The 144,179-nt window shown below is 42.5% G+C and overlaps 2 protein-coding genes and 1 pseudogene across 2 annotated transcripts; all 3 read right to left on the bottom strand.

The window, feature by feature from the left end:
• Positions 1-620: 620 nt before the first annotated feature.
• On the bottom strand, positions 621-39,798 carry LOC141110051 (NADP-dependent alcohol dehydrogenase-like). The gene is made up of 9 exons (XM_073601287.1): positions 39,649-39,798; positions 37,257-37,358; positions 32,665-32,803; positions 29,701-29,788; positions 29,183-29,399; positions 16,236-16,496; positions 5,053-5,188; positions 1,977-2,112; positions 621-1,293 (listed from the first exon to the last, which is right to left on the bottom strand). Exons 1-9 carry the CDS (start codon positions 39,664-39,666, stop codon positions 1,269-1,271), a joined length of 1,122 nt encoding a protein of 373 aa, XP_073457388.1. The 5' UTR covers positions 39,667-39,798; the 3' UTR covers positions 621-1,268.
• A 15,058-nt stretch (positions 39,799-54,856) lies between these two features.
• On the bottom strand, positions 54,857-104,529 carry LOC141110061 (NADP-dependent alcohol dehydrogenase). Its single transcript, XM_073601295.1, has 9 exons — positions 104,376-104,529; positions 96,503-96,604; positions 83,401-83,539; positions 78,162-78,249; positions 70,969-71,185; positions 61,983-62,243; positions 60,419-60,554; positions 58,059-58,194; positions 54,857-55,770 (listed from the first exon to the last, which is right to left on the bottom strand). The coding sequence occupies exons 1-9, from the start codon at positions 104,391-104,393 to the stop codon at positions 55,746-55,748; spliced, it is 1,122 nt and encodes a 373-aa protein (XP_073457396.1). The 5' UTR covers positions 104,394-104,529; the 3' UTR covers positions 54,857-55,745.
• On the bottom strand, positions 98,182-98,282 carry LOC141124424 (U2 spliceosomal RNA; annotated as a pseudogene).
• Positions 104,530-144,179: the final 39,650 nt, after the last annotated feature.

Here is a 144,179-nt window from a genome sequence, read left to right on the forward strand (position 1 = left end):
GGGGGACAAATGACACAGGACAAGCACTGTGTCATATAAAATGCTTTAAAGGAGCATGATCCATTTTTTTCTTTTTTTGGGGGGGTTAAGACCCCTTTCTCACTGGGGCGCTTTTCAGGCATTTTAGCACTAAAAATAGCGCCTGTAGAGCACCTGAAAAGCGCCTCTCCTGTCTCTGCAGTGTGAAAGCCCGAGGGCTTTCACACTGGGGTGGTGCGTTTGCAGGACAGGAAAAAAAGTTCTGCAAGCAGCATCTTTGTGGTGGTGCAGGAGCACTGTATACACTGCTCCCAAAATGCCCTGCCCATAAATAGGGCAGCCCTGCCGAAGCGCCTGCAAAGCGCTTCAGCAGCGCTGCAACACGGGCACTTTTAACCCTTTCCTTTGCCGCTAGTGGGGGGTTGAAAGCGCCCCACTAGCAGCCAAAAAGCACCGCTATAACAGCGGTAAAGCGCCGCTAAAACTAGCGACGCTTTATCGCTAACGCTGGCACCGCCCCAGTGTGAAAGGGGTCTAACAAATGCTTTAATGTTGTTCATTTACATTCAAGCTCAGTTCAAACAGAATTTCAAAATATACATCTACAAACTTAAAGATTATAAAAAAACAACACAAACACATTAAAGAGAAAACAATTCATTTTATTTACTTCATCATTAACCTGACAGTATGCACATTAAGATCAACATAATTATATATGACTCTTAGGACCAGCATAAAGAAAACAAATAACAACTAAAAGTCATGACTTAGTGACTAATCAGCAATACACACCATCAGGATTATTCAGGAAAGTATTGCAAACTGAATTACAATACATAAGGGCTTATTCAGATGAGCAAAAAGCAGCATCTTATTGATACAACTTATGCCCTGTACACACGGTCAGATTTTCCTATGAATGTTGGAGCTGTCACTCAGACATATCGCAAATGAATGTCAATTTCTCCAACCTTAAAAAAATACAATACTGGATCTGTATTATTTTCAAAAGCACACAAATTTTCTATATTTAATTTACCCAGGTCCCATAGCCCATGTGGGCTGCTATAGTTTTATGGTCACTGTACGTTGAACTGTTTTACTAAATAACCTCCACGGTATATTGCTTAGTTAAAACACAAAGAAAAGAAAGAATAGCCAGATAAACCTTTCATATTAATGTAACATACACCTTTCAATTGAAAATAAGCACCCCAACATACAATTGTGCCCAACAGACTGAGGAATGTGAGAAGAAATCATTTGTTGATCAATCCATATGCTGCTTAGAACCTTATAATGGTCCGAATCCTAAAGTCAGAAAGAAGGGGAGAAATTTTATTTGCAGTGTTTAGGATTTAAGTATCATATACAGTATTTTCAGTACAATGAGAGCATATTATAAAGAAACAAAGGTCTACATTTTACTATGAATATGCTGTTCATTTACTAGGAAATGTATTCATGCCATTGTTTTAATCCCTTGATTGCAATGAGATGGTTTATGTATTTGTAAATTTCTTTATTTAAAAGATTGTACTAAATTTTAAAATCTGTGTTAAATATTGGAGCTTGTATTTCATGTTAACTCTGTTTATTAGTTTGTCCTTTCATGGTTGGTGACAATTTTCTGTAGACTAAAGAGTGGGTCTTACAAAATGATTTATTTCAACACAACTTAATAACAAAATCACAAGTCGGAACAGGGAGCAGGTAACTAAATAATGCCCAGCATCCGTCACTAGTTACAGGTCCTTCTCCGTTGAAAATCTGAATGGGAGAATGTCTCCACTCAGCGCTGCCAACCCAACAAATATTATTTGTACTGGCCCAGGGGGCAAATGCCTCTCTGCCCCAGCCCAGTCCTCCCTAGATTCACCCATGTATGTCGTACCATATAGTTTACACATATATCTAAACAATTATAAGCAAAATGTTAAACTTCACAAAGTTTTATACTAAGTATATATTAGGGTTCGGTTTGATATACACACCCTTTTCCACTGCGGAGTAGCTCAAATGCTTCATTGATTTGATCCAGTTTCAATTCACTGCTAACCATAAAGCTAAGATTGATTTTCTTCTTCATATAATCATCCACAAGCTTGGCGACTTCATCACCTTTGAAGCCTAAAAAATGAAATTATCATTAGTGTAATTGTATTTTTCCTCTGCAATATTCGGGTTCAATGAATAGGCAAAGTTTTCTTTTTAACTCTAGCCAAGTCTTGCTTTATGTCTTTTTGTGATTCGGCACTGCGTCGCTTTAACTGGCAATTGCAACGTGCAACGTTGTAGCCAAACAAAACTGATGTCCTTTTTTCCCACAAATAGAGCTTTCTTTTGGTGGTATTTGATCGCTTCTGCGTTTTTTATTTTTTGCGCTATAAACAAAAGAAGAGTGACAATTTTGAAAAAAATATATAAAAAAACTATTTTTTTCCTCAGTTTAAGCCGATATGTATGCATGGAAAAGAAAAATCGTTGGTGTTGCTGCCAGAGGGCGGAGCAGGTTGTGGTGCAGTCAGACAGGGGAGTGCGGAGTTGGCGGAGGGCTTTTGTTTTGCTCTGTACACTGTACCCAGGATTTTTCACCTTGCTGGCTGTTGTCACACGCGGAGCTGGTGAGAGAGACAATACCTGCATGTGATTGTGCACCATTTTGCACACTGATTTTTCTTTTCCATGCAGACGAATGAGGGGGAAACACTTGAAGAAAGCTGCCCCAAGAGAGAAGGAGCAAGAAAGGGAAGAACAGTTAATGGAAGACAAGAAAAGGAAAAAAGAGGATAAGAAAAAGAAAGATGCTGCTCAGAAGATCGGGAGTCATTCAGAGGCAATCTATGTGGGAAGAGAGGTGACATCTGGCTGAAGCATATAAAGACCTTGGCAGGGGTATATGCCACAAGCGGATACGATCTCCTTAAAAAAGAGATCAATGTAGCTGGTAAGCGGCAGCTATTATCCAGATGGAGGAATCTCTTTCTATCCCTGATCACTTCTTCTGAGGTGTTTTTTCAGTTTGTCACTAATAACCAGTGCACTGAGGACATTATACATTTGGGATTAATCATATTGCTCTTGATGAGGACTTTTTGCTAATCAGAACTGCACTCAGGACATTTTCAGAGATACATTGTGCAGTCTAATGTATAGTACAGTTGTTCGGATCATTTCACGTATATGGCTATCTTAGGGATTCGTGTCAAGTTTTTCACTTAGGGTAACCACATTTTTTATTTACAAAAGTTAGATTTTTTATTATTTTCCTGGTTTAATCACATGTTGCGCAGCTTTTTCCTTACGATATTATTGAACTGTGTGTATCTCACATTTGAGCTGCAGCAGAATTTACTGTTTATGCTATTAATTCTAGCAGATTTGTTTACGAGACAGCGCTGTATCTTCACCCTTGACATTACAACACACATGACAGAGATCACTGATCTCGATGAGAGAGAGCAATGATCTCTGTCCTGTCACTAAGCAGAACGGGGAAATGCTTTGTTTACAAAAGCATCTCCCCGTTCTACCTCTCCGTGACATGATCGCGGGCACCCGGGGGACATCGAGTCCGCGGGACCCGCGGTCATGGTAACGGAGAACGCGGCGGGCGCACGCCCCACTTCTTAAAGGGGACGTACCTGTACGCCCTTTTACCCATAAGTGCCATTCTGACGACGTATATCGGCGTGCACTGGTCGGGAAGCTGTTAAAGAGTAAGGCTGGCCATACATGGTCGAATTTTGAAAGAATTTTCTTTTGAAAATAAGAAATTTTGTGAGTTTTGTGATCCGATGGTGCCAACATTGATTTCGAAATTCGACCAACCAAGCCTTCAATTTCTCCTCCTGTTGCTACAGAAAATAATTTTCGTGGCTGGGAATCTTCTTTTCTGATTACATTTCTCACACGATTCTCCCATCATTGATTAGAAAATCGTTCAACCCATGTATGGCCTGCCTAACTCAAATTTTGTTGAGAAAAAAATACCCTTCTGGGTGATGTGCTTTTTAAAGCTGCAATCATTCCAAATATTGCATAGCAATAAGAAAATAGCCCTCTATGTACAGAGACTTTATGTGCAGCAAAATGTCCAGGAAGCCATATAATAAGAGTTAAAGAATATTTTACCCCAGCATTTCATGTTCCTGATATGTGCCTGCTGTACCATGCACTTGTAGTATCCTTTTCTCTTTGTATCGGTCCCTTTGTATCAGTCCCTTTGTGTGAAATTACTGGTGTTCCTGTCAGTCCCTATGCTTCCCTATTAAAAATTGACCACACTAAGTGTGAGAGCACATCGTGGTCAGTACTCTAGCTATGCTGGGAACGCAGCCTATTTTCCTCCAATGATTAGACTTGTCCTGACACGACCCCCCCCCCCCCGCACAGCCATTCACTCGAAAGTTAAGTATGCTGCTGTCTCTCCTCCCCCCCAGCTCTTTTGCAGCTGAGAACAGAGGGAATGTGATCACTTATAAACAGGTGGGAAAAAGGTATTTACAGGTATAATGTTTTTTTATACCTATATACAAATGTTTTGCCTTTCATTTCTATTTTTAAACTGAATGGGTTGTTTTACGAGGGGGGGGGGGGGGTTACATACACTTTAAAAAGCTATTGTTTTATTCAAATGTATATTAGAATATCTTGCAATAAAATGTATATGTCAAGTGGTAACTGATTACAAACACAGGAGTTCTAGACAGTATGATGGAACCTATCACCAGTATGGCTCTGATGATACCGATGCGTTTCGAGGTTGAGTCTCTTCTTCAGGGGTGTGAACAGGTAGGATCAAAAAACATATTTTTGCAATATCCTATATTCATTAAGAGTCAAGGATGGACCAATTGATAATAATGGGAGTAGCCTAATTGATGTAAATGTGGGATAGTAAAAAAAAAAAACAGCCATAGGGACAAGCAGAGAAGAAATCAGCATGTGTGGTTGGCAGACATCTCTAGACAGAATCTTAGTAAAGTCCTTCCTAGGAAGAATTAAAATGACACATTCTAAATGTACACATAAAGCTACAGATGACACACAGGTAAAATGTAACAATACCTCCAAATACAGATCCTTTCAATGTCCGACCTGTCAGTAGCATGAGTGGATCAAGGGGAATTCGCTCATTTGGAGATGATATGCCAAGGACTGCAGTCACACCACTACCACAATATGTAGATTGCAATGCATTCATCTGAAAAATTATTTAAGTATACTTGTAAGAGTGTACATACAGTACCAAGAACTGTGCATGTTACTAACCAATGTTACCATGGTCATTTGAAGACCTTTCCTGGACTGAAACAGATTAATATGCTTGTAAAAGTTTTTAGTATATGAAAGGGCTGATTCAATTAACTTAAAACCCTAGTTCACTGAATCAGCCCTTTCATGCCAGAACATTAGTTCCTATAGTGTGTCAAGTATACAGTTACTTATTTACCAATACTAGGATCACCTGGCTCGCAATAAGGAAAGTCCATGCCAATTTTGACATATTGAGGACCATTTTCCCTTATGCCTAACTAAGTTTATAGTAATTACTGTCATGTCCTGTCAACTGTCAAGACCTCCATTCCTGTTTCATACTGACCAAACTAGGCATGGAAGCAGATCATTCATAATGGGGTTTGCTGATTTACTTCTTGCTTGGCAGCTATGAAGTCAAATTTCTGTTGCCACACCTACATACCATCCCTTCACAATTTGAGTGACAGTGGTTCCTTGCAGAAGTTGCGCTCTCTGTAGAGTAGATAAAAGGCCCTCAGTGCTGCATGGAGAAGAGCCAACCTAGCATTCATGTGACTGGCAATAAAAAGCACACAATAAGGTCATTTCCTGATTTTTTTCCCTATTTTCAACTAGATGAATTGGTTAGTGAACGTTTAAGGTTTTATATTATTGTTTATTAGAAAAGTATTTTGAAGTTTACAAGGATAACATAGTAGAAAAGACATTCCACGGGTAAAAAATAAAATAAGCATCAGTGCAATTGTAGTACATATTTTCCAATGGCATAAAGTGTGTCTATATGATACATCATAAACAGTCAAAAAACTTTAATACTTGTAGCATTGATAACCAATGCAGACAGCCATGGAGGTATTCAAGCACCACCATAGCAGCATAATTCTTTTAGGAGTAATTGGATGCAGAAAAAGAAAAAGGATAAAACATACTGTGACATCCTCAAAGATGCATGTGGAATGGCAGGGAGTTGGAGTTCAAGAGTAAAAAAAGAAACACACAGAAAAACAGAGTACAAAACCTAGAAAGAGAACTAAAAAAAAAGGGGAGGGGGGGGGGGTTCAGGGAGGCCACTCAGCAAGTTCCAATTCAAGACATATATCAAGTATTTCAAGTATTCAATGCTAAGTAAGTGTCCCAGAGAGCCCACATACAGTAGCATTAAACATAGGTAAAATTACACTCTACAGAATAGCTTCCAGCTCCCCTCACAGATATTTTTCCAATACTTACAACTAATGTGGTACAGGCACAATTCCCTGAGGGGGTTAGCTTACAGTCTCACAGTCCCATGTGGTGGAGCGTTTCCTAATTTACAAGGATGCAGACCGCATCCTCTACTCCCTGTATCTTTGGATATCTTGTGAAGGATCCGTTGGAGTGACCAAACTGTTTCATAAATGGAAGGAGGATTTACTGCCCTTGCTGATGATGATTGGGAAGAGAGGATTTAACAATATATCCCTCTGATGATATCATCAAGGAATAGATACATCCAACTCAAATTCATTCACAGTGCATACTATACACTGCAAAGATTCACAAGAATATACCCTGCTCAAACTGATAGATGTCATAAATGTACTACTGAGCTGGGTACATTCTTACATGTAGTCTGGTCCTCTTCTCTCATTAAACAGTTTTGGTCAGAATGGTTGCTATAATCAATTCCATAGGCAACTTAAATATAGGAATTGACCCTCTTATCTGGCTTCTGGGAATATGTGATAACGTCACTCCTAACACACATAAGAGACTGTTTGTATTCTATGCCTCATTTTATGCCAGGAAGGCTATTTTAACTAAGTGGAAGCAGCCCGAACCCCCTGCTCACCAGATGGATGTGACCTCTTTATTTAAAAAGAAGGTCTAATGCGCTTTTGGGAACTCCTGGATAGGATATCCTAGATTACCAGATGACTCCTTTGTACTATGATCTCCTCTCCACCAAAATATCCTGCACCATGCAGTAGAAATGCGTGCGCACGTGCCCCCTGGTGGCCAAAAACGGGTAGGATGTACCCATACGGGGTTTCGCCCAGGAGAGCCATTCTGCCGCAGTATATCTGCATGAGCCGGTTACTGTTTTTTCTACTACCAATTTATATATGTTTTTTTCATTACACTTTATGTATATTTTCACGTCATGAATGATATCTATTTGATAAAAGGTAATATTGCACTTTATGCACATATTCACGTTAGTTCATGGTATTGACATATAAGGAATAATCACTCAGCGCTCCCTATCACATAATCTTATTTCATATTGTTACGGTGGCTAGAAGCTTGATTATTGCCAGATGGAAACAGACATCTTCCCTTACAATCTGACACTTACTGCATTGTATTAAGGAGGTGAGGTCCATGGAACATCTCACAACTAGACTATGAAACATTTTACCTATGTTTTTTTTTTTTAACAGAAGATTTTGTATTTGTCTCCAGAAGGAGAGATAGTTTACATACAAATTACAGTGTAGCTCTACAATACAGAATATAACAGTGAATAGTGCCATGTGCACAAGAAGACATAGGGGGTTATTTACTAAAGGCAAATCCACTTTGCACTACAAGTGCAAACTACAAGTGCAAAGTGCACTTGAAATTGCACTGAAAGTGCATTTGGAAGTGCAGTCGCTGTAGATCCGAGGGGGACATGCAAGGAAAATAAAAAAAAAACAGCATTTTAGCTTGCACATGATTGGATAATAAAACCAGCAGAGCTTCCCCTCATTTCAGATCTTTCCCTCAGATTTACAGCGACCGAACTTTCAAGTGCACTTTCAGTGCAATTTCAAGTGCACATTGACAGGTTCACTGTTTTTTGGGGGAGCAGCTTTGTACAAAAGGTATTAGTATTTTTATTGCTTGGCACAAGGTTTTTTTTCTTTCACACCGTAAGAATATGTGTTAAAAAAAATTTAGATTTTTCCCCACACCTTGGATAGGAGATGTGTTAATGGTTCAAGGTAAATAGAGGTTTTGGCTAGCTTAGAAAGTAGGGAATTTAAGGATAGGTTTATCTTTCAAAAAATAACAAATGCACATTTTGTGCAGTGTGTTTCAGCTGTTATATCTGCATTTTGTAAAAGAAAACTATTTTTATATGTACAGTTGTTTATTTGTTCTAATGCTTTATTTTCAGAGTACATTGAGACATTAAAATGTGTAAATTTTCAATAAAAACTGGAAAAATGGGGGTAGTCTAAAACTTTTGACCTGTAGTGTATATATCTGAGATTAGGTTTTTCAAGAAGGACCTTCTACATATATTCTTTTAATAGGGGTCAAGCAAACAAATACAAGATCTCTCATGAGGTACTGAGCAAAATAGTGGATATGAAGGCAAATAGAGGATGCTGGAAGAATTAATTTATCCTCAAGTTTAGGAAATGGCAACAGCTGAAGCATGTGGTGATCAACTATATCTCCAAATTTAAACAAAGACTTTGGTTCCCAGGACAATATCACTGATTTATGTAATTTATCAGAAATACTTGGATTACATAAGAAATAAGGGAATTTCCGTAGAGGTCAGGCAAAATCTATCTTTTTGTGCTTTGCCATGTGAAGTTTGCATCAAAGCCAACAAAGTAGAGTCTAAGTCTGCATAGTGAGAGCCCCAAAGAAAGGAATTGGGGTATACAGAAGCTAGCCACAAGTTTTCCAGCTCCGTCCAACTGCATGACCAATACGTTGCCCAAGAAGTCAGATGCCTAAGATGCGCTGGGTAAGAATACTTACTATTATCAGGTACGTTTAAGGTTTTAAAAGATGCATCTGCTTTGTTATGACTTTACAAGTACTTTAAATTTACCAATGCCACCTATTAAATTTGATTCCACAGCGGGGGCGGCCCGTCCTCTCCACCCCCTATATGCAATAGATAGATTCATGCATAGCATTCATGTGTCCGGCCCCTTTTGGGTCACCGGGCATTTGAATTAGAGCGGCCAGGTTTTTTTTGAAGAACCTGATTAGAGCCGTAGGCTCTAATAGGTTTCAAAATAGGGTGGACTTGGGACGCAGAGCATTGCGTCTGGAGACCACGCAGGTGTGTTGCAACAATGTATGAAAATTCACTGTTGCAACATTGATCCTCCTCCCGGCCAATCGGGAAGCAGGTATGAAACCTGTTTGCCGACTGGCCAAAACGTCAGGCGAGTCTATTGGACTCCTAGCGCCGGGAGGAGGAGAGAGGAGACACCGCAGAAGCTGCTCCAAGAGAGGACACCGGTTCCCGGAGCAGCTTTCCCTGAGCCCTCCACGCTCTCACTGCTTGCATCCAGGGTAAGGACAGAGGGTGGTGGTGGGGGGGCTGTGCTATTGCCGCGGGGAGTAGTGCCGCGACCCGGGGGGGGTTTGCCGGCCCCCCCAAAAAAAACCACCAGCCGCCACTGATCCACAGTATAAATTTATCTGAACAAGCTAATTTGTAGAATTGTATTTGTAGTTGTATTTCACAGCCAATGCGCTTGCAACCAACCTGTTTTCCAAAGTGTATGCACCTGTAATTAATTACCGTGAATATTTTTCTCAAAATTGAAATAATTTTATAAGATTTATTTTCATTATTTTTTTTAAATCATTATTTAAAATGTTTATTCAGTATTAATTCTAATTTCTAATATTTTTATTAATGCTTACCAATTGGTACTGGTGAACAAACATGAAATGTAGGGATGCGCCGAACACCCCCCTGTTCGGTTCGCATCCAGAACATGCGAACAGGCAAAAAATTAATTCAATCATGCGAAAAAGTCTATGGGACACGAACATGAGAAATCAGAAGTGCTCATTTTAAAGGTTAATATGCAAGTTATTGTCATAAAAAGTGTTTGGGGACCTGGGTCCTGCCCCAGGGGACATGTATCAATGCAAAAAAAAGTTTTAAAAACAGACGTTTTTTCGGGAGCAGTGATTTTAATATTTTAATAATGCTTAAAGTGAAACAATAAAAGTGAAATATTCCTTTAAATTTCATACCTGGGGGGTGTCTATAGTATGCCTGTAAAGTAGCACATGCTTCCCGTGTTTATAACAGTCCGAGAGCAAAATGACATTTCTAAAGGGAAAAGAAGTCATTTAAAAGTACTATCGCTAGTGCCGGCTATTAATGAATTGTCGGTCCCGACAATACACATAAAAGTCATTGAAAGTCATTGAAAAATAAAAAAAAAAATACGTAGGGGGTCCCCCAAAATTCCATTACCAGCCCCTTCAGGTCTGGTATGGATATTAAGGGGAACTCTGTGCCAAAATTTTTAAAAAATGGCATGGGGTTCCCCCCAAAAATCCATACCAGACCCTTTAACAGGGGGACACCCAGATCCCGGCCCCCCCACCATATGTGAATTGGTAAGGGGTACATTGTACCCCTACCATTTCACAAAAAGAAAGTGTCAAAATGTTAAAAAACCACAGGAGACGGCTTGGGACAAGTCCTTCATTAACCTCCCTGGCGGTATGAATTTTTCAGATTTTAGGTGCTGAAAGCGGTACAATTATTTTGCATGGAAATTTGGCGTTTTATATTGCAGGCCTGTAATTCTTAGGAATAACACACTTAAATCTGTCCAAACAAGAGTCTAGTAGACATCCAAGGTATGATAAAGTTTGAAACAAAAATCATAAATTATAATATAATAAATAACTCTAAATAATTATAACAAATAATAATATAATAATAATAAAAATTATTCAATAATGTAATCAAATCAAAAACACTGAAATTTGCTCAGTTGCAGAATTGTCACTGTCATTACTTTCAGTGTTTGATGACGAATTTCCCTACAAATCACTATCGCTTGATTCTGCAAGTGATTCTAATTTATTATCGCTGTTTTCTAGCTGGTCTAAAACCATTTTTGATGTAAAGGGACACTTTTTGGTTGTTATGGACAATCTCCAGTTTCCAGACAGAAAGAACAGTTTTTATAATATAAAACTGCATGCAGGACACTGGACAAACCACTAGGGACAAAGGGGATGTGTAATTATTTTATACAGTACTGTAATCTATAAGATTACAGTGTACTGTATGTATTGTATGTTGTTAATATTTAGAATTTGGCGTCGCAACGCTCGCAGGGAACGGAGCTCAGCACTCGGCACTGTGAATTGAGCGAGATCACAGCTCGCAGACACAGCGGGGAGACATCGCAGGATCCAGGGGACAAGGTAAGTTACTTTGCCTGGATACTGCAATGCAATCCCGAGTCTGGCTCGGGGGTTACCGCTTTTGGTACTGAAATTTCACCCCGAGCCAGACTCAGGAATACAGCCAGGGAGGTAAAAATAAAAAAATAAAAAAAAGATTCCAGCGATTTAATCCAAAAAATCCATGCTCCTACTCCAGCGATGTAACCTAATTCTCGATCTCCAGTGATGGATGATCTCCAACGACTCCAGCGAGGAACATGCACAGGATCCTGCCTCCACCGGAGGCGCCCAGCCAATGACGCGGCGCCAGCTTGACAGCTCTTATGTAGCTGAGGGCGGGGCCACCCATCACGTGACCCCGTCCCCCTCTGACTAGGGGAAATGCCGGGGTTTCCCAGTGACGTGTACGGGTGACCCCGCCCCCCTCTGATGCAACGGGAATCCTGCGTGTTCCTCGCTGGAGTCGCTGGAGATCATCCATTGCTGGAGATCGAGAATTGGATAACATCGCTGGAGTAGGAGCATGGATTTATTGGATTACCTGGCTGGAATCTCTTTTTTATTTTTTATTTTTTTATTTTTAATAAAGGACTTGTCCCAAGCTGCCTCCTGTGGTTTTTTTAACATTTTGACACATTCTTTTTGTGAAATGGTAGGGGTACAATGTACCCCTTACCAATTCACATGGGGGGGGCGGGATCTGGGTGTCCCCTTTGTTAAAGGGGGCTTCCAGATTCCGATAAGCCCCCCGCCCGCAGACCCCCACAACCACCGGGCAAGGGTTGTGGGGATGAGGCCCTTGTCCCCATCAACATGGGGACATCCTCTCAAAGTTGAGGGCATGTGGCCTGGTACGGTTCAGGAGGTTGGGGGGCACTCTCTCGTCCCCCCCTCTTTTCCTGCAGCCTGCCAGGTTGCATGCTCGGATAAGGGCCTGGTAATGGAATTTTGGGGGACCCCGACACATTTTTTTTTTAATTACTTTTTTCAATGACTGCAATATGACTTCTGTAATATGTACATTAGACACACCTGACCACTGCACTCTGTGTTACCTACTCTTGAAATGCACTCTGTATATTACAAACTTTTGACTCCTGCACTCTGTACATAAGTTTTAAACACCTCCCACTGGTAGTTTAAATTTTACCACACAAATTTCTCATGATGATCCCAATGGCACATAAATATTATTCTTTCTTAGAAAGTTTACATACAATCAATCAATATATCCTCCACTCTTAAATCTTTAACCAAAAGTGCTGCCTGACAGCAGATACCACAAGATGCTTGCTACAACTTCTTTTATTTAGAAAAGCCACCTCTACCCTGTCTGAAATTACTTTTATTGCATTTTTGTTTTGCCAGCCATGTGATTAGCCTGCACAGTGGGCAAAGAATCACAATTGCCCAAGTGCTACTCATTGTCCAATGTGCAGGCAGGTGACACAGGAAGCTGCAAAGTTGAACCAGGAAATACTAGAGCTATCTTCCTGGTCACACTGTGCGGGAGATTTATTAAAACTTGTGCACACAGAATCTGGTGCAGCTGTACATGGTAACCAATCACCTTCTAACTTCAGCTTGTTCAATTTGGCTTTGACACTGAGGCCGGGTTCACACTGGTGGGACACGACAGTTGTACCACTTTGGATCCGACTTTGACCAGCGACTTGAAGTCCGACATGCGTCTGACTTCAATGAACAGGGATCCGACTTTGATCCCCAACAATACTAGGCACTGTGCCTGGTATGAATCTTTACGGGGAACTCCACGCACAATGTAAAAAAAACGGCATGGGTTCCCCCTCGGGGAGCATACCAGGCCTTTCCGTCTGGTAGGGATTTTCAGGGGAACCCCCACACTGAAAAAACGGTGTAGGGGGCCCCCCCGAAATCCATACCAGACCTTTATCCGAGCACACAGTCCGGCAGGTCAGGAAAGGTGAGGACAAGGGCCTCTTCACGACATATTCATATGGTAGTTTGTACTTTGGCCACAAGATGCCGACACCTCCAGTGATATTCATTGGGGTAAGGTATTTTTTGTATCCAAATTCTTTTTATTCATTATTTATATGGTAGTTTGTATTTTGGCCACAAGATGCCGCCACCACTGGTAACCACCGCTGCTCTGTCTCTACATTTTTTATTTAATGATCACCCATATTTCGATTGTTTTATAATAAGATTTGTTTTGAGGATATTTTTATCTTTGATTCAAGTCCTTTGCCTAAACTGAGTATTACTACTATCTAATATATCAATCTCTTTGAGATATATTACTTCCGGTTCGGAAGGTCATACTTCCTGTCCTCTGATTTCTGCTTGTCCGGTTCTGTTGTTCCTATAAATACACGTCAGTTTGCGTCATAACTACGCCCCTGAAGACGCATGTTGATGACGAAACGTTGGGGCGATGATAGAGACTGGCGACGCAGGACGCGGTGGGACAGTGACACGGCGGCCATCTTTGTGGTTAGAAGTGCTGGACACTTCACACTGCTGTATACCTTCTTACTAAATGTGAGTGGTTTTTATCTTTTCAATAAATCATCCTTGTTTATGGAGATTGTGCAATGAGCATTTTCTTTTTATTCCCTACGTACCACGATCTTGAGGTGCATATGCATACTAGAGTATACTTGGTTTAATATCCAGCTACCAAAAGGAGATCTAAAGCCTTCCATTTAGTTCAGAGGGGAATATGTTGGTGCTACTCCATTAGAAGATCGTTGGTTTATTCTATGAAGACTGCCTTTTTTCTACACACGTGTATAACCCATACATTGATGGTAAGGGTCAGTTTGTTTGGGTGTTGGTGACGGTGTTTTCATCTCTCTTCTGTGTCTCCTTTCAATATGGATCTCGCTGATTAGAGTATTATTTCTTCCTGACGGAGAGGACTTTTGTTTGGCCATATTTATTTTGGTTCTTATTGGGACATTTTTACATTAATATTTTTAGCGCTGCACCATTCCTATTGATACCTCTTCCCAACAACCCTGGGCGTTGGTTGTCGGGGTCTGCGGGTGGGAGGACTTATCAGAATCTGGAAGCCCCCTACCCATTTACCTACAAAAAAAAATTCAAAAATAAAACACATTACACATTTTTTTAAAGTAATTTATTAAAGCAGCTCCATCGTCTCTTCTGATCTCTTCTCCCCTCTCCGTCTCTTCTGCCTCCTCTGCTGACGTCTTCTCCCATCTCCGGGTCTTCTCCGCTCTCCGGGTCTTCTCCCTGTCTGCTGTCTTCTGCATCTGTTGGGTCTTCTCCGCTATCTTCTCGCTCTTTTGCTGGGTCTTCTCCGCTGTCTTCTCCCTCTGCTCTTCTTCCGATGTTGACTTGATGCTCTCTCTCTCTAATGCCGGGTGCGCGGTGTGCCACTACTTAAATTGGCATGGGGGAGGGTCACCGGAGGCCCCCCTTATGACGTCACCGCCCATCATGCTCCAGGAGGTGACGTCATAAGGGACGGGGCCTCCAGGATGACGTCACATGGTGACCCCATGCCAATATAAGTAGTGGCACACCGTGCACCTGGCATTAGAGTGGGAGAGAGCATCGAGTCTACATCGAAAGAAGAACAGAGGTAGAAGACAGTGGAGAAGACCCAGCAAAAGAGCAAGAAGATAATTGACAAGACCCAGCAGAGGCAGAAGACAGCGGACAGTGGACAGAGGGAGAGGAACCGGAGAGGGCTAGAAGACATCAGCAGAGAAGACCCGGAGAGGGGAGAAGAACCGGAGAGGGGAGAAAAACCGGCAGAGGCAGAAGACATCAGCGGAGGAGATAGAAGAGCCAGAGAGGGGAGAAGAGATTGGTAGAGATGACAGAGCTGCTTAATAAATTATTTTAAAAACATGTGTAATGTGTTTTATTTTTGACACTTTTTTAGGTGAATAGGTAGGTACAATTTACCCCATACTCATTCCCATAGGATTGGGGGATGGGATCTGGGGGCCCCCCAGATTCCGATAAGCTCCCCGCCTGCAGACCCCGAAACCAACGGCCAGGGTTGTTGGCAAGAGGCCCTTGTCCTCATCAACATGGAGACAAGGTGCTTTGTTGTGAGTGGGCGCAGGGCCCGCCGTGCCCCAAAGCACCCACCCCCCCATGTTGAGGGCATGTGGCCTGATACAGTTTAGGAGGGGAGGGGGCGCTCCCCCTTTCCTGACCTGCCAGGCTGTGTGCTCGGATAAGGGTCTAGTATGGATTTTGGGGGGGGGACCCCCACACTGAAATCCATACCAGACCGAAGAGCCTGGTATTCTCTTGGAGGGGGAAACCATGACGTTTTTTTTTTCTTTATTTGGCGTGGAGTTCCCCTTCAAGATCATCAGAGCTCAAGTCGCATGCCAAAGTCGGATTAGTCAAGACGGCGATCCGACTTTGATCCGACTTCAGTGATATTCAATGGGCTGAAGTTGGATTAAAGTCGGACCAAAATAGTGCAGGGAGCATTTTCAAAGTCAGACCGACTTGTGTCAGACCAGATGGCTCTCATAGGGAATCATTGATTTTCACACGTCATGCGACATAAGCTCCCAATGTCGGAGCGTTTGTCGTACAAGTGTGAACCCAGGCTAAAACCCTAAAGCTGATTGGTTACTTTGCACAGCTGCATCAGATTCTGTGTTCACCAGTTTTAGTAAATCTCTCCCTCTGGTTTGTGGATGTGTATATCTAAAAAAATTGCCTGAATAGCCCTTTGGTACGTAGTTAGTTCTGGTAAAAGAGTGCAACTGGTAAGTCAAATTCTGGATTGACTGGTAATAAAGTAATTCATACACATTAAAATATTTTATACATATGTTTTTACATACCATAGTTTCAATGCGCCCAACACATTCAATGGCATAATCTACACCTCCGTTAGTCTTCTCACAAATGACCTCATAGATTGGTTTATCATAATCTTTTGGGTCTAGGCATTCTGTGGCTCCCAATTCAATAGCTTTGGGAAATTTGTCTTTATGAGTTCCAACCCCAATAATACGTGAAGCTCCAGCAGCTTTGCATCCAACTATGGCTGAGAAGCCAACACCTCCCAATCCAAAAACAGCGCAAGTAGATCCTGGAGTTACCTAGGGGAAAAATACTGAAAGTTATTAAAAATATGTATTTTGAAACCCAAACATGTTTTTTTATATATATTTTTAATCATGCCCCAGCCATTCAAAAAATACAAAAACAAAAAAGGAGCTCTGGTTGCAATACTTACCTCCTCTCTGATGCTGCCCCTGACAGACTCACCAGCGCTGGTCCCCTTCTTTTTTTTTTTTTTTAATTCCTTTATTTTCCACACTAAGTAGATACAACCAGTTACATATTCAATATCAGTACAATGCCAAAGTCAAGCATGAGGAGAAAAAAAAAGATGTAAACAGTAATACCAAAAACAACAGGTCAACAAATCTAGTTACCTTAGTTAGCACCATATTCAAGGCTTATGGGGGTGATACCCCGGTATAACAATACTGCCTATGTATGAGACCTTGTGAGTGCTCTGGGAGCTTAGTTGTTTGACTTAAAGCTAACTTCCCTGTATGTCAAGTCGTGTCACTCAGTGATATAAGATATTTTTTCATATAATTGGTGAACATGGGGATCTAAAAAGCTATGTAGCCCAGATATGGGACCTATGAAGAGGTAATGGATTTTAGGATTTTCTCTGTATCTGGACAAAAAGAAACCCATGAATGAGGATGCATAATACGAAAACTGGTATCCCCAAGGGTAGGAAAGGAATATAACCAGGATAAAAGGGGAGGGAGGGCAAAGAAAGGGAAGGGGACAGAGAGGAGAGCAAAGACTGAAGAGATGAGGTAGTAAAAAGGGAGGGTAGAGTAAAGTGTGATAATATGATATAGTAGGATGTGGTGTCCTCTGCCTAGGAGATGATGCTAGCCCATTAAGTTAGTTAGATTGTGCCATTTCCTGAAGATAGGCTTCTGTATAGATAAAGTGCTGCCAGGGTCTCCAGGTCTCTCGAAAGGTCTCCTCTCGATTGTGTAAGATAGCAGTAAGATCCTCTATATCCCTTTGTTCGTTCACTTTAGTAAACCATAGGGACTTCACCGGTGGTCTCTCCGATCTCCAGCAAAGGGGAATACAAGTCTTGGCGGCATTCAATAGTTGGATGGTGAGGGAGGTCTTATATTTCTTAATGGGTCATTCTGATAGATGGAGCAGACAGGCTGCAGGATTCCCCTCCAAGGAGACACCGGTGAGGTGTCCGATTGTGCGGGTAACCTCAAGCCAGAATGGGGTGAGCTTGGTGCATGTCCAGAAGATATGTAACATCGTCCCCTCCTCAGTGCCACAGCGCCAACAAAGGCTGGGCACCTGGGGGAAGAAACGATGCAGAACGACAGGAACCCTGTACCAACTTGTCATAATTTTGTAACAGGTTTCCTGTACCCTAGTGGCAATAGAGGATTTCTGGGCAAAGTAGAGAATTTTTTGTCTCTGCACATCAGTGAATTGGGTTCTGAGTTCCGCCTCCCATTTAGTGAGAAACAGGGGTACATACCCTTCCTCTGGTTGGGTTAGGGATGAATAGAGCAGTGAGAGACAGTGTCGTATTGGCTCCCCACGGTGGCAAATAAGCTCCAGTTCAGTGAGTTTGCGGGTAATGCCTGGTTTCCTCAAGCAGCTGCGTAGATAATTACGCAGCTGTAGGCCACTCCAGAAATCTAAGGGAGGGTCTGTCACTGATGTCCCGGCTTCTGAGGAAAGCTGACCGTTGGGCACCAAGAAATCGTGTAAACGAAGTTTGGTGCCCATTGCCAGTCGTTTAAATTGCGGACTCTGAACACCAGGTGGGAATTCCGGATTACCTAGAATCGGCACCATGGGGGACGGCTGCGGGGACACCGAGGAGCGCCGAAAAGCATCTCTGACCACCGACAGGGTGCTGCCCAATGTGGGGTGTTCTGCAAGGTCCTTAGGCAATGACGTAGTGATCCAAGGCCAGCTCTTGGCCGTACCCCCAGAGTCCTCTTCCTCCATGGCGTCCCAGTGCTTTGCCTCTGCATGACAATGCCAGTCCACCAACCTAGTTAGGTGGACTGCCCTGTAATAAGCCTTAATGTCTGGTAGGCCGACCCCACCCCTACTTTTCGCCAGGTAAAGAAGTTGGAGTCTGACTCGTGGTTTGTGATGGGACCAGACAAAAGCCCGGAACATGGAGTCAATTCGTTTGAAAAAAGCTGGAGGTAATCGGATGGGAAGTGCCTGCATCAGGTATAAAACCCTTGGCAGTAAAGTCATCTTGAGGGCACTACATCTGCCGAACCAAGTCAGCGTCAGAGAATGCCAGTGTAGGAGGTCTGTTTTGAGACGGAGGAGTAGCGGGGCATAATTTCACAAGTATATTTCGGCAGGATCCGAGGTGGTGTCGACTCCTAGGTATCGTATTAGCTTGGTTGCCCATCTCAGTGGAAAGGCCGAACGTAACCGTTGGACAATTTTTTTGCCTACCGTTATGTTGAGGATGGAGGATTTGGTTAAATTGATCTGAAAAGAAGAGAGAGTACCGTATTCTTGAAGGGATCGGAGCAAGTTGGCGAGAGAAGTAAGTGGTTCTGTTAAAAAGAAGATAAGGTCGTCCGCAAAAGCGGCCACCTTATGAGATCCCGAAGGTTTCGGGTAACCTACAATGTCTGAGTTCGCCCTTATCGTACACAGAAAGGGTTCTAGGGACAAGATAAAGATCAGGGGGGATAGGGGACAGCCCTGACGTGTGCCATTTCGGATGCCAAAGAAGTCCGATCTCGTCTCGTTCACCTTGACCGATGCAGTGGGGTGAGTATACAAGGACAGTGTCCACTGTAGCATGGATGAACGAAGGCCTATGTGCTCAAGAGTAGCCCGAATAAAGGACCAGTCGACACGGTCAAAGGCCTTCTCCGCGTCGGTTGATAGCAGGAGAAGAGCCCGTTTAGTAGTCTTCGCCGCATGTATCAAATTAATAACTCCGATGGTGTTATCCCGCGGTTCTCGTAGCGGCACAAAGCCTGCCTGGTCTCGGTGAATAAGACTCGGTATGTGGGGGAGCAGTCTATTGGCCAGGATTTTGGCAAAAAGTTTTAGATCCGAATTCAGGAGTGCAATTGGGCGATAACTCCCACACAGCAGCGGATCTTTACCCTCTTTCGGGATGAGAGAGATATAGGCCCTTAAGGTATCTACTGGGAATGAGTTCCCCTCCGTGATTATATTAAGGGCAGAAACCAAAGGTTTTGATAATATGTCGAAAAAAGTTTTGTAGTACACTGGGGTTAGGCCGTCAGGGCCAGGGGCCTTTTTTGGTTTCGAAGAGGCCAGTGCCGATCCCAATTCTGCAACAGTCAAGGGTTCCTCCAACTCCTCCCTTACATTATCGGGTAATGATGGCATGCCTGAGGCAGCTAAGTAAGATTGGGGGGTATGACTGCCCTCCGTCGGGGAGTCCACAGATTGCGGTCTGTCTAAATTATAAAGACCTGTATAGAAAGAGCGGAACTCCTCAGCCATGTCTGAAGAAGTATTTAGCTTCTGTCCCATGGAAGACTGTATGTGAGGGATATAGGTTTTCGTGCGGGGGCCCTGCAGAGCTCTGGCCAGAAGTGACCCGGGTTTGTTTGTGAACTCAAACATAGTACGGCGTGCCCATGCTAGTTTCTGTTTTGTCTTATGAAATAAAAGCGTACAAAGTTCCTCACGGGCCTTCTGAAGGTCTCGGAAGGTTGCATGAGCAAGACTAGCCTTGTATATACTCTCCAGATTACGGATCAGTGCAAGGAGTTCCTCCGTGCGTCGAAGTCTATCCCGCTTGAGACGGGCTCCTATTTTGATCAATGCGCCTCTTACAACCGTCTTGTGGGCTTCCCAGACCACAAGGGGGTTGGAAACTGACCCCTCGTTGACGGAAAAATACTCCCGCAGTGTGTTCAGTATCTCTGAGCGGGTTTCCTCCGATTGAAGCAGTGCTTCATTTAGTCTCCAGGATGGGGGAGACCGAGCCATTGGCCCCAACTGGAGTGTCAAGTGGACTGGTGCATGATCGGAGAAAGATATGACATCTATGGACGAAGAAACCACTTTATTTAGATCTTTATGCGACAACAGCAGATAGTCTAACCGTGAGTAGGTGTGATGCACCTGAGAGTAAAATGTATAGTCTCTGTCTTGGTTGTGGAGCAACCGCCAAGGGTCAACTAGGTGTAGGGTATGGAGGTCTGCCTTAAGACGTCTCAAGCGAGAGTATGACAGGTGTGAGGCTCCACGTGAGACGTCCAAGGTCGGATCCATAGCAAAATTAAGGTCTCCGCCAAAGATAAGCATTCCCTCTGAGAACTCCAAGAGCTCAGAGAGGAGCTTGCGCATAAACTGTGGATGGTCCACATTGGGGAAATAGACATTTGCGAAAGTGACCCGCACATCGGACACCCTTCCCTTTAGGAGAAGAAAACGACCCTGCGCGTCTGCCCGCTGCGCCTCAAACACCCATGGAACCGACCTGGCTAGTATGATGCTGACCCCTTTCGATTTGGAGATCGGAGAGACACTGTGGTATGCTACAGGAAAGGCCCCGTTGGTCAGCCTAGGGATAGAATCTGCACGGAAGTGCGTCTCCTGTAGAAAAGCAACATGTGTTTTGCCCCTGCGCAGGTCAGCTAGAAGCTGCGAGCGCTTCTCCGGTATATTGAGGCCACGCACATTTAGAGGGGTGATCTTAAGGTGACCCATTGTATCTTCTGGCAGGGAAATGGATGTCAATAGACGCGTGGAAGATTCCCAAAAACAGAGCCTCCCCCAGGCAGAGGTCAGGGATAGGAGAAAATAGACCAGGGGGGAGAGAGTAAAGAAACAGGAAGGGGGCGAATGGACGGAAAGAGAGGTATGGACACTAACAAAAAGTGCGTGAGGGGAGAAAGATGGGAACAATAGAAAAGAAAAAAAAAAGGGGGGGGGAGAAGGAGAAGACAGGAAAAGGTAGCGTGAGGGGAAAAGGTAGGAAGGGAAGAGGGATGGGGTAGGGGAGTGAACGGTTCCTGTCGTAGACTAACTATGGGCCCCTGTTGTACACTAAAAGTGTCCACACAGGGGTCTGCCCTAATGGGGGGTGGAAGGAGCGTTAAGTTCTACTCTAAATTGAGTAGGGTTAAGGCAGTGATCGGAATAAACAATATAGATGGAGATGTGGGGGAATAGCACCCCAGAGAATCGTAATGTTTCTAATATGAGAACCAATATAACTTAACATTACCTTTAGCAATTAGTACCTAAAACGGAGCAGCAGAGCACCCTCCGCCGTCACCATTCGGTGATAGTGTCCCCGGGAGGCACATGAACGTCAGAGAAAATCCCAGCGCCAATGCAAACAATAAGAATTATTGGCGGGACCCATGCTGACACCCATGGCGAAGCCCGTAACACCAGGACCAAGGGTATTTACCTTCGCATCGGGGGTACCGAAGCGGGTTGTGGAAGGCGAAGTCAATGCGAACAGTGCAAATGAAAAACAATAAAATAAAACGGCATAGAATAGCATAACAAAACATAACACAACGGAACATGTCACCCATGACTACCACAGCCCTGAGATTATTACCCACTATGGCACTACCCCTCCCCCCCTTCCAAATAACAACAACCGGGCCCTCAGGGCACCTATCTGAAATTGGGCAATCGACATATCCAGTGGATAATGAAATTCAGTGGGAGCATCCTAAGGTGTGGGGGCTTATGACCCGTCTGCTGATCTCCCCGCTGCATCCGTCTCCCCCACCGGCCACCAATAGTGAATCCGTATGGGAGAGGCGGCATACAAGGCGGGACTATTCAGAGTCTGTTTTGTCCCAGCACCTTACTTAGCAGGCTAGCAAATGTCAGTTGACATCCCATAGTCCCCAGATGGAGTTCAAAGGTACATCCAGGGGCCAGGAATCCTTAGGGCATACTGTGTAAGGTAGTCAACGTGGCCCCAGGAAGTTGCCCATCAAGGCAGTTCCAGAAACATCTTGTAAGTGTAATTCTAATGTTTTTAGAATACCCAGGAAGGTGATGCAATGCGAGCGTTCATCATGTCTTACCAGTCCTTGAAGTAAGATGAAGAGTTAAGCTTCGGAGGACCTCGGGTGAGGTCTAACAGTCTCTCGACTTGTGGCGCGTGAGCGGGGTCGGCGAACTTGTTGTGGCCTGGGCACAGGTGGGCCAAGTGCCTCCGGGGACAACAGGTAGTCAAACCAATTGGGGACACTCACAGCAGGCTTGGCTAAGAAGCTGAACAAGTCTGAGAGTTGGTCTGGTGAGCGTAGGTAGAATTCAGCTCCACGCCTCCGCACAATTAGATGGAAGGGGTGACCCCAGCGGTAAGTCGCCTCTGCCTCACGGATTACCTCCAACAGGGGTCTCAGAAGGCAGTGCATTGCTCTTGTTTGCCTGGAGATGTCAGGGTAGATCCGGATCAACGCACCGTCAAAGTCAATTGGGCCGTGTTCCCATGCTAGGCGCAGGATCTCTTCTTTTATGTTAAAGAAATGCACCCTACACAGGACATCTCGTGGGAGGTCTATAGCATCGGGATCCTGGGATGCTGTGGGGGCGCTCTGGGTCCTGGAATACGGTGGACCCTATCCTGCTCCAGCTCTGTAGCCGGCAGTTTTCCGAGGACCTGGTTCAGGATAGCTACCACCGTTGCGCGTAGGTCCGAACCCATGGTGGCTTCAGGGATGCCGCGGAGGCGCAAATTGTTGCGTCTGCTCCTGTTCTCGCCGTCATCTAGCTTTAGTTGTATCTCCACAAGATGGCGGCGAAAGCCACGCTGCTCCTGCTCCATAGAGGCAATGCGGGCATCAGAAGTGGATGTGGAGGATTTCAACACAGTGACCCTCTCTTCCACTGTATCCACTTGTTGGCGCAAGTCATGTAGTTCCCTGGAGAGTGCATTAACTATGGATGCCGCCATTTCCTGTAGATCTTGCCTTGTGGGCAGACCTGCCACAATGTCTCTGAAAGAGCCCTCCGCATTACTGCCTGTCTCCCCTGCATGACCGCAACTGGGTTGTGTGTCTGTACTTGGAATCATAGGGGATAGTATAGGGGAGGCTGACCTGTCATCCTGAGCTGCTCAGTCGCCTCCAGCATTGGGTCCCGGCTGAGTGCTCTTCTTAGATGAAGCAGCGGCGCTCGTCGGAGGAACTCGAGGCGGCGCCATCTTGGCCAGGGCAGCGGGGGAGGAAACAGCGTGTTGCCTGAGGAAATAATGGGTAATTTCCGAACCCTTCTGTGCCCCCAAGTCCAGCGGGTGTTTGCGGTCCCCTGGCATGAATTCCGGCTCTCTCTGACAATGTTATCTGCTCGTTCTCAGGGCTTCCCCGCACAGAGCTCCGAGGTGTGCGTCCTCACTCTGCCATCGCTCGGCCACGCCCCCCCCCACTGGTCCCCTTCTGAGTTGAATGATGCCCAGCATCATTAGACCCATTTCCCTAGGGGAAATTGGTGATGTCACCATGGCGGGCTACACTTATAGTAAAAGGATGAATCTATATCATTAAGGACCATTCTGTGTATAGAGATGGGGAAGATCACATGATCAGCACATACCGTAATTTGCTAGACATTTGGATAAAAACAAGTATTAAAAAAAGAGCAAAAAATACTTGCAAGAGGGAAGAATGGTGTGGAAGGGAAATTTTGGCTTCCTTGTTTGAGAAAACATTTGCATTTCTATTTATTTTACATGCATTATATTAAAACATTATGGGGGTTATTTACAAAAGGCAAATCCACTTTGCACTGCAAGTGCACTTGAAAGTGCAGTCGCTCTAAATCTAAGGGGTAGATCTGAAATGAGTGGAAGCTCTGTTGATTTTAATCATCCAATCATGTGCAAGCTAAAATGCCTTTTTTATTTTCCTTGCATGTCCCCCTGGGATCTACAGCGACTTTAATTCAAGTGCACTTTCCTTTAGTAAATAACCCCCTAGGTTTCATTGTGCAATCAGAATGTGGGAGGTTTCCAACATACCTATTTTTTTAACAAATAATCAGAGCCAACTATGTTCAAATACAGTACCCAAAAGTGAGCAGCCGGGTAAATGTTTTGAGTGCAACCCTTACACAAATAAAGGTCACAGGTTCAAATTTATTTTTGCATGGGAGCAGACAATAAATAAAATCTGTGCTTGGAATGCAAAAAGGACTTATTGTATAATAATTATATCAAAGCAAAGGAAGGTTCCCCTAGTGGTGGACTTTAAAGGCACATGTAAAAGAACATATAAGGAGTTTATAAAGTATGTATAACAAAATTATTTTATTAGTTAGCAAACATGATAAAACCAACAAGTGACAGAAATATCAAAAAGATAGTTCTTAGTAAGGGATGCGGATCATATATTCATACACAGATATAAAACTGATACCAATATTTTTGCACCCTGCACCCGACGCGTTTCGGAGTTACTTGGCCTCCTTCTTCAGGGGTGGATATCAGTTTACAAACAGTTCTATATAGGAAACAATGTATTAACAAAGAAACAGTAATTGAGTAAGTCTTTAAATCCATAAAGGTATATAAACAGACTATATTCTTTCATTCGATTACTACTTACATTGGTACTGTATAGGGTGACTTGGCATTCCAGAGTAATTAAAAACAAAAAGCACTGACAATGTCTGTCTGTCCAGCGTATTTTCGATTATAGTGGGTGTAGATTTGGTCACATATTCCAAACACCATTGCTATTGAGTAACATAAGAAAAATTTTAATGCATCTTAGGTGTAGAAAAAATATTTTTCCAAAAAGAGGATGGAAAAAGGCCCAAAAACTGATGAGAGAGCCTGTAAAGCATTTTTATGACCTGGAACTCCACTGAGGCCGAGGGCAGATCCTGCAAAGAGTATAGTAATATACGTATGTAATACCTGATCATTTTAATCGTAAATTGAAATGGATGCTAAATTGGTAATATATGTAAACCATACCTGATAGTCATTCAGCGGATGGTTCAGGGGAGTGTATATACAGGCTATGAGGCTACAGTGTAATTCCATTCTACACTGGCCTCCATCTTGCGACCCCGGCAGACATGCGCAGTCCGCCGGGGAAGCTGTACGTGTCAGCGGGTCGAGTAGGCGTGGCCACGTCCCGACGCGTATGCTCACGCATGCGAGTTGGGGAGCTTGCGGCGACCACTCCGCCCGGGGGGCCATACTAGGCGGACCTGTCCCTCCTCCGTTTCGGACATGCTGCTGCTTGTTGTTATCAGCAGCTGATTGGGGAGAAGGGCTATTTATACACTGCTCACGCCGAGACATCCGCCACAATTTGCAGGATGATCCCGGCCTGAGCAGACTTCCAGCTTCTGGGTGCAAAAGTAAGCAGCATTCCTCTCTATTTTACTTTATTTATCTCTTTTGTTATTATTGGATCCATCTTGAACCCAATGTCTACTTATGTCACTTCAACGTACAATTCCTGCATTTGTATTCATTATATAATGGGGTAGTACTTAGTTTGAATCCATCTAGTTTCCATTTATCTAGTATCCCTTTACACTGCCTATTTTGATTGATTTGAAGTGGCTGAATATGCTATCAAACCACTTTCATGTTTTACACTTTATACCACACTAATCCATCGTGATTTAGTACTATCAGTGTGTTTGGATACTGGTATACCTCAATGCACCGATTATTATCAGTGCATTGCGGGATAATTAAATCTTTTCTGATGAACCATACTCTTACACCCCCCTTTTTCTCCCCCTTTTTTATTACTACCCCCAATTATTCAGGACATTCAAGACATACCCTCTGAATCAACATCAGTTACTGTATATACACTCCCCTGAACCATCCGCTGAATGACTATCAGGTATGGTTTACATATATTACCAATTTAGCATCCATTTAAATTTAGGATTAAAATGATCGGGTATTACATATGTATATTACTATACTCTTTGCAGGATCTGCCCTCGGCCTCAGTGGAGTTCCAGGTCATAAAACCGCTTTACAGGCCCCCTCATCAGTTTTTGGGCCTTCTTCCATCCTCTTTTTGGAAAAATATTTTTTCTACACCTTAGATGCATTAAAATTTTTCTTATGTTACTCAATAGCAATGGTGTTTGGAATATGTGACCAAATCTACACCCACTATAATCGAGAATACGCTGGACAGACAGACATTGTCAGTGCTTTTTGTTTTTAATTACTCTGGAATGCCAAGTCAGCCTATACAGTACCAATGTAAGTAGTAATCGAGTGAAAGAATATAGTCTGTTTTTATACCTTTATGGATTTATAGACTTACTCAATTACTGTTTCTTTGTTAATACATTGTTTCCTATATAGAACTGTTTGTAAACTGATATCCACCCCTGAAGAAGGAGGCCAAGTAACCCTGAAACGCGTCGGGTGCAGGGTGCAAAAATATTGGTATCAATGTTATATCTGTGTATGAATATATGATCCGCATTCCTTACTAAGAATTATCTTTTTGATATTTCTGTCACTTGTTGGTTTTATCATGTTTTCTAACTAATAAAATAATTTTGTTATACATACTTTATAAACTCCTTATATGTTCTTTTACATGTGCCTTTAAAGTCCACCACTAGGGGAATCTTCCTTTGCTTTGATATAATTCAATTTTGGATGTGGCACAATCTTGCAGTTCACTGTCGATCCACAAATCTTTTTGTTGTTATTGTTATATGTATAATAATGTGCAAACATCACACTTACCTGTCTGCATCATCCATGATCCAATATCTTGGACAAATAAGAGCTTTTTGACACTAGTGGCTGGAAGTCAGTAAAAACAAGTAGCTAAGCCCCCAGTTGCCCACCAGAATTTAAAAAATATAGCCCTACACATGCCATGGCTGTACACATGCTGTACACATGCCATGGCTGTGATGCTTTGCACTGTCGGTCAAACTTGTCCACTGAGTAATGCTGCACCACAACTACAAGCCCAATGCTTGGCTCACAGTTGTAGCGTGGTGTTGCAATGAAAAATTCCCATTCTGCAATTAGAAAAAAAAAAAAAAATGCTTGCGAGCCACTGCTATATCACCATCTGCAAAGTGATCCACTGTTCCCATGCAAAAATAGGATGCAAGGGGAAACGCTTCAGACTCAGATGTATGGAGGGAACACTGGGAACTCTAATACAAAGGGAAACTCTGTGGACTCTGAAGTAATGAGAGAACACTGGGGATTCTGATGTAAAAGGGAATTCTGTGGACTCTGATTTAAGATGGAACACTGGGGATTCTGATGTAAGGAGGAACTCTGTAGACTCTGATGTAAGGGGGAACACTGGGGATTTAGATGTAAAGGGTAACTCTGTGGATTCTGATGTTAAGAGGGACTCTTAAGAATCTAATGTAAGGGAAGAACACTGGGGACACCAATGTAACGGGGAACTCTGTGGACTCTGACTCCTGCACTCTATACATTATGTTGCACATTACATAGTCCTGACCAACGTGTTCATTGTTCCAACAATTGCTGGTTTTAATGATGTTCTGCTTTAAGGTAGGCTCCGTCAGACAAAATATCATCCTTTTGTGTGCATAAAAGCATTTGTAATGGAAATATATATATATTTTTAAAATGATCCTTTGTCCTGGAGTTTATTTGTGTCTGCCAGGCTGTCAGTTGTGGTAGCATAATATTTTGTGGAAATGTTTTGTGCATACAAGGAATGTTGTAGGAGTATTTTGTGGATACAAGGACAGTGTTATATGTGTGTAGTGTATATAGCAACTAGACACAAATTCTTTTTAATGAGCCCCCTTTAAGCCCCTCCCACTGCTAGGCAAAATCTGTCCATGTCCATCATTTGCCATGGCGCACTATGCATGCTGCAGACCTTTTTGTTTCTGTTTTGTCTCAAGTTGCCCCAGGCCTTTTAATATTTTAGTCCAGCTCACATTTTGTTACTGTTATATTTCAGGGTGTCATTAAAAATGGGCTCCATCATTAAGTTTTCGATGTTTTGTCAGTAAAACAAAGTCATGGGGTATGGCAACCCTGGATGTCACCAGGGTTACCAGAGCTAGTATCTCCTTCAGAAGATTTCCCCTCTATTCCCATTCTAGTGACAACCCAACATGTTTGATTTTTTCTTTTATTTTCACTCCTGTGATAACAGTAAACAGGACAAATAGAAGAAGTGAATCTCTCTAACAGGGGCACAGACAGCAATAAACATCGGACGGGTGTTTTAACCCCTCTCCACTAATGTCCATATAGTATAAAAAGTTTCCACAATATAAGTCCTGTGAGAGGCAGCGCTACAACAACCAGTAATAATCTCCCACGATCAACTAGAGTGTCATTTAGTTATACTGGTTAGAAGGTCCAGAAAAACACATGTGTCATCTGAAGTGTTTGATAACAATGTTGCAGATCTACCCCTCAGATTTACAGCGACTGCACTTCCAAGTGCACTTGCAGTGCAAAGTGGATTTGCCTTTCGTAAATAACCCCCATTGTGTTTTTTTTCAAAATTGTCGCTCTTTTTTTGTTTATAGCGCAAACAATAAAAACCACAAAGATGATCAAATACCACCAAAAGAAAGCTCTATTTGTGGGAAAAAAAGGATGTAAATTTTGTTTGAGTACAGCATTGCACGACCGTGTCAGTTAAAGCGACACAGTGCCGTATCGCAAAAAATGGCCTGGCCCGGAAGGGGGTAAATTCTGCCGGGGCTGAAGTGGTTAAGCAATTAGTGGTTCTGTCAATAAAATAATATAGATAATTACCTTTGCAGTATTTACAGCTCCACCATATCCAGTAGCAAATCCACAGCCAATAAGGCAGGTTTCAAGAGGGGCTTGAGGATCTATTTTGGCAACAGCTATGTCAGCCACAACAGTATATTCAGTGAAGGTGCTTGTCCCCATTAAGTTGTAAACTGTTTTGCCTTTACAAGTAAATCGGCTGGTCATGTCTGCCATCAGTCCTGATCTGGCACCCATGCTGTTTAGTTAAACAATAAAAATTAAAGTAATAAGATGACAAGAGTTTTAAAGTGTTATTTCATTAAAGATGCTGTTCAACTTTAAAAAAGACATGGATTGCTAAATGCTTATTCCACCTAAGTAATATTTTAGTTCTAGGTGGAGATTGGTTACAGTAGAACAATGCAAGACACAACTATCAATAACTAAACAGGCATGGAGCTAAATTATCTTCCGCATGTTCTCATTAAAATAACATCTTGCAGGGAGACTAGATAAAATAATCATGATATCACGATAGGCAACATATATATTCTTACTCATTTTTAGCACAGAAGTTGCTGTTTGAACTTTTGCAGGCTCTGCAAGATTCGCATTGGGGAATAGAAAGTGGAATGACTTTGTCACCTGTTAAAAGAAAAGAGAACTTAAAGTATATGCAAACCCAACATGTCATATTACTGACATGTGCATGATGTACCATGTACTTGTATGAAAAAGTATCCTTTACTCTTTATATTGCTTTCTTTGTCTGAAATCCCTGGTGACCCTGTCAGTTTCTCTGCTTTCCTATTAAAAACTGACCACACTAAGCAGGAGAAGACACAGTGGTCAGTTCTCTAGCCGTGCTGAGAACTCAGTGTATTCTCCTCCAATGATCAGACTTGTCCTGACACATCCCTCCTGTACAGCCTTTCACTGAGAGGATCGGTGTGCTACTGCTTCTCCCTCCCCAGCTCTTATGCAGCTGAGAACATGGAGATGGTGATCATTTAAATTAAAAAAAGGAAAAAAAAGGTATTTATAATATATTTTTTTATTTCTGTACACAAATGTTTTGGCTTTCATTTCTATTTTAAACTGAAATGGTTGTTTTACAAGGTGAGGGTTTACAATCATTTTAAAGAGCATTTTATTTGCAGAGTGAATGAAACCCGAAGTATAATGACATAAGTAAACTGCAATATACTGTAAAATACTTTCTGACAGCCAATCACAGCGGTAAGCCCCGCCCCACCTCCCGGTATACTAAATCCCTTAAAGGGCTGGCACGTGTCGGCTCTAAGGGGTTAAACAGCCTACCCTCTGCTAAATATATTGCAACAAATCCCTCATTGTAGAATGATATACTCAACTCCAGTAGATTTTTTTGCACAGTTAATTAAATAGCAAAAGTGACCATCTTGCATATGTAGATAAACTGTTTGGGGCCGGAATGAATTACAGTGATAGAACAATATAGTGATACTCATTCAGAAGCAACGACAGGATCAAAAGTTATATATATTGTATGTATGTGGTATCTTTGATAGAAACACAAGATTTTGGGTTGCAATTTCGTAATTATTTTTAGTAGTCTCCATTGTCCTGTTTAGTCCATATCTCTATACCTAATGACCAACTATGGTACAAATCAGTAGGGACACAAAGGTCTATAGGTAATGAAAGTGTATGTTAGGGTAAAATTTAGAAAAAATGCAGTATATCTCTGCAATGAATGCACATCTCAACTTGTATTTCTGTAAAAGCCCAGCAAACACAGAAAATACCTGTTCATCTGTCAGAAATGTTCCCATCTTTTTACTCCTGTTCTGGACTGACAATACATAGTTTTTTTTTGTAGAATCAGTGGTGTCAACCCAGCCCAGTTGTCTTTTGCTAAACTACCTAACAGTGGCCATTAGGGGCGCCCCCCTATCCATGTACCCGGCCCCCTAATCTACATACAGGGTGCTGGATGCATGGATTCTAATGGGGGGGGGGGTTCGAAGCACGTGATTAGAGGCAGAGGCTCAAAAAAAGGGTGGGCTCAGGGCACAGAGCCCTGCGCCCTGAGCCCACCCAGTTGTGTGACAATGGTGAATAAATATTCGCTATTCTCACACTGACCCTCCTCCCGGCCAGTCAGGAAGCTCAGGGAGACCCATCACCCGATTGGCTGAAAGGACAGACGATCCTATTGGACACCTAGCAGGAGGAGGGAGGAGACGCAGAGGGGGAGGATACGCACGCCCGCCCGCCGCCCATCATCCATAGGAGCGTTGCCCGCACATAACCTAGATGGGGTAAGTGCGGGGCTTGATGATCGACCATGAGACTCCCTGTGGGCCACTAGCTGCCACAAAAAACACTAGCCGCCACTGCTACCCAAACATTTCCACATTCCTTGTCTCTACAATTCATTCTATTTATTAAAAAAAGCTTTAATGTGTGAATATTCCAAACATTTTCTAATCTGTCATGAATATTCCCCATATTATGTCTAATATGTGTATTTCCTATGATCGTCATCTGATTACTTTCCTGATTGAGGTATTTCAGGAAAATACTGCATTATGGGCACTAGATGGTGCTGAGAATTATAGGAAATACACATATATGGGGAGTATTTGTGAATTTTTTAATAAAAGATCCCTTATTATTCTTTATTTAAATATAACTACAAAGGGGGTCATTTGGACTCTTTAAGACAACACAGGGAGAGTGCGCAGGACACAGGACCATTCTGAATTTTTGACATAATCAAACAGGATTTATTTGCACTTATTGAACAGATTTAACAAAACACTATTAATGGTATATTTTTACAAAGGTAGCAAACAAAAGAAGTTCATTGTTAGGGTTTACGTACGCTTTCATACCCCTCCAAATACCAAGATTTATCCGATATATTTCCGCTCTGATTATCTTTGTACAGCCAAACCATTATAACAATGTTTTGCAAAGTACAGCAGTTAGGAGTTGCTAAATTTTCTAAAGCTGGAGTCTGGAATTGTGATAAGTAAATTTGTAGCAAGAACTAGGTTGGTACTACCATAAGAATAAATCAAGTTTATACACTTTTTATTATACATGTGTTAAAATCTTATCAGTAATGCAGTGATAAAGTTTAAGGTATATGTAAAAGCTTTTTTTGTTTTTATTTGCATAAGATGGGTAAGGTTTAGATCTGATCATCTATCTTTTTTTTTTCTTTTTTCTTGTGACCACTGCAGAAGGAAATGAAGATAAATCTCTCCTATGAGACACAGATAGCAAAAAAATCCCCCCACCATTTTTAGTTATATGCACTCGGCTACCTCCATTGTGCGCCATATTAACCCCTTGAGCAAAAAAATCAGGCAGGAGCTATAACTCTCCCTTACTATATCCAAAATGAAAAAAAAAAAAGGTTTTGCCTTTAGTTACACTTTAAGGTCAGATGAGGTGCAATATATTACATCTTTTCTTGAGTTGAGACACGTTAACTATATCAAAGAACAATTTCACTAGAATAAGTTCACCTGGTTTTATAGATGTCACTTCCGGGCCAACACTTTCAACAACTCCAACTGCTTCATGGCCCAAAATCACTGGGAATTTGGAATAGAATATTTGCTTCAGTACACTGCTGTCTGAACCACAAACACCAGAAGCAAGAGTCTGGGAAAAGAGTTAACCAGAAAAATATTTCAAATAAAATAGACACAATGGGGTTGCGTTTCTATGGGTAACTGGCCTGTTCACTTTGCAACGGAAATTGCATTTTGCTAAGTAATTTTCCCCAGAGCTTAGTGAATGAGGTGAAACTCTACTGACTTTCATCGTCATTTTTTTGGGTAGGGAGGAAGAATTTGTGCTGTGAAGGTTAATTTAGAGGGGGTTGTGCTAAGTGGAGGGATTTGTGGGAATGTGTCCTAGGAGTGGGAGTGGAAAAAGAAGATTTGTGCTGGGAGGGGGGATTGGGGGGATTTTGTGCCAGGAGGGAGTTGGGTAATTTGGGCTAATAGGAAGGATTGGGGGGGGGGGGGGAATTTGTGCTGGCAGGGGAGATTTGGGGGAAAAGATTGGTACTAGGATAGAAAGCTTCAGAAGAATGAGGATGTGTGCTAGATAGGGTAATTTTTTGGGGGGTAAAGGAGATTTGTGCTAGGAGGGGGAAATATAGTGAGATTTGAGTAGGGGGGGGGGGATATTTGTGCTGTGAGGGGGGATTTGAACTGGGAGTTGGGGGAATATGTGCATTATTGTTTGGGTAGAATTTTGGCTTGCGGGCGGAATTCATGTTTTTTTCTTATGTATGACGGAATGTTTGTGTCAACTAACAGTGTTTTTCACATATTTTTTGTGAAAATATTGTGTTGATATTTTCGCCCGGGGTAGGCTGTACGGGGCCCCATGATTTCTAACAGTGGTCCTGGTTGTGTTTCATCTCTTTCAATGATAGTAAATACCTCTAAATACAGCATTTAGATTTTCAGAAATAAATGGAGAAAAAGATCTTTCAGCTTTTTTGGCACCTAAGCCACAAAAACAAATACAAGTTCATGTAAGGACACATCACATCATTCAGTCTCTATTTACAAATGCCAAACTGTTTTAACCTCATAAGTTTTGTATGCCAACTAAATCAAAATGTTATGCAAAAGTTCCCCTATATACAATACAGGGGAACCGCTTTAACCTGCTAACCTTATTTATTTTACCATTGGGTTTCCAATTGCATGGAACAAAATGATATAGTATGCCTTAATGTCCAACAAAACCTTTCAATTTCTTTACTACCTTTATGCTATCAGGCTATAGAAACAGTAAATTATGTTTCAGTGTTTATTATTTTTTTTAACCTAATAACATGCTGCAGCCTTTATTAACCACTTGCCTACCAGGCACTTACACCCCCTTCCTGCCCAGGCCATTTGTCAGCTTTCAGCGCTGTCACACTTTGACAATTGCGCAGTCATGCTACACTGTACCCAATTTTTTTTTTCATTTCCTTCACACAAATAGAGCTTTCTTTTGGTAGTATTTAATCACTGCTGGGTTTTTTATTTTTTACAAAAAAAGGCCAAAAATTTGGAAAAAAAAATGTTTTTTACTTTTTTCTGTTAGTAAATTTTGTAACTAAGTAATTTTTTGCCTTCACTAATGTGCGCTGATGAGGCGGCGCTGATGGACACTGATTAGGTGGCATTGATGAGGAGGCACTAATATACTGCACTTATGGGCACTGATAGGTGGCACTGATATGTTACACTGATGAGCACTGATAGGCGGAACTGATGGGCACTGTCAGGTGGCACTAATGGGCACTCATAGGCGGCACTGGTGGGCACTGATAGGCGGCACTGGTGGGCATTGATAGGTGGCACAGATAGGCGGTACTGATGGGCACTGATGAGTATTGATGGATGGCCCTGATGGGTGACACTGATGGGCATTACTGATGGGCACTGATTGACAGCATTGATGGGCATTGATGGGCAGCACTGATAGGCGGCACTGATTGCCAGCACTGACTGGCATCGCTAATGGGCACTGATTGGAGGCACTTGTGGGCAGTGGTGGGCACTGATTGCTGCCACTGATGGGCACTGATAACTGGCATTGGTGGGCAATGTTGGGCACTGATTTGTGACACTATTTTAACATTATTGTAATCAGGGCACTGATGATCAGTGCCCTGATTACATTCCTAGCTGTCCCCTGTGAGGAGATGCCGCTGATCGCTGACCACTGATGCCGCTGTGAGGCGAGGAGCGACGATTACTGGCACTTTCTTGTTTACATGTGATCGGCTGTGATTGGACACAGCCGATCACATGGTTAAAGAGCTGCGGACGCGGCTCTTTCCAGAGATCGGGGTCGCGATGTGTCCTAGCAACACGGTGCAGACGTGATCGCCACGCTGCATGCTCCTGCGGGCGGGCAAGAGCGGCCGTTCTGGGATGCCGTCATATGACAGAGATCCCAGAAAGAGAGCCGCACCGCCCCACCATCATTTGATGGTGGGCAGACGGCAAGCAGTTAAAAGCATTTTACACTTTCAGAGGTTTTTGTTGTTTTACCTAGGTATTAGTGTAGTTATAATCCCTGTGCCATTTTTTTGCCTTACCTTGTAATGATGGGCTCATATGTTGTGGCTGCAGTTAGTGTCATGGCTAATCAATTCTCCGATATCCCTGTATTCATTCACGTAGCTTGTCCCTATTCACTAAAAGGCCAGACAACTTCTTGTGCTGGGTCACAATCCTTGACTCACTATTTCCTCTGTGTTGTATTAGACATGTGGGAGTGCTAATGTAATGAAAAACTGCAGGGTGATCTCTCATTTGCTCAGCCTGTTAGTGTCTATGTCAAATATAATTACTGTTTACCTTTCACCTGCACCAGTGATAGATTGAGAAACCAGAGGATTGTGATGTATGTCATTTTTTTTTCACGGGAAGTGTCACTACAGACAGAGGTTATGCATTAACCAGTGCAGTGCCATGCTGCATGCCTCATGGTTGAACAGAAACTCCTGACACCAGAATGTGAAGATTTATTGCACTATAGTCTGTGTGTACAGTGCAACAAATGTCATGCTGCAATGCTCACACTCATTTCACAGAATGCATTTTGAACTGCTGGAGATTCAAACCACTGTGCTCTGTTCTAAGGAGTAGTTTGTATCTTCAGCATGATTCTGACTCAGGGTATTTTAAAGTGGTAGTAAATGCAGTTTTACCTACAGGTAAGCCTATAATAGTGACATGTACGGGGGAAAGAACCATGCATGACGTCACCTGCAGCCATCATCCTGGATTATATGTGTATGCACAGGTTGATCATTTGTGCACTTGTGACAAGTGCCAGAATTGTAAGTGGTTTTACATTTATTGAAAAAAAGGTATATAACAGAGAGCACTAGATTCTTTCTATTTGCTTTTATATCTATATCGACGATCCTATGGAGGAATTGACTGTCTCGGATCCACTCAGATCATTGGGAGACTATTAGATCCCTTCATAGGAATGCTTGTTTGACTGTCCTGTTGGTTCTGGGGATCATGGTCCTAAGGTGAGCAGCCATCTGTGCGTATGGTGGAGGTGTTGCACATTTTATGACACCTGCATGTTAAATCTAGAGACACCACTTTGCACCATCTGGGATCTTTTTTATGAACTTTTTATGGAAAATTATTTGGGTGTTCTGTTATATATTTTATAAGATTTATATTTTTTTAAAAATATGAATATTCCTTGCGTTGCACTATTTTCATTTGTTAGCTTATTTGAAGGTGTTGTGGAATTGGCCTTGAGTGTTCAGCTGCAATTATTAGTATTTACTCAGGATTGTTTGCGCTGATTATTTTAAGTTTATATTAAGCCTATAATAAGGCTTACCTGTAGGTTCTGTAAATATCTCTTGAACATGCATTGTTTAGGACATATTTACTTGTGTAGCTGCCAGTGACGTCACCGACACACACGCTCTGAAGGAACAGCATACGCGCATTCGTGGGAGTGATGTCATCATGTCTTGGCTATTCAAAGGACCGGGGCCTGAAAACCCAAAAGGAAGACTGGGTGAAGATATGGAAGCCCTGTAAGTGGTGACAGCACGCTGCTGGAGGGCTTCGCTTAAAGGCATGTTTTACATAATGTGCTGGTATGCGATGCATGCTAGCACGTTAAAACATTGCCTTGCAGGGGAAAAGATTTTTTTCCAAGTTTACTACCGCTCTAACTAGCTTCAGGAGTCCATAGCCAATACAATAATAAATGCACACATTAAATCCTAATAGTTTACAAACCATGAATCGCTCATTATCTACAAGCCCAGTGTGGAGTGAACTGTCTGAGAGTATGGACCTGAGCAGTGAGTTTGCTCATCTGTTAATTAACCCATGCTATTTTCATAAGCTCCAGTGTGTATGAAGAAATATCATATAAATAATTGAAAAGTACATTTTATTCTCCATGCAAATGCCTAGAGCTAATAAACAACTGTTGTGGAATGATGTTCACAATTAGATACAGTATATATACTGTATATATATTTTTTACATTTGAGTTATACATGTTAAATTATGTTTTGTTTACCTTACCAAGGACATTTATGCTTACTTACCCTAATTCTAACTTCATGGGCTTTTGGTGGAGCCACAGTAATTGTTTCAATGCACAGAGGTTTATGAGGCTCCCAGGCAACAGCTGCCTTACATGTAATATCCTGAGAAGAAGAGCATAAAATATATTGCCATTCATGCAATGAAAATATAATGAAATGAACTTATTCTTATTTCCCAACCATTTTCTATATAAACTCTAACAATATAATTTCTAAAATCCTTATAGCAAAACTCCAACCTAAAATAACAAGATATAGGTCAAAAGCACATTAAAAGATAAAATAACACAACTAGCTTTTGCTGACATTTTCACCTTCAGTGGAGATATTTTCCTACAATACTTTTTTTCCACCATTAGATGTTAACAGTCACCATCATTCTACCCACTTCCTATGAGCCCATGTTGTCCATGACCCACCCCAGCCTGTGATTGGACAATTAAATGAGCAGCAGCACAGTGATGAGCTCATTCTCTGACACTGTTTATCTTTCTATCAGCATGCTGTCAGCACACAAACTGATTGGCTCCTTATAGTGCTTTTCCCACACTCCAGCCCTGCTGTACAGGGATTGCAAAAAGCTGATACCAGGTCAAACAGGTACCATTTGCCTTAATTTGTGTCTTTTATATTTACCTAAAGTTCAGCCTTGGGCCCCTTTCACACGAATGTTCTGATAAGGTCTGCCTGTCTGTTTTTCAGGTGGACCCAATTGGAACCTCCTTTGCTCTCTGTGGAGCGGCAGATGTGTCTGCAGACACCCGCTGACATGAGATCCAAACATGTCTGCTAAAAACAGACAGATAGGGATCTGTTCCCCATCCGTCTGGTGGATTGGATGATAGTCAGATGGAAACGGACAGGTGGTCCATTTCCATCCAACTGCCCCATAGAGAACAGCGGGCTGTGTCCCTGTCTGCTCTGCATTAGTGGACACGGACTTGTCATCTGTTGCTCAGTGGGAATCAGCGGAGAGATACCCTGCTGAGCAGGTGAATCCACTCGCGGGGTCCACCCCATGTGAAAGGGGCCCTAATTTGTTGTCAGCAATGGTTTGCTCCTTGACCGCATCGGGCTTCAACAGCTAGAGAGAATTTTTACTTCTTATGGGAAATCAGTGATATGACAAAAGAACCCTGGGCCACAATTGCAGACCTCGCCCATTGTAGTGCCAGTTATCTGGACTGCATGCTGATCCTCTGGCTTTCATAATTTGTGAATCACTGTTTTTAAAAAAAACATGCATACAGTATAAGGAGGTGTAACATCTTTGGTTGCATGTATATTCTGATTTAGTAACTTATAAAGATAAAGAAGTCAACAACCCCCCTAGGCCAGAGACATTGGGGTTGATTTATTAAAGGTAAATGGGCTATTCACTTTGCATGGGAATTAGCCCCAAAGTTTAGTGATCAAGCTGAAGTTTCACTTTGCAAAGAATACACTTTCACATTTTTCTTGCATATGATTGGATGATGGAAGTCAGCAGCGCTTCACTTTATTTACTAAGCTGTAGGAAAAATACCCTTAAAAAGTGCAACTTCCCTTGCAAAGTGAACAGTCTATCTGCATTTAATAAATCAACCAGTCGGTATTTACAGAAACTTGTGAATGCCTCCTCTTATTCATACAATAGATAAGATAATACAAATTTTAATAGTAGTAGTACTTATAAATACTACACTGCGGAATAAATCTGCAAGCTTCTAATAGAAGCAACTAGAAGCAAATAAAACTGCATATATGTTCTGATATACAGTAAATAACTCTTCTTTTATATCTATTCTAAGTTTCAGCCTCTAAATGCATTAAGTTTTTCCTTTTTAGAAAGCAATGTTTCATGTATTGATGCATTTTATAATGTATGATAAAAAAAATGCAGCAAATTACACACATCTACAGTACAGCGTATGGCAACAGTAAACCAAGCCAAACTAGATTGAAACAATATGTGTATAAAGCAATAAGGTTTTCTGATTTAAGTGGGTCTTAATTGCTGTGCACAATCAAAAGGATTCACTAAGTATTCCTAACAAAACTCGATAAAGCATACAGCAGAGTATACTACAGCAATAAGAAAAGTATAATACAGTTTTCTACATCTATACTGAGATTTATTAAAGTCTGTATATAGCCCAGAGATTCCATAAAGCAGTAGGAAAAGAACCCCCAATATGTAGACATATCACGTATTCAAGAAACAGAGGATTCTACATGTTTAAAAAAATGTTGAAGAATATGACAGTACTGCAAATGAATCAGAATGTATTGCAAACACTGCTACAGAAAAAAAAAAAGAAATGCCTAAATGCAATGCTATTTAGAGCAAAGGGCTAAACAGAAAAGAGTTCTAAACAAACTATGGTAACTCTTATTTATATAAAAACAATACTTTTCCTGCAGTGCTCATCTTGATGGAAATAGAAATCCCTGGCTTTCAGTGCTTTCCCTCCTTCTGGTGTTTTCCTTCGCTTGCAGGAAAAAATGAGAGTGATGCCACTCCCTGTTACTGTGCCTCAGCCTGCCCTTTCCAGCTTGACAAAGCTGAGATTTTGGCAGGTGCCAACATTGTAAGTTATCAGTTTCTGTGCCAAATGGCTCTGTCCAACATAGCTTGAAATCCAAGGTAACAGTTTAAGGGCTCATTCAGACAAGGTGCGGTGGGTACTGCATTGGGTGGCTGTTCCAGTGCAGTCCTACCGCAAGACAAGGCAAAATGCCTTGTCTCCTATGTGCCTGGGTCACACCACTGTGTTGCGATGCTGTGTGGACAGTGCATGCTGAAAAAAAGTACTGAATGCAATGCTTTTTTTCAGTGCAGCACGGTGATAGACAATCCCCCATGGCGGCCAATTGAGCTTACTGAAATATCTGTGTGACATGTCATTAAAAGTTCATTTAAAAAAAAGTGAGCAGTGAGATTGGCACATTGGTATTGCAGGTGATCCTCACTCCAAGTTGCCGAATATGTCTATTTCTACATAATACTTTTTCATTGAAGGCAATGAAAATACATCAAAATGCATGTGACTGTCAACATGATTTTTCTCAGGGTTTCAATGTTACAATGAAAATTTTATTGAATGTAAATACATGTTCTAATGCATATCAGCACCTACCCATGCACTAGGTAAAGTGTTTATTAGCAGCAACTTATAATTGCCAACATCCCTGTAATGTAGCAACAGAAGAAACCCTCATAAGTGGGACTTTAACAGCAACGGAATTAGATGGAGAAATGTATCATTCATAAAGTATCATGAAGTATAAAGTTAACAAAGCTGTATAGAACAAGTTGCGTATATGGTCCACAAGGGAACTGGGAAGGAAAAAACACTGGGACTTTGTGATACCAGAAAAAAAATAACACGTCTTGTAGCATAAAAGACAAGTATTTTATTGAAAAATAATAAAATGACCCCTGTAAACAACACTTTAAGGAGAAGTGAATGTAAAAGTTGTTGACAAACAAGTTAAGAATAAAAGAAAAGTTGCATGCAACATATGGCAATATTAAAAATAGAAAAAATACCACGCTAGATAGTGCACCCTCAAGCAGCAGCTCTACCGTGAGATACACACAGAAAACAGATAACCAAGTACTGGAGCTGCGCTAATACATTAAATAAATTAAACATAAATATGTGAATATCAACACAATTCAACATGAATTAAAGTGGAGTTCCTCCCTAAAGTGGAACTTCCGCTCATCGGAATCCTCCCCCCCTCCGGTGACTCAATTGGCACCTTTCAGGGGGGAGGGGGGATAGCTAGCCGCAGCTAGCCGCAAATGCCCGCCCACCCCCAATGTGTTCTGGGAAATACACAGTTCCCACAACACAACAGGGACCAGTGTAGACGCGCAGTGCGACTCGCACATGCGCAGTAGAGAACCAGGCAGTGAAGCCGCAACGCTTCACTTCCTGATTCCCTGACCAAGGATGGAGGTGGGGGCAGCCGAGAGATGAGCGATCGATCGGCTTCGGCTGCCGACATCGCTGGACCCTGGGACAGGTAAGTGTCCATTCATTAAAAGTCAGCAGCTGCAGTATTTGTAGCTGCTGGCTTTTAATATTTTTTGTTTACGTGGTCCTCCTCTTTAAATTGAATAGGCACAATGTAAATATTTAACACCATAGATCAGTCCATCAACACAAAGTGATTGTGAATAAATCCTGTTGCATTCCAGTGACATGAAGGAATAAATGCTATTCACCACGAAAATATAGTGCACCACCACCACATAAATTGTGTGCTTACCAGATGGCAAGCTATGGAAAGCTTGTGGCTATTGCCCAGCCAGGGCCTTTTTCCAGAGTAAGAATCAGGTAACGGCTCAAGGCAGACTCCTTCCAACCACTGAGGCCAGGCACTGGTCACAGTATTGTCATATGGATATAGAAGGAACTCAGTTTTCAATGGTCATAGACATCAGAGTAACCAGAGTGACCCAAAAAGAAAAAAGCTTGCCATAGTGTAAAAACCAACCACACCTTTTTTAGAAATGGTAATGCACTTACACGAGGAGCAGATAAAAAAGCATGAATATAACACCCGTCCTTTCTGGGATCAAACAACGCGGTGACGTCAGCATGTTCCTCCTCCTGATGTGTTTCTTCATAAGCTGACGTCGTCCTGGGGCACGAAATGTGAGGCCATCTGGGGAGCACACAATTTATGTGGTGGGGGTGCACTATATTGTCGTGGTGGATAGGATTTATGCCTTCATGCCACTGGAATGCTATTCACAGTTATTCACAATCGCTCTGTGTTGATGGACTGATCTGTGGTATATTATATTTACATTGTGCCTATTCAATTTAATTCATGTTGAATTCATGTTTAATTCATGTTCATCGCAGCTCTAATACATGGATATAGCAATATTCCCGATTATAAGGTTCCAAAATGCCCCGACGCATTTCAACCTTAATGGTCTTCCTCAGGGGATTACCCTTGAATAACAAATCAAGAAGCTCTCTAGGGTACAAAAGTACAATGAGTATGCATATAGACAGAGGTACAAACATGCCTATAAACAATCTCCCACAACATGAGGATCAACATGAGGAACAATGCACTTACATAGCTTATGATTTTATGCAACAAACAAAGCAAGTTGTATGATGCTGGAGGTCCACAGAGAAAAGAGGAAATGGGGGGGTTATTTGCCTCAATGACCAGTGTGTGTGTGTCCCAAGTACAAGGCCCAGCTTCCTGATCTGTTATCCAAAGACAATTCCCAGAAGGAAGACCATCAAGGTCGAAACACATTGGGGCTTTTTGGAACCTTACAATCAGGAATATTGCTATATGTTGCATGAAATTTTTCTTTTATTCTTAACTTGTTTGTCAACTACTTTTTCCTTCACTTCCCCTTATAGTGTTGTTTACAGGGGTCAGTTTAATAGTTTTCAATAAAATACTTGTCTTTTATACTACATGACGTTTTATATTTTTTTCTGGTATCACAAAGTTCCAGTGTTCTCCACTCCCCATTTCCCTTGTGGATTTTGTTTTGTAAACATTTTGGGGCTGATACCTATCATTGGTGCGTTTTAGCTGCATCAGCAAAATATACATATTGAATATATGGTGTTTCCACCACTTGTGGGTCACCACTTGATTAGTCCCCAAATGGAGGATACCCCACACATTTCAAGGACGTTTTTCTTTAATCTTCTTCAGGGGTATATAGAGGCCAAAGGGGGAACTATACTATGTTGCAAAGTAGCATAAGTTTAACCCCTGCGCCCCTAATGGAGCATCTGCCACTGGGTGGAAGACACTTTCTTCGTGGTGATATGTATCACATATTTTGGACTCTTTTGCATTGGACTGATTTATTATTATCATTTTTGAATATTGTGGATGCTTTGTGCACATTATGAATGCTGTGTTGATAGCACATGCTTTAAGTTTGTAATATTCTATCTTTGGAGGCGCTGCAATATTTTCTTTGTTAGATACCCAACATGTCAAGCTTTAAATTTGCACGTGCCTGCAAATCGACAAGAAACTTCAGTACCCTATATCTTCCATTGGCGACCCTTTAAAAGCTCCTACAGGTCATCAGTTTAGAGTAATGAATAATGAGCCTAGAATTATTGCTCTCACACCAGTGTGTGCCGCGACATCTAACAAAACAGCACAAACGTAACAAAAATGTAGCAAACTCATCCCCTATGTGATATATTTTTAAGACGGGTTCACTTTAAGGAGAAATCAGGGGTCTGATATCTCACCTGCCTTTCATTGAAGCTAAAAGAGGGGAGATTGTGGTCCATTAGCTTCTTCATTGCACACAAGGATCAGGGAAAGTGACACCAGAAATTGGAGGTGACATCATACATGTCACTTCCAAGTTTTTTTTTTAGTTAAGGGAGATCAGTGTAGGAATGTTCACTAGTCTCCTGCCCTTCTACCAGGCGACACCTGATATGCGGGTCTCAGACCCGCCGGTGGGATAGTAGAGCCCCAGAAGCATGGTGTGGGGTTTCGCCTGAGGGGAACACACTCCAGGGGACGTGGAAAGTGATCGGGTGACTACACAGCCGCCCCCCCACTGCCGCTGCCACAGCCACAAGCTTTACAGTGGCAGCAGTAAAAGGTTAATCACATAATTAATTCATAAGAAAACCATGTTTAGTTGAAAGGCATTGTAGACTTTCAAATGTTTTGATTGTTTTAACTAGAAATGAGTGTAGTTATATTCCCTTTGTTCTCTTTGTAGAAATTACTACAACAACAAGCAGCATATGCATCAGGGAGCTATAACAGGGGAGCAAATAGCAGAGGAGCCCAAGAGAAAGGATGTGTAAAGAAAGTATAGAAACAAAGAAAAAACAAACAGTTTCCAGTGTACAAGTTGGCAAACTAGGTGAACACTTTGATGCTATATAGAAGACTTCATCTCTTTTTGAGCATTAGCACTGGGCATATACACCTGTGCATAAAAAATATATACATTTCCAAATAATTCCTTCTCAGACATGCATTGTTCTTCATAATAACTAGGTCAGCTGTGTTAACATAAGTGTGTGTCTGTGTGTGTCAGTGTGCAAAGTTGGAATTGGTGCAAGTACACACACACTAGACTTTTATTGTTTTTAATATTGAACTCTGAGAGCTATGTTCAAAAAAGGTAAAGGACTAACATTGAGTATTGTTGGCTCCCTGCACCGATCCTCTCCCAGGTCCTGACTTGCCATACTCTGTTTTGTACTATGCCTCAGTGTTTAGACGGCCATCATGGTAGATCAAGGGTTTGGCTTCTTCATGTCAGAGCCTCGAGGAATGAGAACAGTGAGCAGCACAGGGGTGACATGGCGAAATGTAACTCTAGATCTCCTAAGACTAGCAGTCGCAGCTAGATATTAAACCAGGGCTCCCCAACCCCTCGGGCCATGAACCGCTGCCAGTCCGTGACCTGCTGGGATCCAGGCAGTGCAGCAGGGGTTTGCAATGGGCAAAGAGAGCCAGCACATCTTGAACTGCCACCCTCCGACCACCAAAGGGTGCTCCTGACAGTTCTTCTTGGTGATGGAGGGAACTCTGCTCTTAAGAACTCTTAAGTTCTTTAAGTTTGTTTCCACTTTAATATACATTCATGTGGTTGGGACTACCTGGAATACAATGACTGTACAAGGTGTAAGTCTAAGTAGGTTGGTTTTAGATGTTAAAGGGGCCCTTGGCAAATAAAAAATGGGCCCCTATATGTACAGCTTCCTGCACCTACTACAATTCTGGCAGCTAGGGCCCTCAGCCATCGGCCATTTTGCCCCCACCCTAATTCTGGACCTGAATGAAAGTGGTATGGGGGTGCTCCTTAATGCACCCTATACAGCTCTAGTTTTTTTTATTAAATAAATATATAAATATGTCAAGTTTGGCTGGCAGACCCTTTAAGGAAATAGTGCATTATGTTGTTTTAGTCTGCTGAAAAATGGCATCAAAAGCATTTAACTCAATAGCATCACAGACTGAAATAAAAACCTTACAGAAATGTTTACTCCTCTCAATTCTATTCAAGGCTAAAACATGTAAACAATTTATCTGTAATTAGGATTTAATTAGCTAGCACTGACTTGACCTTTACCCCAAATTTAAGATAAGATCAATAAATAGCTGTTGCCAGAGATGAGCAAATTGATTCGAGAATCAAGAAAATCTAATGACAAATCTGACGACACTTAAAAGTAGTTTTTAACTCAAACTGGATGACATTTGGTTAGAACTAAAGCACTATCTTCCATGTTCGTTTTTAACTTATAATTAGAATATTTGTAATCACCGTAAAATATTTTCTATGAATTAATTGATAGAAATATCCAGATTCATTAATGATGCGGGTTAATACTGCCAACTACAAGAAGAGGAGGCAAGGTACACTAGAATCAATTAGAGAGCTGTACCACTCTGTGGCCTAAACCCTGTGTCTGCTACTGAACCAGTTATTAGCAAGCAATACCAGACTATAAGAAATAATAATAGGTAATATAAAGTGTTTAATATTAGCAGTAGAGATGTGCACAATGGAAAAATGTGTTTAGTTTCAGATTAGTTCCTTAAGTTAACAATTTTGCTTCATCATATTCGTTATGTTAAAATGATTTGTTTTCGGAGTTGGTTTTGTATATTCAAATTTGTTTCTTCTGTTCAGATATTTTCCAATCAATTGAAATTTTGTAAGATGGCTATATTAGTTCTATTCTATTCTTTTCTACTCAAAACTATTCTATTGTTTCTATTCTTTTCTATTCTGTTTTATGCTGTTCTATTTTATTCTGCTTTATTCTATTCTGTCATATTCCATTCAATGTTATTCTATTCTGTTTTATTCTATTTCTTTAATTTCTATTCTACTCTAATTCTGCTCTACTCTATAAAGCAGCCTAAGCAGGAATCATCATCTTATTTCACTTTTATTCCTTACTGTATTTTCTGCAATATGTTTCCTTTTATAAATTCAAATACATTTTTGAATGAATGACTTATTCAGGAAAAGCCCCCTTATTGACCCTTAGGCCAAATGGGTCTGCAAAATGCAACCAAGCAAGGTTAGCCTCCAACTCATGTTAGATATGAACCATATCCAAAACAATTAACAAAGTGGACAATGTCTGCAGTGTGATAGCATAGTTATTTGTTGTTAGAACATTGCCGCAGATTTAACTCTTACCAGTCAAGATGGTGCTGAAAAATGCCTGATTTATATAAAAATATCCGTGACCACCGCATCACGGATCATGGTAAATGGCCACTGACAGCGGGCGTTTACCACATGATTGCTCCGTCAAATGATGGAGCAATCACTTTTAATCAAACTGGCATCATATCTGGTTCCTCTCTCCCCTCTCTGTACCGATCGGTCGTACTCAGCCATACCCAGCCGTACTCAGCCATACCCAGCCGTACCTAGCCATCCCATCCATACTCAGCCGTACCCAGCCATCCCATCCATACTCATCTAAAACAGAAGCTTAACCACTTAACGACCGTGCCATAGTCTAATGACGGCTACAGCACAGTTCGATAACCCTGGGGCATGCACTCGGGAATATCCGTTGCCACTGATCACAGAAAATGGCCGCTGACAGTGGCCGTTTACCACGTCGTCGCTCCATTAAATGATGGAGCGATCACTCATATCTGGTTCCTCTCTCCCCTCTCTGTACCGAGCGGGACAGTGTGAGCAGAGAGGGGAGAGATCAGGTGCAGCAGTGCTGTGGGCTGGATATGTAGTGCCCACAGCACTGATCTGTGCCCATTGCAGCCTCATTCAGCCACCCATCCATCGGTGCTCAGCCATCCATTCCTAATCAGCAATACTCATCCGTGCTCATCTATCCATCCATACTCAGCAATACTCATCCATCCATCCATACTCAGCAATACTCATCCATCCATCCATACTCAGCAATATGTATCCATTCATCCTTACTCAGCAATACTCATCCATCCATCCATCCATCCTCAGCAATACTCATCCATCCATCCATCCTCAGCAATACTCATCCATCCATGCTCAGCCATTCATCCCTAATCAGCAATAATCAGCAATACTCATCCATGCTCAGCCATCCATCCATACTCAACAATACTTATCCATCTATCCATGCTTAGCCATCCCAGCCACTCCCATCCATACTCAACCATACCCAGTCATACCCAGCCATACTCAGCCATACCCAGCAATACCCAGCCATACTCAGCCATACCCAGTTATACCCAGCAATACCCAGCCGAGCCGTACTCAACCATACCCAGCCATACTCAACCATACCCAGCCATACTCAGCCGTACCTAGCCGTGCCCAGCTGTACTCAGCCATACTCATCCATAACCAGCAATACTTAGCTGTACCCAGCCATACCCAACCATACCCAGCCATACCCAGCCGTACTCAGCTGTACCCAGCCATACTTAGCCGTACCCAGCCATCCCATCCATACTCAGCCAAAAACTTAGCCATAACCATCCATACCCAGCCGTACTCAGCCATATTAATTCATGCTCATCCATGCCACATCAGTTCTCATCCATGCCACTAGAGTGCCTCACAAAAGTGCAATAGGTAGTCAAATTAGATTTGAAATGTATGCCCCTAGAACACCTGACGGTGCTCCCTGCATGTTGGGCCTCTGTGGCCAGGCTGTGGAAAGTCTCCCACATGTGGTATCACCATACTCAGGAGGAGTAGGATAATCTATTTTGGGGTGTAATTTTTGGTATGTACATGCTATGTATTAGAAATATTGTATATATGGACAACTCTGTGTAAAAAAAAAATGCGTTTTCATTTTCTTTACACATTTTCCAAAATCTTGTAGAAAAAAATGACATGTTCAAAAGACTCATTATGCCTCATAGATTATACGTTGGGTTGTTTTCTTTCCAAAGTGGGGTCATTTTGGGGGCATTTCCATTGTCCTGGTGCTCCAGGGCCTTCAAAAGTGTAAGAGGTAGTCAAGAAATGATATGTATAATTTATGCTCCAAGAACACCTAATCTTGCTCCCTGCATGTTGGGCCTCTGTATGTGGCCACACTGTGTAAAAGTCTCACAAATGTAGTATCGCCATACTCAGGAGGAGTAGCAGAATGTGTTTTAAGGTGTAATTTGTGCTATGCATATGCTGTGTGTGAGAAATAACCTGATAATATAACAATTTTGTGAAAAAAAAAGAAAACTCCCACCTACTGTCCCCAATCCATGTCTAAGGTCTTTGGAGAATTTTATAACAAATTATATAACTGTTTGAGCTCTGATCCACACACCCAATTCACTCAGGGGAAATTTGATTCATTTATTTCGTCTTTGAAGCTTCCACAAATATCCCCTGACCAGCGCTCCTCATTAAATGCTCCCATCACCACTGAAGAATTAACTGAAGTGATTAAACTACTCCCCCTACATAAATCCCCAGGTCCAGATGGACTCCCCTACTCTTACTACAAAACCTTCCTTCCTATATTATCCCCATACATGTTAAACTTATATGCCTCCTTACTAAAAGGTACAATACCCCACTCACAATTTCTTCATGCCCATATCATAGTCATACCTAAACCAGATAAAGACCCTTCTGTCCCTGACAACTATCGCCCAATTGCCCTACTAAACTACGATTACAAGATCTTCACCAAAATCTTGGCAAATAGACTCTCCAAAATTTTACCATCTCTGATAAATAGAGATCAGGTTGGATTTGTCCCCCTGAGACACGCAGGGGACAACACTAGACGCACCATAGATCTTGTCGACTTGCTAACTAGAACTAAAACTCCGGCAGTAATATTAAGTTTAGATGCACAGAAAGCATTTGACCGCCTTAGTTGGCCTTTCATGTTTGCGATCCTGTCCAAATATGGTTTCTCAGGTCCCTTTATACAAGCTCTTAGTTCCTTATATTCTCACCCTACCTCCCAAGTACAACTTGCATCTTATCTATCTTCCACATTTCCCCTTAGCAACGGTACTAGACAGGGATGCCCTTTGTCACCTCTACTTTTTATACTCAGCTTAGAACCCTTAGCTACAAAAATTCGTGAATGTCCCTCCATTGTAGGAGTACGCCTGCGTCAGTCAGAATATAAATTATCCCTTTTTGCAGATGATATTCTTTTAACACTTACTCAACCACACACGTCCCTTCCTTCGCTACATAAAATTCTAAACTCTTTTAGTGAAATCTCTGGGTTCAAAATTAACACCACCAAAACGGAAGCTCTTCCCATAAATATCACATCATCTAACCTGGCCACCCTTAAACAGAAATACAATTATTGGAGCTCTACATCTTTGAAATACTTAGGTGTCCGAATTACAGCATCATATTCCTCACTATATCAGGCGAACTTCCCCCCCCTATTCCAAGAAATTAACCGCTTGCTGACTCATTGGACCACTCTGCCCATCTCTCTCCTTGGACGTATAAATATTCTAAAAATGTCTATCCTTCCTAAACTATTGTACTTATTTGAGACACTTCCAGTGGCAATACCAATGTCTCAGTTGAAAATTCTTCAAAGAAGAAGCCTCCGTTTTATATGGAACAACGCTTCACATAGGGTGGCGGGCTCAGTGGTCTTGGCACGTAAGCTTAAGGGGGGCCTGGGTGCCCCAGACTTCATCAAATACTACTACGCCTCTCATCTAAGGGTCCTTACTTCGTGGACCAATAGAACAGCCCCAAACAGATGGGCGGATATTGAAATGAGCATAACATCTCCAATACACCCATGCTACATGCTCTGGCCGTCCACTGACAAATATATGCCTCAGCTGAGAACCCTATGCCTGGCCCCAATGCTCTTTACATTGGCAATATGGAAGAAGTGCTCTACTAAATACTCACTTTCATCCACGTGCTCGCCTCTCACCAACATCCTCTTTAACCCAGACATCCCAGATAGTTTGTCCTATGAACGTATGGTGCCCTGGACTAAGGCCGGGATTTTTCAATTGCGACAGCTAGTCAACCCAGCCATGAGACACTTATTATCCTTTGAGGACCTTAAAAAACACCACCAATTACCCAAAACAATATTTTACTCATATCTACAAATCAGACATTTCTTTTCTATCAAAACTTCCACACTATCTTTAGATAAACCTACCCAATTTGAAATGCTTTGTGCTACAGGCCCTCATGAACCCCAAATGATATCCAACATTTATAGAATACTCCATGAGGCCACCCCCCTAAAAGTAGATACACATTATTACATGAAGAAATGGGCACAGATTCTCCAACATGACATATCTCTTCTAGACTGGGACAAGATTTGGATCTCCATTTCCAAGAGCTCCCGATGCATTTCCCACAAAGAAACCGGTTACAAAGTACTTATGTTTTGGTATAAAACTCCAGAAAGACTACATGCGGTTGATTCGTCCATATCCCAATTGTGCTGGAGATGTAATAAGGTGGTTGGCTCCCACTTTCACATCTTTTGGGAATGTTCTTTAGTTACACAATTCTGGGAGCAGATCCAAATTTTACTAGAGAAACTGGTGGGAACCCTAGTTCCCTTAGACCCCATGTACTATTTACTAGGTCTTCCCTATCAAGGTCTTCACAAATCAAAGCAGAAACTGATGTCCTACGTATTATTAGCAGCTAAGAAAGTTATCCCTAAACTTTGGCTATCCACTTCCCCTCCCACCCTTTCACACACTCTAACTACCTTAATGGATATACGTAGAATGGAACACCTAACTGCCATTGTTGAAGATTCCATACAGAAATTTTCTCTCATATGGCAACCATGGGATGACTATGAAAACAACAGTAAGACAAATGATACTAGTTGAAACGACGGACGTGCATAGTAATACACGCCTTCTATCTTCTCGGGCTAATACATACTTTACTCTTCTGATTGAGTAGATTCTCCCCAACAAGTTATCAACTTCCTGTAGGACAAGTAAAGTATTCACAGTAGAATCGCTTAATTAATAACCAAAGATTCTTACTACTTGGTATTTCCAATCTTAAAGTTGTAGTGTAGGTTACCCTGCGGTTTCTGATAAGGTTGTGTACCCTTGATTGACAGTGTTGAAGCTTTCTGTTTTTCTTTGTACCCCGAATGTGACATCAATGTTATTATAATTGTTATGGAAAAATGTTAAATAAACAATTTAAAAAAAAAAAAAAAAAAAAAAAAAGAAAAAAAATTCTTGATTTTGCAAAGATTGTGGGAAAAAATTACAACTTCAAAAACTCGTGCAAAGTTCTTGTGAGCCACGGATGGATTGATGCCTATAATGTGAATTGTCAAACCTTAATCAGCTGCACACCCTAACCACGTTTCATACCGTGTATGTGACCAAATGAAATAAATAAATGTGTATGCGCTAGAAAAATGGGTAAATACGTGATAAAAATATAAAATCAAAATCATATAGAGATATACAATATTAATAAGCAAAAAACAGTGTCAATCGCCTGTGAAAAAAGTGACCAAAATATACAACTAAAAATATAGATAAATAAATAGCAGCATGCGATATGCAAAAATGTGAAAAATCCAGGTGCTACTTCTATAAATGAAGTGTCCAATAATTCAGTCCAAATCAATTCAAAAAAATATAAGAATCAAAGTGCAAAAAATAGTGTCCAAAAAAAGTAGGCATTCCTCATGCTCTTCTTAAAAGATGTGCAAATTATGGCATGCTTCAGTGCCCTCCAGTGACCCCCAATGGTTAATGTGCTCACCTTTGAGCGTGTGACACAGTGGTTAAACCGTGTCTGAACACGCATTAGAGCCACTCCAGGGCTCATACAGGGTCTGCTGGTAAAGATCTGTACCTCGCTCAAATGGTGACATATATGAAAAAAAGGAGACTACATAGCAAACCCTGTATGAGCCCTGGAGTGGCTCTAATGCGTGTTCAGACACGGTGTAACCACTGTGTCACACGCTCAAAGGTGAGCGCATTAACCATTGGGGGTCACTGGAGGGCACTGAAGCATGCCATAATTTGCACATATTTTAAGAAGAGCATGAGGAATGCCAACTTTTTTTGGACACTATTTTTTGCACTTTTTTTGATTCTTAGATTTTTTTGAATTGATTTGGACTGAATTATTGGACACTTCATTTATAGAAGTAGCACCTGGATTTTTCACATTTTTGCATGTCGCATGCTGCTATTTATTTATCTATATTTTTAGTTGTATATTTTGGTCACTTTTTTCACAGGCGATTGACACTGTTTTTTGCTTATTAATATTGTATATATCTATATGATTTTATATTTTTATCACGTATTTACCCATTTTTCTAGCGCATACACATTTATTTATTTCAACTTCAAAAACTCACCATGCCTCTTACAAAATACCCTGGAATGTCTACTTTCCAACAAGGGGTCATTTGGGGGGTATTTGTACTTTCCTGGCTTGTTAGGGTTTCAAAAAATGAGATAGGCCATCGGTACATCAGCTGTGATCAATTTTCAGAGATTGGCACCATAGGTTGTGGACTCTATAACTTTCACAAAGACCAAATATTATACCCTGATTTGGGTTATTTTTATCAAAGATATGTAGCAGTATAAATTTTGGCCAGAGGGTGGAATGGGACATGATGTGATTGGCTGTCAGAGTCAGATTTGCCCCAAGAGCAGGGCAGAATTGACTCAGGTAACATGATAGGGATTTATATCCATATGACAAAGACTCAGGTCACTGAACCACTGGAGAGAGGATCCAGCAAAGAGATATGCTGATGGGAACAGCTGAACACAGACCATGGCAGCCAGGTATTGCAAATGTATTCTTCTCTGTTGTGTAGAGTGGCCGTAAGCACTTCCATGTCACAGATTTTGTCAGTTTTAGAAAACCATTTGTTATGTGATGGAGACATATAGATTTTCATAGATTCAGGATACATGTCCAGGCAGCATTTAATCACCAGAGTCCCTGCTTTGTGGGGACTTGGTTAGCATGTAGCAATTAGGCCATTGAATAATTTGTTGGTCCACAGATGTCAACTGATGAATAATTTGTTGGTTCTCAGACCAAAAGGTCTGCAGCAACACAAGAGTGCTGGGCTCCATTTGACTGCATTAGCAGACATTGGGAGCCTATGGATATATTCTGTGAAGCAAGGCTGGGACTCAATACCACCAAAAGAAAAGTTAGTAACCCTGCTCCTGAAAGAGATTCATGATGGAGGATTTATGGACAAAGAAAATTGCTCTATTAACCTGTGCTTTCGAAGGAGTAATCTGAAGTTCTGATTCCTACCATCATATGTACATAGGCACAAAGTCTGTTAGTGGAGCATTGAGGAGTTTATATTGTAGGGTAAGAAGGTGAGGCATAGACTTACCATCTGCACATCATTTTTCAAATGAGGATAAGGGTCTGTTAAAGAGACTGCAATCTTGGTTTGAGGTCAGGAAGAGTCTCAATTGGATTGTCAAATATGGGTCCAGCGGAGGTTAGAGTAATGTACCACAGGTCCCGTTGTTGCATGCAGCCATTATCTTTTACAAAGTGAAAACCCTAATGGAAATCATCACCGACAGACATAGATGTTTATGCTCAATTCCAGGGGGGATTCTGGAATATGCAGCACTGAAAGTAAATAAGAGGAGTGATGAAATGTTTGTTTAATAACCTCAATATTGACAGCAATTGTTGGGTGCAAATTCAAGGATCTATGGATTGGATTTGTATCCAGGGGGGAGCTGACAGCACAATCAGGGCCACATCTTGCACAATCTGTACCCATAATTTAGTTGCAAGGTTAGAACACCAAGTTACCACTCATAAAAGGTGTGACAGATTGTAGTATAGCACTATGTCGGGAAGCCATATGCCGTCACATTGTTTAGTCAAAGTAAGTAAGGCTAAACATGATCAGGCAGGTCTATTATTTCAGATGTAAATGAATAGCATAGAGCTTATATGCACAAAAAAATGATTAGGGAATTTTGATAGGTAGTCCCTGTGAAAGGTGTATAATTTCTGATAATTTTGTAATTTTAATGGCATTACAGCGCCTAAACCATTTAAGGGATAGTAATTGTCATTAATACAAGTTGGCGCAGATCTTTGTCAATAATGGGCTAAACTTAGCCTCAAACAGTTTGGGGGGGTCCGGTGTTATATAGGTGCCCAGATACCTAAGGCAAGAATGGGACCGGTGAAAGGAATATGTTAACATTGAGGGTCTCAGATTTGTTATAGTTATAGTTTATTTTGAAGTTGGACAGATATCTGTATTGTTGGACTGATCTAAAAGAGATTTAGGCGCAGAGCCCGGATTAGTGATAAGTGAATGGAGATCATCAACGTAGGCTGATATCTTGTGCTCTGTCTGTGACAGTCTCAACCCTTGTATCAGTGAGTTGAATCTTATATAACATACCAAGGGCTCTAAAGTTAAGATAAAAATTAAAGGGGACGTGGGAAAACTCTGTCAGGTTCTGTTGGAGAAGGGGAAGTATAAAGACTGGGTCTCATTAATCCTTGTGTAAAAGTGTGTAAAAGTGTAAAGGGTTGACATCCAAGCCATCATATGTTGCACCAATCCTACATAGTACGCTTAAAGACTATAACAAAAAACAAAAAAACAAACATGTTGAAAAGAAGATTAATTTTATTATTATTAGCATGACAGCATACAAAAAAATCAACACACCTTGTCATTTAACTTAATTATACGATTCTTACAGATCTTCATATAGTAATAAAATAGAACTAAAAGTCATAGTCTGATTAGTAACTGGCCACTCAGGTATACACACCTTGGGCTCATTCAGAAAGGCAGTTCAAATTGCAATTACAATACATAAGGAATTATTTAGTTGAGAACCAAGGTGCAGATGCAACTTAATAATATCGACACTTGCTGCGTAGAGATGGGCTTTTCTGAATCAATGGCGGATTCCCTTCACCCCTACGGAGCTTTCAGGTACTGACACTGGTGGTCAGAAGGTGAATAAGTATGTTTTCCTTTGAACTCCATTGCTTGGCCAACACTGCTATGAAACAAAGCTAATCTAACTTTAAATCTAACTAACTTCAAGTGCAAAGTGGCAAGAACACAATTTGTAATGTGGAACGTAAAGCTAACAATCATATGCCATTTAACTGCAGCTAGGTCAGTTAAAAGATGAATTCTGATTGGCTGCAATGAGTTACAGCGCTCTGTATATAGTCAATGTACTCTGAACTGCTTTAGTGAATAAGCTCATGTTTATTGATTTGTTATTAGATCTACCCTATTTTCCATATATGCTAAGATTTCAGGCAAAAATTGTACACAAATAATATACTATGCAGTATCAAGGAATAATTACAACTTAAACCTCTGAATCAAATGTAACATACACCTTTCATTAGAGAATAAACATGTCCATTTTAAATATTATTGAATATGAAAGAGTGAAAATATTATTGAATATAAAAGCAAGAAACAGACTGAAAAGTGCAAGAAGAAATCGTTTGCTAGTAGATCCATTTGCCGCTTAGTATACTATAATGCTCCGAACCCTAAAGACATAAATGGGGGAAACATTATTTGCATTGTTTAAGATTTAGGCATTATATGTTTTCAGTACAGTGAGGGCATGTTATAAAGAAAAGTCTTCATTGCCTAATTTCACTATGCATATTATTGATTGCTGTATCTTTTATCGAAAGTGGAACTAAACCCTCCTATCCTTTACAGCCACTGAAGCTGCCATCTTAGCCTCTGTTTGACCTGCAGATGCCATGGTGCTGCACATGTGATCCGCAATGACACCAACTCTTTGATGGCTGGACAGTTCATTTAAGAGCACAAGTTACAGTTTTAATGCATGACATGCCTTGAGTGCAACTGTTTTTGGAAACCGTTTAATTGATTTAAGGACATTGCTTTAATATTTTGATTGTATTAAGATGCAATGAGCTATGCGAATTAACAGCAGATCCTTCTGTTTGAAAGACTGAGGCATAGGTTAAGTCATCCATCTAATATTCATATACTTAAAAAAAGTGTTATAAAATAATCAACATTTTAGACTAAATTAACACACTAGACAGCGCTAATGTTGAGCATTTAAAACTTGTGGCCAACAACACATACATGGACAGTCTTATAACAAAAAACAGTCCTTTTAAAAGAAAACCCTTATAAAGGGAAGTGATGAAAAGTTCAGGGTGTTTAGCCAGATAATCTACAGGTGATCTTGAAAAAAACACAGATCTCCACATGCACCTTCCACCGATCACTTGTGTAATCCACCCGGTGACACACACTCTCCCCCCTAGGGGGTTAAACTCACCAGAGAGGAGAGTAATAAAGCCTTCAGAGCCAGCACTCTTTAGACGTAGTATTTTGTTGCCATCATCACTAAACAAAGGGTCACAGGTTTGCAGGGCTCATAGTAAACCAAAAAACAGAAAGAGAGGTGCACATAGCGTAATCCTGTTTATTGATTCAAACCCCTTGCACAAAGACAGACAGAGAACCCCCCTTCAATAAAAATACGTACATCAAATAAATAAATATCAAGCAATCAATCAAACAGGCAGGTAATTGCCAGTATGCACACTTCACCCAGAGCTGTCAGCACCGCTACACAGGAAAGAATCGATACTTCCTGGTTGTGCAGATAATCCAGGTGGAGCGCACACGTCACTTCCGGCGTCGTCTTGGCCACGTCCTGACGCGTTTTGTCATATCCTTTGACTTCAACAGAGGGCATCCTCTGTTGAGGTCAAAGGATATGACGAAATGCGTCAGGGCGTGGCCAAGACGACGCCGGAAGTGACGTGTGCGCTCCACCTGGATTATCTGCACAACCAGGAAGTATCGATTCTTTCCTGTGTAGCGGTGCTGACAGCTCTGGGTGAAGTGTGCATACTGGCAATTACCTGCCTGTTTGATTGATTGCTTGATATTTATTTATTTGATGTACGTATTTTTATTGAAGGGGGGTTCTCTGTCTGTCTTTGTGCAAGGGGTTTGAATCAATAAACAGGATTACGCTATGTGCACCTCTCTTTCTGTTTTTTGGTTTACTATGAGCCCTGCAAACCTGTGACCCTTTGTTTAGTGATGATGGCAACAAAATACTACGTCTAAAGAGTGCTGGCTCTGAAGGCTTTATTACTCTCCTCTCTGGTGAGTTTAACCCCCTAGGGGGGAGAGTGTGTGTCACCGGGTGGATTACACAAGTGATCGGTGGAAGGTGCATGTGGAGATCTGTGTTTTTTTCAAGATCACCTGTAGATTATCTGGCTAAACACCCTGAACTTTTCATCACTTCCCTTTATAAGGGTTTTCTTTTAAAAGGACTGTTTTTTGTTATAAGACTGTCCATGTATGTGTTGTTGGCCACAAGTTTTAAATGCTCAACATTAGCGCTGTCTAGTGTGTTAATTTAGTCTAAAATGTTGATTATTTTATAACACTTTTTTTAAGATTTTTTTCTTTGGTTTGAGACAGCTGCTGCTCACTAGATTGTCTCTCTGTTTAGACAGACACAGTGGATTTCAATCTTATTTTAGCCTTTAATTACATACTGTTGTGCATTTACGGTATGCATTTGTGTTTATTTATTTAAAAAAAATTTTTTTCATTATCAATTTATCTGCACCTTGGGTCTGTCTGGGTGTTTTGGCGCTGAGTGGTGTTTTCTGCAGGCCTGGTGAAACACTTTTATATTAATATTCATATACATTGTTTTTTTTTTTGTTAAATAATAATAGGTTAAAATCCCTTTTAACATAAAACTCATTATTCATCTAATTTTACACTAAGTATGCAATCATTTTCAGTTTTATATACATACCCTTGTCCACTGGAGAGTAGTTCAAATGCCTTGTTGATTTCATCCAGTGTCAATTTTGTGCTCACCAAGTAGTTAACACTGATTTTTTTCTTCATGTAATCATCTACAAGCTTTGTGACTTCTTCTCCTTTAAAGCCTACAAAATACAATCATATTTTATTCAGCAGTTCTGAGACAAGGATGGGCACCCAAGGCAAAGATTCCAAAATGTGCACCCCCCCTCCCCCCCACGAGCTGAGGCATGTTGAGTTCACATGTGTATCTTTTTAAGGTTGGGCTGGCGCAATGTTCGTGAATGACAGCTGCTGTCAGCTGGCCCTGGGGTCATCAATGTTTTGTCAATCAAAAAACAAACTGGATGGGGTGGGAGTGTTGCTAGTGTGATTTAGGTATTTTGAGCGTTGGGAAACAGAGCTAAGATTTCATTAACATTATGATAACCCAAATTTGTTCTTTCTTTTTGGAGATAAAAGTGGACCTTTTATTTTGAGAATTGTTCCTTTTATATAGACTGTAAAGTTACTTTTTTAACGAAAGAATAAACACAAATTTTCGTGAAAAAAAAGATAGCTTAGAGAGGGAAGGGATACAGGAGTTAATGCGGTATTAAACCTCAAGCCAAAAATGTAATATATTGCAGCTTACTAATTACTATATTTGATGGCTACATCAGTTTTCTTTTCTTAGGCTTTTCCCCTCTGTTTTCACCTGGTGATCTGGCCTCCACTCTATATGAATGAGCACAGGGGGCACAATTGGACATCAGCATTGTCAGTTTTGGGGAAGGTAGTGTTAGATGTATTAGAAGTTTTAAATATACTAGCAAATTGAAGCCAAACTCCAGCTAATACAGCAGTTTCAGCTAACAGTTTTTTCCTTTTGGGATAAAGTTTTTACATAAATAAATAAAAGTTGATCATTTTAAGCACCCTTGCTAGTGTTAAATGGTATGGTCCATCTCTGCCATTGATGCATTCTGCTCGAGAGCTTGTTCTTATGAAAAACAATTGACTTACTGGCTGGATCATCAGATGAAAATAGAAGAAACAAAGATTAAAAAAGAAAATGAATGCAGCTATCACATTTAAGAAATGGTATGCTGCAATATAATGAATGTTTGCTTTTGGGTTGATTACCTCTTTACTAAAAAAAATATATAAAAATGAATTATAGTTAAATATGAGTTAATAAAGGCTAAATGTTTATTTAAACACCCCCTATTTTTTTTCTTTTTTCTCTAAGTTCAGGCTGCAAGAACTCTGCCAGTATAATCCACAGGAATGGGCTGTTACACTACAGACAGAACAAATTCTCACCCCAGCTTTCCCTTTCCCTACAAGAGCATACCTCCCAACATTTTGAGATGGGAATGAGGGATGCCTACTTGCAAACATATGTAGGCATAGGACAAGCCCCCCTGACACACCCCCTTAAAGAAGAATTAACCCAAAAAAAGGTTAATTAAATCCACAAGGACTTTTTTTGCCACTCCTATTCCTGTATATTGGCTTTTAACACTTACAAATGCAACAATTTTGAATTTAGATGAAACGTTTAGTGCTGGGAAACACTTTTTGAAAGATAAAAAGTGCATTTTATATACAACTATATGAATCAGACCAAAATGAGAGACAACTGAGGGGGAAAGAGGGACAGAGGGACATTGTTCCAAATCAGGGACAGTCCCTTGAAATCAGGGAGCTATGCAAGAGTCCCTGATTTTAGTATTATTCTATACAATAGGATAACAACGAAAGATAAAAGTGTAGCGCTATAACTCAGTAATTGTGTGCATCAAAAAACATACATACATGTGTACAGTGAATACGTTTTGTCAAACCACATACAGTTATGGATGTGAATAACATTAAGTGGTAAATCCACACCTCTATAGGGTGAAACAATAAATAGTACACCTTATAATTAATTATAATAGTGACCAATATATAGAAAACAGTGTGTTAGCTGCTGTTTCAGTGTTCCTTTGATTTAGCGCAGCGCTGTACTTACCTTTTTATATGCAATAGGATAGAATGATTTGTAGTTAACTAGTAAATCATAATTTTAAAAAATATTTTCAGAATTTACCAGCAACATCACACATTTCAGATCTACAATGTTGTCTTGTACCATAATTGGTTTCATGGTCATTCATATTCTCTTGTCGGTGTGCCCTAGGGTGCCCCAGGTGTGCCACTAATTTTTTGTTTTTGGTGTCCCCAAGGGTTTTAGAATCCTAGCAACAGCCTTGCTAGAGATAATTAAAGTTACATATATATTGTACATACAATCATGCAACGATACATACACATATGTACACTTAAAGCTACAGATATCTTACAGGTAAAATATAGTCATACCTCCAAAGATAGATCCTTTCAATGACCGACCTGTCAGTAGTAAGAGTGGGTCAAGGGGAACACGCTCGTTTTGAGAAGCTACTCCAAGCACTACAGTCACTCCGCTACCACAGTAAGTGGATTGCAATGCATTCATCTGAAAAATGATTTTTATCACATATGTAAACTCATACACACCAAGAACTGCATGGTATTTACCTTGATTATGTGAAAGGCTTTCATTTGTAATTCAAGGAAAGAAACTAATGGCTTTGTAAAGATTTGAATACATTTTATAAAATATATACTATTATTTAATAATGATTACATTGTATTTTTATGGGTATTGACATGAATATAAACCCAGGAAAAAAACAGTAAATTAAACTGTAAAGTAAATGTATTCTCAATTCACAGCACTCACTACAGTTTACTTGCTCTACAAATTAAAGTTTATTATGATCATTTGAAAAAAATCCAATGAGGACACTTGGTCTGGTGACTCTGAGGACAACCAGAGATTTCCTCATTTTGGAAGGATTTCCTCTCACTTACTGGTTTGACTCTGGGACAGCAACGTGAAAGTAAATCTCCCTAATAGGCAACAGATAGAAAAAAACTGGTAGGGATCATAACCCTCCCTTACTCTAGGGAAAATGACAAGTTATGCAATTTTCAGCGCCCACTACAGTTTACCTCCTCTGCTAATATGAGTTTATTATGATCTTGTTTTTTACGCTTTGGTAGACCATTCATATTGCTTGTATTACTACTCTCCCTCAATGACTTGCATTCTGTAAATGGAGGAGGAGTTATTGAATTACAGGTCTCCATTGCCCATTCATAAAATGCAATGCATCGTGGGAGAGTAGTGATACAAGCAATATGAATGGTGGGGAGGAAAAAAGGGGTGAGCGACGCAACTTTTCTCAGTAGCAGCAGATGTTATTAACTCTCACAGATAGTCGCTCTGGGCAGTATCCGGCGGCTATGAAGAAGGCACTGCAAGGAAGATTTTTATCAGAAGCATCTGCCTTCAAGTAATAGGATATACACCATTACATGTAACTTAAAAATTGGTGCTATATACGGAAAAACTTTAGTTTTACGCTGTAATTAAAGGCAAAACTTTTTCTTTAGTTAAGGATAGGGTGGGGGTGATTAGATCATCCGTCAGGCTTTTATTGTTGTCTGTGCACCTGTTAGGGAGAATAAGCCTCTATTTGTCCTGTTGACCATTATTACCGAAAGTTAAAGTAAAAGAATATTCCAGATTTTGGGTTGCTCCCCGAACAGTATTAAAGAGAAAAACTTCCAATGCGGACACATGCCCTGGTGACCCTGGGGTCAACCAGGGATTTCCTCACTTTGGAAGGATTTCCTCTTACTTTCTGTTTTGGCTTTAAGATGGGAAGTGAAGGGAAATCTCCCCAGTGGGGCACAGATGGAAAAAAAAAACTGGTAGGGTTTTCTTAGTTATATTTAGTTCTGGTTTACATTTGCAATTGGCAAGTCACATTCTAGATTGTTTAGTATGTATATTTAAATATATAATAAATGATAACATCAACGTGTTTTTACATACCATAGTTTCAATGCGTCCAGCACATTCAATGGCATAATCTACACCTCCGTTAGTCTTCTCACAAATGACCTCATAGATTGGTTTATCATAATCTTTTGGGTCTAGGCATTCTGTGGCTCCCAATTCAATGGCTTTGGGAAATTTGTCTTTATGGGTTCCAACACCAAAAATACGTGAAGCTCCAGCAGCTTTGCATCCAACTATGGCTGAAAAGCCAACACCTCCCAATCCGAAAACAGCACAGGTAGAGCCTGGAGTTACCTGAGGGAAAAGAAACGTGTAGCTAAAATAAACCTTATTCCGGTTCCATTTCCGTTAGTAGAAATCCTTCTGCGTTCATGCTCCCCCAACCCTCACCGCCATAACCTTCTTGTATGGCGGGGATTAATACAACTAAGATGCTGTCATAGACTCTCATCAAGAGAGACTGATTATGCCTGTCTTTTCATCCCACATCCTCCATTCATAGAAACCATGCTATAATTTCTATGAACCGGGATCTTTGAATGGAGGGGGCAGATCAGCATCCACCAGTCCTTCATTCAATCATTCACCAGTCCTCCATTGTAGATCCTGTTTCATTAATTGAAGCTGTAGTCCTGCTTCTATGAATGGAATAGCTAGGCAGAAAGGATAGGCACTGTGAGAGCCTATTAGTTAGGGGTGGGGGGTCATGAACAGAGGAAGATTGCTACTAACAAATGAGGAATCAGCACAAGGGACACATCCTACTGACTGTAAGTTATGCAGCTTGTACTGATTTTTTTGATTTTTGTTCTAGCTACACTTAGCTTTAAAGTTATTAAAACAACCTAATGGTAATATCAGTGCTTCTTGCAGTTTTATTTATTTTTCATGCATTGTAATAAAACATCAAGCTTTATAGTGTATTACAATCATAGAGATGCCTGTGTGCCCAATTTACTTCACCTCCTTTACAGTAAATAATCAGCTAGTTCAAATATTTTAGCTAGAAGGGAGCAGTTTATTATATAAGAATTTGGAAACTTTTTGGTCCTGGTGCCATGAAGGGTCACAGTTTAATGTTTTTTTTTGCATGACATGATACAGTGATATTGATTTTTGAGGGTTCACTCCGTTACCACATTTATGGTTAAATAAGAGGTTTTCAATCTAGGAACAAATTTACATTCCTAACAATGTTATAATGAAAACATTGTTTTTGGGGGGCAGGAGGCGGAGCCCAGCGGAGCAGACATGCATTGTTAGAGCTCCACACCGCTGAGGAGAGAAAAGAAGGACAAAGCGGAGCCTGCAGGCTCAAAAGGTATCCATTGAACCTTTTTGCCCCAGGGAACAAACTGTGAAAGTTTGGGCAGGAAATATGGTACTGGGAGGAAACCGTGGCAGAAATAAAAATCACCTCACAAAGAGCTCACAGGCACTCACTGCAGCTGAAGCAGCTCCAGTCACCTCACAATATACAGCATCAGGGCGCTCTCACAGACAGAAAATGTCACAGCAAGACTCTCCATTTGAGTCAGATACAGAACAAATCCTCTCACAAACTTCTCCACAAGCCTCCTCAGTATCCCCAGTAATATTATTACAATTTGAAAAGATGCTTCATAAGGCTTTAAAACAAACCTCAGACCAAATAACAAACAGCCTAACCAAAGAAATAAGAGAGCTGGGAAACCGCACCGCAGCCTTAGAAATAAAAATGGATGAAATTGAAATTACAACCCAAGAAAATATAACAGAATTGGAACAATTAAAAAAAGAGAATTTAATACTTCAAACTAAGCTCGAAGATTACGAAAATAGAGCCAGACGTTCAAACTTGCGCATAAGGGGAATACCTGAAACTGTGACAGACCTGCAATCTACTATTACTGCTCTATTACAAGAACTAGAGCCAGATATCCCTATTGAACGTTTAGAACTGGACAGAGTACACAGAGCCCTCACAGCCAAAAAGAAAGATGGACCCCCACGTGATATAATCACAAAATGTCATTATTACAGAACGAAAGAACAAATACTAATTGCTGCAAGAGAAAAAAAGGAACTTAATTTTCAAGGACACAATTATCAAATTTTTGCTGACCTATCCCAACTTACTATTACTAAAAGACGATCCATGAAACCCCAACTAATGGAACTGCAACGCCACAACATTATGTATCAATGGGGCTTCCCCTTTTCAGTCAGATTTAACTACCAAGGTACAATTTACAGAAGCAGATCAGCAGATGAACTACAACAAACCCTTTTAAAATTAAATCTGACAGAACCCACAAGCAGCAACACTCCCACACGCAGAAGAATAGCATCATCTTCACCTTCAGGCAGCACCCAGAAAATTTCAGAACAAAATGGGAATCATCATTCTCACAAAAGAGGCCGTTATGCCACATCATCCATGGACCAAGAAGATTCAATGGACTGACATCCTAATTCCTGATATCTCTTCATTTATTATACTAAGAGATGGTTCTCTATAAAAAACCTATATTTATAACTGAATGTAACTGCATTCTGATAGTCACACACTGTGTGGGATCATGTTACATTCCAGTTATATTTCTTATTACTTCTGATTCATATAGCCTTAGAATATATAAGTGAAATAAGGAAATTCTTGTTCAGTTATATATTATCAGGTAATAACAATAGATTTATTACTTTTTAGGACAAATATGTTCAATAATCCAGAAGTAATGGAAGCTTTTTCTTTCTTTACTTAAAACAAATATATTATTACCTAACTAGTTCCTAGAATTATGTTTTTGTTTATTCTAATCTGAAGCAATACAACCTCAATTTTATGAGTTAACATATCTAAACAGTTACATATGAATAAAATATGTAATTGTTTACTCTACAAGGGTTAAAATCCCAAAATAATTCAAACTATCTTCATCAATACCAAAGTTATTAACAGTACCTTTCTAACTGAATTATTTAGCCTAGGGCAGAACTAACCATATACAACCACCCTGGAATAAATAATTTCAACAAAAACTATATTCTGCACTCCAATTAATGAAACATCATTTTGATGTCTTTTGACATAGCACTTCTCTCCTGTAAGCGGAAGATCCATGTACCCCCATTAGCCCTCCTCATTCTCCCAACCATATTATGTGGGAGTGTGACGAAGGCACTTATTCCCCTGAGAGAGATATTTATTCTCTTTCATGGGTAAATTGTGATTACTTGCAAAAAATAATTTATACAATGTATCATCTAATCTCATATGTTTTTTGTTTACTCTTTACTCCAGAATTCACTGGTTTCTTTTCTATCTATTCATCTCTTCAGTCCACACAGGTTGATCTGCGCAGTCAGCTCTGCATAACAAAAAGTAAGTCAAAACTATTTGATCTATTGCCATAGCACCACTGAATATACTTTCCCTGAATGTTCAGGGAATAAATGTCCCTCAAAAAAGGACCAAAGCCTTCCGTACTTTCCATAACTAGAAGGCTCACATAGTATGCCTCCAAGAAACACACTTCACCAAAGATTCTACTCCAAAATATATTTCTCCTTTTTATCAACAAATTTACACGGCTTCTGCCTGTACCAAGCAAAGGGGAACTCTAATTGCATTTCACAGATCCACACAATTCACCTTATCATCAGAAATTAAAGACCCAGAAGGTAGATACCTGATACTCATGGGTTATATAATGGATACAGCAATCACGGTGATTTCCTACTACGCTCCTAACAAACAACCTACACCATTCCTCTCACATATATTACAAGTGATTAATACACACAAAATAGGAACAGTGATAATGTGTGGGGATTCGAACCAGGTCCTCCTCCCATTTCTAGATAAATCACCTTTTACACCATCCAAAATAACCTCTAGATTACCTTTTTCTCAACTTCTTTCCAAATACAATCTGGTAGATTCATGGAGAGAAAGTAACCCAATGAAAAAGAAATTCACTTATTTCTTGCACCTTCATCAAACCTTCACCAGAATAGATCATATTTTTCTAACAATAGGAATGATACCAGAAATTATTGCATCAGATATAATTCCGATTCCGTGGTCTGACCATAATGCAGTATACACTACTATAGCCTCAGCCATACCAAAAGCGCATGACCCAACGTGGTACTTACCGGACATAATGCTCAAACACCCACTACATCAGATGGCCATTGAACAAGCTTTAAAGGAATACATATCAATTAATAATACAACAGACATCTCCCCAATAACACTGTGGGAAGCTCATAAGCCTGTCTTGCGTGGTACAATACAAAGACAAATGGCACTATTTAAACGGGAACGCAAAAATCTACCAAAAAACTAGAACTCAATTTTAATGCAGCCTACATATCATTTCAAGATAATCCATCTCAGAGTATAAAATCTCATCTGGAAAAATCTAGATTGGAATACGATCTATTTCTCACTGAGTCAGTTGATAAATCCCTCAAACGCTCCAAACACAATTTCTACATGAATACAAACAAACCAGGTACATATTTGGCTCGGGCATTAAATTCAACTAACAAATCTTTCAAACCAATACGTTTGAAATTATCAAAAAATGTTTACACTTGTAATCCAGTTAAAATAGTCCATAAATTTCACTCACATCTCACAACTTTATACAAGACAAACAATGAATTTAATCCTACAGAGGCCTTCTTCTCAAAAATAACCTTACCTGAGTTATCTCAGAATCAAAAAAGCAGTTTGGATGAGCCTATACCTATAGATGAAGTTGCTAACGCCATAAAAGACCTAAAACTTAACAAAAGACCAGGCCCAGACGGCTACTCGGCTTTATACTATAAAACATTCTCAGAAATACTCTCTCCCATTCTCATTGAAACTTTTAACAAACTTCTACATGGACATTCTTTTCGGCAAGAAACACTAATGGCAATTGTTTGTATGATCCCAAAACCCCTTTCTGATGATACTTCCTGTGTGAATTATCGGCCTATCTCTCTGTTAAACCTCAATATTAAATTATTAGCAAAAATAATAGCAAAACGCCTCAATAGCATTATAGGAAAATTAATACATAGAGATCAAGTAGGCTTCATGCCAAATAGACAGGCAGGCGATAATATACGCAGGGCAGTGTTATTGGCACATATTGCTAAAAAACGGAAAATCCCTTTATGTTTTCTATCTCTTGATATTAAGAGGGCATTTGACACAGTATCCTGGCAATATATGCAATATTCATTACAAAAATGGGGTTTTGGACCCCACTTTTTAACATGGATCAAAGCATTATATAATAAACCCAAAGCCTATATAAAATATGCTGGATACAAATCTGAAGCCTTTAATATCGAAAGAGGTACCCGACAGGGTTGCCCATTATCTCCCTTATTATTTGCCCTTATACTCGAACCCATGGCCCAATACATCAGAACAAACCAAACTATAACTGGCATTGAAGTAGGAGGTATTACACACAAATTATGTATATTTGCAGATGATATATTACTTTTTCTATCATCACCACAGGTCTCTGGTCCTAACTTAATACCAGCTCTTGATGGATTTGCAGCCCTAGCCGGCCTTATGATTAATCCTAAGAAATGCCTAGTGCTTAATATTTCACTCACAAACATGGAATTGATCCCAGCTAGGGCTGCACTCCCATTCACATGGGCAGAAAAATCAATCCCATATCTTGGAATTTATTTAACAGCATCTCATTCTGACTTATTCTCAACCAATTATCCTCCTGTATTAAGACAAATCACAAATCTAATAAAACAATGGTCGCAACTTCCTTTATCCTGGATGGGGAAGATTAATGCAATCAAAATGACTATTCTACCCAAATTGCTTTATCTATTCAGAGTCCTCCCTATTCCAATTCCTTCCTATTTTTTGAGAATAGTACAAAAAAAAGCAACTTCGTTTATATGGGGCTCTTCTAAACCAAGTATACCTATACACACACTACATCTTCCCAAAAATAAAGGAGGCCTGGGATACCCTAATTTTACTAACTACTACAGAGCAGCACATTTGGCCAGTCTGTCCAAATACCATGCAAAACAGGAAATCCCATTATGGGTATTTATAGAGGCTTCAGAAAATGACCCTCTATTAATATCAAATTTATTATGGCTTGATCCTAAAGACCGCTTTAAAATTCATAATCCCATAACTAAACACTTCTTATCTCTCTGGGATAAACTAAAAACCAAATATCAGTTACAATCTCCACACAATCCTCTCCTTTCTTTTATCAGAAATCCGGCCTTTTATCCGGCATGGATCTACCCAAATTCTTTTAAAGCTTGGACAACATCAGGCATTCAGACACTAAATGACTTCATAGCATCTAAATCATTCCTTTCATTCCCATCGCTTAGAGAAAAATATGATCTACCAAACTCTGAGATATTTAGATATCTCCAAATCAAAAATTTATATACACCATTCCTAAAGGGGGATACACCATTATCCCAATTATCCATTTTTGAATCAATCTGTACAAAAGATCCATTTGCTAAAGGTACAATTTCATCACTTTATAATCAATTATATGGAGTAGCAAATCTTAATAGACCCTCTTACGTTCAGAGGTGGGAGGAGGACCTGGGACGAACTTTAGAAGACACAGACTGGTCTAACATATGGCTCACATCTAAGTCATCTTCACCCAACATCTTAGCACTGGAGACAAATTATAAAGTCCTAACTCGCTGGTACCTTGTACCCGCTAGAGTGGCAAAATATTCACCTAATACCTCAGCTCTTTGTTTTCGAGGATGCCCAGAAATAGGCACATATTTACACATATGGTGGACGTGCCCAGTAATCCAAACCTTCTGGAAGGAAGTCTTTGTGATTGCATCTAAAATATTTAAAAGAAATAATACAACCAGATCCATATTTAACTTTACTTAATCTAAAACCGGAATGGTTAACACTCTCTCAATTCAAACTTATGATCCAACTAATAACGGCTGCAAAACAAACAGTGGCCAAGGCATGGAAATTTCCTACATTGGTACTAGCAGAAACAATTCACAGAATGAATAATACAATGTCCCATGCTAAGATGGTAGCCATCGATCAAAATCAAATTCCAAAATTTGAAAAACTTTGGCATCCTTGGATAAAACAACAGTTCCTGTCAAACTTCAATGACTCTGTCCTGTTGCCATGGTAACAGATTAAATGACTTACAGAGACACCCATTCTAAGGCTTCAAAGAGAACTAAAAAGAATAATAAACTGACGAGCGGGACAACCTTGTGGACCATACCTCTACCTTTCAACCCTTTTTCTTCTTTCTCTTTCCTTTTCTCCACCTTACGATTAAAGCTTATTATCAGAATTTATTTGACCTATATACACTCTACTTGTAAACAATATGTATAGTAGGTATAAATCATTTAAATACCTACAAAAGTAACTAAGGAAATGATATATATCTTTAATTTAGGTTTACGTGAACCCAATGTTTAATATTTGAAATTTCATGATATTTACCTATATAAACCCTACTGTAAAACAATGAGCTTACTTTATAGATCCTTGTAAACTTACTTTATGTATCTTTATAACATTGTATACTCAATAAACTTCTTTTGACAAGGAAAACATTGTTTTTACAAAACATATTACTAACACATTTCATTATCACAAAGTGATGAAGAGCAAATTATAAATTAGTTGCACGTCCTTAGAATAATGGGTGAAAATGATTAGGGTCAGTTCACACTGCTGTGATGCGATTTTGACGTGATTTTGTAGTGTGAATATGTAGTGCAACTTTGATGTGACTTTGCATATTCTATGGGGCCAAATCACACTATAAATTGGACCAAAGTAGCACCGTGCTGAGTCGCATCTATGAGAATGGGTGCCATTGAATATAATGTGCACCCCTTGTTATGTGACTCTGTGCGCATCAGGCATCAGAAGTTGCACTAGTGAGAATCAGCACCTAATACAAACTATATGAATTGGATTCCCTTTATAGTTCACGAATCTCTTAACTTAGACCTATAATTAAGTCTGCTAAAAAAATCTGACATCCAATAATATAACGCATCTGGCGTTTTATATTATATATATATATAACTTTTTATAGAGAAGAGAAACAGCATCAGATGCTGAGCTGTGTCGGAGACTCTGCACACACACAGCAAAGAATATAAATGCTACGTCACCAGGATGCATATGTCTGCATTATACTTGGTACAATATCTTAGACCAGTGGTTCTCAACCTCAGTCTTCAAGTACCCCCAACAGGCCATGTTTTCAGGTTTTACTTTACTTTGCACGGCTGCTTTAAATCAATATCAATGACATGGTATTGATAAGAGCTATTTTATCTAAGAGAAGTTCCCCAAATATGACTCGTTGGGGGTACTTGAGGACTGAGGTTGATAATCACTGTCTGAGACTATGACTCTGGATAATGCCTCATCACAAATTGGCCAGATTTCTGGAAACTAATTGAAATGAAGGTCTGGTCAGAAGAAGTCCCATGGTCCCTTTTAGAGGCCATAAATTCCGGTGTTACACTAAGCATTAATTAGCACATATGTACCTAACATAATGAAAACATATTTGATGCTATGTAAAGTAGGTCTAATAACAGACCTAGTGTTCAGGGTTTGTTCATCCAGACAGTACTTGCTGTTGTCCCAGCTCACAAATCTTTTGAAGCAAGCCATTCTTGATAGCATCTACCACATTGTTCTATTAGTACTCCTTACTTCTCCTTCCTTTTATTATAAAATCTACTGTGGCTTTACGATAACAGCAAATCAAAAGAACAAGAGGTAGGGAAGTCAAGATACAGCATGCAGTCTAATGAAAAAGGATTCAAAATCTGAATGCAGATAGTTTTAGGGTGTGCTTGCAAATGTTAGATATATAAATTCTGAACCCCATTTATGCAAAACAAAGTAATGGATATGTACGGTACTTATACCCAAAATATTGAAAAAAATCCTTTATTGCCAGTGGTTTCATAATGAAATGAAAAAGATAATTACCTTAGCAGTGTTTATTGCTGCACCATATCCAGTAGCAAATCCACAGCCAATAAGGCAACTTTCAAGAGGGGCTTTAGGGTCTATTTTGGCAACAGCTATATCAGCCACAACAGTATATTGAGTGAAAGTGCTTGTACCCATTAAGTTGTAAATTGGTTTGCCTCTACAAGTAAATCGGCTGGTCATATCCGCCATCAGCCCTGTTTTGGCACCCATGCTGTTTAATAAAACAATATTAGAATAATAAGGTGACAAGAGCTTTAAAATATCAGTGCAATGCCATTAAAGATTTTGTTCAGCTTTAAAAAAAAAGACACAGATGCTAAAGGTTTATTCCACTTAACTCATATTTTAATTACAGATGGAGCTTTAAAACAGTATTAGAATAGTAAGATGACAAGAGTTTTAAAACATTTAAAGTGACTGTAAACACAGACATGAAAAAAATCCTCCTACATACGTTCTACCTGTTTTTCTGCAGCCATCTTCTCTACAGTCCTTCAAAGTAAAGACTTTATACAGCTTATCTGAGCTTCAGAAATCAGGGAGTAAGGAGCTGAAGTTACACTCTGCAGAGCTTAGTGAGGAGAGCTCTGAGATCTGATTGGAAGGAAGGGACACACCCCCTTCATACAGCACACAGGAACAGAGGTGAGGCTGTCAATCACAGACTGTGTGCTGGAGCTACCTCCCCTGTCACATTATTTCTCTTGGTGTCAGGAAAACTTGTCAAAAGTTACTCATTCCAGTAGCAGAGGAACAAGGCAGCAGATAGAAATGACACTGCCTCAATCCAGTGCGCTGGATTGAGCCAAATACACACTATAGAGGCACATGCTTTGTTCATATTTTATATCTAAGGTTTACAACCACTCTAGATGAAATATTAATGAAAATGGAAGCGAACTTTTAGGATGCAGTTATTAACTGGCTAACAAAATGTGGTATGTCCAATATCATTGGCAGTTTGCAGCTAAAATGTTTTGTACCTAATGGGTATTGTTGCCTTATGAGTTTATGTGAAATCTACATTAAAAGCTGTAAAATGTTGTAATTATGAATATATTTAATTTAGATTTGCACATTTAGATTTGTATCAATGTGGGTGTTTTAGATAACAGAAGTCTCTGTTATACAGACGATTCTGTGCCTAAGCTTGTGTATCAATGGGACCCAAACCTCTTTGTTCTACAAATATTCACTTCAAAGGATCCCTCATTTAGATATGCAATGAAGGTGGCCAGCCCGTCTTCAATACTTAGCTTCTCTGGAAAGGTCAAGTTAAATCTCTCGCTCAAAATAGTCTGTGCCAAGGATTTGCATTAAAGGGGGCTGGCTTATGCAAAGTATAGGGATTGGAGATGTAGCCAATCCTTAACCAGGAACAGGGAGGCCCACCAATCAGAGCCACGCCATGCCAACCAATGAGGCACCGGCCTGTAATGATATACAAAGACTAGATGGGAGGGGAGAGTACACACTCTCTGGTAGAGCAGTCAACTGAATGGAACCTTTGTGGGCAGTAGCCTGGTAACTATGAAATGTCTGCCTTGTACTTGGATCTAAATGTTTGTCTTATGTCTTTTCTATCCTACTGTTTGTAGATTAATGTTTTAAGGAATATACTCTGTATTCCTTCATGTAATCCATGGTTTTTACCCTTTTCCTGTACAATAGATAGATTGTGTGTATAAGTCTAGGCCTCCTTACTATTTACCAATAAATTCTTGTTATTGTGTTAAAGCTTTCACTCATAGTAAAACAACTCTCATTAGCCCAAATCATATCTGAGAGCTATTAAATCTCAAATATAGTTTACGGGTAACAGGTATATTTTTTGAATAAGCACATTTAAAGTTGACAAATGTAAATTTGTTGATAACAAATTGTCAAGCTATTTATACAGCTACAGCATTTTGGATGATTGACAATTTTCTGTTTGTACATTCATTTTAGCTAGGATAAATGTGTTGTGCCATGTGAAAACCACACCTTATAGGTTTGCTTTAGCAGTGTTTTAAAAAATGGCAGATGGGAGTTTCTGTTGAATGTATGGATAATGAACAGCATAGCTGCGGGTGCATCCAGGAAAAAAACACTATAGACACTGTAATGTTACTACGTAAATAGAAGCCACCAAGTTTCTTCACATACTATATAGTCTCTAATACCATTATAGTATTAATATATGGAATTTATATATTTGGATTTGTTTTACATATGGATAATGTGATAAAATTCAGCGCTGACTAATATAACAATATAAATGCAAGCAGGCACTAAGGTCAACTCAAAAAATACCTCAAAGACATGTATATAAATAGAAAGTGCTGCGCAAATAAAGTTCATAGACAACTAATAAAATTGTAGTGTGGTAGCAGTAAAGAAGAGCAGGAACCACCGGTGACAATAAATATCTGAATGGTGACTTTATCCCTCCACCGCTCTTAGATGGCCCCTCACCTCAGATATTCGACCTGAAACAGGTCACACCGCTTATAGGATTGAATGGATAAATCTGTAAGATACTCCTTCACTTCCTTCAGCTCACAATGCTCAGTGTAGGCAGATGATGAATATAAAATAAGATAAAAAGCAACAAACCATAGTGTTCTCCGTATGTATTTTATTAAAATTGATGAAGACTAAAAAACATCAGGTCTACATGCTGGAGTGCGATTGTGGCCTTCAGTATGTGGGCCGGACCTCAAGAGCACTTCATATAAGAATTGGAGAGCATATTAGTAACATTAAGCGGGGGGTAAAGACCCACAGTGTGTCTAGGCATTTTCGCCTTTTTCATCAAAAAGACCCCAAATGCTTAAAATTTTGGGGGATAGAAAAGGTGCCGCGACACTGGAGGGGTGGTCATTACATCAGACAGCTCAGCCGTAGGGAATCGTTTTGGATCTATGAGACCAAAGTTCTCTCCCCCTTTGGAATGAACGTTGATTTTGATTTAAATTGTTTTATTTCAAATAGATGATGTTTTGTACTATTGTTTTTAATTCTATTTTTTAAATTTTTTAATATTGTATATGTGATCGTGTTTGACTGATGCCTGTGGGTTGATGTCTTTCTTCTTCTTTTTTGATATTATTCATACATATTATGTATGGAGTTTTAGTATGCGACTTTCTACATGCGATTTTGTAGCATTAGTTTATGCGCATTTAATTTTTATCAATTTTTATGTTTAAAATACTCTGATTTGGAGATTTAGAGTGTTTGCTGTGCATGGTGATACATGCCATTCGGGTATTGTAAGCAATCATCTTTATACAATATGCGTTTATTATGTGACCTTCTTTGCATGCGATTTTGCAGCATCAATTTATGCGTATTTAATTAATATGTTTTAACACATTTTGATATATATATCTAGAATGTTTGCTATGCATGAGGATATATGCCATTTGGATATTGCAAGTAATCATCTCTATATATCATATATTTTAAGTTTGTCCATTGCTGGCGGTGTTGATCTATGCAATTTCCGTTAGGAGTAAAGGGTAATAGGAATCAATAGCCATTATTTAATGACAGGGAGGCGCTTGACCTCCCGATCATTGCTCCCGTTCTTCTGATTGGTGCCGCCGTCACCATGGAGTATAATAATAACAATGCGGGCCGTCACTACGCATCCCGCCCCACGCCGATGAAGTCCCGCCCATAGGACGTAACGCGTACGGGGGTAAGGAGCGTGTGACGTCACCCGCGGTCATCCGACAGACACGATCACAAGCCCGCTGGCCGGCACTCGGATCGGAGTGCCGGTTTCATGTGAGTGTTATTGATGTTTTTTAGTCTTCATCAATTTTAATAAAATACATACGGAGAACACTATGGTTTGTTGCTTTTTATCTTATTTTATATTCATCATCTGCCTACACTGAGCATTGTGAGCTGAAGGAAGTGAAGGAGTATCTTACAGATTTATCCATTCAATCCTATAAGCGGTGTGACCTGTTTCAGGTCGAATATCTGAGGTGAGGGGCCATCTAAGAGCGGTGGAGGGATAAAGTCACCATTCAGATATTTATTGTCACCGGTGGTTCCTGCTCTTCTTTACTGCTACCACACTACAATTTTATTAGTTGTCTATGAACTTTATTTGCGCAGCACTTTCTATTTATATACTTGTTTTACATATGGATTGTTTTATTTTAGTTTTAATTTCGTAGTCATATTGATTTTAGAGTGCAGAACATGTGATTTTGGGAGAACATATGAATTCTATATTTTATGAATGATATGAAATAGTATACTTTTCTATTTGTTCTCATGGCACAATGGCATTTTGAAGACTAACTTGCCCTTCTTTGTGTTTTTATATATATATAATGTATACACTTTTTGATTTCATATATATTTGTATTCTAGCCCTGAAGAAGGGGGGTGCATTGGCACCCCAAATACATTTGCATATGTTCATGCTTGTTTGGGTTTATACTATCCTGGAAGCTGTCTTCGTTCTTGGAATCTTACATATGTCAGAGGCAATGTACAAAAAAAGTGAAAGCAGACAAAATACATTTTTTTGGCATAAAAATTCTTTTCTACCAAAATCTCTACCTGCCAGGAATTTATTGCCCTTTAGTCCCTTTTTAATGCCAATCCATTTTTAAAATAGGAGTAGGATGCAGAAAATTAGAACATGGTACTGGATGATAGATATCAAATTATTCTGAAGCACTAGATCTAAAAATGTAGGGATTTTATATGTCAGCATATGGGCAAATTAGCCCCGAGTAAGGCAGGAAATATGCTCTTCCCTGCTTTGACAGATAAAAAGATTCTTTGGATCAATATTAAAAAACACTCCTCTGTCATTTATTAGTTAAGGGTTGAATAACTTCCTAAAGGTCTTCTGCTTTTTTTGACTTGTGTCTTCTAGAGTAGAAAACCCCATCTTGGGTTAGAATTGGTTAAGCTAAGCTTTACCATGCATTTACCCTGGCTGAAAGATCCAGCTGCCCAAACACAAGCTTTGTTCATATCAAATGGCAATTTTTAAACTCTTCCCATTCTTCATGGGTTATATTATCCTGGAAGCTGTCTTCATTCTAGGCATCTTACATATGTCAGAGGCAATGTACAAAAAAAAAGTGAAAGCAGACAGAATATTTTTTTGGGGCATAAAAAGTCTTTACTACCAAAATCTCTACCTGCCAGGAATTTATTGCCCTTTAGTCCTTCTTTAATGCCAATCCATTTTTAAAATAGGTGTAGGATGCAGAAAATTAGAACAAGGTACTACGAATGATAGATATCAAATTTTTCTGAAGTGCTAAATCTAAAAATGTAGGGATTCTATATGTCAGCATATGGGCAAATTAGCCCCAAGTGAGACAGGAAAGATGCTCTTCCCTGCTCTGACAGATAAAAAGATTCTTTGGATCAATTAAATTTAAAAAAACATTCCTCTGTCATTTATTAGTTAAGGGTTGAAAAACTTCCTAAAGGTCTTCCGCTTTCTTTGACTTGTGTCTTCAAGCCATTTACCGACCGACCACTGTATATATACGTCATTACTTTGAAGATGGATATCTCAGTAACAGCAGCAGCTGCTGCCACAACCGAGGTATCCATCTTTAGGGCTGGCGGTTCTGTACACGATAATGGTGGTCTCTGTGGCGGGTTCGCCGCAAGATCACCGTTATCGGCGGCGGGAGAGGTGCTACCCCCCCCTCCTGCCGCTCTCCCGCGCCCTCCGCCGCTTACCGGAGCCGTCGGTAGCGGCGGAGGCGATCGGGTCCTCTCACTTCTTAGGTATGGAGATGAGTGAGGCTAAGATGGCCCCCACCCGTCTCCATATCATAGGGTGGCGGAAGCGACGTCATTACGTCAGCTCCGCCCATTTGTCTTAAAGGCACAATTTTTTTGTGTCATTTTTTCAAACGACTTTTTTTTTTTTTGCATTAAAGTCTAAATATGAGATCTGAGGATTTTTGACCCCAGATCTCATATTTAAGAGGACCTGTCATGCTTTTTCCTATTACAAGGGCTGTTTACATTCCTTGTAATAGGAATAAAAGTGATCCAATTTTTTTTTTAAACAGTGAAAAAATAAATAAAATGAAGTAAAATAAATAAGAAAAAAAAAATTTAAAGCGCCCTGTCCCGACGAGCTCGCGCACAGAAACGAACACATACGTGAGTAGCTCCCGCATTTGAAAATGGTGGTCAAACCATACATGTGATGTGTTGCCACAACCGGTAGAGCAAGAGCAATAATTCTAGCCCTAGACCTCCTCTGTAACGCAAAACATGCAACCTGTAGAATTTTTTAAACGTCGCCTATGGAGATTTTTAAGGGTAAAAGTTTGACGCCATTCCACGAGCAGGCGCAATTTTGAAGCATGACATGTTGGGTATCAATTTACTTGGTGTAACATTATATTTCACAATATAAAAAAAATTGGGCTAACTTTACTGTTGTCTTATTTTTTTATTCAAAAAAGTGAATTTTTTCCAAAAAAAGAGTGCTTATAAGACCGCTGAGCAAATACGGTGCAAAAAAAAGTATCGCAATGACTGCCATTTTATTCTCTAGGGTGTTAGAAAAAAAACAATATATAATGTTTGGGGGTTCTAAGTAATTTTCTAGCAAAAAAAAAACGTTTTAAACATGTAAACACCTAAAATCCAAAACGAAGCTGGTCCTTACTTAAGTGGCTAGAGTAGAAAACCCCATCTTGGGTTAGAATTGGTTATAAGCTAAGCTTTACCATGCATGGGACTGTGTATGTTTCCATTTGAAATTCAGATCCTTTAACTAGAAATGCAAAAATTAGCCTTTATTTCAGAATTCATAATAGTGTAAGAGAGTAAGTAAAACAACTTGCTTTTTAGCCAAAATACAGCAGACTGTGCTCAAAAACTTATATTAACACATTACTGCCATCACTCAGTCAAGATTTTTCTATAGGGCAGTGAACTGTTGCCCACTGGCTGACCAAAAAAAAAAAGAAAAAAGGGCATGGCCAACTTTAGATTCCTGTGCACATTCTAATACATTTTCAAACAGTTGTTGACCATCCATGAGATTGTGCCTATTCACTTTTGGACTGTAGGGCACCCTTAATAGAAGTCAAGCATTGTTATTATATACCTGCAAAGATAGGCATGATAACATTAAAACATAGAACTTTCAGTTAGAATAGGCACTATAAGCAAAATTATGTTCTTACTCATTTTTTTCACAGAAGTTGCTATTTGAACTTTTACAGGCTCTGCAAGATCCACACTGGGGCACAAAAAGTGGAATTACTTTGTCACCTGTAAACAGAATGAGGATTTAGAAGACATTTTATCTGTAAAGTAAATGAGGTCCAAAACAACATAACATACAGGTTAACTACTCAATATACTATAAAATACTTTTCTCATCAATATTGTTAAAAAAAAACAAAAAAAAAAAACAAAAACACCTACTGGTACATTATTATCATCCACATTTATCTTTTTTGTTTTGTTCTTTGTTTTTTTAGTTTAATACGTTTTTATTAATTTTTAAAATTTTAAACAAACAGTACCGTTCCAGAAAGGTAAAAAATAACATGTACAACAAGGCTAGAAAAACAGTGCAGAAAAACATATCACAGTCTACAAGTAGATCTGGGCTTAGAATAAAGATAACATGACACGAAATAACATCCAAGATACAGGTGTGTCCCGTAAACAAGGAAGCAATAAATGGAGTAAAATAAATGTTGTAATTATGGGGAAGAGGGAAGCTCAGATTACAGCTCTTACTTCCACATCCTGGGAGAAAGAAGTGAAAAAAAAGGGAAAAGGAAGGGGGTGTATGTTCTCTTAAGGCTCATAACCCTATCACCTTCAGCCTCTACAAAAGCAATGGGTCAAAATTAAATCAGGGCCACATGTAGGATTCAATCCATGGCTCCCATATTTTATGAAATGGAATTTTATCTGTTTGTCCAGCAGTCATTTTTTTTAGAGACCAATACTTGTAAAATTCTGTGTTTGACTACAGCAAAAGGGACGATTGGGGTTCACATGACTTCGCTATAACCCTCTTTGCTGCTGTGAGAATATGTGTGGCCGGTTGCCCTCTGAGTTCTATTCTAGCTTCACGGAGCTCCTAGCTCCCATATTACAGACATTATTCTCCAACATTGATTTTCTTGAGGCCTTGCCAGACTCAATGAATGAGGCTGTCATAGTTCTAGTCCCTAAGCCGGGTAAGGATCCTCTAGACTGCTTGTCATGTAGGCCTATCTCCCTCTTAAACGTGGATGCAAAGATTTTTGCAAAAATCCTTGCTAATAGGCTTTCTCAGGTGATAGAGGATCTGGTGGATATTGATCAGACAGAGTTCATGCCTGGGAAAGGGACTGACATCAATATTAGAAGGCTCTTTCTTAACACATCCATAACACATGATAATCAAGGCACCAGGGTAATCGCCTCATTAGACACTGAAAAGGCATTCAACTCTGTCGAATGGACCTATCTGTGTGAGGTCTTGCGTCGATTTGGCTTCGGTCCAAAATTTATACATGGTATCCTATAACGGGCGCCGAGGGCGTGAGTTCGCACGAACAACTGGCTGTCAGAGCCATTCGCCCTTTTCCGTGGCACGAGACAGGGTTGCCCGCTCTCCCCTGGCCTCTTTACCTTGGCCCTGGAGCCCCTGGCCATTTTGGTCAGGAGTGCTCCAGATGTGCTGGGCTTGCGGCTAGGTAAGCTGGAAGAGCGGCTGTCCCTGTACATGGACGATGCATTACTTTACCTTAACGACGTGGGCCCCTCGCTCTTGGCTGCCCTACGTATTTTTGACACGTTTGGAGGGTACTCGGGTATAAAGATTAACTGGGCCAAGTCAATCCTTTTCCCCCTAGATGAGGGAGCCATCCGTGGGGCGGCCTCCACTCCTCTCCGCTGGGTTGAGGAATTTCGTTATTTGGGGGTTCAGGTGATGAAGCATCACTCAAACTTCTTGGGGAAAAATCTGATGCCTGTCTTGTCGACCCTTAGATCCAAGTGTTCAACATGGTCAAATTTGCCACTAAATTTGATAGGCCGCATTAACCTACTTAAAATGATCATACTACCCAAATTTAATTATTTATTCAGAAACTGCCCGATATGGATTCCAGTCAGCTTCTTCAAAGAGATAAACAATTGCATAGGTTCCTTTATATGGAATGGGGCGATACCGTCGTCGGCCAGATCTACGCTCTGGCTACCTGCCCATCTGGGCGGGTTAGCTCTACCCAATTTTAAAGTTTATTACTGGGCGGCAGTGTTAGTGACAGTCCAGTGGTGGTACCAAGGAGCCAGATCCAATGCGGCAGTATGCCTGGAGGCAAACTACTTGGGCTCCCTCGCTGGGCTTTGCAGCTTCCCATACAGAGTTCCCGGGGCATATGAGACGACACCGGGACCAACTAGGGTGATGTGGCAGGTGTGGACTGCTGTCCGGTGGCACTTTTTGCGGCCGGATCAGTGGTCTCCGGCACAGCCTTTGTGGGGTAACCCCACCCTATCACAACTTCGTTCCATTCCTGATCCACAGTTGTGGGCCAGGTTTGGCATCACGACACTGGACCACATCATGCCCCAGGGTGCCCTACTGAAGTTTGCGGATCTGAAGGTTGAATATAATTTACCAACCTGAATGGCATTCAGATACCTACAGCTTAAACATGCCACTAGTGCCCAATGTCCCCGGCCGATCACACTCAAAGCTGATCCTATAGAGGAACTATTGGCTCCGGGAGATCTAACCAAGCTTCTTTCTACTCTGTATAGTGCGTTATTGGGCAATGAGTCCCCCAAAATAGAACATTTATGGGAAACATGGCACACTGACATACCCTCACTAGATAGGGAGGGATGGAAGGACTGCCTGGAGTATGGCCCCAAATTAGTTATCTCCTCTAGAGATAAGCTAATACAGGTAAAATTTTTGCATAGGATATACTATACGCCCCAAAGACTTCACAGGATGTACCCAGACATAACCCAGAGTGTCCCAGATGTAAAACATATATAGGAACCTTCTTCCACATGTTCTGGGACTGTTCTGTCATTTTCCACTTACTGGACGAAGGTCTTTAGGGAAGTTAACTCCAGACTGCAACTGGCACTCCCAATGTCACCTGAGTTAGCATTACTGGGAGTTCACGTTGACGAGCAAACACCACACCATTTAAAACTACTAATTGCATACCTATTCTTTTATGCCAAAAAAGAAATCCTCCTCAAATGAATCCTACCAGACCCCCCCTCCATCTCCTCCTGGAAGGCATTGATCAAAACTGCACTACCCATGTATAGGATTACATATTTGAACAGAGGCTGTAAGTGGAAATATGAAAAAGTTTGGGCCCCATGGACCTCTGACTAGCGAACTGGTGAGGATCTCACATCCTAAGATAGGTGACTGTAAAAGGTATACTGCTAGACACATACACGGATTGTATTAACCTAGTCTACATGCTACCCTGTATGCGAGCTGTTGTTGCATATTGTACTTGTCCACTGTATTTTCTGGACCTGTATGTACACAAATGTATTCCATGTGATGGTATGTACTGTACCTATGGATATGCTTTTTTATTCAACCTATATGACAACAATAAAGCACCTTTGTTTGTTAAAAAAAAAAAAAGAGAATATGTGTGGCCAATTTAAATTGAGTATTAGTACATTCCTCAGGTCGTCTGCCCAATAAGGCATTGTAGGGATCAATAGGAAAGGATTTACTCGTAACCTTGTAGATCATCTGAAAAACCCTGATCCAAAATTGTTTCAGTCTAGGGCAGTCCCATCAAATGTGTTTGAAAGAGCCATCTGCTTGGCATCCCCCAAAATACTTGGCAACCTCCAAAGGGGACTGGGTTGGATTTGCCAATGGAATACACAAGGCGACAAGGAAGTCGGAAGAATAGTATCTTTCCAAATGCAGTGCAAGATATGTTTTTGCATGGCATTAAGTCGATGATGCCGGATAGGGACAGGTAATACCTGAGAAAAATATAACATTTTGCACAACATTGTCATCTTTACTGCCGTGATCCTTTCCAACCAGGAGATATTTGTGTTTCTCCCAGGAGGTGAGAAGCGAGGACAAGTGAACAAACAGTTTTGGATAGTTTGCTTGATATACTGTGTCATAATTCAGAGTGAGATGAACTACCAGGTAGGGCAAGGAGGAAAAGGTCCAGGAAAATGCAAAGCAGAGTTGAAGAGCATGCAATATTTCCCTGATAAAGAGAAATGCAAAGCTTTCAACTTAAACTCATTAATATAAAGTTCAGAAAGTTGACCAAAATTAAACATAAAAGACAAGAGGGAGATAAGGCATCAACTGCAAATAGGCAAAGTTTATGGTGGTCCCTGTCACATCTTGGTGCTGTTGGATTGCTTGGGCTAGGGGTTCAATCCAAGAACAAATAATAATGGAGATGGAGGACAAGCCTGCCTCCTACTTTGACTAACATTTGATAATATAAAGTCCAGAACGTTGAGACTGGACTCTGTCACATCTTGGCGCTGTTGGATTGCTTAGGCTAGGGGTTTGATCCCTAGAACAAATAATAATGTAGATGGGGGACAACCCTGACTCCTACTTCTGATAACTGCAAATTCTTCCGAACAAAATAGCGAGTATCTAATGAATGCAGAGGGAGTGCTGTATAGCATCCTGATCCATGTAAGAATGTGGGGACCAAAGCCCTAATTTTGCAGAACAAAGTATAAATAGTCTCAGCTGAGAGAAAAAAAGGCCTTTTTTTCATTTCGAGAGAATCTGGGATGGATCTCCAAACGACAGAGAAAAAGAGCAAACACAGTGTGCTGGAGTAAGTGAAATTGCAATAACTCCAATTTATTAAACATAGCACACTTGCATGTTAAAACATGATTGACAGCATAGTGGTACAAAGAAGGAAAACTGCCAAACTGACAACAGGGTCATGGGCGGCCAAGGCTCATTAATGCACTTGGGGACCAAAGGCTGGCCCATGTAGTCTGATCCAATAAAAGAACTGCTGTAGCTCAAATTGCTAAAAAAGTTAATGCTGATTCTGATAGAAAGGTACTAGAACACAACAGTACATCATAGTTTGTTGAATTTTGGGCTGCATGGCTTTAGGGTGGTCTGCAGGGTGGTCAGGGTGCCCTTGCTGACCTCTGTCCACTGTGCATACAATAGGCACGTGAACCATGAAGAAATGGAAGAAGGTGGCCTGGTCTGATGTAGAAGTTGGATTTAGCAGTAAGCTCCAACACTATGTGGAAGTATTGGAGCATTGCCTAATCAGGACTTCCCAAGATTCAGGTGAAACAGAGAATAATTTATTCTGTTGTAGGCATAGACAAGCACCACTGAGTGCCTGTACTTAATACATGCCAGAAGTTTTTAGAATTCATGAAGTGACAGCGTCACTTTAAACTCACCTGGTTTTACACAAGTTACTCCTGCCCCAATACTTTCAACAACTCCAACTGCTTCATGGCCCAAAATCACTGGGAATTTGGAAGGAATAATTTCTTTCAGTACACTGCTGTCTGATCCACAAATACCAGAAGCAAGAATCTGGGAAAATAGGTAAAAATAAACAAAGTTAACATAAAATAGTCATGACATCTTTTGAGGTTGTAATGGAAATGTGGAAATAATGGCGGGTAGGGGGAAAATTAGCCTTGTTCTGAGCTCAGCAAAGAATTGGATGTCTGATTATGCAGCTACTCTAGGTAGTTTGTGTGCACAGAGTGGCTAAAACTTCCAGAAATAATTCTATATGCTTAAAATAAATCTAAAATGCAATCACTAATATCTTGCATAAACTTTAACATGCTAACGTATTTCCAAAAGTTGTTATAAAATAATAGCTGATGATCCAGCCATGAAGGTCCTTTGTTCAGCCACTTCTTGCTATAGGATGTCTCCCAGTTGTCTCCTAAATGTGCTCCTGTATTTTCAAACTGTCAGAAGCACCCATGACAGATACTACAAGCAGCAGTTCCAACACATTGTACAGGCATTATCTGCATTTGTCACATTTATGATAAAGATGGTTTAGAGCAGCCTTTTTCAACCAGGGTGCCCAGGCACCCTGGAGTACCCTTAAGTTTCTTCAGGTGTGCCAAAATGTCAAAAAATTGCCCAAAAAGTGTATACAAGCCAGCGGGTGGATCAAACCTGCCTTTTAGGTAATCAAAGCCACAGGTTTTCATTTTTACACCATTACAACCTTCTAGCTGCCAGCATCTAATAATGTCATTGGTTGATAAGGAGGACATCAAGTGCCTGCACAGCATGCTTGTTTGCCCCTTCTCTGCCCCTCTCTAGCAAGCTTGAGAAACACTGGTTTAGAGCAATGATGTGCAGTCAAAGGGCACTGTCATGCTGTCTGCCAAAGTTATTTATTGCAGACGCTAGGATTACTTATTAAAAGGCTCATATAGGCTAATATCTACCACAGTACCACCCTTACCACCCCCACACTGGAGCATTATTAGCAGGGGAAGCATACAGTTTGCTAAGTGAACAGCCTATACTCTGTTAATAAGATGTCCGAGCAAATCAGTTTTTGTGAAACATCTGCCAAGTAACTGTCAATAGCAGTTTGTTTTACTATAAATAACAATTCTAAGGACATGTAATCCATTGGGTAAAAACAAGGCATGTCTACACGCCCTACATGTAAAAACAAGGCATGTCTACACGCCCTTGTCATAAACCTCTGGAATAAAGTATATGAATTCTTTAAAATAGCATAATAGCACACCCAAGTTTTCCATTAACCAGACAAAATTTCATCATGTGCAGGTTTCTACATAGGAGGATCATACAGCTTACTTGGCGTACTGACATCTGGCACTATGCGGTGCTACAGATGTGGCAAAGCTATATTTGTACGTCAATATAAATTTCTAATACTACATACTGTTACGTTATATTATTTTATGGCTTACATACTCAAGACATCTAGCTATCAGCACCTGAGTTGTCTGGCCTTGCCACCTACAGTAGATACAGTATGTTCTGCAGTGCAGGTGCCTTGGCCACTACTATAATACTGGGTTGGGTCTCGTTCAGACAGGCAGTAAGAATGTGTTTTTAATGCCCTTCCCTGGACTGCCCACCAAAAGCCCAACTAGGCAGTCAGAGGGTATAGTACAAATGCTGAGGCAAACTTAACTATGCTTGTCAACATGACAGGCGGTACTGTGTCCAACTACAAGAAAAAAAGGCATTCAGAAGGCACCAGTATTACCTCCCAAATGCTTGAAAACCACCATTCTGGTGCCCTCTGAAAAGAGATCCACAATGGAATCTAACCTATGAACCTAGCCTAGTGTTTTGCAGCACATTAGTACCACGTAGAAGTGTGAATGGGCCCTAAGGGTAAACAGTATAGCACTTAACCTTTTCATTACCTCAGCTTCTGTGTAATTCTTTTACATACACAACATGCTAGGTGCTGTGGCTTCCCCTGCTCTATGTCCCAACTGCGTCTTGTAGTTACCAGGGCTCATGGGAGAAACCTAATTTTATTTTAATGTAACTTTTACTGTTCTGATTTTGGATTTAGGTATAGCTCATAGGTCAAAAACAGCCACCTATTTTGTCAATACAATCCAATAGTTTTGCCTAACTAAGCAGAACTTTCACTTAACTAACTGTGAATAAAAACGGTTCACACTAGTGCGGGCCATGCGGCCCGCGTTTGCTCCGGCATGGCAGTCTATTCATTCGAATGAGCTGCTTTGCTGCATGAACCGGAGAAAAAAAGGTGCATGCACCTTTTTAAAAACACAGTCCCAGGTTTCCCTTTGTACCCACAATCATGCTGAGGGCTGAGATGCATGTGGGTGCTATTGAGAATTATCGGCAGAGATGCGTGTCTTGCAAGAGCAGCGAGATTTAGCTGCGAGTGGTTGAGAGTGAGGGAATCAATGCGATTCCTGCACCCGCAAACAGAACGCACGGCCCATACTAGTACGAATCAAGCCTTACAATGGTGTACCTATGTATACACCCATGCCAAGGGCTGTCTTTGTCTGAATGTTTTATGCATCAGTTCATCAATGTGCAGGCAGTCCCATTCATGTCAATTGGAGTGCAGAGGCTGCACGCACACAGCTGCTGGTCCCAATTTGACAGCTGTGCAGGTGTGTGTCCACCAACGTGCAGCCACGGAACACCAGTGCATACCGTGCAGGCAAAAAAGATCTTTCGCAAAGATTGTGGATAGGTACACTGATGTGAACAAGGCCGAAAGAGGCAGCGTATGTACTCAATATAAATCTTTCACTTCATTTCAATTCATTTAATTTGGTAATAGATTGTGAGCTCATGGATCTAAACAGCAGTTTACATTATCAAAATAATCCTCCATTTTTTTCCAAAATAAATAAAGTTTTAGCATCTTTAGTTTGAAAACTGATAAACAGCTCCAAGGACCTCAGCAGCAATGTATTTTGTCAGCACAAAATTAAGGGGTCTTTCACGCTATACTGCGCATAAAAGCTCACCGCAAAAAATCAACACAAATGCATGCTCTATGATGTGCAATTAACATGCATTTTCATGTGCATTGCGTTGCATTTTTATGCGCAGTCATTCTTTTTAAATTGACATGTCCTTGGAAGGGTCAAAATACTAACATTTAATTTTTTTGGGCTCAATCACACAGGTACAGAACCCTGTACAACATGAAGAGCAATTTGTTTATCTTATTGGAGTAGTGCTTTGCTGTGTGCTATCAGTTCATAAAAGTGAATGTATATGCACTGGCTGTACAGACTCACCATGAGTTTGATAGGTATACAGGGACAGGTTAAAAGCCCCAGAAGGAAGAGGCTCTATGTCTGCATATCTATCAAACTTGGCTACAGCCGATGAGTATCCATTCACTTAAATTGGCTGCCTGCACCCATCTACACACTAGAACAAAAAGATAAACAAATGGCTCTTCACACATTACAGGCCTCTGTGTCTGAGTGAATGAGCCCTTTCTGGATAAATTTGTGGACGTTATGCAGAACACAGCATGAATATTAATGCCCCTCCAGCCAATTCCAGGGAGGGTGGTCCTTAAGAATGCTGAGAGAGGGTATTGATTCTTTGGACACACTGAGCATGAGGTCTTTCCTGGAGAGGATTGCACCAGCCCGGGAGAGGACACGCTGTCCTCCCAGGCACCTGAGGGCCTGAAGTAAGAGAGAGAGTGGCCCTAGTTCTACACAGAGCTGGCTGAGGAGGTGTCTATCAAGGATCTGGTCTGGTATCACAGAGAAGAGCCTACAGGCTGTTCTTTTGGGCCTTGTGAGTACAGACATGCTTTAGGATCTCATAGACTGTTCCTGATAAGCCCCCTCTGATGTGTTAAAGTCAGCTAAGGATCCAACCAAGGGAAGACTGGCTAGCGTTCCGAAGAGCTCTGCCCAGCTTACACAGCTACTTAGGAACTTTACTGAAATGTATAGTTATTCCTGCGCTACTATGTAAACGAAGGGCAATGAACGTTGAACTGCTGCAAGCACCGAATATAGGTCAAGCTCAGCCCATACAGCAATATAAATAAGTAAAAATTGGTGCTGCGCTGTTCTAAAAAAAAAAAAAAAAAAAAAAAAGAACCTATGCTGCTAGAGGTAGTAGTACAAAGGTAAATGAACACGTAAATTAATATAAACATATAAAAAACCAGAAACAATATAAGAATAAGTACAATCAATATAGAGCACTTCTATACCCAATAGGTGCAGTGTGATATTCCCCAATAATCGGTGGTAATAGCAAAGTGCAAGAAAATCATTCAATAAAGACTTAAGGGCAGATGTGATAAGTATCTTACTAGAAACACTAAAATCAATATGCAATCACTAAAAACCTCAATGGACCGTGCAAGTAGGCAAAAAACATTGTGCAAAAAACAGCAATTAATACATTAAATGTGCAACATGCGATCAATATGTGCAAAAATCGCAAAAATCGCAAATGCAGTGTATAATAAACATATAACCAAAATAAGTCCACTGTAGAACGTGTGAAAATTCAAACAAAGGCAAACATGTGCAAAATATACAATGGGACTAGGAATGTAGTCCAATGCGATTAAATCCTCTTAATGTGGCTAATCAGAAAATGTGCAAAAAAGTGCAACAAGGTGCTGAGAGCATGGGGGTGATCTCCTCTTCGTGCACAGGACACACAGTGGTGTGAAGAGGCCTCTTACCTTGCGGTAAAGAGGTAACTGCATAAAGTTGCTGGTAATGGCTGCTTCTCCCTTGTACTCCTAACTGCCTCTCACTTAGATTCCTGGGCTGGATGGAGCTGTTAGTGGGTCTTTGTCTCTCAGTGGAGCAGGAGGGGGATTAAAGGAAAGAAGGGGCCAAATAGTGTAGTATTTCAATCAGAGGTTGTTTTTTATTAATGGTGAGGGTACTCACTTCACTTACAAGAAAAAAACACACAGAAAACTTTTCTTCTACGAGCGGCGAGCTCGTTTGCATATATCAGTCTTGGATGCCTATCCCGTCCCTACGCGTGACATCACGGTCACGTGACTTCATCCCCTGATGAAGTCACGTCACTTTTTTTTTTTTTTTTTGTAGTATAGCGCAGCACCAATTTTTACATACCTTATTACTTAGGAACTTTGCTAAACTTAACTGCTACTATCGCTACTAGCTTCAAGTAGAAGTCTTCCATCTGCTCTCAGCAAGGATTTCACCTGAAGCTTAACTAAAGAACAGATAAAGTCCTCAATTGTGTTCTATTCTTGGAGTATCAGCAATAAAACTACAAAATCCAACAACCTCAAGACTGATCATTGAAGACAACGAGCGAATGTGTGTGCACCTGGCTGTGAAACTACCTTGTGCCTGGCTGAGAGAGGGTATTGATTCTTTGGACACACTGAGCATGAGGTCTTTCCTGGAGAGGATTGCACCAGCCTGGGAGAGGACACACTATCCTCCCAGACACCTGAGGGCCTGAAGTAAGAGAAAGAGTGGCCCTAGTTCTACACAGAGCTGGCTGAGGGGGTGTCTACAGTGGCGGAACTACCGCCATAGCGACACACGCGGCCGCTATGGGGCCCGTAGCTGTTAGGGGCCTGGACCCGGTGAGCACAGGCACAGGTGGCTCCGCAGTTGACAGCGGGTGAGAGCGGGCGGCTTTGCGGGCGAGAGCAGGTGGCTTTGCGGGCGAGAGCGGGCGGCTCCGCGGGTCCACTCCGAGGGCTGTCAGGCGGTCAGTCAGCTGGGCGGCTCGGCTCGTGTGTAAGCGGGCTGGCCAATCAGGGAGCTGGCAGCCGGGGGTGCATAGAGATGACATCATCTCTCACCGCCTGGCGCCCTCCCTGCATCCCTGCAGTGCAGTTCCCCCCTCACTGTGCAGGCAGCCTCGGGAAGCAGAGAGATGACCTTATCTCTCTGCTGCCTGACTCTGGGACACAGCATGAAAGTGACACAGCAAGTGACAATCCGTAATGTGTGACAGGTGAAGTGGCAAGTGACAATCCGGGACGTGGCAGCAAGTGACGATCCGTAATGTGTGGCAATTGACAATCTGGGACGTGGCAAGTGACAATCCATAATATGTGGCAGGTTACGTGGCAAGTGACTATCCGTAATGTGTGGCAGGTGACGTGGCAAGTGACTATCCGTAATGCGTGGCAGGTGACGTGGCAAGTGACAATCTGTAACATGTGGCAGGTGACGTGGCAAGTGACAATCTGTAATGTGTGACAGGTGAAGTGGCAAGTGACAATCCGAGACGTGGCAGCAAGTGACGATCCGTAATGTGTGGAAAGTGACAATCCGGGACGTGGCAAGTGACAATCCGTAATGAGTGGCAGGTGACATGGCAAATGACAATCCGTAATGTGTGGCAGGTGACGTGGCAAGTGATAATCCGTAATGTGTGGCAGGTGACGTGGCAAGTGACTATCCGTAATGTGTGGCAGGTGATGTGGCAAGTGACTATTCGTAATGTGTGGCAGGTGACGTGGCAAGTGACTATCCGTAATGTGTGGCAGGTGACGTGGCAAGTGACAATCTGTAATGTATGGCAGGTGACGTGGCAAGTGACAATCTGTAACATGTGGCAGGCGACGTGGCAAGTGACAATCCGGGACGTGGCAAGCGACAGTCCGTAATGTGTGGCAGGTGATGTGGCAAGTGACAATCCATAACATGTGGCGACGTGGCAAGTGACAATCCGTAATGTGTGGCAAGTGACAATCCGGAAAGTGGCAAGTGACAATCTGTAATGTGTGGCAGGTGACGTGGCAAGTGACAATCTAATGTGTGGCAAGTGAGAATCTGGGACGTGGCAAGTGACAATCAGTAATGTGTGGCAGGTGACGTGGCAAGTGACAATCCGGGACGTGGCAAGTGGACAATCGGCAACATGTGGCAGGTGACATTCTGCAACGCGTGACAAGTGACAATCTGCATCTGGTGGCAGGCGACATGGCAAGTGGACAATCCGCAACATGTGGCGGGTGATGTGGCAAGTGACATTCCGTGACAAGTTGCATCTGGTGGCAGGTGACGGTGGCAAGTGACACACTCAGGGCTCCCACTGATTCTGCATTATGGTGAGTTGAACTATTTCATTTTATATAACAGAACAGAAATTGGTTAGAAGGCTGGAGGTCAGCAATGTGTGTCCTTTAGGGGCTGCATACAGTATACTGCATGCTTTGTTGTTCAAAATTAATATAAGCTGTTGCCTGGGTACTGTGCCACATGGGTGCGGTAATCTGTTGTTTAATGGCATTAGTTGTTTTTTTTGTGGAGGGGGCGGATTGCAGGGGGGGGAGCCGGTTTGCAGGGGGGGGCCCATACAACATTTTGCTATGGGGCCCTGTGATTTCTAGTTACGCCCCTGGGTGTCTATCAAGGATCTGGTCTGGTATCAGAGAGAAGAGCCTACAGGCTGTTCTTTTGGGCCTTGTGAGTACAGACATGCTTTAGGATCTCATAGACTGTTGCTGATAAGCCCACTCTGATGTGTTAAATTCAGCTAAGGATCCAGCCAAGGGAAGACTGGCTAGCGTTCCGAAGAGCTCTGCCCAGCTTACACAGCCACTTAGTAACTTTGCTTAACTTAACTGCTACTATCGCTACTAGCTTCAAGTAGAAGTCTTCCATCTGCTCTCAGCAAGGATTTCACCTGAAGCTTGACTAAAGAACAGATAAACGTCCTCAATTGTGTTCTATTCTTGGAGTATCCTACTAAATCCCCCTCTTCCTACCAAAGTTCTCCAACAATAAAAATACAAAATCCAACAACCTCAAGACTGATCATTGAAGACAACGAGCGAATGTGTGTGCGTACACCTGCCTGTGAAACTACCTTGTGCTTGGCTGCTAGACAAAAGACCTGGGCAAAATCTTAGCGGCTCCTACGGGGATAGTGCTACATTTACATTCAATGTTGGAATGTATTGTCAGTTTATGATAATTACAAAGCAATATATTTTATCAAAGCAAAAAAAAAAAAAAAAAATTTTGTTTAACCGGTTCAACACAGGGCAATTTCACCCCCTTCCTTCCCAGGCCAATTTTTAGTTTTCAGCGCTGTCGCACTTTAAACGTCAATTGCGCGGTCGTGCGACGTTGTACCCAAAAAAAATTGACGTCCTTTCTTCACCACAAATAGAGCTTTTTTTTGGTGGTATTTGATCGCCTCTGCGGTTTTTATTTTTTGCGCCATAAACAAAAGAAGAGCGACAATTTTGAAAAAAACACAATATTTTTTACTTTTTGCTATAATAAATATCCCAATTTTTTTTTTTAAAAACACATTTTTTCCTCAGTTTTGGCCGATACGTATTCTTCTACATATTTTTGTTTAAAAAAATCGCAATAAGCGTATATTGATTGGTTTGCGCAAAAGTTATAGCGTCTACAAAATATGGGATAGATTTATGGCATTTTTTTTCAAAAAATTTTTTTTTATTTTTTTAGCGGCGATCGCGATTTTTTTTGGTGACTGCGACATTATGGCGGACACATCGGACACTTTTGACACATTTTTGGGACCAATCACATTTATACAGCGATCAATGCTATAAAATTGCATTGATTACTGTGTAAATGTGACAGGCAGTGAAGGGGTTAACCACTAGGGGGCGGGGAGGGGTTAATGTGTTTCCTAGGGAGTGATTACTAACTGAAGGGGGAGGGGACGCACTAGGGGAGGAGACCGATCTGTGTTCCTCCGTTCTGGGAACACAGATCGCTCTCCTCAGAGCTGACAGGCTGTGGATCTGTGTGTTTACACACACAGATCCACATGCTGGCCCGGTTAACGGGCAATCGCGGGTGCCCGGCGGACATCGCGGCCGCCGGGCACACGCACCGGGTCCCGAGGAACGCGGCGGGCGCACGCGCGCGCTCCCGGCGGCGCGCGCGCGCCCCCTAGACGCCCGGGAATCCCAGGACGTCATATGACGTCCACCCAGGATGGGAGATCCCATCTGGGGACGTCATATGACTATGGGCGGGTAGGGAAGTGGTTAATATTGTACAATGTACTACATGGAGTTTGTAAATTTTCAGCTACATGAGGCTTAAATATACATAGTGAATGAAGGTATGTGCTTGCAGTCTGCCACCCGCCTACTTCTCTAACACCCTTTTCCCGCCATCTCCCTAACCTTACAGTACAGTACCTGACCGCGAGATTGTGTTTCCAGTGCGATACCATCACGCTGGTTCTCGGCGACAGGGTGCTGTGCATGTCGCGCTGGCTCGCTCATCGGGAAAGGAAAACTTTTTTTCCTTTTGCGATGAGTGACAGGCAGTGCTGACAGCTATCTGGTATGAATCCTGAGGGGAAACGCCGTGCCAAATTTTAAATAAAAAAACGGCGTGAGTTCCCCCCAGGGGCACACCAGGCCCTTAGGTCTGGTAAGGATTGTAAGGGGAACCCCCTATGCCAAAAAATCGGCGTGGGGGTCCCCCCAAAATCCATACCAGACCCTTATCCGAGCACGCAGCCCGGCCGGCCAGGAGAGGGGGTGGGGACGAGCGAGCGCCCCCCCCTCCTGAGCCGTACCAGGCCGCATGCCCTCAACATGGGGGGGTGGGTGCCTTGGGGGAGGGGGGCGCCCTGCGGCCCCCCACCCCGAAGCACCTTGTCGCCATGTTGATGAGGACAAGGGCCTCTTCCCAACAACCCTGGCCGTTGGTTGTCGGGGTCTGTGGGCGGGGGGCTTATCGGAATATATAATATAATAAATTACTCTTAAAATCTGTGTACTGTGTTTTTTTTTTTATTGACACTTTTTTCCCTAGGTGAATGGGTAGGGGTACCATGTACCCCATACTCATTCACATAGGGTGGGGGGCCGGGATCTGGGGGTCCCCTTATTAAAGGGAGCTCCCGGATTCCGATAAGCCCCCCGCCTGCAGACACCGACAACCAACGGCCAGGGTTGTCGGGAAGAGGCCCTTGTCCTCATCAACATGGGGACAAGGTGCTTTGGGGTGGGGGGGCCGCAGGGCGCCCCCCTCCCCCAAGGCACCCACCCCCCATATTGAGGGCATGCGGCCTGGTACGGCTCAGGAGGGGGGGCGCTCGCTCGTCCCCACCCCCTTTCCTGGCCGGCCAGGCTGCGTGCTCGGATAAGGGTCTGGTATGGATTTTGGGGGGACCCCCACGCCGATTTTTTGGCATAGGGGGTTCCCCTTACAATCCTTACCAGACCTAAGGGCCTGGTATACCCCTGGGGGGAACTCACGCCGTTTTTTTATTTAAAATTTGGCACGGCGTTCCCCCTCAGGATTCATACCAGATAGCTGTCAGCACTGCCTGTCACTCATCGCGAAAGGAAAAAAAGTTTTCCTTTCCCGATGAGCGAGCCAGCGCGACATGCACAGCACCCTGTCGCCAAGAACCAGCGTGATGGTATCGCGCTGGAAACACAATCTCGCGGTTAGGTACTGTATATCATATAGACTGCAACCTGTACTTCCCTTCTTCATTTCTATGGGGGAAAGACAAAGAATTCACACCTGCAGAAGGTGGACAAAAATTACTGGATCATTGCAGATGCTAGGGATTATCAGAAGGCCTGTTAATGTGATAATTGCACACGCTTTAAAAATGCCACAAATTTTGGTACCATGTGTAACAGGTGTTGTGCTGCAGTATATCCACTGGACTGAAGGTGGCACTGTGCCATTTCTTCAGGCTGGCAGGAAACCACTTAGGATTAATTTGTCCCCTGCTATGGGCTCCAGACAACCATCTTGGGGAGGACGGCATAGTTTATGAAATACCAAAATCCCACAAGATTTGGGCAGCCATCTTGATAAAGAAGTCCTTAAAGCAGTATTAAACCCAAACCAAACATGTAATACTGTCTATTGCAGTTTACCAATCATTTGATATGGTGGCTGCATCAGTTTTCTATTTTAGGTTTTTTTTCCCTCTGTTTTCATCTGATGATCAGGGAAGTGTTGGATATACTGTGCCATAGCTCCCAACTGTCGATGATTTTGAGGGACTGTCCCTGATTTCAAAACACTTTCAAAAAGTGTTTCCCAGTGCTAAACTTTTCATCCAACTTTCAAAAAGTGTTTCCCAGTATAAAAGAATAATAGTAAAAAAAAAAGCACTTGTGGTTTACCTATAATTCTCCTTTAAAGGGGGTGGGGGGGGGGGTGGTAGGGATGTATCATATGCCTACATACTTTTGTTAAAACGTGTCCCTTGTTCCCATCTCAAAAAGTTTGGAGGTATGCTGTACTGTTAGATGAACACCAACAAATTGAAGCCAAACTCTAGCTCACACTGCAGTTAAAGTGGTTGTAGAGGCACAAGGTGTTTTTTTTACCTTCATGCATTCCATGCATGAAGATAAAAAACCTTCTTTGTGCAGCACCCCCTCCCCCTTAATACTTACCTGAGCCCATCTCTATCCAGCAATGTCCACAGGAGCCTTGGCTCTCAGAGGACTCAAACTCCTGATTGGCTTTTGGGGCAGCAGTGGGAGCCATTGTCTCCCGCTGTGTCAATTCCACCCAGTGAGCCAATCAGGAAATGGAGGGGGTGGGCCAAGCCATGGCTCCATGTGTGAATGGACACACAGAGCTGCGGGTCGGGTGGACACACAGAGCTGCGGGTCGGGTGGACACACAGAGCTGCGGGTCGGGAGTGCAAGCTGCAGGAGCCAGGAGTGCCAGCGTGGAAACCAAGAAGAGGAGGATCGGGGCTGCTGTGTGCAAAACTACTACACAGAGCAGGTAAGTATAACATGTTTGTTATTAAAAAAAAAAAACAAGGCTCCTTTACACCGCTTGCAGTAACCTGCGTATTTTGTATTTTTTTGGGGGGTGGGGGATAAAGATTTTACATGAATAAATAAAATCTGATCATTTTACGCACCCCAGTCAGTGGTAAATAGTTTGTCTCAACACTGTTAAAGTGTAAGTAAACCCCCCTATCGTTTTCAGCCAAGGAAGCTGCCATCTTCGCCTCTGTTTAATCTACAACTGCCATGATGCTGCACATGTGATCAGTTTAGACACCAGCCATTGCATGGTTTGAGAGTTTGGTTGAGAGCACAACCAATGGGAGTATTACATTTCGGCACATGCCGGAAATGAAACATTTTTTTGGACGGGTTTACTTCCGCTTTAACTGATACATTTGTAGGAGAGCTTGTTCTGTTGGGAAACAACAGACTTACTGACCAGATCACCAGGCGATAATAAAAGAAAGAAAGCGTAAAAGAGAAAACAAATGCAACCTTCACATGTAAAACTTGGTAAGCTGCAATATATTAAATGTTTGCTTGGGGTTTATTATAGGAGATTCTGAATCATTCAGTTCACCTGCAGAGTGTGAGTGGGTTAGGGACAGAGCTGTGCTGGTTCTGGAGAGAATAGGAGCAATGATAGGGAGAGGTAGCTGATGAAAAGGGGAAGAGTAGGTTTTCTCTTACAGGTTGTCTCTCCTGCAGTCTTCATTAGAGAGTCTCCCTCCGGCAGACAGATATCTGCAAGGACTTTTGGGAATTTCATTGTGACCCAGTAATGCTATAGCCTCTTCAGGGGAAGTGCTTCTTATGAATTCTGTGCTCTGTAAGCCCATGTTATATTGCTATTGGAAAGTGCCTTGTTGATAAACACTACCCCTTTTGCCTGAAGAAGTGTATAACCTGCACCGGTTAAGTATCCATTTGTGTTGACTCCTCCCAGTTTTCAGGTACACAGGTTAGGCCCTGTAAACAAATGGATCATTCCTTATCTACACACCTTGATGAGAAGCAAACTATCTGCAAGAAAGGACTTGAATGCAATTGTCTAATTTTTAATGATGATAAATATCCCAGCACCATTTGCATCAGCTCCAGCATATAATTTACTGGAGCAGTATGAAGACACATTTAAATAATTTAAAGGAATATTCTTTTCTGCTCACACATGTCTAGGGCTTATGAATGTGCATACAAAGTTCACAAATTCAGTTTTTTTTTTTGATGATATGTGTTGAGTGGCTATTTCATTTACTTGACCAAATGCTTACCCTAATTCTAACTTCATGGGCTTTTGGTGGAGCTACAGTAATTGTTTCAATAGACAGAGGTTTATGAGGCTCCCAGGCAACAGCTGCCTTACATGTAATATCCTATGAAGAAAAAAATATAATATTAGATTGGCATTCATACAGTCAACATATAATTAAACCATACCTCCATATTTAAATTCCAGAATAAAAATTTCAATTTTTATTCAGAGTGTAACAGATTCTCCCATGGGGAGTAAACATACAACTTATCAAATACCATCAATAATAGATCAGCAACGAATGTATGCATGAGCAAATTGAGTAGACATGCAAGCTTCAAATACCAAGTATCTGGTTACCTCAGTAAGGCTGTGAGCTTTAGAGTGTGTAACTCACAGACTACAGGAGTCAGGAGTGTATAAGGTACAAGGCACAAGAGTCAGGAGTGCATGATGTAGAGTGCTGGAATTAGAAGAATGTTACACACAGAGTCTAGGTATCAGGACTATGCAATGCATAGAGTGCAGGGATTGATTATGAGTGTGCAATGCACAGGGTGCAGGGCTCAGATGTATGTAACACACAGGGGTTGATTTACTAAAACTGGAGAGTGCAAAATCTGGTGCAGCTGTGCATGGTAGCCAATCAGCTTTTAACTTCAGCTTGTTCAATTAAGCTTTGCCAATAAAACTTGAAAGCTAATCTCTGTTTATCTGTTTCTATACAGATCTGCACCAGATTTTGCACTCTCCAGTTTTAATAAATCAACCCCTCAGAGTGCAGGGAACACGAGTTTGTAATGCATGGAGTGCAGGGATTAAGTGTGCATAGCACTGCATGTAGGGGTTGAGAATATGTAATGTACAGCCCAATGTACACAGTAGAACTGAAAAATGACCCCCTTCCTTCCAGTACAAACCCCCCAGTACAGATCTCTTTTATCGCCAAGTAAAAAGACCTTTCCTCTCATTTACAAATAGATTTTTCCTCCCCAGTACATGCCTCTCCCTGCCAGTATAGACAGAGCACAGATCTCCACAGGACAAACCTTCTTTCCTCCCCCAAGTTTCCTTTTTTTTTTTTTTAATCTGCAGTGATGCGCAAAAGCTAAAACTCATAAGTGTAGTAAAGGTGCACTTAAGGGTGTGCCTTTTGTCCATCCTCCAAAGGAGTAGGCTCTTAACCTGACCCCCCAGGACTCAAGGCTCCTGACAGGGGCAAGGCTCAAACATGGTAGACCTAGCCAAAAGGCCTGGCGGGCCCCTCTCCTCATGGTCAGGGGATGAAGGAACCTAATGTCCACACATCTTACCCCCAGACTTCAGGGTAGGCCCACGGACCCACACCCTCCATCCAAGTGAAAAAACACAGACACAAGTGCAAGGTGACAAAAACGTGAGAGAAAAAAAAAGTGAAGCTAAGCCTTGAGGCCTGATCACTAAAAGGTTTAGCCCAAAGAGGCCGAGTGCGGAAGAAAGCATAAGTGCTGTGTCCATGTGTTTAATTCCTACCATGGGGTTCCCATGCTCAAGTGAATCTAAGAGCACCCCTGGGGTGACCAACTCCCAGGGGGCACAGCACTGTGGATTCTCCCCAGGCTATGGCCAGACAAGGTAGACTCATTCAAATCAAGAGGCACTGCCCCCCCCCAGTCTTTCAGCCAGTAATAGCCTTTAGAGCCCCCATCATACCAGCAGGAATACTATACAGCCAGCCAGAATGACGGCAGAGCATCCTTACTGGACACCGATAAGAACAGATACTATTCTTGATCTTAGCCAAAAGGCAGAGAAGTGATAAGGCATGAACATACAAATTTTTATTTGATGTGCAGTGTCTGAGGACTTCCTCCTCGCTGTGTCTTGCTGCTTTTTCTGAGGCCTGGGAAGTCGATTTTAATGAGTTAATTTTCTCATAATTCATACCATAAGCAATAAAGGCATACATTGAGTAAAACCAATGAATTAAAGTATAACTTAAAGTATAACTTAAGGCAAAACTTTTCTTTAGTTTTGGATCGAATGAAGAGAAATTAGAACACCTCTTCTGCTTGAAAGGGGCTGGAATTCCCTGTTAAGTCCATGGCTTCCTTAGGAAGCAGTGGTACATAGGGGGAGGGTTACTAAGTGCCGGTTCACACTGCTGCGTTGCGGGAACCCTGCAAATCCAATGCGGGTTCCCGCATCACATGTCTCCCGGTGGCAGTTCTCACAACACTTTGTGAACAGCTGGGAGCATCAGTTAAAAGTTAATGACACCCCCAAATCAGTTCGCATATCGCAGTGCGATTTGCGAATTCGGACAGGAATTGGATTGCATGGGTGTAAACACCCATGCAATCCTATTCTGCTGCGGACCAAAAAAAGGGTCCTGTGCGAGTTTGGTCTGAATGCGATGCGATTTCAGCCATACTATCTGTATGGCTGAAATCGGATCACACAGAGATCGCATGTGATTTGCACTGCAGTGCGGTGCAAATCACATCAGATCTCAGACATCGCACCAATGTGAACCAGCACATAAAGTGGAGCACTCAGAATCTGGTACAGCAACCAATCAGCTTCTAACTTCAGCTTGTTCAATTAAGCTTTTGACAATAAAACCTGGAAGCTCAGTGGTGTCTATGCAAAGTTGCACCAGATTTTACACTCTCTATTTTTAGTAAATCCCCCCCCATATATACACATACATAGACACAAGGGCTAAAATGATATGCAAATGAGTGTGTAAAAAAAAAAAAACCATAATGGTGAAGTAAGACTAAAACTCAATTTATATTACCATGTTAACATACAGTGGGAAAAAAGCAGCTGTGAAAGTTATATTCATAACAAAGTTGTGACAGCAGCTGAACTCATGGATCAGTGGCAGAAATAAAACTGATTGGCTAATCCATTCAAATCAACATGTTTGCATATAGAGAAAGAACAGCAATTGCAAAAACTATATTCATAATAAAGGTGGTGACAGAAGTAGAGTTGGGCAAACAGTTCGGGCCAAGCAAAAGTTCAGCCCCAACATCGCCTGTTCGCCTATTCAGCTATCACCCAAGTTTGCAGGGCGTCCGGCACCCTGCACAGTGCATTCTAAGCCCTGATTGGGCAAAGCTTTGCCTAATCAGGGCGCAGTGAATAGTGGTTGTTAAGGAGTGGGGCCGGGAAGCCGGCTGTGGCGTCCATAACAGCTGGTGCTAAACTTTTTGGGGGTTGGCAAACAAACCCCCCCCAGGTCCACACTCACCCCTCCACCACCATGACTTCCCCGGCTTCTTCTTCTGGCCAACCCAGTTTTCTTCAGATCCGTCTTTTGCCCTGATTGGCCGGGAGGAGAACCCGGAAACCAATAGCGAATATTGATTTGCTAGTGTTCCAAGTGGGTGGGTTCGGGGCACAGTTCTCTGCACCCCGAGCCCAACCTTTTTCAAGCCAATTAGAGCCTCAGGCTCTAATCATGTGCTTGCAAAAAAAACTCATAGCAAGCTCTGAATCTGGCACCCCAAAAGGGGGCCCCTAGATCCTGCCCCCCCTATGTGGATGAGTATGGGGTACATAGAACCCCTACCCATTCACCAAAAAAAGTGTCAAAAAGTAATAAAAACACAGATATTTATTTTATTTCCTTTATTTAAAAAAAAACAATGTCCCCACATGTAGATCCATCGTCAATCACGACGCCGCTGCCACTACCGCCGACCCGAAAAAAGAAAAAAAAAGTTCCATCGTTAACTAAGGCAAACCACCGAATGCCTGGCTTACCATTTGACAGTTCTTATATAAGTAAGGGGTGGAGCCACCTGGCGACATCACCTGGTGGCACCGCCCCCTTGTGACATCACCGACCAGTGCATGCTGGGTTAGTGAAGCTACAAGGGGCGGTGCCACCAGGTGACTGATTGATGATAGATCTATATCGGGGACATTGTTTTTTAATAAAGGAATTGTCAAAAGGTCTCCTGTTTTTGTTTATTTTTACACTTTTTTGGTGAATGGGTAGGGGTATGTACCACACACTTATTCACAAGGGGGGCGGGATCTGGGGGCCCCCTTGTTAAAGTGAGGTTTAAGATTGCGACAAGCCCCCTGCCCGCAGACTCCCACAAACACCGCCCAGGGTTGTCGGGAAGAGGCCCTTATCCCCATTAACATGAGGACAAGGTGCAGCCCCCACCCCAAATTATCCCCCCATGTTGAGGGCAGGTGGCCTGGTATGGTTCAGAACATGTAATTTCATACATTTTTTTTTCCTTTAGAAATGTCAGTTTTGCTGCAGTAGGTTCTATACATAGTACAGATGCACCACTTTACAGGCAGACTAAGGGGACCCCCAGGCACTATATTGTAAGGAATCGTCATTTTTATTGTTCCACTTTAAGAATCATTATCATTTTTTTTTTAATGTTTGCTTTGATACATGTCCCCCAGGTCAGTACCCGGACCCCCATACCCTTTTTATGGCCAATAACTTGCATATAAGCCTTCAAAATGCACACTTGATTTGCTAGTGTTCCAAGTGGGTGGGTTCGGGGCACAGTTCTCTGCACCCCGAGCCCAACCTTTTTCAAGCCAATTAGAGCCTCAGGCTCTAATCATGTGCTTGCAAAAAAAACTCATAGCAAGCTCTGAATCTGGCACCCCAAAAGGGGGCCCCTAGATCCTGCCCCCCCTATGTGGATGAGTATGGGGTACATAGAACCCCTACCCATTCACCAAAAAAAGTGTCAAAAAGTAATAAAAACACAGATATTTATTTTATTTCCTTTATTTAAAAAAAAACAATGTCCCCACATGTAGATCCATCGTCAATCACGACGCCGCTGCCACCACCGCCGACCCGAAAAAAGAAAAAAAAAGTTCCATCGTTAACTAAGGCAAACCGCCGAATGCCTGGCTTACCATTTGACAGTTCTTATATAAGTAAGGGGTGGAGCCACCTGGCGACATCACCTGGTGGCACCGCCCCCTTGTGACATCACCGACCAGTGCATGCTGGGTTAGTGAAGCTACAAGGGGCGGTGCCACCAGGTGACTGATTGATGATAGATCTATATCGGGGACATTGTTTTTTAATAAAGGAATTGTCAAAAGGTCTCCTGTTTTTGTTTATTTTTACACTTTTTTGGTGAATGGGTAGGGGTATGTACCACACACTTATTCACAAGGGGGGCGGGATCTGGGGGCCCCCTTGTTAAAGTGAGGTTTAAGATTGCGACAAGCCCCCTGCCCGCAGACTCCCACAAACACCGCCCAGGGTTGTCGGGAAGAGGCCCTTATCCCCATTAACATGAGGACAAGGTGCAGCCCCCACCCCAAATTATCCCCCCATGTTGAGGGCAGGTGGCCTGGTATGGTTCAGAACATGTAATTTCATACATTTTTTTTTCCTTTAGAAATGTCAGTTTTGCTGCAGTAGGTTCTATACATAGTACAGATGCACCACTTTACAGGCAGACTAAGGGGACCCCCAGGCACTATATTGTAAGGAATCGTCATTTTTATTGTTTCACTTTAAGAATCATTATCATTTTTTTTTTAATGTTTGCTTTGATACATGTCCCCCAGGTCAGTACCCAGACCCCCATACCCTTTTTATGGCCAATAACTTGCATATAAGCCTTCAAAATGCACACTTGATTTTTCTAGTTTGGATCCCATAGACTTTAATGGGGTTTGCTGTTCCGGTCAAAACTTTTTCTCTGTTCGGGAAAGGGGTGTTCAGCCCATCTCTAGACAGAAGATGAACTTATTGATCCCTATACAGGTTAAAGTGGTTTAATGCAATTCCAAATACAGCTATTTTTACCTATGTCTAATAACAGATACAAACTACTGTCAGGGACCCCTGGAGGGAAGCCCTTGAGCTATTGAGCTTGTTTGAAGTTTCTCTTCACTGGACAAACAAGATTGAAATTCGAAGCTCTGAAATGTCAGTTGCTTGGCTGGCATGCTGATCCTCTGGCTATAATTCCGGTTACTTCACTGCCTACATGCCTGTTCTAGGTCAGTGTTTAGAAAGTATAGAAGCAATGGAATGCCTAACAATCAGCTTCGCCAGAAGAAAGTCGGTAATGTCAGCTTACACATTTATCTCTGTACAGGTTTCCTTTAAACGCTACCATAAGCAAAAAATTTTAACATCTTAGATGAGATCTTCTAATGGCTCGCCAGACCAAAGACACTTTATGAAGATTTGTAATGTAATTAAAATAACAATACTACTACTCCTACTACTACTACTACTACTAATAATATTAATAGAATGATAATATTTATGGTGCTGCAGTTAATGGTAATGCCCAGAAACTACTGCAGATAATAATAATAATAATAATAATAATAATAAATGAATAAAATGATAGGATTATTTTCTGAAATAGCTACTTATTCCTTTTCTATTATGAGTTTCATGCTTTAGATGGAAGAAGTTATGTTTGAAGAACACATAAATTATATCTATGAAAACATTTATTATTATTCCTTGACGTTAGTCAAAAAACTGAAGCAAATCACACACATATAATACAACATATAGGAAGAGCACACAATCTATATTAAACAATCTGTGGCATGTGTATAAAGCAATAGTTTGACTGCTCTTTAAATTTATCTGCTTTTGATAATTCCTGGAACGGCATTTACCCTACAAATAACACTCAGTAATAAATACAACATTGTTTGCTATAGATAAAAGAAAATTCCGCATCCTCCCTAGTACAATACTATTTTCTGCACCTCTAGTGAGGCTCCAAATATAGGTACAGTATATGATCAATATAATATAATATAATATTCCAAATAATGACTAATAGATTTTATAACACAGTAGGAATGCATTCCTTAAGAGCCCTTGCACACTGGGGCGGGGGCGGCGTCGGCGGTAAAACGCCGCTATTAATAGCGGCGTTTTACCGTCGGTATGCGGCCGCTAGCGGGGCGGTTTTACCCCCCGCTAGCGGCCGAGAAAGGGTTAAAAACCACCGCAAAGCGCCTCTGCAGAGGCGCATTGCCGGCGGTATAGCCGCGCCGTCCCATTGATTTCAATGGGCAGGAGCGGTAAAGGAGCGGTATACACACCGCTCCTTCACCGCTCCGAAGATGCTGCTAGCAGGACTTTTATTACCGTCCTGCCAGCGCATCGCTCCAGTGTGCAAGCCCTCGGGGCTTTCACACAGGAATACATGCAGCGGCACTTTCGGGGCGGTTTGCAGGCGCTATTATTAGAGCAATAGCGCCTGCAAACAGCCCCAGTGTGCAAGGGCTCTTAACAATATCTAAATCCACAACATTTTTTTGTTTCATTTTGGATAGAATAGGGGCAGTTTTTTGCCATCTTTGTCTCATTAGGGAGATTTCTCTAAACTTTCTGTTCTGTAGACTTAAAAAGAAGTGAGAGGATATCTTTCCAATGTGAGAGAAATTCTCCTATAGATAGTTGTCACGGAAACAAGTGTCTCTATTGGAAGATTTCCCCTCTATTCCTATTCTTGTGGTGACTCAAAAATTTGGATTCACCCTCACTTTCATTCACACTCACATCCGTGATTAGAGAGAGTGAATCATCCCAATGGGGACACAGACAGCAATAAAAACCTGACAGTGGTCCTAATGGGGACACAGGCAGCATTTAAACCTGATAGTGGTTTCACTGTTCTACCCAAAACTAAAAGAATGTTCTACCTTTAGCTATACTTTAAATGTAAAGATATTCAGTAAACAGAGGAATCTATATTATTCAACAACTTTTAAAATGAGAACATGACTATACTCTACATGAACCATTAAGCATTTATTGCAAGGAGATACCCAAGACTGATGCAGAAATAAACCTTAATTAAGTCTGCCACTATTCAGAACAAGCAACAAAACAAAAAAGAATTATATACAAACTACAGTACTTTTCCGGCAGTGCCCATGTTGGTGGAAGATGTGTTTTTTCCCGGCTTTAGACACTCTTTCCTCTTTAGGTTTCCCTTTGCTGGCAGGAGAGATTGTGAGATAGTGACACTCCCTTACAAAGCCTCAGCCTGTCTTGACCAGCCCTTTAAGGCTGAACTCCAGGATATGTAAATATTGCCTTAATGCCTGAGGCATGTGTAATCTGACATGAATCTTGGTGTGCTTTTCTTGCAAATTGATGGGTATTTCTTTCAACTCTGTGCAGTAATCTAGCATGAAATATTGCCTTTGTATTCCTGTCATAAAGACCAGTCACTGCTTCTCTCTCTCTTTGTGCAGGGTGACTTGGTCTTGTATCAGCCCTCCAGTAGTTTTCTCAACAAGATCAACAGACATTTATTTGCACTTATGGGGGGTTCACACTGGTACCACACAACAGTCGTACCACTTTTGATCTGACTTTGCCCTGCGACTTGAAGTCAGACATGCTGCCCCTTCTGACATCACTGCCCCATCATGCCCTGGATGGTGATGTCATAAGGGGCGGGGCCTCTGGATGACATCATTCGGTGACCCCGCCCCATGCCAATAAAAGTAGTGGCACACCACGCACCATTAGAGCGGCATTAGAGCGGGAGAGAGCATTGAGTCAACAGCGGAAGAAGAACAGAGGGAGAGGAAAGCGGGGAAGACCGGGCAAAAGAGCGATAAGATAGTGGAGAAGACCCAGCAGAGGCAGAAGAAAGTGGACAAAGGGAAAAGAACCAGAGAGGGCTACGAGACATCAGCGGAGGAGGCAGAAGAGCCGGAGAGGGGAGAGATCGGAAGAGACGACAGAGCTGCCATAATAAATGACTTTAACCACTTGGAGTCCGCGCTATAGCCAAATGACGGCCACAACGCGGACCTGAATTTCCGGGAGGCCGTCATATGACAGCCTCCCCTTTGCACGCTCCCAGTGCATGCCCTGCAGGGCACGTGCGGCACACACTGTGATCACCGAGTCACTGAGACTTGGGTGATCACAGATCCGAGTAAGGGGCCGATCCCGGCCCCTTACCACGTGATCAGCTGTCAGCCAATGACAGCTGATCACATGATGTAAACAAAAGCTCAGTAATTATTTTTTTTTTTTTTACGCTGACAGCATGAGGAGAAAAAAAAGCCGATCACCGGCTTATGTGCAAGGGACATCGGTCCCGAAGAGGAAGAGGCAATTCTGCCTCATCTGTGCCCACCAGTACCCACTGCCATTGCCACCTGCCAGTGCCCACAGTGCCCACCAGTGCCACCTATCAGTGCCCATGAGTACCACCTATCAATGACCACCAGTGGTGCCAATCAGTGCCACCTAGCAGTGCTGCCTATCAGTGTAACCAACCAGTGCCCATCAGTGCCCATTATTGCTACCCATCAGTGCCCATTACTGCCACCCATCAGTGCCCATCACTGCCACCCATCAGTGCCCATCCGTGCCGCCTCATCAGCGTACATCAATGAAGGAGAAAAATTACCTGTTTGCAAAATTTTATAACAAAATATAAAAAAATAATTTTTTTTTAAAATTCAGTCATTTTTAAAAATTTTTAACAAATAATATAAAAACCGCAGAGGTGATCAAATACCACCAAAAGAAAGCTCTATTTGTGGGAAAAAAACTATAAAAATTTCATTTGGGTACAGTGTTGTATGACCGCGCAATTGTCATTCAAAGTACATCAGCGCTGAAAGCTGAAAATTGGTCTGGACAGGAGGGGGGTTTAAGTGCCTAGTAAGCAAGTGGTTAAAAACATGTGTAATGTGTTTTATTTTTGACTTTTTTTAGGTGAATGGGTAGGGGTACAACGTACCCCATACTCATTCACATAGGGTGGGGGTCAGGATCTGGTGGCCCCCTTGTTAAAGGTGGCTTCCAGATCCCGATAAGCTGCCTGCCTGCAGACCCTGGCAACCAACGGCCAGAGTTGTCGGGAAGAGGCCCTTTTTCTCATCAACATGGGGACAAGGTGCTTTGGCCCCCCTGCCCCCAAAGCACCCACCCCCCCATGTTGAGGGCATGCGGCCTGGTATGGTTCAGGAGGGGGGCGCTCACTCGTCCCCACCCCCTTTCCTGACCTTTGGGGCTGTGTGCTCGGATAAGGGTCTGGTTTGGATTTTGGGGGGCCCCATGCCATTTTTTTCGGTGTGGGGGTTCCCCTTAAAATCCATACCAGACCGAAGGGCCTGGTATGCTCTTGGAGGGGGAACCCATGCCGTTTTTTTTTTTTAATTTGGCGTTGAGTTCCCCTTCAAGATCATCAGAGCACAAGTCATGTGCCAAAGTCGGATCAATTAAGACGGCGATCCGACTTTTACCAGACTTCAGTGATATTCAGTAGGCTGAAGTAGGATCAAAGTTGGACCAAAGTAGTGCAGGGAGCATTTTCAAAGTTGGACCGACTTGTGCCAGACCAGTTAAGACGGCCCTCATAGGGAAACATTGATTTTCACACGTCATGCGACATGAGCTCCCAATGTCGGAGCGTTTGTCGTACCAGTGTGAACCCGGCCTTATCGAACAGATGTAATAAAATACTTTCAATGGTATTATTTAACAGACCAAGAAAGAGCAACTAGGTTAATTGCCGGGTTTTACATACAGTACACTTACTGTACTTGATTGTAATTAATCACATAATTATTTAATAGGTTTATCATATCCAATTTGAAAATGTATGTAACAATATACATTTTTTTTCAAATATTTTTATTGAAGATTCTTTCAATTTACAAAAGTCAAAATAAAAATAATGACAGAAAAGAAAATAACAAAGTAAAACAAAATAATGGTATAACCAGATAAGACACCAAAAAAAGATATATTTACAGGGCTTATCCACTTTTCATGATTCGGTTTGCTAAATTGAGGTTATATTTCATAGTATCTAACATCCTGTAGTTTAATTACAGTAACATATTTGCAAAATAGGTAACTATTACCAATACTCAATCTATAGCGGAAGCATGTATGAGCAATTAGCATTTCAACTAGTGTTATATTCAGTTACTCTATAGAGAAAATCTGCTATAGAATTTAGAAAAAAACAAAAATAAAGATAAAAAAACAACAAGAAAAGAGAACAGAGATGAAATAAGTTAAAGAAAATCCTTTATATTTCTAAAAATATAAAGTAACTGTTACCCGTCGATAATATCGTGGTTCATGTTGGAGAAAATTTCTGCAGACACTTGATAAATGAAGATGTTGATATTAGGTATTGCTTGGTTGGATTCTTAGTTTGCCTAGAGAATTATTTAGATTTGCTTTAATGTACCATTCAGTATAAAGAAATGGTGACATCAGTTGGGATATTTCCAAGTTTGACAATGATTATACCATGAATCTTTGCCATCGGTTAAAGAAGCTACTCTCTGCTAGGCGGGAGGCCACTATTTTTGAAAGTATCTTTATGTCCACGTTTATAAGTGAGATGAGCCTACAAAAACTTGCCAAAATAGGGTCTTTACCCGTTTTTGCTATTCGTTTTATATATGCTTGAAGCCCTGTAGGTAAATATGATCCTCCCACTCATATTGTGTAAGTTTTTGGAAGGGTGTTGGATATATAGTCTTGTGTTATTATTTTAAAATTCGGAGAAGCATCCATCTGGACTGGGCGATTTCTAGATTTTTAATTGTATATTGGACTTCCTCAATAGTAATAGGTGCTTTTACATTTTCTAATTGTGCAGATGTCAATTTGGGTAAGCTACATTGATCCAGTAGTGAAGGGTTCTTCCGAATATAGATCTTTATAGAAGCTTGTTACTAAATTAAGCACTTCACTTGGGGTGTTGACTATGGTTCCTTTAGGATCTTTTAAAGCCAATACAGTGTATATGAGTAGGTTGGAAAGGGCTTTTACTGAGTCTAGCTTCCTGATTTATTGCCATACCTCCACCCCCCACTCACACCGCAGTGCCCTGCACCCTGAGCCCACCCTTTTTTTAAGCCATTTAGAGCCTCAGGCTCTAATCGTGCTGAAAAAAAAAGAAAAAAAAAAACACATTCAAATCCTTGTGCCCGGTGCCTAGCTCTGCTGATTTCTATCATTCAGTCACGTGTAAGCAAAAATTTAGTTTTTTTATTTTCCTTGCATGTTCCCTTCAGAACTAGAGCAACTGCACTTACGGTGCACTTGTGGGCGCACTTGCAGTGCACAGACTATTTACCTTTAGTAAATCAACCCCATAGGCTATTTTCTTGCCTGTGATAAAGGTTTTAGCTGTTTCGCAATATAAATTAAGCTTTAGTGTGTGGCCACTATTAGTTTGTTTGAATTCAGCCCAAGTGTTTTTTTATGTGACACTGGAACACTGGAAATCGTAATTTTTTGCTAGAAAAGAGGGAAACCTCCACAATCTTACATTTTCTTGTGGTTGTATGTCTGTTACAGTTAAGCTTATTGGACTATAGTCTGATATTAATATGGCATACATATTTGTTTCTTTGGCAAGTGGCACTGAGGATATTGAGCAGAAAAAATAATCTATCCTTGAAAAGAAATTATGGAGAGATGAATAAAAAGTGTACTCTCTATCCAAGGGATGTCTTAAGCCTCGTACACACGGTACGATTGTTGGCAGGGGATTGTCTATTGACAGACTGTTGTCCTAAAATCTTACCATTAGTATGCTCCTTTTAACAATTGTTTCCAACTTTTGGCCAACAAATGTTGGATGACAGGCTAGTAAATTTTCGGCAGTCAACGGTTTTATGTCAGATTTTCGTATAGTCAGTACACAAATCCATCACACACAAGTCGAAAGTACAAACACGCATGCTCAGAATCAATGTACACCAAACATGAAATTAGCAGAAGGGACCCAAAGGGTGGTGCCCAAAAGCTGAAATTCCTCCTAGTACGTCACTACGTTTGTGTTTGTGGCACGACAATTGTGTACCGTTAGTATGCAAGACAAGATCCTGGCACACGCCCTTTTGACAAAAATCAGACGATTGGTTGGCCAACAATCGTACTTTAGGCGCCAAATGTACATCATTTTAAGAAGTGATATGGTTTGATGTAAGGAAGTAATGGTGCTGGAGGAGTAATTAATATTACCGGGTCCGGGGGTACGTCTGAGCGATCTATCTTCTTACGGATTCATGATTGCATTAAAGTCCCCTCCTACTATGTGGATGTCTTCGGGAGCTCTCAGAACCCAAATAGTAAGGTCCTGAAAGAATGCTATCCTGGGTGTATTTGGTGCATAAATATTAGTAATGACCATAGTACATGTACCAAGTTTTAAGTTAATAGTTAATTTACGTCCAGATTGGTCATTATCTACTGCAGTAATTCTATTTGATAGATTTTGATAGAGTAAAATTATCACTTTGGCTTTACATCCCACTGCAGGGGAACCTATTGCCTCCCCTACCTAAGGCTTGCACATGTGTTTGATATCATCATCTACTAGGTGTGTCTCCTGAAGTAAAGCTATGTCTGCATGTAGTCTTTTAAGATGTTGTGGAACTTTCTTTTTGAACAAGATCTCAAACCCTTCACATTCCATTACACTATTTTCATATTTGTTCTTTATCTTTATAAAGTATAATAAGTAGGGGTTTCACTTTTTTTCCAAATATGTAACCAGTGCAACTAATTATAGCAAAGCTCATTGTCCTAGTGTAAGTGTTAAGAGTATAACATAATCCCATGGCATAGTATAAGGGAACTTCCATCAATAAACCACTGATATTGATCAACAATAAATAAAACAAACAGTTAACCAGTAGTGACTCTTTTTTCTTCGTGGCTCTGTCTCCTCTAAATCCTAGCGGCTGACAAGCCCTACAACCAGTGACAGCTGGTGTTTTTTTTGGGTGGGACGGCACCCAGCCCCCCTGGGTCGGTCAGTCAGTAGTCAGGGCCCCGAACTTACCTCATCTTATGGGCAGCGCTCTGGGTGGCAGGCGTCGGCGGCTTATCTCCGGGCTGCGGACGACTGCTTCCTAGCTTCCCTGCATCTCCTCCCTCCTCCTCTTGGTGGCCAATCCAATTGGATCTCCTTTCGGCTAATCGGGTGACAGGTCTCAGGATCCACTTCCTGATTGGCCAGGAGGAGAATCATTGTTAGAATAGCGAATATTCATTCGCTATTGTCACACAACTGCTCTGCGCCCGAAGTCCACCCTTTTTTTGAAGCCTATTAGAGCCTCTGGCTCCAATCAATTGCTTCAAAGAAAAAAAAACCCCAATAGGAATCCATGTGTTCAGCACCCTGCATGTACAGTGCCTTGCAAAAGTATTCACCCCCTTGGCTTTTGACCTATTTTGTTACATTACAGCCTTTGGTTCAATTTTTTTTAATCTGAATTATATGTGATGGATCAGAACACAATAGTCTAAGTTGGTGAAGTAAAATTAGAAAAATATATACATAAAACTATTTTTCAGAAATAACAAACTGATAATTGGCATGTGCGTATGTATTCACCCCCTTTGTTATGAAGCCCACAAAAAGCCCTGGTGCAACCAATTACCTTCATAAGTCACATGATTAGTGAAATGATGTCCACCTGTGTGCAATCTAAGTGTCACATGATCTGTTTATTACATATACACACCTTTTTGAAAGGCCCCAGAGGCTGCAACACCTAAGCAAGAGGCACCACTAACCAAACACTGCCACGAAGACCAAGGAACTCTCCAAACAAGTAAGGGACAATGTTGTTGAGAAGTACAAGTCAGGGTTAGGTTATAAAAAAAATCCAAATCTTTGATGATCCCTAGGAGCACCATCAAATCTATCATAACCAAATGGAAAGAACATGGCACAACAGCAAATCTGCCAAGAGATGGCCTCACACCAAAACTCACGGACTGGGCAATTAATTCACGGAGGGCATTAATCAGAGAGGCAGCACAGAGACCTAAGGTAACCCTGGAGGAGCTGCAGAGTTCCACAGCAGAGACTGGAGTATCTGTACATAGGACAACAATAAGCCGTACGCTCCATAGAGTTGGGCATTAGTGGGCAGAAGAAACCAATTACTTTCAGCAAAAAACAAAAATGTCAAGTTTTGAGTTTGCGAAAAGGCATGTGGGAGACTCCCAAAATGTTTGGAGGAAGGTGCTCTGGTCTGATGAGACTAAAATTGAACTTTTTGGCAATCAAAGAAAACACTATGTCTGGCGCAAACCCAACGCATCATATCACCCAGAGAACACCATCCCCACGATGAAACATGGTGGTGGCAGCATCATGCTGCGGAGATGTTTTTCAGCAGTCGGGACTGGGAAACTGGTCAGAGTTGAGGGAAAGATGGATGGTGCTAAATACAGGGATATTCTTGCGCAAAACCCGTACCACTCTGTGTGTGATTTGAGGCTAGGACGCAGGTTCACCTTCCAGCAGGACAATGACCCCAAACACACTGCTAAAGCAACACAGTGGTTTAAGGGGAAACATGTAAATGTGTTGGAATGGCCTAGTCAAAGCCCAGACCTCAATCCAATAGAAAAATCTGTGGTCAGACTTAAAGATTGCTGTTCACAAGCGCAAGCATCCAACTTGAAGGAGCTGGAGCAGTTTTGCTATGAGGAACGGGCAAAAATCCCAGTGGTAAGAGGTGGCAAGCTCATAGAGACTTATCCAAATTGACTTGGAGCTGTGATAGCTGCAAAAGGTGGCTCTACAAAGTTTTTACTTTAGGGGGTTGAATAGTTATGCACATTGAATGTTTCTGTTATTTTGAACTATTTGGTGTTTGCTCCACAATAAAAAAAACATCTTCAAAGTTGTGGGCATGTTCTGTAAATTAAATGATGCAAATCCTCAAACAATCCATGTTAATTCAAGGTTGTGAGGCAACAAAACACGAAAATGCCAAGGGGGTGAATACTTTTGCAAAGCACGGTAGATCAGGGGGCCGGATGCATGGATGGGGGCGGTGCCTGTGTGCTCCCTATGGACGGGTTGCCACTGCTTACAACACAAATAGATATATATGAACTCTGGGATCTAAAACCCTTTGTATATATTTAAAATATTGTATTGTTATTATTATATGGGATTTATATAGCCAACAGTTTGCGCAGGGCTTTACAACATGAGGGCAGACAGTACAGTTACAATACAAATCATTACAGGAGGGATCAGAGGGTCCTGCTCGTTAGAGCTTACATTGTATTGTATAAACTTAACCATTTAACACCCATTTTCTGAAAACAAAACAAATTTTATGCTGTAATAAATCTACATAAAGCAGAAAAACAGGTAATAAGACAAACAAAAATGCCTCATTACTACCTCTGGTCCACCCATAGGCAGAGAAAAGGCAAAGAAAAAAGGAAACATCCTTTAGACAAAGGATGATTGGATAAACGTATTCTGGAATTCTGGAATTGCCCATATGCCCTACTGCTCTAAGACGTTTAGTAGGAGATTTTCTAGGGCTATGTTGGGGTTTAGGTGAAGGTCTTAGCTTAGGTTTTGAGTTATTCCTTTTCTCAGAAGGAGACTTTCCAGGGTTTTGAGGATGTCAATGAATCCAGAAATTTATCAGCATCTTCAGGGGATTTAAAGGAAAGATTTTCCCCATCAGGAGACTGGGCATATAGAATAGCTGGATATGCAAGGGTAAACTTTACCTTTTTATGGTGTAGGTGAAAACAAACTGAGATGAAAGCTTTGCGTTGGCGTGTGACTTCAGCAGAGTAGTCCACAAAGACCAACAGATTATGGCCATCTATTGATAGGTTGTGTGTTTTCACACGAAGCTGAAAAATTGACATTTTGTCAGATAATTGAAATAGCTGACTATTACAGGTCTAGGAGATGAACGACCTTCAGATTGTGCTCCGGCTCGATGAGCCCTTTCTGCTACATAGAGCGAATCCATACCCAGCCTCTGTAATGCGTGTGGAGCAGATATCCATTAGAGTATTAGGCTTATATGACTTATAGTTATTATGCCTAGAGCAATTTTCTAGGTCTTCTACTTTTTCCAAACGTGATTGTTGTTGATGGCTGTGCTGTGCTATAATTAGAGTAGCCTGCTCCAGCTCATACTCAAGTGCTGACACTCTTTCCTTTGCTAATTTAAGCCCGTTAGAATGATTCTGTATTTCCTGATTGTTCTGCTCCATCCCCCAAGAAATGGCTTTATCCACTGTTTCAGTGATTTTAGGGGTTAAGAGGCTGACGATCGCCTCTGCTATTTTAGCATGCGAGCTGTCCTAATCAAGGTCTGACCCAGTAGGAGATGGAGACCGCTGCCTGTTATTGCCTGTATCAATGTCTGCACCTATGGCCGGGAAAAGCGGTCATCTTGGAGCTCCTGTCGGTTTCACCCTGTTTCTGGAGCCATCGGGGAAGCGTTTGAGAGTGGGTCCTGTTCCAGGCTGTAAAGTGCTCCATGAAGAGGAGAATCTCAATGGGAAGGGGGCTGTGTGAGAGCCGGGTTGCCCAGTGGTTTCTAACATTGATTTCAGGCATGGTTCAGCGGAGCTGCAGCAGAATCACTGCCTGTCCATGTGGCACTGGAACCAAAAGTCTACAATATACATTTTGAGATCTACTATTTTGTGGCATGTAAGTTTATACACGTGAGAGTTCCAACATTATTGACATTTGAGTGGTCAGTAATGGGGACGGTGGGTGTGCTATACAGCCACTAGGGATGAGCCCGATGCTCGAACATCGGGTGTTCGCCTGTTCGCCGAATAGCAAACAATTTGGGGTGTTTGCGGAAAACAAGCCGTGGAACACCCTTTAAAAGTCTATGGGACAAATCAAAAGTGCTAATTTTAACTACTTGAGCCCCGGACCATTATGCTGCCTAAGGACCAGAGGTCTTTTTCCAATTTGGCACTGCGTCGCTTTAACTGCTAATTGCGCGGTCATGCAATGCTGTACCCAAACAAAATTTGCGTCCTTTTCTTCCCACAAATAGAGCTTTCTTTTGATGATATTTGATCACCTCTGCAGTTTTTATTTTTTGCGCTATAAACGGAAAAAGACCGAAAATTTTGAAAAAAAAATGATATTTTCTACTTTTTGTTATAAAAAAAATCCAATAAACTAAATTTTAGTCATACATTTAGGCCAAAATGTATTCGGCCACATGTCTTTGGTAAAAAAAATGTCAATAAGCGTATATTTATTGGTTTGCGCAAAAGTTATAGCGTCTACAAACTAGGGTACATTTTCTGTAATTTACACAGCTTTTAGTTTATGACTGCCTATGTCATTTCTTGAGGTGCTAAAATGGCAGGGCAGTACAAAACCCCCCCCCAAATGACCCCATTTTGGAAAGTAGACACCCCAAGGAAATTGCTGAGAGGCATGTTGAACCCATTGAATATTTATTTTTTTGTCCCAAGTGATTGAATAATGACAAAAAAAAAAAAAAAAAATATTTACAAAAAGTTGTCACTAAATGATATATTGCTCACACAGGCCATGGGCCTATGTGGAATTGCACCCCAAAATACATTCAGCTGCTTCTCCTGAGTATAGGGATACTACATGTGTGGGACTTTTTGGGAGCTTAGCCGCGTACGGGGCCCCGAAAACCAAGCACCGCCTTCAGGATTTCTAAGGGTGTAAATTTTTGATTTCACTCTTCACTGCCTATCACAGTTTCGGAGGCCATGGAAAGCCCAGGTGGCAAATGACCCCATTTTGGAAAATAGACACCCAAAGCTATTTGCTGAGAGGTATAGTGAGTATTTTGCAGACCTCATTTTTTGTCACAAAGTTTTGAAATTTGAAAAAAGAAAAAAAAAAAAGTTTTTTCTTGTCTTTCTTCATTTTCAAAAACAAATGAGAGCTGCAAAATACTCACCATGCCTCTCAGCAAATAGCTTGGGGTGTCTACTTTCCAAAATGGGGTCATTTGGGGGGGTTTTGTGCCACCTGGGCATTCCATGGCCTCCGAAACTGTGATAGGCAGTGAAGAGTGAAATCAAAAATTTTCACCCTTAGAAATCCTGAAGGCGGTGATTGGATTTCGGGGCCCCGTACGCGGCTAGGCTCCCAAAAAGTCCCACACATGTGGTATCCCCATACTCAGGAGAAGCAGCTAAATGTATTTTGGGGTGCAATTCCACATATGCCCATGGCCTGTGTGAGCAATATATCATTTAGTGACAACTTTGTGCAAAAAAAAAAAAAAAAAAGTGTCACTTTCCTGCAACTTGTGTCAAAATATAAAATATTCCATGGACTCAATATGCCTCTCAGCAAATAGCTTGGGGTGTCTACTTTCCAAAATGGGGTCATTTGGGGGGGTTTGAACTGTCCTGGCATTTTATGCACAACATTTAGAAGCTTATGTCACACATCACTCACTCTTCTAACCACTTGAAGACAAAGCCCTTTCTGACACTCATTGTTTACATGAAAACGTTTTTTTTTTTTTGCAAAAAAATTACTTTGAACCCCCAAACATTATATATTTTTTAAAGCAAATGCCCTACAGATTAAAATGGTGGGTGTTTCATTTTTTTTTTCACACAGTATTTGCGCAGCGATTTTTCAAACGCATTTTTGGGGGAAAAAACACACTTTTTTAAATTTTAATGCACTAAAACACACTATATTGCCCAAATGTTTGATGAAATAAAAAAGATGATCTTAGGCTGAGTACATGGATACCAAACATGACATGCTTTAAAATTGCGCACAAACATGCAGTGGCAACAAAATAAATACATTTTTAAAAGCCTTTAAAAGCCTTTACAGGTTACCACTTTAGATTTACAGAGGAGGTCTACTGCAAAAATTACTGCCCTCGATCTGACCTTCGCGGCGATACCTCACATGCATGGTGCAATTGCTGTTTACGTTTGACGACATACTGCCGCTTGCGTTCGCCTTAGCGCGAGAGCAGGGGGCGACAGGGGTGCTTTTTTTTTTTTTTCTTTATTATTTTTTGCTTTTTTATCTTATTTTTAAACTGTTCCTTTCATTTTTTTTTTTTTAATCATTTTTATTGTTATCTCGGGGAATGTAAATATCCCCTATGATAGCAATAGGTAGTGACAGGTACTCTTTTTTGAAAAAATTGGGGTCTATTAGACCCTAGATCTCTCCTCTGCCCTCAAAGCATCTGACGACACCAAGATCGGTGTGATAAAATACTTCCCCCATTTCCCAATGGCGCTATTTACATCCGGCGAAATCTAAGTCATAAAATGCTCGTAGCTTCCGGTTTCTTAGGCCATAAAGATGTTTGGAGCCACTCTGGTCTCTGATCAGCTCTATGGTCAGCTGGCTGAATCACCAGCTGCATTCTCAGGTTCCCTGCTGAGACAGGAGAGCCAGAGAAAAACACGGAAGACGGTGGGGGGGGGCATTCCCTCCCACGGCTTGTAAAAGCAGTCTAGAGGCTAATTAGCCGCTAGGATTGCTTTTACATGAAAGCCGACCGCTGGCTGAAAAGAATGATACCAGGATGATACCTAAACCTGCAGGCATCATTCTGGTATAACCATTCAAAGTCGTGAATGGCGTACCTGAAAACAAAAAAATGGTTAACAATAAAGCACAGTAAACGGTAAAGTATAAAAAATTGCATACCTGAAAAGCAAACATGATAAAACATAATAACAATAAAACATTGCAGAATAGAATACAGTAAAAAAGAGCAGAACAATAGAGAGAGAGAATAGAGAGAAAGAGAACAATGAAACGACAACTATTTTTTTTTATTTTATATATATTTTTTTTTTTTACACTTTTTTTGTAACTGTAACTTTTATAACTGTAACCGGTTCCAGGTTCGGGTCTTGGGAGACCCTGTGAAAGTGTGCCTAGTCTGTGCAATGCTGTACCCTACGCTAATACTCAACTAATGAATGGTAGCGTTCAAAACATTCACCAATGCAAAGACCAGGATTGTCAGGACAGGAGGGACAATAATAGCGGGTGTCACGCCTATATCCGCGCTTGCTGCAGACACAACATCTTTTTTGGGGGGGTTCGTTGGGTAGGGGTACTCGGGAGGACATAAAGAAAATGCCTCTCATGCAGCCGACTGCATTTGGTTGGGGATGTGAATGGGGGAAGTACGGGCGCTGCAGAAGCGGTGGGTTCCCAATTAGGATTGGCGAATGCAGCAGGAAGGGCATTATGGGCACGACGGGCCTGTGTTTGTCTTTTTGGTGGCAGCGCGACACTACTTGTGCTTGCCACCTCACCAGCTTGAACTGCACTTATGGGACTCGCCACGTCACCAAGTGTTACTGCAGTGCTGGTTTGACTACGACCGGGGTGTACTAGGCCACTGGCGCTTGCCAGTTCAATAAAAAGCTACAAAAAAAACTGTTAGGGATCAGGCCTGACTCTGCGAACGCTGCAGTTATGCGTTGTGTTTTGTAAGTGACAGTGATCGATCGATACTGCACTTGGGTGGGCTGGGCCGGGTGGAGGGGCAAAATGCAGGTGCTAGCAGGTATCTGGGCTGATCCCGCTAACACTGCGTTTTTGGGAACCCTAAACTGCTGGGGACACTAGTATAGATCTGATCGGACCAGATATTGATCCGTTCAGATACTATACCACTAAGGGAGCTGTACGGTGCGTGCGTGGGTGTTAGCGCTACTGGCGCTAACCTGACGCTGCCTGGGGCTGGTGCTTGCCAGTTCACCAAAATGCTACCAAAAAAACTGTTAGCGATCGCAGGGATCAGGCCTGACTCTGCGAACACTGCAGTTATGTGTTTAGTGTTTTGTAAGTGACAGTGATCGATCGATACTGCACTTGGGTGGGCTGGGCGGAGGAGCAAAACGCAGGTATCTGGGCTGATCCCGCTAACACTGCGTTTTTGGGAACCCTAAACTGCTGGGGACGCTAGTATAGATCTGATCGGATCAGATATTGATCCGATCAGATACTATACCACTAAGGGAGGCGTATGCTGCGTGCGTGGGTGTTAGCGGTAATCTGACGCTGCCTGGGGCGACGCATATCACCGCCGGGGCGATCAGGGGGCTAAATCTTTATTCGGTAATAAACGGCGGGTGCCCTGACACTATAAAAAATAAACAAACTAACCAGCGTCACCCGTAACAGTTATACGGTGATCAGTGGTGAAAGGGTTAACTAGGGGGCCATCAAGGGGTTAAAACATTTATTCGGTAGTATATGGGGGTCCCTGATGCTATAAAACGCTGACGGCGAACCTAAATATTTAGGTCCCTAACTAGCGTCACCAGCGACACTAATACAGCGATCAGAAAAATGATCGCTTAGCGACACTGGTGACGGGGGGTGATCAAGGGGTTAAAACTTTATTAGGGGGGGTTAGGGGGGTATCCTAGACCTACAGGGGGCTAATACTCACTGTCCCAACACTGTAACTGTCACAAACTGACACCAATACAATAATCAGAAAAAAAAAAAAAAACTGCTGGTGTCAGTTTGTGACGGGGCGGGGGGGTGATTGGGGGGGATCGGGGGGCGATCGGGGGGGATCGGGGTGTTTTGTGTGCCTGGCGTGTTCTACTGTGTGTGTGTAGTGTTGTGCACTCACATACCTGTCTTCTCTCCTCGGGCCGGAACGGAAATTACCGAGCCGAGGAGAGATGACATCATTTCCTTTGCTGCTGTTTAGCATACAGCAGCAAAGGAATGTTCCCATTGGCCGGCGGCGATCGCGAGGGGGGGCCACGAACGGATGGCCTCCCCCTCACTTCCGATCGCCGTGGGACAAAAGACGACCGCCTCGGGCACCGGGGGGGGTCCGATCGGACCCCCCACCCGCGGAAGGCAAATCACGTATATGTACGTGATTTTGCCTGTCCGTGCCACCTTGCCGACGTACATTGGCGTGAGGCGGTCGTCAAGTGGTTAAAGGCTTATATGCATGGTATTGTCATAAAAAGTGTTTGGGGACCTGGGTCCTGCCCCAGGGGACATGTATCAATGCAAAAAAAGTTTTAAAAACGGTCGTTTTTTTGAAAGCAGTGATTTTAATAATGCTTAAAGTGAAACAATAAAAGTGAAATATTCCTTTAAATTTCGTACCTGGGGGGTGTCTATAGTATGCCTGTAAAGTGGCGCATGTTTCCCATGTTTAGAACAGTCCGAGAGCAAAATTACATTTCTAAAGCAAAAAAAGTCATTTAAACGTACTCGCTGCTATAATGAATTGTCGGTCCCGGCAATACATATAAAAATCATTGAAAAAAACGGCATGGGATTCCCCCACAGTTCATTACCAGACCCTTCGGGTCTGGTATGAATGTTAAGGGGAACCTCGACCCAAATTTAAAAAAAAAATTGCGTGGGGGTCCCCCCAAATTCTATACCAGTCCCTTCAGGTCTGGTATGAATTTTAAGGGGAACCCAGTGCCAAAATTTTTTTAAAAAATGGTGTGGGGGTCCCCCCAAAAATCCATACCAGACCCTTATCCAAGCACACAACCTGGCAGGTCGCAGGAAAAGAGGGGGGATGAGAGAGCGGCCCCCCTCCTGAACCGTACCGGGCTACATGCCCTCAACATGAGGAGGATGCTTTGGGGTAGCCAAAGCACCGTGTCCCCATGTTGATGGGGACAAGGGCCTCATCCCTACAACCCTTGCCCGGTGGTTGTGGGGGTCTGCAGGCTTATCGGAATCTGGAAGCCCCCTTTAACAAGGAGACCCCCAAATCCTGGCCTCCCCCTGTGTGAAATGGTAACAGGGTACAAAGGTACCCCTACCATTTCACAAAAAAAGTGTGAAAATGGTAAAAATGACAAGACATGGCTTGGGACAAGTCCTTTATTAAAAAATAAAAAAATAAAAATGTCCCACGAAGTCTTCTTTTTTTCTCTTGCTCCGCCGATGGACCAAAAAAGAAAAAAAAACGTGACTGACCTGCCTCGATGGGAGGCACCTGCCGTAATGACCGCTCTTTTATAACTGAGGGCAGGACCACATGGTGACGTGGCTGGGTGACCCCGTCCCCCTCTGACACACGGGGACATCCCTATGGCTTTCCTGTAGCGTCAGAGGGGGCGGAGCCACACGGTAACATTGCCAGGTGACCCCACCCCCTTCTGATGCATGGGGACATCCTTATGGCTTTCCCATAGCTTTAGAGGGGGCGGGGCCATCTGGTTACGTAACTGGGTGGCCCCGCCTCCTCTGATACTACGGGAAAGCCATAGGGATGTCCCCATGCATCAGAGGGGGGTGGGTGCCTCCCATTGAGGCAGGTCGGTCGCTTTTTTCTTTTTCGGTCCGTCGGCGGAGCAAGAGAAGAAGAAGACTTTGTGGGACATTTTTATTTATTTTTTTTTAAATAAAAGACTTGTCCCAAGCTGTGTCTTGTCATTTTTACCATTTTCACACTTTTTTTGTGAAATGGTAGGGGTACATTTCACACGGGGGGAGGCCGGGATCTGGGGGTCCCCTTGTTAAAGGTGGCTTCCAGATTCCGATAAGCCCCCCGCCCACAGACCCCCACAACCACCAGGCAAGAGTTGTGGGGATGAGGCCCTTGTCCCCATCGACATGGGGACATGGTGCTTTGGCTAACCCAAAGCACCCTCCCCATGTTGAGGGCATGTGGCCTGGTACGGTTCAGGAGGGGGGGTGAGAGAGCAACCTGCGGCCTGCCAGGTTGCGTGCTCGAAAAAGGGTCTGGTATGGATTTTTGGGGGGCCCCACGCCATTTTTTTTTATTTTGGCGTGGGGTTCCCCTTAAAATCCCTACCAGACCTGAAGGGTCTGGTAGGGATTTTGATGGGGACCCCCACACCATTTAAAAAAAAAATTTTGGCATGGGGTTCCCCTTAATATCCACACCAGACCTAAAGGGCCTGGTATGGAATTTGGGGGGACCCCCACGCAATTTTTTTGAAAATTTTGGTTCAGGTATCCCCTTAATATTCATACCAGACCCAAAAGGTCTGGTATTATAATGTGGGAGAATCCCATGCCGTTTTCTTCAATGAATTTTATGTGTATTGCTGGGACCGACAATTCATTATAGCCGCGAGTACTTTTAAATGACTTTTTTTCCTTTAGAAATGGCATTTTGCTCTCGGACTGTTCTAAACACGGGAAACATGCACCACTTTACAGGCATACTATAGACACCCCCCAGGTACGAAGTTTAAAGGAATATTTCATCTTTATGGTTTCACTTTAAGCAATATTAAAATCACTGCTCCCGAAAAAAACGGCCGTGTCAAAAAAAATGTTTGCATTGATACACGTCCCCTGGGGCAAGACGCAGGTCCCCAAACACTTTTTATGACAATAACTTGCATATAAGCCTTTAAAATTAGCACTTTTGATTTTTCATGTTCGTGTCCCATAGACTTTAACGGTGTTCGCGTGTTTGAACAAATTTTTTGCCTGTTCGCATGTTCTGCTGCGAACCGAACCGGGGGGTGTTCGGCTCATCCCTAACAGCCACAGCACGCATAATAGGTAGTTGAGTGGCTCACAATGGCTTCCTCTTCTTTCTATTACCAGTCTCAGAGCAGCAATTTGTCTGCTAATGCACCCTCTTCTTCCAAGTTTTCCACTATTCCTGCTATAGCCGTACAAACTGGCTATTAGGAGTCCTCAGAATTATTGGTACTATGTGCATGAGGAAGCACATGGTTGCACAACAGAGCTTGGTGGGAGCAGGACCTCAATGAGATAAGCCAGAAGCAAAGGGCATGTACTCCTCCTCTTCCATCCTTACTTTCTCGATCTCCACTCCCTCTACAACATTCTCCTGCTGCATCATCTGCAACATAATTGACCTCTGTCATAGGCGTGCACACAGGGTGTGCCAGGTGTGCCTGGGCACACCCTAATCACCCCGTGCAGTACTGATTCCCCCTGATTCCTGGCGCCCCCTGCAGTGATGCCAGCTTCCCTCCTCTCCCTCCTGCTGCTGCTGGGGTAGTTTCACGATTGAGTAGGGTGAAGTGGCTGATAAATATTTCATTTACTGGCCCTCTGTACTGATCACTCCTGTGATCATTCTTAGTAAACTATGCTGCTCAGCAAAGAGCACTTCCCATTCCTTCACTGTCCAGTGCAGCTGATGCTGCAGAGAAAGGGACTGAGGAAGCGCTGTCCTCAGTCCCTTTCTCTGTCTCAAAAGTGAGAAATCAGGGGTTTGTTTAGACCTTTGATATTCCACCAAAGCCCCCCAAGGGGGCTCTAAAAAAAAATAATAAACAAATAATAAAAAATAATATTGTAAAAAATAATTAAAAAAACAAAATTGTAAAAAGTAATAAAAAAAAGCAACTATTGACACTGTCCACTGCCCTACTGACACCAATCTCTGCTCTACTGACACTGTCCATTGCTCTGCTGATATACAAGCTTGTGTGTTTGTGCTCTGGGGTGCACACCCTAATGCAACCAATGACTCTGTTAAAAGAGAGGGAAGTTTCAGAAGGGTTTCTGAGGCTGAGGATATACCTCAACAAGCAGGGAAGAGGTTCATGGGACCACACTGGAAATGAAAAGCAAGGGTAGAAACCTCTGCAGCATTCTCTTAACCCCACCCCACAGTCTTCAGCAGCATCCTCTTTAATGCCAGCTTGACAAAACTGCTGATTTTTCACATGTTCCCATTTCAGCTTGTAGAATCAGCCCCTTACGCATGTTTATGGCCTGTGCTACATCACAGGTATGGGTACCCAGGCACCATTATTTTGATCAGAAGGCCATCTCTGCAATCCACTAGCATGCTGAATTAAATGTGCCTGTGTCATTGGACCCCCCTGCTACAGGGTACACATGACCACAGATACGTGGCCTAATATGCATCTACTTCACTGTACCCTGGGTGAATCTTATAGTGACTGAAAAGGATGTAGTCCACTATACCTTTTCCTCCTTACTGGCTTCATCCTTCGACCTCCAGAACCAGCAGTGCACCCCAAGTTACCCAGAGCATATGCAAGATCCCAGCTCTCTAGGCCCAGGCTGAGAGGTGGCTGACAGCAAACCATCTTTAACCAGTGAGAGTTGTGTGTAATTATGGCACTAATTTACTGACTGCCCTTTGCCAGGCAAAATTCAAACAAGTTCCTCACCTGGCACATGTTCTCAACCTTGTGTTGCACCAGTTCGCCACAAAACACCCTGGCTTACAGGAGCTACCTTGCCAGGCTAGGAGGATTTGTAGGAACTTCTGGAGGTCATACCCGGCCATGGCTCACTTGACAGAAATACAGTGCCAATATACCTACCAATCATCACATCTGTGACACCCCTAATCACTAAATCTCAAAGTTGGCAATGCTGCACAGGCTGCACCAGCAACAACATGTCATCAGAAATCACCTCTGTGATTATGGGACAAGCTCTGATGAGCTAGGGCACAGGTGTCAAACTGATGGCCCTCCAGCTGTTGCAGAACTACAATTCCCATGAGGCATTGCAAAGCTGACAGTTACAAGCTTGAGTTCCAAAGGCAGAGGCATTATGGGACTTGGAGTTTCGCAACAGCTGGAGGGCCACCAATTTGACACCCCTGAGCTAGGGTATTTTCACTGCTCCACTGGCTCATCATTAAGACCTCTTGTGACTAGGGATGAGCTTCATGTTCGAGTCGAAGGCATGTTTGACTCAAACATTGTGTGTTCGGTCATTCGCCAAATTATGAATGATATGGGCCGTTCGCGCCAAATTTGAGTGGCGCGTCACGGCCCATAATTCACTGCGGCATCGCAGTGCATTGCTGGCTGATGATTGGCCCAGCATGCACTATGACCCGCACGATTAGCCAGCGCTGTGTGTACAGAGAGCCATAATTGGCCAAAGCTAAGGAGGCTTGGCCAATTATGGCTCAGGGGGTTTAGTACAAGCCCCACACTATATAAGACCGCCTCCGTGGTGGCCTTGTGTAGTGTGTTGCTGTGGAGACTGGAGAAAGATAGATAGACAGAGAGACAGTGCCATTTGATATAAGTTAGATAGAGTAGACAGGTCGAGTCAGTTAGCTGCACTTACAGCGTATTGTGTATATATGCATCCCAGGTGTTGTATCTATATATATATATATATATATATATATATATATATATATATATATATATATATATATATATATATATATATATATATATATATATATATATATATATATATACATACATACATACACACTGTATTCAGTTTAGCTAGATCCTGTTCTTCTCTTCCTAATATACTGACAGGCAGGCAGGTGTTTTTACAGTATTTCCAGTTAGTGTACTGTGTACCCTGCACAGTTGCACCTACAGTATAGCTACCTGAAGCCAGGTGCTTGTGTAGGCTCTTGACGTATTTCCGGTTACTGTACTGTGTACCCTGCACAGTTGCACCTACAGTATAGCTACCTGAAGCCAGGTGCTTGTGTAGGCTCTTGATGTATTTCCAGTTACTGTACTGTGTACCCTGCACAGTTGCACCTACAGTATAGCTACCTGAAGCCAGGTGCTTGTGTAAGCTCTTGACGTATTTCCAGTTACTGTACTGTGTACCCTGCACAGTTGCACCAACAGTATAGCTACCTGAAGCCAGGTGCTTGTGTAGGCTCTTGACGTATTTCCAGTTACTGTACTGTGTACCCTGCACAGTTGCACCTACAGTATAGCTACCTGAAGCCAGGTGCTTGTGTAGGCTCTTGACGTATTTCCAGTTACTGTACTGTGTACCCTGCACAGTTGCACCTACAGTATAGCTACCTGAAGCCATGTGCTTGTGTAGGTTCTTGACGTATTTCCAGTTACTGTACTGTGTACCCTGCACAGTTGCACCTACAGTATAGTTACCTGAAGCCAGGTGCTTGTGTAGGCTCTTGACGTATTTCCAGTTACTGTACTATGTACCCTGCACAGTTGCACCTACAGTATAGCTACCTGAAGCAAGGGGGTTGTGTAGGCTCTTGACGTATTTCCAGTTACTGTACTGTGTACCCTGCACAGTTGCACCTACAGTATAGCTACCTGAGACCAGGTGCTTGTGTAGGCTCTTGAAGTCTTTCCAGTTAGTGTACTGTGTACCCTGCACAGTTGCACCTACAGTATAGCTACCTGAAGCAAGAAGGTTGTGTAGGCTCTTGACATATTTCCAGTTACTGTACTGTGTACCCTGCACAGTTGCACCTACAGTATAGCTACCTGAAGCCAGGTGCTTGTGTAGGCTCTTGACGTATTTCCAGTTACTGTACTGTGTACCCTGCACAGTTGCACCTACAGTATAGCTACCTGAAGCCAGGTGCTTGTGTAGGCTCTTGATGTATTTCCAGTTAGTGTACTGTGTACCTGCACAGTTGCACCTACAGTATAGCTACCTGAAGCCATGTGCTTGTGTAAGCTCTTGATGTATTTCCAGTTACTGTACTGTGTACCCTGCACAGTTGCACCTACAGTATAGCTACCTGAAGACAAGTGCAGGTTTTCTCATACTAATAATACTACAGGCAGGCAGTTGATTCTGCTAGCTGCAGTATAATCGGTATATATATATACATTCCCAGTTTTGTGTAGCTACATATCACTGCAGGCCAATAGTATGTCTGGAAGGCCAACAGGGAGAGGCAGACAGTCACAAGCCAATAAAAGAGGGCAAGCAGGCTCTGTGTCTAGAGGCAACAGTGCTGGTCGTGGACACGGTGCATCCTCATCAGCACTTGGCCGTGGGACACACTTGGCCTTTTTTTCAGCAGATGGCCGTGTTCAGCCGCAACATGTGGAAAACTTGGTCGAGTGGATGACCAAGCCGTCCTCATCCTCCTCATCCTCTCTCACCCAGGCTCAGGATACTTTGTCTGGCAAAGCAGCTGCCAACACAGCCTCTTCCCTCGGCTCAATGGAATCAGTGACTCCTTCCCTAGCCCCACCATGTCCTCCTGAGGAGTCCCCCGAACTGTTTGACCACAGTGTTGGGTACATGCTCCAGGAGGATGCTCAGCGTTCTGAAGGCTCCGATGATGGTACTCAGCTAGAGGAAGACAGTAACGTGAGCCCAGACAGAGGGGGTGCCCAAGAAGGACAGCAATCTGGCAGTCATGTTCCCCCTGCTGCAGCATACTGCCAGGTTTGCTCCAGTGATGAGGAGGGAGGGGATGATGAGCTCACTGACTCCATGTGGGTGCCTGATAGGAGAGAGGAGGAGGAGGAGGAGGAGGCACATCACCAACGAGGCAGGATGCCCTCCAGGGGTCAGGCTAAGGGCGGCACACTGACTGCATCACACCACAGAGCTCCGCATGTGCAGGGCGCTGGTGTCTCTGCTCGTTATTCCAAAAGTTCTTTGGTGTGGGCCTTTTTTGAGACGAGTGCATCAGATCGCACCGCTGCTATTTGCAACATATGTCTCAAGCAGAACTCGCGTGGCCAAAACATCTCTCGCTTGGGCACCACATGCTTGACCAGACATATGTTGACCTGCCATGCAGTTCGTTGGCAAGCGTACCTAAAAGACCCACACTAAAGAACAAAGAAGACCTCTCCTTGCTCCTCATCAGCTTGGGTCTCCAACCCCACTATACCTTCAGTCCTCTCTGAGACCTGCACTGAGAGGAATGAAGGTGTAGAATTAGGTGTGTCACGGCCAAGTACTTGCGGACAATCTGCTGTCGGTACACCGACGTCAGATTGTACCAGGAAAATTTCCCTGCCCCAGCTGCTGCACCACAGAAAGAAGTTCGCTCCCAGCCCAGCCATCCACATGCCCAGCGGTTGAATGCTAGCTTGGCAAAATTATCTAGCACTTCAACTCCTACCTTTTCAGTTGGTAGACTCTGGCCCCTTCCGTGAGTTTGTGGAATGTGCGGTTCCTCAGTGGCAGGTTCTCAAATGCCACTTTTTCTCAAGGTAGGTGATTCTGCCTCTCTACCGGCATGTGGAAGGCAATGTCTTGGCCTCGCTGGACAGGGCGGTCAGCGGTAAGGTGCATATTACCACTGACTCATGGTCCAGCAGGCATGGACAGGGACGTTACCTAAGTTTCACAGCGCATTGGGTGACTCTGCTGGCAGCTGGGAAGGATGCAGGACAAGGTGTAGTAGTGTTGGATGTTGTTCCACCACCACGCCTACAAAATGCCACTACTAGTGATTCTGACACACCTCTCTCCTCCACCCCCTCCTCTTCTTCTTCCTCCATGGCCTCTTCCTGTACTTTGTCCTCGGAACCAGCGGTGCTCTGTAGGTGTTCAAGGGGCTACAGGCCAAAAGATGCCATGCGGTGCTTGAGCTGGTGTGCTTGGGGGACAGGAGCCACACTGGGGTAGAGATTCTGTCAGCTCTGCAGGGGCAGGTTCAGAGGTGGTTGACGCCATGCCAACTTAAGCGAGGAATGGTAGTTTGCGAAAATGGCACCAACCTCCTCTCCGCCCCCTGACAGGGACAACTGACCCATGTGCCCTGTTTGGCTCATGTCCTTAACTTGGTGGTGCAGCAGTTCTTGGGCAGGTACCTGGGCTTACGGGATGTCCTGAGGCAGGCCAGGAAAGTCTGTGTGCATTTCCGCCTATCGTATAATGCCAGTGCTCGTCTGGCAGACCTCCAAAAGGAATTTAACCTGCCCAAGAACCGCCTAATCTGTGACATGCCCACCAGGTGGAACTCAACGTTGACCATGCTGCAGCGGCTGCACACGCAGCAGAGGGCCATCAATGAGTACCTGTGTGACTATGGCACCATAAAAGGGTCAGGGGAGCTTGTTTTTTTTTCCCCACGCCAGTGGGCCATGATCAGGGATGCATGCACTGTCCTGTCACCATTTGAGGAGGCCACAAGGATGGTGAGCAGTGACAGTGCATGCATCAGTGACACTGTCCCCCTTGTCCACCTGTTGAAGGACATGCTGCATCGAATAATGGACAGGGCACTTGAGGCAGAACAGAGGCAGGAAGAGGAGGACTTCCTTGGCTCTCAAGGCCCCCTTTATCCAGACAGTGTTCTTGCGTGCCTGCCGCTCACACAGGAAGAGGAGGAGGAGGAAGAGGAGGAGGATTGTGTCAGCATGGAGGTGGAGCCTGGCACTCAGCAGCAGTCTTTAAGGGATCATTTACAGTCCCAAGAAACCCATGGACTTGTACATGGCTGGGAGGAGGTGGCTGCGGATCATGTCGTCCTTAGTGACCTGGAGGACTCCAGACCGAATGCCTCAGCAAACCTACGCTGCATGGCCTCCCTGATCCTGCAAAGCCTGCGGAAGGATCCTCGTATTCATGGTATCAAGGAGAGGGATCGTTACTGGCTGGCAACCCTCCTTGATCCACGTTACAAGAGTAAGGTTGCAGACCTTATCTTGCCATTGCAGATGGAGCAGAGAATGAAACATCTTTGGGAGGCCTTGCAGAAAGGTCTGTGCAACGCGTTCCCAGAGACTGGGAGGTTACAAACTCCTGTTGTCGAGACTTTGGTCAGTCAAAGAAGGAGCGGTGGAGAAGGTGGCCATCTGACCGATGCGTTCAGACAATTTTTTATTCCGCAGCCCCAAGGTATGATCGGTTCCAGCAACCATCACCAGCGTCTGTTTTACATGGTGCAGGAATACCTAGGGGCAAGATCTGACTTGGACACCTTTCCCACCGAAAATCCTCTGGGTTACTGGGTCTTGAGGATGGATCACTGGCCAGAGCTTGCACAGTATGCAATTGAGCTACTGGCCTGTCCTGCATCCAGCGTTCTTTCAGAACGCACATTCAGTGCTGCTGGAGGCTTTGTAACCGATCACAGGGTGCACCTGTCCACCGACTCGGTCGATCGACTGACCTTCATAAAAATTAATCAGTCTTGGATCACCACCAGATACCAAGCACCTGATGCTGATGTAACCGAATACATTTTTTTGAAATGTCAGATCCCTTCAAGACTGCCTATGCTGAGTAACTATCCTGTTATGCTGATGCAATTCTTTGCAGCAGGGCTCGTTCCTGCGCTCCAACTAGAGTATCTGTGAGAGGTTGCAGTGTTCTGGCACCAGCACCAGTGCCTAAGGCCCAATTTTTCTGCCCCTGTTCAACAGGGACATGTAATTACAATTCTTGATCTAATATTTCACAGCAGGGCCCGTTCCAGCGCCCACCAAGAGTAACTGTGAGGACTTACAGTGTTGTGGCACCAGTACCACCACCATCACCAAGGGGACCAATTTTTCTGCCCCTGTTTAACATGGGCATTTAATTACAATTCTTGATCTAATATTTCACAGCAGGGCCCTGTGAGGGCTTACAGTGTTGTGGCAACACCAACACCTAAGGCCACAATTTCTGCAGAGTATATAGGGCAGGCCCCTACTTTCAAACATCCAACTTACAAACGACTCCTACTTGCAAACGGAAGGAGACAACAGGAAGTGAGATGAAATCTACCCCTAGGAAGGGAAATTCTCTCCTGTTAATATGGGAAAAACATTTCTCCTTTCCACTGATCAATCCTTGTTTCACTAAAAACCCCAAATTTTCTAAAAACATTTGTCATTGTGACAGAAAGTGAGGTGAAATCTTCTGAAGAGGTGCACAGACAGCAAAACAAATGTCATAGGGGTAAGAACCCTTCCCTATGTTTTCCAAAAAGCTTAAAAATAGATTTTTTGGCTGGAGCTACACTTTAAAAATGTACCAGTTCCAAATTACAAACAGATTCTACTTAACAACAAACCTACAGTCCCTGTCTTGTTTGTACCGCCTGCATACTGCTATTCAGAGTATATAGGGCCTGGGGGCCCCACGCCTTTCTTTTTTTAAATTTGGGTGCGGGGTTCCTCTTAATATCCATACAAGACCCAAAGGGCCTGGTAATGAACTGGGGGGTACCCATGCCGTTTGTCTCACTGATTTTCATCCATATTGTCGGGACCCGACATTACATTAAAGCCGAAAGCAGTTTTAAATTACTTTTATTCCTTTAAAAATGTCATTTTGTGCAGGGACTGTTCTAAGCAAGGGAAACATGCACCACTTTACAGGCATACTATAGACACCCCCCAGGTACGATATTTAAAGGAATATTTCCCTTTCCCTTTTTTTCACTTTAAGCACCATTATAATCACTGCTCCCGAAAAAACGGACGTTTTTGAAACTTTTTTTTTCATTGATACATGTCCCCTGGGGCAGGACCTGGGTTCCCAAACCCTTTTTAGGACAATACCATGCAAATTAGCCTTTAAAATTAGCACTTTTGATTCTGAACGTTCGAGTCCTATAGACTTCAATGGGGTTCTAACGTTCGTGCAAATTTTCGGTCCGTTCGCAGGTTCTGGTGCGAACCGAACTGGGGGGAGGTGTTCGGCTTATCCCTACTTGTGACATATGGAACCCTTTTGAGTAGGAAACAAAAATTATAAGCTGCAACAAGGCAGGGATTAACAAAACAATCCCTCTTGTGTTCCTTCTGGAGCACATCCTGTGTGGTGTTATAGCACAGGCTATTGTTGCAGAGCCAACAGGAATATTTGCCCTCTATCCCTTTGAGGCAGAGGCAGCAGGAAGCCAAGGAGGAATACAAGGGGGTGGGGAAGGTTGGGTGCTGGAAGGGATGAGCAGGAGAAAATGGGGCAGGCTTCAATGGGGATGTTTCACCCCTCCCAAAACCACAGATGTTGTGCATGGGTGGGGAAAGACTGTTGAGGTTAGTGTTGTCCTCCCTGACATAGAGGAATCAGGGTTTTCTGCTTCAGCTAGTTTGTGATAAATGGGATATTAATGCTCAAATTCATAGACCCCAAGATTTAAGTCATCAAAAAGAGCTACCCTATACCTAAAACAACGATAAAATTACTGATCTCCCACTATTCTAGAGGGAGCCCAAAATGAGGCACTTTGAGGAGATGCTGCATAAGAATTTCTTTGCTTTATTTTCTGATTGTGGGAAGATCTCCTCTGATGACCAACTTGTCTCCAATCCTCTGACTCCTGAAAGGAGGAACAGCAGTTGGAGCTGCCTCAGTGCCATTTTTAAGTGTTTATTAAAGGATAAGTTCACCTTTTGTAACATGTAAACACACATATTCAGGGTGCAACATGTAACATGTTACAGTTGCACTGGCCCCCGCACCCCCTGAGTCCCTGTTTTGACAGTGAGTGGGGGATCTTCTCCCCCCGCCCAGCCACATCATCCATTCACAGTGTTCTGTAAATTAGAAAACTACAAGTCCAGACAGCCTTTGCGGCTGTCAGCTTGTAGTTTTCCAGGAACCAGGAACAACAGCAGGTAGCAGGTTGGAAGCTGGAACGCTGGACGGGAACCAGGAACAACAGCAGGTAGCAGGCTGGATACTGGAACGCTGAACTGGAGCCAGGAACAACAGCAGGTAAGCAGGCTGGATACTGGAACACTGAACTGGAGCCAGGAACAACAGTAGGTAGCAGACTGGAGACTGGACTGCTGGACTGGAACCAGGAACAACAGCAGGTAGGTAGGCAGGTATCAGGGATCAGGCAGAAGGATCGTCAGACAGGCCAGTGATCGATATCAGGCGGACAGCAAGGTACCAGGGATCAAACAGGAGAATGGTCAAAGCAAGCCGGGGGTCAGATGCAGGCAGATAGCTGGATGGTCAAAACAGGTAGCCAGGTCAAGTAACAGATAGTCTCAGATCAGATCAGGTTTTGGTACACAGAACGCTGTAGAGCAGACAGCGGGGATTGAGTGTGACAGGCAGGTTTAAATAGCCCGCCTGGCGCCAACAGGGATGCATGCGCGCGCCCGTGTGTGCGCACGTGCAAAATGGTACCCGCGGTCGCGCACCAATGAGCCTGGGATGCCGATTACTGGCAGGATCTTCCTGACACCCATCATGCCACCATGGAAGCGGAGCGGCCCGAGGAGAAGAAGGGAAGAAGACGGCGCGGAGGAAGATGCCGGACGAGAACACCAGAGGAAGAACCAGAAGAACCAGAAGAAGAAGAAGAAAATGGAGGAAGAAACCGATGGAAGATGGAAGATGGAAGATGGATTTAAATAAAGGAACTGTCAAAAACTGTCTCTTGTCATTTTTAACATTTTTGACACTTTTTTTGTGAAATGGTAGGGGTAATTTTGTACCCCCTTAGCATTTCACACAGGGGGAGGGCCAGGATCTGGGGGTTTACCTTGTTAAAGGGGGCTTCCAGATTCCGCTAAGCCCCCCACCCGCAGACCCCCACAACCACCGGGCAAGGGTTGTGGGGATGAGGCCCTTGTCCCTATCAACATGGGGACAAGGTGTTTTGGGGGCTACCCCAAAGCACCCTCCCAATGTTAAGGGCATGTGGCCTGGTACGGTTCAGTAGGGGGGGTGCTCTCTTGTCCCCCCTCTTTTCCTGCGGCCTGCCATGTTGCGTGCTCGGATAAGGGTCTGGTATGGATTTTTGGGGGGACCCCACGCTATTTTTTTAAAAATTTTGGCGCGGGGTCCCCCTTAAAATCCATACCAGATCTGAAGGGTCTGGTATAGATTTTGAGGGGGACCCCACGCCATTTTTTAAAAATTTTTGTCCGGGGTTCCCCTTAATATCCATACCAGACCTGAAGGGCCTGGTATGGAATTTAGGGGGACCCCCACGCTATTTTTTTTTAAATTTTTGTTCGGGGGTTCCCCTGTGGGGAATTCCCATGCCGTTTTTATCAATGAACTTTTATATGTATTGTCGGACCGGCAATTCATTAATAGCCGTGAGTACTTTTAAATTACTTTTTTCCTTTGAAATGTCATTTTGCTGTCAGACTGTTCTAAACACGGGAAACATGTGCCCCTTTACAGGCATACTATAGACACCCCCCAGGTACGAAATTTAAAGAATTATTACATTTTTATTGTTTCACTCTAAGCATTATAAAAATCACTGCTCCCGAAAAAACTGACGTTTAAATTTTTTTTTGCATTGATACATGTCCCCTGGGGCAGGACCCGGGTCTCCAAACACTTTTTATGGCAAAGAATGTGCATATAAGCCTTCAGTGAGAACTTTGAATTTTGCAGGTTCGAGCCCCATTGACTTCCACTATTCCAGCATACAGTATGTGATCTGACAGGCATTATTGCCGCAATAGCGCTGCTTTCCATTTGCATTAGTGCTGACTTTCTGAGAGTTGAAGTCTTTCTGGCCTTTTTTGAGAGTTATTTTTTGGTACTGCAGGATAATTTTTTGGCGCTATAGTAAATGACCCCCATAATCTCAGATTTACTAAAGAGCATGATTTAAGATCAATAGCATTTCTTAATTTAATCATATTTAAACAGGAGGATGGAACACTGGGAACGTCATTATATAGGAAACCCACGGCGGGGAATACTGTACTTCATGCATCCAGTGCCCACCCCCAACCATTAATAAGAAGTATACCATATTCACAATATTTATGGATTAGGCGCAACTGCTCCAATGAAGAGATTTTTAAAAAGGAATCCAATCTACTTAAATCTAGACTACTAAAAAGAGGTTACACCAAAACTTTAAAAAGGCATGCCAGAAAGAGAGACACAAACTATTATTTGGAAAGGGAACCAACAAACAATCAGATTCTGTGAGGATAGTTACCACCTACTCAAGTAACCATGACATGGTAAAAGATACAACAGGGAGACATTGGCATCTCCTCACAGGTGACCCTATCCTGAGGAAATATATCAGCGAATATCTGCAAATTACATATAAAAAATGTCGATCTCTCAAGGATTGGTTGGTTCATAGCCCTTTTTGAGAACCCTCAATGACCTGTGAACAAAACATGGGTATGCCCAAATTTGGTGCATGCGAATACTGTAATTGGATCTTGGAAGGAGCATCAGACTCACACCCTATACAAATTATGAATGATGAAAACCATACTTTTATTTGATCTACATACCTGTATCTGTCCATATATGTCCTGTGTGTGAAGTCATTTCATGATGAATATTAATAATTGGTGTGTAAAATGAACATATATAAAGCTACTATCTATATCTGGATTGGGAGGTGACGGTAAGGTTATGAATGATAATTAAGAAATCGAATTTCACGACTATATTCCCTTTGTGTTTTGAATGTAGTATTCGATATAAGACATATATGATGTGCCATGATGTCTAGAGAGATGTGATCCTTAACCAGGTCCTGATATGTGGGACCCCTGTATGGTTCCAAACTGTTGTGACTGTTTAACAGTTCTTATACCTGACCAAGGTGGCGGGGTTAAGGTGGTAGGAAACAGGGGATTCCCAACTCTGTCAGGCCGTATATGGTGCTAGGTCTTATTGAACAGCAATGATTTGTGAGCTACCCGGCTCATAGAGATATGGATGAGTTGGCAAAAAATGTGGTTCTGGCCTTTTGTAGTGGGGGGGCTATAGTTGGGTATATGACGCACACGCGTCTCAATCCAATTAAGGATGTTTGTCATTTAGCATGGCAACACTTGCGCCGACTCTAGTGCGCATGCTCGAGGTTTCGGTTTCGTTTTGTGGCCGGAATCCAGTTTGGCACACGCGCAGGAATAAGTATGGCTCAGTGTACAACTAAGTGTTATCCCGACTGCCTCAGCCTGCCAGGACTTCCCCATTACCTCACATGTAGATTACATTAATTAGGAAGCCATTTTGGCGCCAAAACGGCTTTATATTCAGTTTGCATTGGAAGGTTTGAGTGAATGGTGCCATGCTTACAGATGGGAGATATAGGTGAGTTTATTGGAGGCTCTGCTAATGGATGGATGATATTTTTCAATTATGTGAGCTAATTTTAGCTCACTAGTTGTGCAATTATGTATTTATAGATCCTCTGGATTATGAATTCTGATGGAAGTTGAGGCAGGAGACATTGGATATAAAGCAATATCAGCAGGGTGCATTGTTTCTATTGTCATTAGTCAGATGGTAAGTTGCTGTCCTTTTATACTTGGCCTGAAGCTTATTGTTTGCCTTTATTAGCACCCCAGTCTACATTAATGGAATGTAAATGGAAATACTCCTACTGTGTTAGCAGGAAAACAAAGAAAAATTTGGGACTTTAAATGAGGCGGGTGCCTCCAACCCGGTTTCATGAGAAAAAAAAAAAAAGGAAGAACAGGGCGGGACTTTGAATGAGACATGCAGTCAGCAGTGGTGGGTGTAAAAAACGGCATATTTAAAGCGGGATTCCGTCCCTGAAAATTTTTTTTAAAAGTCAGCAGCTTCAAACACTGTAGCTGCTGACTTTAAATAAGTACTTACCTGTCCTGGGTGCCCGCGATGTCGGCCGCCCGAAGCCGACCCGTCCTTTGGCTCCCGGGTCCCGGCACCGCCATCCTAAGTAAGGGAAACAGACAGTGGAGCCTTGCGGCTTCACTGCCAGTTTCCTACTGCGCACGCGCAAGCGGAGCGACGCTTTGTGAATGTGGCGCGATGTGTTGTGGGACACACACATTTCCCATAGCACACCGCGCCCCATTCCCCAGAAGACAATGTGGGGAGCAGAAGACAGAAGATCACTGCAGGGTAGGAAGAGGCAGATTAGGAAGACTGCCTAGCAACAGCCATTTCACGTAAGTAAAAAAAATTTTTTTTCTTTTCCTTCATTTTTTTTAGGTATTTTTTTGTGCAATTTTTTTTTTTCAGGGTGGACCTCCACTTTAAAGTAAATCATGATTAAAAAATCATACAGTGAGATACATGATAAAACAGAAAATTTCATATATATACATATAGGAACATGAATTACATGACAGTATGTAGACCCTTATGCTACATTAACTGAGAAACTTCCTATTTGCTTGAAATTACTGATAACATTGCAAATATCCATACAAATGAAAATACATGAAAACAATTAATCGGTTTAAGCATTGCATGTACTACGGCTCTACGCGTTTCGTGGAGTATACTAATCCACTCATCAGGAGTAGGGATGAGCTTCGTGTTCAAGTCGAACCCATGTTCGACTCGAACATCGGCTGTTCGATCGTTCGTCGAATTGCGAACGTTATGGGCCGTTCGCGCCAAATTCGTGTGGCGCGTCACGGCCCAAAATTCACTGCGGCATCGCAGTGCATTGCTGGCTGATGATTGGCCAAGCATGCACTATGACCCGCATGCTTGGCCAATCACAGCGCCGTCAGTAGAGAGAGCCGTAATTGGCCAAAGCCAAGGAGGCTTTGGCCAATTATGGCTCAGGGGATTTAGTACACGCCCCACACTATATAAGGCCGCCTGCACGCCGGCCCTGTGTAGTGTGTGTTCCGGCGTTCATTGAGAGAGAGAGAGAGAGAGACAGACAGTGACATCTGATTTGAGTTAGGTAGATTAGGCAGAACAGTCAGTCAGTTAGCTGCACTTACAGTGTATTGTGTATATATATGCATCCCAGGTGTTGCATATATATATATATATACACTGTATTCAGTTTAGCTAGATCCGTTCTTGTTATCTTCCTACTGACAGGCAGGCTTGTCTTGTTACAGTATTTACAGCTACCTGAAGAAAATTACTGGTGTTCCTTTGATCCTATTAGTACCACAGTCAGGCAGCTAGACTATTTAAAGTTAGTGCAGTGCGTCCTGCTCACAGTGTTCAGCTAGATCCGTTCCTGTTATCTTCTTACTGACAGGCAGGCTTGTCTTGTTACAGTATTTACAGCTACCTGAAGAAAATTACTGGTGTTCCTTTGATCCTATTAGTACCACAGTAGGGCAGCTAGACTATTTACAGTTAGTGCAGTGCGTCCTGCTCACAGTGTTCAGCTAAACCTACAAGTTAGTGGGGTGCGTCCTGCTCACAGTGTTCAGCTAAACCTACAAGTTAGTGCGGTGCGTCCTGCTCACAGTGTTCAGCTAAACCTACAAGTTAGTGGGGTGTGTCCTGCTCACAGTGTTCAGCTAAACCTACAAGTTAGTGGGGTGCGTCCTGCTCACAGTGTTCAGCTAAACCTACAAGTTAGTGTGGTGCGTCCACCTCACAGTGTTCAGCTAAACCTACAAGTTAGTGTGGTGCGTCCACCTCACAGTGTTCAGCTAAACCTACAAGTTAGTGCAGTGCGTCCTGCTCACAGTGTTCAGCTAGATCCGTTCCTGTTATCTTCTTACTGACAGGCAGGCTTGTCTTGTTACAGTATATACAGCTACCTGAAGAAAATTGCTGGTGTTCTTTTGATCCTATTAGTACCACAGTCAGGCAGCTAGACTATTTACAGATAGTGCAGTGCGTCCTGCTCACAGTGTTCAGCTAAACCTACAAGTTAGTGTGGTGCGTCCACCTCACAGTGTTCAGCTAAACCTACAAGTTAGTGGGGTGCATCCTGCTCACAGTGTTCAGCTAAACCTACAAGTTAGTGGGGTGCGTCCACCTCACAGTGTTCAGCTAAACCTACAAGTTAGTGGGGTGCATCCTGCTCACAGTGTTCAGCTAAACCTACAAGTTAGTGGGGTGCGTCCACCTCACAGTGTTTAGCTAAAGCTACCTGTAGAAGGTTGGTGGTGTTCTCATACTACAGGCAGGCAGTTGATTTTGCTAGCTGCAGTATCAGTACATATATATATATATATACATATCCCAGCTTAGTGCAGCTACAGGCCATTAGTATGTCTGGAAGGCCAAGAAGGAGAGGCAGACAGTCACAAGCCAATAAGAGAGGGCAAGCAGGCTCTGTGTCTAGTGCTGGTCGTGGAGACGGTGCATCCTCATCAGCACGTGGCCGCGGGATACGCTTGGGCTTTTTTACAGCAGCTGGCCGTGTTGAGCCGCAACATGCGGAAGACTTGGTCGAGTGGATGACCAAGCCGTCCTCATCCTCTCTCACCCATACCCAGGGTACTTTGTCTGGCAAAGCAGCGGCCTCTTCCCTCGGCTCAATGTCATCAGTGACTCCTTCCCTAGCCCCACCATGTCCTCCTGAGGAGTCCCTCGAACTGTTTGACCACAGTGTTGGGTACATGCTCCAGGAGGATGCCCAGCGTTTGGAAGGCTCTAATGATGATACTGAGCTCGATGAAGGCAGTAACATGAGCACGGACAGAGGGGGTGCCCAAGAAGGACAGCAATCTGGCAGTCATGCTCCCGCTGCTGCAGCATACTGCCAGGTTTGCTCCAGTGATGAGGAGGGAGGGGATGATGAGGTCACTGACTCAACGTGGGTGCCTGATAGGAGAGAGGAGGAGGAGGAGGAGGAGGAGGAGGCAAATCATAAGGGCAGCACATTGACTGCATCACACCCCAAAGCTCCACATGTGCAGGGTGCTGCAGTCTCTGCGCGTTATTCAAAAAGTTCTTTGGTGTGGGCCTTTTTTGAGACGAGTGCATCAGATCGCACCGCTGCTATTTGCAACATATGTCTCAAGCGTATCTCGCGTGGCCAAAACATCTCCCGCTTGGGTACCACATGCTTGACCAGACATATGTTACGCTTGCCAACAAACTGCATGGCAGGTCATCTAAAAGACCCACACCAAAGAACAAAGAGGACCTCTCCTTGCTCCTCATCAGCTGAGATTTCCAACCCCACTATACCTTCAGTCCTCTCTGAGACCTGCACTGAGAGGAATGAAGGTGTAGAATTAGGTGTGTCACAGCCAAGTACTTGTGGGCAATCTGCTTTTGGTACACCGACGTCAGATTGTACCAGGCAAATTTCCCTGCCCCAGTTGCTGCACCGCCGAAAGAAGTTTGCTCCCAGCCATCCACATGCCCAGCGGTTGAATGCTAGCTTGGCAAAATTGCTAGCACTTCAACTGCTGCCTTTTCAGTTGGTAGACTCTGCCCCCTTCTCACACTTTTTCTCACGGAAGGCGATTCCGGCTCTCTACCGGCATGTGGAAGGCAATGTCCATGCCTCGCTGGACAGGGCGGTCAGCAGTAAGGTGCATATTACCGCTAACTCATGGTCCAGCAGGCATGGACAGGGATGTTACCTAAGTTTTACGGCGCATTGGGTGACTCTGCTGGCAGCTGGGAAGGATGCAGGACAAGGTGCAGTAGTGTTGGAGGTTGTTCCGCCACCACGCCTCCAAAATGCTAATGATTGTGACACACCTCTCTCCTCCACCCCCTCCTCTTCTTCTTCCTCCATGGCCTCTTCCTGTGCTTTGTCCTTGGAACCAGCGGTGCTCTGTAGCCGTTCAAGGGGCTACGCAAGTACGCAGGCCAAAAGATGCCATGCGGTGCTTGAGCTGGTGTGCTTGGGGGACAGGAGCCACACTGGGGCAGAGGTTCTGTCAGCTCTGCAGGGGCAGGTTCAGAGGTGGTTGACACCACGCCAACTTAAGGCAGGAATGGTGGTTTGCGACAATGGCACCAACCTCCTCTCTGCCCTCCGACAGGGACAAATGACGCATGTGCCCTGTTTGGCTCATGTACTTAACTTGGTGGTGCAGCGGTTCTTGGGCAGGTACCCGGGCTTACAGGATGTCCTGAGGCAGGCCAGGAAAGTCTGTGTGCATTTCCGCCGGTCATATAATGCCAGTGCTCGGCTGACGGACCTCCAAAAGGAGTTTAACCTGCCCAAGAACCGCCTAATCTGTGACATGCCCACCAGGTGGAACTCAACGTTGGCCATGCTGCAGCGGCTGCACACGCAGCAGAGGGCCATCAATGAGTATCTGTGCGACTATGGCACCAGGACAGGGTCAGGGGAGCTTGGTTTTTTTTTCCCACGCCAGTGGGCCATGATCAGGGATGCATGCACTGTCCTGTCACCATTTGAGGAGGCCACAAGGATGGTGAGCAGTGACAGTGCATGCATCAGTGACACTGTCCCCCTTGTCCACCTGTTGGAGCACACGCTGCGTGGAATAATGGACAGGGCACTTGAGGCAGAACAAAGGCAGGAAGAGGAGGACTTCCTTAGCTCTCAAGGCCCCCTTTATCCAGACAGTATTCCTGTGTGCCCGCCGATCACACAGGAAGAGGACGAGGAGGAGGAGGAGGAAGATTGTGTCAGTATGGAGGTGGAGCCTGGCACTCAGCATCAGCAGCAGTCTTTAAGGGATCAGTCCCAAGAAACACATGGACTTGTACGTGGCTGGGAGGAGGTGGCTGCGGACCATGTCGTCCTTAGTGACCCAGAGGACTCCGGACCGAATGCCTCAGCAAACCTACGCTGCATGGCCTCCCTGATCCTGCAAAGCCTGCGTAAGGATCCTCGTATTCGTGGTATCAAGGAGAAGGACCAATACTGGCTGGCAACCCTCCTTGATCCACGTTACAAGGGTAAGGTTGCGGACCTTATCTTGCCATCGCAGAGGGAGCAGAGGATGAAACATCTTCGGGAGGCCTTGCAGAAAGGTCTGTGCAACGCGTTCCCAGAGACTGGGAGGTTACAAACTCCTGTTTCTGGACAACGTGTTGCTGAGGCTTCGGTCAGTCAAAGAAGGAGCGGTGGAGAAGGTGGCCGTTTGACCGATGCGTTCAGACAATTTTTTGGTCCGCAGCCCCAAGGTATGATCGGTTCCAGCAACCATCGCCAGCGTCTGTTTTACATGGTGCAGGAATACCTAGGGGCAAGATCAGACTTGGACACCTTTCCCACCGAAAATCCTCTGGGTTACTGGGTCTTGAGGATGGATCACTGGCCAGAGCTTGCACAGTATGCAATTGAGCTACTGGCCTGTCCTGCATCCAGCGTTCTTTCGGAACGCACATTCAGTGCTGCTGGAGGCGTGGTAACCGATCACAGGGTGCGTCTGTCCACCGACTCGGTCGATCGACTGACCTTCATAAAAATGAATCAGTCTTGGATCACCACCAGCTACCAAGCACCTGATGCAGATGTAACCGAATAATTTTTTTTGAAATCTCAGATCCCTTCAAAGACTGCCTATGCTGATGCTGAGTGACTATCCCTGAGTAATTATCCTCTTCCTCCTCAATCATCACGCTGATAGCTTGTAAGAACATTTTTGGTTCTGGGCGCCACCACCAGTGCCTAAGGCACAATTTTTCTGCCCCTGTTTGACAGGGGCGTGTAATTACAATTTTTGATGCAATACTTTGCAGCAGGGCTCGTTCCTGCGTTCCAACTAGAGTGTCTGTGAGGGGTTGCAGTGTTGTGACACCAGCACCACCACCACCACAGGCCCAATTTTTCTGCCCCTGTTCAACAGGGGCATGTAATTACAATTCTTGATCTTATATTTAACAGCAGGAACCATTTCTGCACCCACCAAGAGCGAGTGAGGACTTACAGCGTTGTGGCACCAGCACCACCACCACCACCAAAGGCCCAGTTTTTCTGCCCCTGTTCAACAGGGGCATGTAATTACAATTCTTGATCTAATATTTCACAGCAGGGCCCTGTGAGGGCTTACGTTGTTGTGGCCACAACAACACCTAAGGCCCAAATTTCTGCTGAGTATATAGGGCAGGCCCCTACTTTCAAAAATCTAACTTACAAATGACTCCTACTTGCAAACGGAAGGAGACAACAGGAAGTGAGATGAAATCTACCCCTAGGAAGGGAAATTCTCTCCTGTAAGAGTTAATATGGGAAAAACATTTCTCCTTTCCACTGATGCTTTCCAATCCTTGTTCCACAAAAAACCCCAAATTCTCAAAAAACATTTGTCATTGGGACAAAAAGTGAGGTGAAATCTTCTAAAGAGTAGGAAAGACAGCAAAACAAATGTCACAGGGGTGATAACCCTTCCCTATGTTTTCCAAAAAGCTTAAAAAAGATATTTTGGCTGGAGCTAAACACGTTAAAAATGTACCCGTTCAAAATGACAAACAGATTCTACTTAACAACAAACCTACAGTCCCTGTCTTGTTTGCACCGCCTGTATACTGCTGTTCAGAGTATATAGGGCCTGGTGGCCCCACACCTTTCCTTATTTTAATTTGGGTGCGGGGTTCCCCTTAATATCCATACAAGACCCAAAGGGCCTGGTAATGGACTGGGGGGTACCGTTTGTCTCACTGATTTTCATCCATATTGCCAGGACATTAAACCCGCAAGCAGTTTTAAATGAGATTTTTTCCTTTAAAAATGACATTTGGTGCAGGGACTGTTCTAAACATAGGAAACACGCGCCACTTTACAGGCATACTATAGACACCCCCCAGGTACGATATTTAAAGGAATATTTCACTTTTTTTTTTTTTTTTACTTTAAGCATCATTAAAATCACTGCTCCCGAAAAAACGTCCGTTTTTAAAAGTTTTTTTTGCATTGATACATGTCCCCTGGGGTAGGACCCGGGTCCCCAAACCCTTTTTAGGACAATACCATGCAAATTAGCCTTTAAAATGAGCACTTTTGATTTCGAAGGTTCGAGTCCCATAGACGTCAATGGGGTTCTAACGTTCGTGCGAACTTTTGGTCCGTTCGCAGGTTCTGGTGCGAACCGAACCGGGGGGTGTTCGGCTCATCCCTAATCAGGAGCAGAAATGTCTTTGATCTGAAAAAGAGACAATGAAAACTGTCTAAGTCACTGCCTTAAGGGGAAAGGTACACCAAGGGAAAAGATGTAATCGGGATAAATATGCTCTGAACAGTACTCACAACCGCCATGTGGAGATGCAATCTTGAGAGCTGTAAGCTCCCCTAAGGGTATCTTGTCCGGGAGCTGTGGCAGAGTATGGCACAAGCAGGCCTGCCAAAATGGCCCCACAACCTGAGGAAAGCTATCCAAACACCGCTGGCTCATATAAACCAATTGCAAGTGGTGGCTACAAAGATCTTGAGTGGTTTCTAAAATTATAAATATAAACATATATATAGTTGTCGAATAGACAATTTCTATACTTAAATGAGAAAAGAGTAATGCAATTATATCCATATAACTGCAACCAGGATGTGCATCCAATGAATGCCAGCCAAACAATGAAAGTTGAGCCAACAGCGCAGACAGAGCGCCCCAGATTGGGCCAATAAAGAGGCTCGCACGTCCAACCCCGCCTAACGCCACGTGAACGTGTCAGAGGAGGAAGTGGCGCCGTTGCCAGAGCGACACCATCATTTGGCGTGGCCGTCAGGGATCCCTCTCACTGGTCATAATGTGGAAAGACACCACCAGCGTGATGCCGCTCAAAGGAGCGTTGCACGCATGGCGTGTGTTGCGTGGCGTCGATGCGTAGTGTGGAAGTATCCACCTGCTCCAGATAGGGAGAGGGGAGATCCCGTGGTATGCATTGCAGCTCCCGGACATAGAAGTGAGCCAGTTAGCTCACGGATACAGATCAAAAAGCATCGACACCGCAGTGTGAGCCAGTGAGTGATGGATTGAATAAAAAAATAAAGGCCCATGGGTGTCTATTTCCCCAACCTAAAAAGGAAAAGAAAGAAAAAGCCTTAATATCTGGCATGATGTAGCCAGTTAGAGCTTATCATTATGTATAAACTGATAACCGCTCTAAAAACACACATCACGCAAGGACCGCAAGTAAGACCGAAATACTCTTATGCCCCGTACACATGGTCGGATTTTCCAACGGAAAATGTGTGATAGGACCTTGTTGTCGGAAATTCCGACTGTGTGTAGGCTCCATCACACATTTTCCATCGGATTTTCCGACACACAAAGTTTGAGAGCAGGATATAAAATTTTCCGACAACAAAATCCGTTGTTGGAAATTCCGATCGTGTGTACACAAATCCGACGGACAAAGTGCCACGCATGCTCAGAATAAATAAAGAGATGAAAGCTATTGGCCACTGTCCCGTTTATAGTCCCGACGTACGTGTTTTACGTCACCGCGTTCAGAATGATTGGATTTTCCGACAACTTTGTGTGACCGTGTGTATGCAAGACAAGTTTGAGCCAACATCCGTAGGAAAAAATCCTAGGATTTTGTTGTCGGAATGTCCGAACAAAGTCCGACCGTGTGTACGGGGCATAACTGTGTATTTTTCTATTATTTGTAGTGAATATCAATTACCCTGCCTTCATAAGTGAGGAAGCAACTGCAATCTAAATAGCACTACTAAAACTACTAAAGATA

This window comes from Aquarana catesbeiana, linkage group LG01 (genome assembly GCF_042186555.1).
Source record: "Aquarana catesbeiana isolate 2022-GZ linkage group LG01, ASM4218655v1, whole genome shotgun sequence".
In the NCBI taxonomy this organism is placed as follows: Eukaryota; Metazoa; Chordata; class Amphibia; order Anura; family Ranidae; genus Aquarana; species Aquarana catesbeiana.

Coding starts and splice junctions, on each gene's coding strand:
- LOC141110051 (XM_073601287.1), bottom strand. Junction 29,400..29,700: donor AACTTCTGTGCTAAAAATGA/GTAAGAATATAT, acceptor TTAACTAAACAG/CATGGGTGCCAGATCAGGAC. Junction 5,189..16,235: donor TTGGGCGCATTGAAACTATG/GTATGTAAAAAC, acceptor ATAATTTTTCAG/ATGAATGCATTGCAATCTAC.
- LOC141110061 (XM_073601295.1), bottom strand. Junction 78,250..83,400: donor AGTAACTTGTGTAAAACCAG/GTGAGTTTAAAG, acceptor TTCTGTTTACAG/GTGACAAAGTAATTCCACTT. Junction 60,555..61,982: donor CTGGACGCATTGAAACTATG/GTATGTAAAAAC, acceptor ATCATTTTTCAG/ATGAATGCATTGCAATCCAC.